Consider the following 144,179-nt stretch of genomic DNA (forward strand, 5'->3'; position numbering starts at 1 on the left):
TCACATCTGCGTGATTTTCCGTGGGCGGAGTGGTCTGTGCAAAATCAACGAGACATGTCCGATTTTCATCCAAACGTTCCGATCAGAATCGGCAATGCAAGACTATGGGTCTGTGGAAAAAAAAAATTGGACATCCGAGTGCGGACTGATTTTCACGGACTGTTACATATGCAAAGAATAGAGGATTTTTTTCCTTTTCACATACAAGAAAAACTGATGACACACTGACCATACTCGGATGATTAAAAATAACTGATGAAATGCGGTCAGTTTTTCTCATATATGACAAAAACTGACATGTGAATGAGCCCTAAAGCGACATTGTATTCTACTGCCAGAAAGAAATGGATGCTCCAAGGTCATACCTATGTTTAAGCATAAATAAGAATGGAGGCTACACATATACAAAAAAAACTCATAAATCGACCATAAGGCATGTTGTAAACGCTGTTTAATGGCTGAGTCCTTTCTCTATATGGCCTTTCCAGTGTTTCTACTCTGGGTCTCTTTGCCCATTTAAGTGCTAAATGTCTGCAGCTTGCCATAATAAGCTTAAAATAAACAGATATAAAACATTTATACAGTTCTTCTCAGTACAAAAACCTTTACACGAACTCCAACATGGTACATGAACCCGTCCAGACGAGCTCTAACCTGACCACTCTATACAGCTGGAAGGTACATACGCACCTTTGGGCTACATAAGTGCACAGGTGTCTACATAGACTTATAAGAACATGAATACTTGCACGCGTTACACCTATATAGCTATATAGGCCTATATGTATAACAGTGAGTATATGCATGCACACAGCAGGGCTTATCTGATGACATGTTGTCAAATCATTATCAATAGCAGCCAACTGCACTACTTCATTCCGTATCCTTATTTGATAAGTACGATGTGTATTACATGACAAGAATCAAATAGATAAGAGCTGGGATTATATCTAAGAGAAATGCCAACAGCCTCCATTCATCAAAGCTGTTAAGACAGAAATCCGGAGTAAAAAAAATGTGAAAAGTCACAAAATTTTGGGGCAAGGTGCAGCTGCTCAAAAATGTTGCTACTTTTGGCATTTTCACACCATTTTTGCCCAGTTTTGAGAACGAAGCTGGGATGTGGCAACCACTGTTTGTCAAATTTATGATGAGCGGTGCCGTATGCGATATGACTGGAGTAAGATTTGTGTCAAAGCACGTCCTCCTTCATGCCTCGCCTGATTCATTACGAGACTTGCGCCTCTTAATGAACCAGGCGCCTCGCACTCCACCTCGCATCCTCATCAAGACTGGCATGAAAAAATTGGGGCCAATGTATCTGTGTCTACGGTCCAATCTAAAAGAGTATCTACAGTTTGACAAGAAAATGACTACAGCTCTGGCAAAAATTAAGAGATCGCTGCAAAATGTTCAGTTTGTCTGATTTTTCTCTTATATGTATATTTTTGAGTAAATTGTTCTTTTATTCTATAAACTACTGACAACATGTCTCCAAATGTCCAAACAATAAATTTTTTATTGTTTTTTTCGAAAAGGAGAAATAGTCAAAATTAAAAAAAAAAATAGCCAGTGCTTTCAGACCTCAAATAATGCGAAGAAAACAAGTTCATAATCATTTAGAAACAACAATACTAATGTTTTAACTCAGGAAGAGTTCAGAAATCAATATTTTGTGGAATAACCATGATTTTTAATCACAGCTTTCATGTATCTTGGCATGCTTTCCTCCAGTCTTTCACACTGCTTCTGGCACAAAAATGTAAGCAGTTCTTCTTTGTTTGATGGCTTGTGACTATCCATCTTCCTCTTGATTACATTCCAGAGGTGTTCAATGGGGTTCAGGTCTGGAGATCGGGCTGCCCATGACAGGGTTTTGATGTGGTGGTCTCTTAATTTTTGCCAGAGCTGTATAGTGCAGGACTCTGCGACTTATGCCGATAACCTGCAATACGGACCTCCCGAAGTCTGTGCTGCAGCCTACCCTAAAATATGCAGCATCCTGCTAGTTGCTCTTCGTTACCCACATTCAGTGCTGTACAGTACTATGATGCTCGCTCCCGTACAGCCGGTTATCGCCAGAAATTACTAATGGGGTGATTTGGTAAAATGATCATGTTGCAGATTCCTGCGCTATAACTGTTTTCTTGTGAAACTGGAGATACACTTTTATGTGTGGTTGTCAGAGCACACTGGGAATTCTAGTATCCCAACTGAAGACCAGTGACGATAGACTGGACCATGGATGTAAATGGCTGACTGCATTTTATATAAGTAATACTATTACAATATAAAGTATGTAATAATGCTAAACAAAAGGGATGTTTGTATTATGATATTTGCTACAAAGTTAAAGGGGTTTTCTGGGCAAAAAAAAATAAAAAATAAAGAAAAATCTGTCTGTCCCTGTAATGAGTCACCAAACGACCCTATTACCTTTATTTATTTATTGAGCTCCCCTTCAGCCATCTTAGTGGTTTATTATTTACATCCTGAATTTGTTGCTTGTTCTCCCTATGTGCCCCTAGACTACCTTTCCTAAACTCACACAGTCCCATCATCTGTGCCTGCCCATTCCACCTACAAAGTACCATCCTGAGTCTCCTATACAGTCTCAAGAAGGATAAATCCCTGCACAAACAATTTCTCATTCCTCACACTCCACCTACTATGCACTGTCTAGAGATTATCTACCAGACAATAATGTTCCAGTCGCTGACACTAGGACCACATAGTCTAAGTGTACTTTAGGGGTGTAATGACACATCCAATGTATTAATTTATGATAATGCAATCTAGCACTCTGGAAAGTCAAACATCATCCTCTCTGGCCACAAGTTGATAAGATTACTTGTTTCTGTGGAGCCTCCATGCTCTCCCTCCTTACATGCACACAATCCTACTCGCTATGAACTTGCTGAGGATCACAGACCACGGGCCCCATAACATTACCATTTAGAGCACACTGCAGTGCTGCTGGCTGAGCCGTCCAAAGCACAGACCACAAATCTTTAGAGTCTGTGCTTTAAATGAACTGTAGTAGGAAGTATGGAGCCGGAGGTCACATCACAGCATGTGATAGTTCAGGACCAAGCAAAATTTTAACAGCAAGTAAATTCTGAAGTTTCTTAATTTCTGACAGATTAATAAAGCATTGCAAATTCTATGTGCCCAGAAAACCCCTTTAAAGTAATAATACCCAATATTCAGCTGGGTAGGTCATGAGCACATACCTTAAGGGAAAAATAGGATAAGATATATCCTACCTCTGAAAGATTGTATGCCTCATAGATTTCTAGCTATTGCGATGACTTCATCACCCATGGTGCCCATACAATGGTGGACGTAAAGGGTCATCATATAATACTGCAGCCTCCTCCCTAGGTTATCCATCCAAAAAGCCAATTAAAAAAAAAAACAGATCAAAATAGTTTAAGTAGTAAAACAAGTCATACTCCCTTTACCAATTTCCTGACACTTCATTTGCACCACTTTCCATTACCCTGCCAGTCTCTCTAATGCCATTACTGGGTGTAGCTGGCTGCAGCGGTCACCTGTCCATGTCAGGCCTTCATAGCTGCTACATGCAGTGCCAAGACTGGCAGGTGACAGGTAAATGTAACAGGAGCAGGAGGGATTGGTGAGTTTGACTTCTTTTATTATTTAAACCCATTCTGAGCTGCTTTTAAGAAAATCTTGCTTTAGAGACCCTTTTAATACTGTGTACACTTTGGAATAATACAGCTGAGCCCGCTATTTTCGATAAGATCAGCTGATCATCTAATGATTACAGAGGTCTTCCAACATGTGCCAAGGGAATAGACAAGGATTGGGTGGTTGGATTTCAACATAATCAAATTTGTCTTAGGGGAGATAAGCCTCCGCCAGAGATGTCTGACAATGACTTTTTCCCCTCTGACTATACAGAACACATGCATAATTGGTCGGGTCCAAGGTACGGTGTGGTAGATAGCTTTTGGAGGAACAAGTGCTCAGGCACCACAAAGTGCTGATAATACGGCCACCACAGCAGGGATCGGTCCATTCATAGGTTGGCAAACGTCCAAATGTCCTGAATTTCCATGTTTGGTTGGTGTTATCCTGTAACCCCCTCCCTCCCTACTTATCCTCATGTCCATGATCCGGCTTTCTCCAGGTTTCATGTCCTCATGTACTATAACATATATTTATATTATACACATTTGTATGTCAGCGCTTCCTCTATCATTTAAATATACCCACCGCCCAAAATACAACATGTACTATATACAGCGAGATTTCTATATTCCCATTAATACTTCTGTACATAACCTTGTATCCTGCCAAACTTCAAATGCAGGACGGCAACCCAATATATATATATATATATATATATGTATTTATACAGAATTATTACCCTTCGATTTCCCCCAATAAGAAAATAGTACAAAGTGAATTGTACACGTCATCTTCTTACAAAAATATCTCCCGGTCTATAACCTAATGTATAACACCCATTCCTCCTTTGAGAGGGTGTCCGAATTCTCCTTTCTTAGTGCGTCACACCATAGGAGGATACTTCTGTCCATTACTGAGCAGACCCATGTAGCACAATCTATGTGATCTCTTCAATTCCTCCTCATATAGCTATATCTGAGCATACAGCACCCTGTGCCATATACGTTCTGATTGGCATACAGTGCTCCGGTCACTGCGTGTTAGGCTCCAGTTTGTAGGACAGCTCAAAAAGCAAGTTCTGATTGTCGATCACTTGAAACTGACGCACGTAAGCTTTATTCTGTAAGTGAGTCGGGGAGACATCTGAGTCCAGCCCTAAAGTAAGATAAAGGTAGAGTAAAGAGAAAAATAAAATGAAATTAGGATTACACCCAAAATAACGACTACTGACAAATATAACATTTTTCTATGATTCACATGAGGCAATACCAGTTTTTACCACAGGGTGGTGCTAAGAGTACAGTTATAAGAATTGATGTCTAGAAATAGGCTATGAAGCTGGAAGCGGACAGCTCTGATCACTATGGCCATGACATGCAGGTACCAATATGATCTAATTGTCGATTAGACTGTAACATAACATAACTTTTCATGTCGCTGCAACTAGTGGCCCTTTGTCTTTGTTTAAATCCGTATTGTGTACCGTACCAAGCTCTTATACCAAGACTTATACTGCCGGTCTACACATTCTGCATACATATGCACCTACATTACACAGAGAGTGGGGTCCTGTGTCCCCCTTTTGCAGTGTACATGTGATTTTACATGCACAGTAGCTGTCCATAATGAAAGGCATATACCGAAATAGCTCAATGCACTCACTGAACTGTTCTGCTATCATCAATGCACTATAATGGAAAGTAATAGACATCCAATTATAATATGCGGCCTCAAGATGCAGTCCATGGTCACATCTGAAACCCTCAGTGGACCATCATTGGGCTGTACCCAAATACCCATGCCCTTACCCTATACTAAATAAACTTTGCCCTTATATGATGCACTGATCTTTGCAGTAGATAATCAAATGGTAATATGGTGAAAGCCTATGTCACTCAGCTGTCAGGGCAGATGCATAGGACATCACCTACCTGTATGTGTCACCCATTCATTAAGACCAGGACCGTGGAGGAAGATGGACATTGAGTCAGGTTGACCCATCATTATTATAGGCCAGGTACAATTTTGTCTGTCATATTGCATTGGAGATTGCAAACTGTTAGTCAACTGTTCTGGCTCCATCAGCCGTCTCTGTCTATTCCTCATTGGGCTGATGTCACTCTCTTGTGCCTTGTAGGCCTGAGTATTCAGATAGCTGACATCTACACCCTTTTTGTTATTTGAAACTCCTGGTAAACCCAGCTAATTTGTTGCATACATCTGATCAAATCTGCTACATCAACCCTGCTATATGGCATTGCCAGCTCTGCAGTATTGGGCACTGCTGCATACTCAGCTCTGCTACATTGGTGGGTCAGCTCTGCTTTTGACCTTCCAGTACAACTCAGCATTTCTACTACGATTCCTCGATGCAGAGATAATTCTGCTTCTTTATCGGAGCTGGTCTGCTCCTGAACCTTCTGCTACACCGCTTCCTCATCGCTTAGTCTGCCCTGCTCCCTTGTGACATATACCTCAGCTATGCCAGTTGCGGTCCTGCCACAAAAGTCTCCGTTGTTCCCACTGTTGTCCGTGCTGCCTAACAGCAGGATGAACCTCACCAGGTAGAAGCTAATCTCCAATACTGGAGAGTCACTTTTCGTCTTTACCATTCCAATTACTATGCTCTATAAAGTTGGAAATAAGTGTGTACGCAGCTCAGGCACCTAAGTGCAAAATGATTTCACACTCTGGGTCCAACCCCTTCATGCACTTACTCATTTGGCTGCTCCGGTATTTCCGCACAGTCCTCACTTTCTCTGCTATAGCGTGCTGTGAAGTGAAGAGAGAACAGTCACCATGACAACCCCATACTCCCGAATCATTAAAACAAATGTTCTGCTACTTCTTTTTTTTTTTTTCCCCCAAGTGAAAATCGTGTTCCAGCGGGATATTTATAGGGTAGGTATCACAGAGGGTCCTGGTCTTCAGAAGGCAAAGAATATTCTGCTGCCGAGTGTGATCTCGGGGGGTTCACACAGTGGTCTCCCCTATGTGATCTATAGGCTTTATCTCTCAGCCATGCGTTCTGTAATTGAATTTCGTGTACGACAAATTAAAAGCGATAAAACACAGGGTACTATTCTGGGGCTCACCATTTTCTCCACGTTTACAAGCCCATCAAGGAACGTTTTGCTTCCCTCGTGTAAAAAGGTAAGGTCTGTGAGAGAAGAAAGGAGGGTCAGAGAGAGACGTGACAACCACATAGAATAAACTTAGAAGACTTGTTCACACTATATCTACATTGTGACTGAACCACATGGCCTATACATTATATATACACTGCTCAAAAAAATAAAGGGAACACTAAAATCCCACATCCTAGAGATCACTGAATTAAAAATTTCAGTTGCAAATCTTTATTCATTACATAGTGAAATGTGTTGAAAAACCTAAAAATGATCAATGTAAATCAAAATTAATATCCCATGTAGGTCTGGATTTGGAATGATACTCAAAATCAAAGTGGAAAATCAAATTACAGGCTGGTCCAACTTCAGTGGAAATGCCTCAAGACAAGGAAATGATGCTCAGTAGTGTGTGTGGCCTCCACGTGCCTGTATGACCTCCATACAACTCCTGGGCATGCTCCTGATGAGGCAGTGGATGGTCTCCTGAGGGATCTCCTCCCAGACCCAGACTAAAGCATCCACCAACTCCTGGACAGTCTGTGGTGCAACGTGACATTAATGGATGGTGCGAGACATGATGTAAAAGATGTGTTCAATCGGATTCAGGTTTGGGGAACGGGCGGGCCAGTCCATAGCTTCAATGCCTTCATCTTGCAGGAACTGCTGACACACTCCAGCCACATGAGGTCTGGCATTGTCCTGCATTAGGAAGAACCCAGGGCCAACCACACCAGCATATGGTCTCACAAGGGGTCTGAGGATCTCATTTCGGTACCTAATGTCAGGCTACCTCTGGCGAGCACATGGAGGGCCATGCGTCCCTCCAAAGAAATGCCACCCCACACCATTACTGACCCACTATCAAACTGGTCATGCTGAAGGATGTTGCAGGCAGCAGATCACTCTCCACGCTGTCTCTGTCATGTCTGTCACATGTGCTCAGTGTGAACCTGCTTTCATCTGTGAAGAGCACAGGGCGCCAATGGTGAATTTGCCAATCCTGGTGTTCTGTGGCAAATGCCAAGCTTCCTGCACGGTGTTGGGCTGTGAGCACAACCCCCATCTGTGGACGTCGGGCACTCAGACCATCCTCATGGAGTCGGTTTCTAACCGTTTGTGCAGACACATGCACATTTGTGGTCTGTTGGAGGTAATTTTGCAGGGCTCTGGCAGTGCTCCTCCTGTTGCTCCTTGCACAAAGGCTGAGGTAGCGGTTCTGCTGCTGGGTTGTTGCCCTACTACGGCCCCCTCCACGTGTATTGGCCTGTGTCCTGGTAGCGCCTCCAGCCTCTGGACACTACGCTAACAGACACAGCAAACCTTTTTGCACAGCTCGCATTGATGTGCCATCCTGGATGAGCTGCACTACCTGAGCCACATGTGTGGGTTGTAGAGTCCATCTCATGCTACCACGAGTCTGAAAGCACAACCAACATTCAAAAGTGACCAAAACATCAGCCAGAAAGCATTACTGATATGTTGTTTGTGGTCCCCACTTGCAGAACCACTCCTTTATTGATTGTGTCTTGATAATTGCCAATAATTTCCATCTGTTTTCTATTCCATTTGCACAACAGCATGTGAAATTGATTGTCAAACAGTGTTGCTTCCTAAGTGGACAGTTTGTTTTCACAGAAGTTTGATTTACTTGGAGTTATATTCTGTTGTTTAAGAGTTCCATTTTTTGTTTGAGCAGTGTATGTATATAATCATGGCAGAATAGCACCACATGCTTCTCTATTCTAGCCTCACAAGTGATAAAGGGATGGAAAGATCTGGCGTAATCCTTAGTGAGGTTGTCAAGGACTATATTATTATTTTACTATGGACCTAAAAACTAACTGGCAGGTAGTCGGTAACAGAGGCAACTATCTACCTGTTCTACCAGATTATTATTATTATTTATTGTTATAGCGCCAGTTATTTCATGGCGCTTTACATGTAAGGAGGGGTATACATAATAAAAACAAGTACAATAATCTTAAACAATACAAGTCATAACTGGTACAGGAGGAGAGAGGACCCTGTCCGCGAAGGCTCACAATCTACAAGGAATGGGTGAGAATACAGTAAGCCAGGGTAGAGCTGGTCATGCAGCGGATTGGTCGATTGGTGGTTACTGCAGGTTATAGGCTTGTCGGAAGAGGTGGGTCTTCAGGCTCTTTTTGAAGGTTTCGATGGTAGGCGAGAGTTTGATGTGTTGTGGTAGAGGGTTCCAGAGTAGGGGTGATACGCGAGAGAAATCTTGTATCCGATTGTGGGAAGAGGAGATAAGAGGGGAGTAGAGAAAGAGGTCTTGTGAGGATCGGAGGTTGCGTGTAGGTAAGTACCGGGAGACGAGGTCACAGATGTATGGAGGGGACAGGTTGTGGATGGCTTTGTACGTCATGGTTAGGGTTTTGTACTGGAGTCTCTGGGCAATGGGGAGCCAGTGAAGGGATTGACAGAGGGGAGAAGCTGGGGAATAGCGGGGGGACAGGTGGATTAGTCGGGCAGCAGAGTTTAGAATAGATTGGAGGGGTGCGAGAGTATTCGAGGGGAGGCCACAGAGCAGGAGGTTGCAGTAGTCAAGGCGAGAGATGATGAGGGCATGGACTAGGGATTTTGCAGATTCTTGGTTGAGGAATGAATGGATTTGTGAAATATTTTTGAGTTTAAGTTGGCAGGAAGTGGAAAGGGCTTGGATATGTGGTTTGAAAGAGAGATCAGCGTCAAGGATTACCCCGAGGCAGCGAGCTTGTGGGACTGGGGAGAGTGGGCAGCCATTTACTGTAATGGATAGGTTCGTTGGGGGGGGTCACGTGAGATGGGAGAAAGATGATGAATTCTGTTTTGTCCATGTTAAGTTTCAGAAATGTAACAGAGAAGAAGGATGAAATAGTGGACAGACATTGAGGTATTCTGGTTAGTAGGGAGGTGATATCTGGTCCAGAGATGTAGATCTGTGTGTCATCAGCATAGAGATGATACTCAAAGCCATGAGATTCTATGAGCTGTCCCAGGCCAAAGGTGTAAATGGAGAAGAGCAGGGGCCCTAGGACTGAACCTTGTGGGACTCCGACAGATAGGGGGCGAGGAGAGGAGGTGGTGTGTGAGTGGGAGACGCTGAATGTCCGGTCTGTTAGGTATGATGAGATCCAGGATAGGGCCAAGTCTGTGATGCCAAGGGATGAGAGGGTCTGTAATAATAGGGAATGGTCCACTGTGTCAAAGGCAGCCGACAGGTCCAGGAGGAGGAGGACAGAGTAGTGACGCTTGCTCTTGGCGGTTAAGAGGTCATTGGTGACCTTAGTTAGGGCAGTTTCAGTGGAGTGGTGTGACCGGAAGCCAGATTGTAAGCGGTCGAAGACGGAGCAAGAAGAGGGATGGGAGGACAGTTCAAGGTAGATGTGTTGTTCCAGTAGCTTGGAGGCATAGGGGAGAAGTGATATAGGGCGATAGCTAGATACAGAGGATGGGTCAAGAGAGGGCTTTTTGAGGATAGGTGTGATGGAGGCATGTTTAAAGCTTGACGGGAAAACACCAGTTGTTAGTGATAGGTTGAAGAGATGGGGTAGGGTTGGGATGAAGACTGTGGTGAGGTTTGGGATGAAGTTGGATGGGATCGGGTCAAGTGCGCAGGTTCAGCTACTCCACATCAACAGAGCAACTCTTCTTCATCCCGGCTGCTCTGTCGGCGGAGTGTGATTGCCAATGTCATGCTGATTGACAGCCAGCTCCAGGAAGCTGGCTGTCAATCAGCATGACGCCGGCAGTCACGATCTTCAAAAGAAAGGAAGAGAGGCTGCTGCTCTGCCAATATGATGTCAGCAGAAGCCAATGAATTGCCGACAGGCGAGATCTGTGACTGCTGTATTCCAGCAGAAATCGGCGCCGGGCACAATAGGCAGGTAGGTAGCAACTATCTCTGCCTGTTAGGCCCCTAGCTAAAATTTAAATAGTCCTCAATAACCCCTTTAATGGATACTCTAAATAGATAGGTAAAAGACTAAGCAAAAATTTTATATTTAGAACTTCTCGAATTCAATGATTTCCCCACTAATCGTTCAAAAGAGCCGAAAAGTGTGCAAAGTCTATGCTTTATATTAAACTATCTGTACTCCTTCCGTATTCCGCCCTGTCTCCCAAGCTATGCAATTCTCAAGGGTATTTTGAGCAACTGGTGGGTAACCAACCAAACTCAAGAGAATTAAAACAACTTTTTTGTAAATGTTTAGGAACTCTTTAAAAAGCCATGGTCATAAATATCAGGGTAGCAGCCATACCATCTTCTATAATGACCAGCAAAAAATAGCCCCCCAATGATAACTCAGAAGTGTGGTGCAATTAGTGATAATTTTGATGACAAAAGGGGAGAGTGGAAAAATTAGCAGGGAAAGGAGGAAAAGTCACATGGGACAGAGTGTAGACTAAAATAATCATTAGTCTCATATTCTAATGGAGTGGAGAGGGGCTCTAAGCCAGGTTTTTGCTTTGGTTAATGGTTGTAAAAATCCTGTAAAAGACGGCTTAAATAAAAAAATCTGAAAAGATAGGCTATGAAAGTTCCACTTTAGTCAACCCAGCTTTCCCAGGAATTGGAATGGCATATCTTCTTACAATTGTGTAGCAACATAGGTGTGGGTTATACATCACTACATCAGTTCGTACTGTAGACAGAACTGCACTGTAACTGATCATTTTCTATAGCTCCAGCTGAAATCACCCATGGGTTTGGGGGTCTGTCGTCAGTGGTCTTTAAGGTCTGACAGCCACACTTGATTGGCAGAAACGCCATACCACAAAGTCCAAAGATAGAGAGCAAAGTGCTATTTAGGAGATACAAATAGAGTTCAGCTATGATTGGTATTAATATCTGCTTACCTTTCAAGATAAGGGGGATAAATGGGATTACAGGGGGCCGCATACGAGAGACCATCTCACGATATGACTTATGATTCCTGCAGGGGTCCTATTAAAGGAAAATAAAGGTGTTATTGGAAAAGAAAATTCCTTCAAGGAGTTGTCCACCTCTGGAGGACATTTTTATTAGTTAAGTGCAGTGTTTGGGGCTTATAATTTTCGCAACAGGGTTTCATTAAAAATATTTCACTGTTTGGCTTTTAACAGCTCTTTGATGTGGTCTGTGGTCATAAGTCGCTGAGAGGAGCTCAGAAAAGACAAAACAGAGTTACAAACTCTTTGTCACATTGTCATAACAGGCTTACTGACGGATCCGCAGTTATTTCATTCTGTAGTCAGAGTGACACAAAGACTATGAAAGCCAAATGGTGCAACATTTTTAATGAAACACAATTTAAAAATTGATCTTAGCCCCAATTACATGCATATACCGTATATATATATTTTTTTAAAATCTCCATTGGTGGACAGCTCCTTTAACTAAATGAAAATTAGTTAAGTAATATCCTTTATTAATCAGAGAAAGTTTAGCTCCATAGGTAAAATGCAAAATGGAGCATCATTGTTATTTATCCATGTTCCAGTTTCAACATTATTATTGAATCTTCAGGAATTATTTTGTGTTGGAAAATCAAGTAGACTTCTCACCAGAGAATTTATTAAGCATGTCTAGGACTCACCGTTAAATTTTCAAACTTTCTAAAGAGATTCTTAAACTTTCCAGGTAATTTCTAGGAAAGAAGGAATTCATTTATTAAGACATTTATCATACAACATCCTTCAGGTTTGTACAGGTGATAAAGGCAAAACATTGTGTTTGCAGATCTTGGGATACTTGTGGTATTTCTACCTCATATTAGCAATGTGGAAACCATAATCTTAAGGCTATGTGCGCACAATGCGGAAAACGCTGCGGATCCGCAGCGTTTCCGCAGCAGTTTCCCATGAGTTTACATTACAATGTAAACCTATGGGAAACAAAAAACGCTGTGCACATGCTGCGGAGAAAAACGCGCGGAAACGCAGCGGTTTACATTCCGCAGCATGTCACTTCTTTCTGCGGATTCCGCAGCGGTTTTACAGCTGCTCCTATAGAAAACCGCAGTTGTAAAACCGCAGAAAAACCGCAGTAAATCCGCAATAAATCTGCAGCAAAACCCCAGCGTTTTTTGCCCTGCAGATTTATCAAATCCGCTGCGGAAAAATCCGCAGTGGACCATTATACGTGTGCACATAGCCTAAAGGGTTTCTCAACTTTCTTTTGTTGTAAGCTAAATAAATATTATTTACCAAACCAGCCCCCCTCCAATCTGATGACATTCTATTCATTCAGTCACCTGACTGCTGAAGCCACTGATTGGCTGCAGGGTCAGGTATCCAATGGATAGGATGTCATGCCAGTGACAAAGATAGCCCATCCATCAGTCACCTAATTCTGCAGCCAATTGGTGGCTTCAGTGATCAGGTGACTGAGAGGACAAGACATAATCACTTCTGGTCCTGGCGGAGCACACAAGAGCAGCAGTAGATTAGAGTGGTAAGTAACAATTACCGTATTTTTTTTATTTTATAACGATCCCCTCCCTCTTTTAAGGTTTGAAAAAGTTGCGGGAAACCACTTTAAGAAACTTTAAACATCCTTTCCTTAACATTTCACTTTCTCCTGCTACTTTTTATTACACAACTTTTCTTTACTAATGGGGAAAATGGGTTTCTTCTCCCCTATTAGCAAAATTTAAAAAAAAACTAAGCATAATAAACTCTCAGGAGGAGGACACAAGTGAAGACGTATGCACAGATGCAAGGAAGCAGTGTCTCAAGCACTGGGCAGAAGAGTCTCTCTGAGGCCAGGATTACACATGCGAGAAACACGGCTGAGTCTCGTATGTTAATACCCGGCACTACTGCCGGCACTCAGGAGCGGAGCGTGCGGCCACATAGCAATACATGCAGCCGCTCGCTCTGCTCCCGAGTGCCAGCGGCAGTGCCGGGTATTAACATGCGAGGAGTCTAATAATGCTCAGGATAAATTGATCCCCGGGTCAACTGGGCTCTCCTTTGTAGAAACGGAATCATGTTTCGTATACAAGGTTAGTATTTATTGTAAAGTAGATTCTGACACATTAATGCAAAAACATACAAAATATCAAAAGATATAATCAACAACCAATCAAGGGACACATACAATGTAGACAAATAGTACATAAACAAGATCCAAAATAATGGCATGCATTACACTTAGCCTCCATAATTTGAACTAGGGAAGCTTGTTTTGTTCTCCATGCAACCCCAAACTACATTCAGTAGGGTAATTACATCCAACAACTTGTAGGCTCATCTGTTCTTACTTGTAGACCCCTATGTTGCTATATGATAATATGTGCCCATTGTCTAAACGGTAGTCTTATTTATCAGTTTACAAAAGCCATAAAATAAGCACTTTGCAATATCCTTGTCCCATATAGTCTAGTTGTTACATATGAGTGAATGGTTGAACGGAACCTGAAAATGAACTTTAGTCCTCTCAGGATCCGCCAGCTTTCAGTCATAGAGGTGTTGCGGCACAGCTATAATCACACAGATGCACTGCAGAGCGAGCTGTCAATCAAAGAACCAGGGCCTACTTACAGCTGCCGCTCACTGATCAGTGACTGAGGCCACACCTCTAGGACTAAAAAAAACGGCGTCTCCTTAGAGAAATAGGGTAAGTTCACATATAGCGTTTTTTTTCTGCAGCAAAACCTGATCATCTTGGCAGGAAAGAAGTTGCGCCAAAAACGCAGGTTTAGGTGCGCTTTTGGTGCGCTTTTTTTTAATGCATTTTTTTCTCTTTGTGCATGCCAATAAATGTTGAGTGCACACAGAGAAAAAAAACAACTTTCCGTAAATAGAATGAATAGATAGATTGATAGAATAGATAGGATGAATAGATAGATTGATAGACTGGTAGATAAAATAGATAGATTGATAGAATAGACTAGAATAGATACATTACCTGTGGTATCCTCTTCTCCAGCATTTTCCCATGGTGTAGAGGTTACCTCCGGTCAGGCAGTGATGGAACGCAGGCTCAGTGACGTCACCACTCGTTACTGAGCCTGCGAACGCTCCGGCTCATTCATTCCCCAGTTGCTTACAGCCAGGAGTGGTCGCATTAGCAGCGCTCCCGGTTGTAAGCTTTATCTCCCCCAGATTCTGCGTGGGACACTCTTTATATCGGACTACAACGGATCAGGGAGTATACTTTTGCTTTTTTATGTTATTTTTATTACAGAAGATCGATGGCTTTGCTTTGAAATGGCAGAACAATAAAAAGATTGCAAAACTGTGTGTTTTATTTCATTAAAATACTTTTTGTCTGCATGTGTGTGTTTATTACTAATCCTATAGTAATTAAAGGGTTAAATAGATAGGTGTCTTACTGACGCCTGTCCATTACTAAGCCAGGTTAATGTCACCTTACAATAGCAAGGTGACATTAACCCCTCATTACCCCGCTTGCCACCGCTACAGGGCAAGTGGGAAGAGCCGGGCAAAGCGCCAGAATTGGAGCATCTAATATTTTTAGGTTGGGGGGGCCTATATCAATGGCCCCTTGCCAGCCGGAGAATACCATCCCCCAGCTGTGAGCTTTACCAAGGTTGGTTGTCAAAAATGGGGGAGACCCCACGCCTTTTTTTAAATTATGTATTTAAATAATTTAAAAAAAGTGTGAGGACCCCTCTTTTTTGATAACTAGCCTTGCTGAAGCTGACAGCTGGGGGTTGCAGCCCCCAGCTGTGAGTTTTGTCTGGCTGGTTATCAAAATTAGGGGGGAACCCACACCGTTTTTTTTTTAAAGCATTTATTTATAGCGCATGAAAAATCCCATCCGCCGCTCCTGCTCTCACTGTACTTAGTGGCTGTAGGTGTCAGATGATGGGAGCAGTAGTCCCATCAGCTGACACCAGTGATTGGAGGTGAGTTTACACCTCCGATCACAGCTGAGCACTCCCCACTGTCTTCTGACAACGTGGGAACCACGGCTCTCTGACAGGCAGGGAGGATTTCCCCGCCAATCAGAAGCGGTATTTGCCGCGCTGTCATGCATATGACAGCAGGTCAAACACTGTATTGTCAGACCCCCCATTCAAGTGAATGGGGATCGGGTCCGCTCTGCTGGATGACAGGGTACATGGACGCATCATGCAGCTTGCCATCTATATGTAGCAGAGCCGAGTGTGACGTCACAGCAAATACGCTGCAAGAAAAGTCAACCTTGCGTATTTGCAAGCATTTTTTCACCATCCATTCAAGTCAATGGGTGGAAAACGCTGGAAAAAAGCTGAAAGAAGTAACATGCCCTATGTAAAAAAAAAAAACGCGCAAAGCACAAAATACTGACAACACAAAAACCCAATGTGTGTGCATGAGATTTCTGGTACTGTAAAAAGCAGCTGAAAATTAGCATAAAAAAACGCAGCAAAAACGCCCAGTGTGAACTTACCCTTGAAGTTAATTTACTCTAAGGAATCAAGTTTTCAGTAAGGCAGCCGGACAACTTTGTAATTCTATCAACCTGCAGATTAACCCTATATCAGCAGGTTAATAGCATGACAGGTTACCTTCACCCCCAAGCCTGTTTTCACCTTTATGACTAGGCCAAATTTTACAATTCTGACTAGTGTCACTTTATGATGTAATAACTCTGGAACGCTTTAATGGATCCCACTGATTCTGAGATGTTTTCTTGAAATATTGTACTTCATAATGGTGGTAAAATTTGTTTAATATGACTTCAGTTTTATTTGTGAAAAAATTGAAAATTTGGAAAATTTAGCAATTTTCAAAATTTTAATTGATATGCCCTTAAACCAGAGTTATGTCACACAAAATAGTTAAAAAATAACATTTCCCACATGTGTGTTTTACATCATCACAATTTTTGAAACATCATTTTTTTGGTTAGGAAGTTAGAAGCCTTAAAAGTTGACCAGTGATTTTTCATTTTCCAACAAAATTTACAAAACCATTTTTTTTAGGAACCATGTTATATTTGAAGTTACTTTGAGGGGCCTACATGACAGAAAATACTCCAAATTTACACCATTCTAAAAATTGCACCCCTCGAGGTGCTCAAAACCACATTCAAGAAGTTTATTAACCCTTCAGGTGCTTCATAGGAACTGAAGCAATGTGGAAGGAAACATTTAATATTTAACTTTTTTTCACAAAAATTTTACTTTAGACCCCAATTTTTTCATTTTCACAAGGGTAACAGGAGAAACGCCGATACCTCATATATGGGAGAAAAGTACTGTTTGGGTGCAAGGCACATACATTTATAACATTGAGCCGTGAAAATAAAAAAAAAAATAATTTTTTTTCCATAAAAATGTTCTTTTAGCCACAATTGTTTAAATTTTCACAAGGGTAACAGGAGAAAATGGAGTCCAACAACTGTTATATGTGGGGCAAAACTACTATTTGGGTTCACAGCCAAGTTTGGAAGGGAAAGAGCACCGTTTGACTTTTTTAAATCAAAATTGGCTGGAACCATTAGTGGATACCACGTCACGTTTGGAGAGTCATTAATGTGCCTAAACAGTGGACACCCCCCACAAGTGACGCCATTTTGAAAACTAAACTCTTCAAGGAATTTATCTAGCTATGGGGTGAGCACTTTGAAAACCCAGGTGCTTCACAGAAGTATATAATCATACAATTTGTTGTGCAATTTCTCCTGAGTACTCCGATACCCCATATGTGGTCGAAAACTACTTTTGAGGCACAGTGCAAAGGTCAGAAGGGAATAAGTGCCATATTGGAGTTTAGATTTTGCCCTATTTTTGGTTGGATATCAGTACCTGTCCTATGATTTGTATTTTTAGAGTCTGTTGAGTGAGAAGGCTACAAATTTCTTCTTACCTCCCAGGTAACACGTAGGCGGCTCACAGCACCATTGTCCAAACCCATTACAATAGCAAAAAACGATAGGAGGTCCTGGTTCTGTTTACAACTGTGGAGAGACCAGGATAGAGATAAATAATGAACAGTTGAGGCTAGAAAAGAAAGAGTATAAAGATATATAGCATTTACTGAAATATGGAAGTAAGAAGACAAAATGGTAGAAGGTTTAGAAACTCAAGGCACCACCTAATTGTGTAATTTATTGACAGCTATATCCTACTATTTACACATATAATGGATAGAACTTCCATAGAGGGAGATGGCAAGGGAGAGAGGCAAGAGTGAGGGAGAGAAGAACTAGAGAAGGGGGAAGTAGACAGAGCGTTAAGAATAGGGAGAGAGAGAAGAGGGGGAGAGAAATAGAAAGAGGAAGAGAGAGTCGGAGGGAGAGAGTCAGAGAGAGAGGAAGAAAGAAAAGACAGCAAGTGAGAGATACAGAGGAATAGAGGAGAGGGAGGGAGAAAGTGGGTGAGCGGAAAAGAGAGAGAGGGAGGGATATAGAAAGAGAGGGAGAGAAGCAAGAGAGATAGTGAGGGAAAGAAATCGGGCATGGGAGAAAAAGAAAAAGGGGTGTGGGAAACAGGAATAGCAAGAGAGAGAAGAGAGTTGAGCGAGAGAGGAAGAGAAAAAGGGACAGAGATGGGAGAGAAAAGAGAGATAGAGGGACGGATAGGGAGGAGTGTGAAAGAGAAACAGAAGGAGAGAGGAAAAGAGGGAGAGCGAGAAGGGAGAGAGGGGGTGAGATAGAAAGAGAGAGGAAGAGAGCTAGAGCAGCGATTGAGAGAGACGAAAAACAGAGAAAGAATATGCAAAATTATTAGTATATTAAAGCAGGTGATATTTAGGTAATAAAAGAGTGTGATCATTGAGAGAGACAAAGGGCAATATACTAACATTGCTGCTGTTTTGATGAACTTCTTGAGGAGCTGAGTGCGTCTCGCTGGTGCCTCACAGAGCAGGGTCTGGGTACTGACCCAGTGTTGTACCTCACTACACCTTTGCAGGAGTAGCTCCAGATTTGCTGTCTCCCTGCGTCCCCGCTCCACATGGAACACATAGTCTACAAACTCCAGCTGAAAAGACACAAGATCATTCACTGGTTAAGTCTTCTGCTACCTAAATTATATCTACTCTGTTGTCACAAATGTTCTTACAAAGCCAATGCTTGTAAAATACAGAAAATGGTGAAAATTAGCAACATGTATTGATTACAAATGTTGTTTTGTTTCCTATGCAGTTCTATGTTTCTCCATGGTAACAGACTACAAACAAGTCCTGTGTAGTCTGATCCTGCATTTATACTCCATATGTCCACTATTTTTTACTGTGTTAACATGAATTTGGGGAAGTTGAGTGACCTTCTACAGTTTAGCTCTCTCATAAGAAGTCTGAGTTTAGCCTTAGTTATGAATAGAGAAGAAAGCAAACATTAGCATTGATACAATATGAGGTACTGCTGGTGAGATGTTAATGAGAAGTGGAATTTTGTTTTGAAAACATAATAGCGAGCATCATTGAGGCCGCGAGAACCATAAACATAACCTAGTATGGTGGCTGTTGGGCATATGGCTTTGGCTGAAATGGGCAATATCACCCGAAGGATCTTTTTCAGCTTATACCGGTGACTGTTCAGAAATTGATGTTTTTTTGTTTTTAATTTGCAATAAAGTGAAATAACCACAGAGTCCCCCACTGTGACACAATATGGTGTTTGATTAAATCATTTTCTAACCCACCGAGTTGCTGTTGCCCCCTCCCAGAATCATCCAGGAATTCAGACTTACGTGCAGTGATAAACCACAAATTATAGGTCACAGATCATTTTCTGTAATGCTTGTTGTTTTCTAAAATTCTTAAGTAACCAAAGATGTAAAAAAAAGAAAATTTGGGTAAGAAAACGAGATAACTTAGTTACTCTTATGCCCTAGTACATCTTCATCAGCAAAATTGCAAAGAAAAACACAAATCTTATTGCCGTCTCTGAAATTTATAACGTATCTACGGGATATGCCACGAATGTATAAGACGGCTCAGCTATTGTTAGAATGCCCATAAAAGCAAATAGGGAGCCGTCCATGAACACCCACTGTTCCATTTCTGGCATCCAGTTCTTGACATAGATGTGGATCTCAGGAATATTTCTTCAAATCGGTGACATATTCAACAATATTTATATACTGTTTTTTTCCCCTTAAAATGTGATCTATCTTATTTGATCTTGAAAAGTTTAGCTTCTCCTCCCCCAAGCCATTACTGGGGAAACTCTGTGCAGCCCCTAGAGGTAAAATGTAATTATACATGATGCTTATTCCATTGAATGGGTGACTGAGTAATACATAGTGGCATTAAGTCCCCCAGAGCAAGGTTTCACTAAATGGATGCCAAGCAGATGCCCCTCTTCTATGACATCTATATGCCCTAATATGTAAAGAATATGATCCAAGATGGACAACCCCTTTAAAGTTTAGGCAGATATAAAGGAACACTAATTGTAAAACTGGACCTTGTGCAAGGCTTTGTAGACTTAACATTGCCAGTGGTTCTGTTGGAAGACATGTAATTCTGATAGTAGAACCATGAATGGAGGCTGTATGGAGGCTCATTACATCCTTGCAACTGCAATATAGTACCCCATGCGGCACCTGTAAACACAATATAGTCCCCCATGAGGCACCTGCAGCTGCAATATATTCCCCCTTGTGGTACCTGCAACTGCAATATAGTCCTCCATGTGGCACCTGTAAACACAATATAGTCCCCCATGAGGCACCTACAGCTGCAATATATTCCCCCTTGTGGTACCTGCAACTGCAATATAGACCTCCATGCGGCACCTGTAAACACAATATAGTCCCCCATGAGGCACCTACAGCTGCAATATAGTCCCCCTTGTGGTACCTGCAACTGCAATATAGTCCTCCATGTGGCACCTGCAAACACAATATAGTCCCCCATGCAGCACCTGCAACTGCAATATAGTTCCCCATGCTGCACCTACAATATAGTCCCCCATGTGGCACCTGCAACTGCAATATAGTCCCCCATGCAGCACCTGCAACTGCAATATAGTCCTCCATGCGGCACCTGCAAACACAATATACAGTGGGGAAATAAGTATTTAGTCAGCCACCAATTGTGCAAGTTCTTCCAATTAAAAAGATAAGAGAGGCCTGTAATTGACATCATAGGTAGGTCACAACTATGAGAGTCAAAATGAGAAAACAAACCAAATCAGAGAAGGTGATTTTCTGGATAAGATTTATGTTGCAAATTATGGTGGAAAATAAGTATTCGGTCACCTAAAACCATGCAAGATTTATGGCTCTCACAGACCTGTAACTTCTTCTTTAAGAGGCTCCTCTGTCCTCCACTCATTACCTGTAGTAATGGCACCTGTTTGAACTTGTTATCAGTATAAAAGACACCTGTCACCAAACCTCAAACAGTCCCACTCCAAACTCCACTATGGTGAAGACCAAAGAGCTGTCGAAGGACACCAGAAACAAAATTGTAGCCCTGCCCCAGGTTGGGAAGACTGAATCGGCAATAGGCAAGCAGCTTGGTGTGATGAAATTAACTGTGGGAGCAATAATAACAAAATGGAAGACATACAAGACCACTGATAATCTCCGTCGATCTGGAGCTGCACGCAGGATCTCACCCCGTGGCGTTAAAATGATCACAAGAGCAGTGAGCAAAAATCCCAGAAGAACACGGAGGGACCTAGTAAATGACCTTCATAGAGCTGGGACCACCGTAACAAAGGCTACCATCAGTAACACACTACACCACCAGGGACTCAGATCCTGCAGTGCGAGACGTGTCCTCCTGTTTAAGCTAGTACATGTCCAGGCTCTTCTGAAGTTTGCTAGAGAGCATTTGGATTATTGGGAATATGTCATATGGTCTGATGAAACCAAAGTAGAACTGTTTGGTAGAAACAAACTCATCATGTTTGGAGGAGACAGAATGTTGAATTGCATCCAAAGAACACCATACCTACTGTGAAGCATGGGAGGTGGCAACATCATGCTTTGGGGCTGTTTCATTGCAAAGGGACCAGGACAACTGATCCATGTACATGAAAGAATGAATGGAGCCTTGTATTGTGAGATTTTGAGTGCAAACCTCCTTCCACAAGCAATGGCATTGAAAATGAAATGTGGATGGGTCTTTTAGCATGATAATGATCCCAAGCACACCGCCGAGGCAACGAAGGAGTGGCTTTGTAAGAAGCATATGAAGGTCATGGAGTGGCATACCCAGTCTTCAGATCTCAACCCCATAGAAAAACTTAGGAAGAAGTTGAAAGTCTGTGTTGCCCAACGACAGGCCCAAAACATCACTGCTCTAGAAGAGATCTGCATGGAGAAATGGGCCAACATACCATCAACAGCGTGTGCCAACCTTGTGAAGACTTACAGAAAATGTTTGACCTCTGACAATGCCAAAAATGGATATATAACAAAATATTGAGATGAACTTTTGTTAATGACAAAATACTTACTTTCCACCATAATTTGCAAAATACGTCTTGCCAAATCAGACAAGGTGATTTTCTGGATTTGTTTTCTTATTTTGACTCTCATAGTTGTGGTCTACCTATGATGTTAATTACAGGCCTCTCTCATCTTTTTAAGTGGGAGAACTTGCACAATTGGTCGCTGACTAAATACTTTTTTTCCCCACTGTAGTCCCCCATGTGGCACCTGCAGCCACAGTATAGTCCCCCATGCGGCACCACATTACAGAATTGTTCTCCTTTACAATGCTTTACTGTACAGGATCCGATGGAGCATGTCACCTCTGTATGCCTTTGGATGATATCAGTCATAGAGAGTTACGGGGCCCCATACATTTTTGTGGGCACCAGAATAGAGCTCTGTACTACTACTAGGTTACAACCCATGTGCAGCCACCACTCACAAGTACAAGGTTCCCACACCCTGACAGCAGTGCCGCCTCCACACATATTTGATCTATTACAACACTGCAGTCTATTGTGGATTTATTGCCAAAATGTGTGAAAGGAAGGTTTACCTGCGATAACACATTTCACCACGGCAATGTGAAGGTTACAACTTTCCATCACAGTATTACACTTTCTCATGAGACTGCCCCCTAAGGAGCGATTTAAGGACTGCTCTGAGAACCTTTTGCATATGTGTGCATAATCACAATCTTTATCTCTTTTAAGTTCTGGACTTTAGGACAGGAGGTGCAGATCATCATATTTTCAGTTCGAGTACGACCTGACAAAACATCATATCGCACTCGGACCATTGTATTGCTATATGTGTTGAAACAATGATACTCACTTGGGAGCGATCTCAGGTATCACAAGAACCGTTTCTATTTAAAGTCCTCATAAACCATATCACAGGAAAACATAAATATAGCCTTTATCAGCCACAAAGTGAAACATAAAGTAGTGGTTAGAGTCCAGCTTCTTAAGGTACCGTTACACTAAACGACTTACCAACGATCACGACCAGCGATAAAACCTGGCCGTGACCGTTGGTAAGTCGTTGTGTGGTCGCTGGGGAGCTGTCACACAGACAGCTCTCTCCAGCGACCAATGATCAGGGGAAAGACTTCGGCATCGTTGAAACTGTCTTCTACGATGCCGAAGTCCCCGGGTAACCAGGGTAAACATCGGGTTACTAAGCACAGGGCCGCGCTTAGTAACCCGATATTTACCCTGGTTACCATTGTAAAAGTAAAAAAAAAAAAAAAACAGTACATACTCACATTCCGACGTCTGTCACGTCCCCCGTCGTCAGCTTCCCGCACTGACTGTGTCAGCGCCGGCCGTAAAGCAGAGCACAGCGGTGACGTCACCGCTGTGCTCTGCTTTATGGCTGACGCTGACAGTCAGTGCAGGGAAGCTGACGGCAGGGGACGTGACAGACATCGGAATGTGAGTATGTACTGTTTTTTTTTTTTTTTTACTTTTACAATGGTAACCAGGGTAAATATCGGGTTACTAAGCGCGGCCCTGCGCTTAGTAACCCGATATTTACCCTGGTTACAAGTGAACACATCGCTGGATCGGCGTCACACACGCCGATCCAGCGATGACAGCGGGTGATCAGCGACCAAAAAAAAGGTCCTGATCATTCCCAGCGACCAACGATCTCCCAGCAGGGGCCTGATCATTGGTCGCTGTCACACATAACGAGATCGTTAGCGGGATTGTTGCTACGTCACAAAAAGCGTGACGTTGCAACGGTATCGTTAACTAAATCATTGTGTGTGAAGGTACCTTTATTCCTTTAGCAAAGGCACTCAACCCAGGAGATCTGCACACCTCCACACAGACATGTGAGATAAACAAACAGGTCTCATTTTACAAAGTGAACCACACCCAGGGGTGGAGATATGGTGAGCAGCAGTCTCTCCCAACTTCTCTGCTGCTCATAATCAACCTGTCATGGCCGATTAACCCCCTTTAGTCCCATGTGTACTACAGCATTAATCAAAGTTTATCTCCCATCCACAAGGTGTCCTACAGTGTGCATGCATGTGATATTCTGTATATGACTGACAGCCCTTTAGTTTATTTAAACATTTTTTTTGTTATTTTAATATAGAATAGTCTTTAAACGGGCGAGGCACATGCACATCATCTGCATGTAGCCAGTATGTACACAATGTAATTCCATGAAGAATGGAGAAGGGTTTCATGATCAGAACTTTGTGCGGTCGCGGCAGCGAATGTGCATGAATATTGGCTTCTTCATCAATCAACGTGCCAGGTGACCCTTCCATCAATAACCCATCGTCCTTGAGGCTATAAAGACTCAATAACCACACGGCCAAGCTTATTTAATAAAGGAAGCTAAATGCTGCATGCGGACATGTCCCATCTTTGCTGTTTTGCAGTGTTTGCAAGATATCTTCCATTTCCATGCAAACAATGCGTGTGAACCCCCTGTCGTGGCATTATCAGGGCATTTACACGTTCTCACTGCACAAAAACAGAGAGGAGACACTCTGCACACATTACACCCAGGCTGATTACATTTCATACATGTCTGCGCCTGTTCTTATTCCATCTCTATAATCTCCTTACTCTAATATATTATCAAAGTGTGAGACCTGGAGAGACAGGAAGCTTTTATTAATAGTCCAGGATAACGAGAGAATACAGACAGGAGACGATCACACCGGTAAATATAGATACTTGGGTCGTCCTGTTTTGTAAGGTTGTTAACACTTTTATTATATTGTTGTTATAGATATATCTTGTATTCAGGATAAGTCATGGGATATCCAATGTGGCTGCTTTTACTGATCCCACCGTGGTTGACACCCGTCTTTCCCAAACTACTGAATGTGACCAAGCTGATAATATTGGAAAAAGTTGGCTACCTAAGTAGCATATTGTTCTGGGACACAAGAATGATTCTGCATAGTATACTGGGACTTGAAGTGTGGCTGGCATTGTACGGGGGGGCAATGTGGCTTGCATTGGATGGGATGACACTGTGGCTGGCATCGGATATGAGGACACTGTGGCTGGCATCGGACGGGAGGACACTGTGGCTGGAATCGGACGGGAGGACACTGGCTGGCATTGGATGGGAGGACACTGTGGCTGGCATCGGACGAGAGGACACTGTGGCTGGCATCGGACAGGAGGACATTGGCTTGCAAAGGACGTGTGGACACTCTGGCTGGTATTGGACGGGAGAACACTGTGGCCGGCAATGGACGAAAGGACACTGTGGCTAGCAATGGACGGGAGGACACTGTGGCTGGCATTGAAAGGGAGGACACTGTGGCTGGCAATGGATGAGAAGACACTGTGGCTGGCATTGAACGGGAGGACACTGTGCCTGGCAATGGACGGGACGACACTGTGGCTGGCATTGAAAGGGAAGACACTGTGGCTGGCAATGGATGAGAGGACACTGTGGCTGGCATTGAACGGGAGGACACTGTGGCTGGCATTGAACGGGAGGACACTGTGGCTGGCATTGGACGAGAGGACACTGTGGCTGGCATTGGACGAGAGGACACTGTGGCTGGCAATGGATGGGAGGATACTGTGGCTGGCATTGAACGGGAGGACACTGTGGCTGGAATCGGACGGGAGGACACTGGCTGGCATTGGATGGGAGGACACTGTAGCTGGCATCGGACGAGAGGACACTGTGGCTGGCATCGGACAGGAGGACATTGGCTTGCAAAGGACGGGAGGACACTCTGGCTGGTATTGGACGGGAGAACACTGTGGCCGGCAATGGACGAGAGGACACTGTGGCTGGCAATGGACGGTAGGACACTGGCTGGCAATGGACGGAAGGACACTGTGGCTGGCATTGAACGGGAGGACACTGTGGCTGGCAATGGATGGGAGGACACTGTGGCTGGCAATGGACGGGAGGACACTGTGGCTGGCAATGGACGGGAGGACACTGTGGCTGGCATTGAACGGGAGGACACTCTGGCTGGCAATGGACGGGAGGACACTGTGGCTGGCATTGAACGGGAGGACACTGTGGCTGGCAATGGACGGGAGGAAACTGTGGCTGGCAATGGACGGGTGGACTCTGTGACTGGCATTGAACGGGAGGACACTGTGGCTGGCATTGGACGAGAGGACACTGTGGCTGGCATTGGACGAGAGGAAGCTGTGGCTGGCAATGGACGAGAGGACACTGTGGCTGGCATTGAACAGGAGGACACTGTGGCTGGCAATGGACGAGATGACACTGTGGCTGGCAATGGATGGGAGGACACTGGCTGGCAATGGATGGGAGGACACTGTGGCTGGCATTGAACGGGAGGACACTGTGACTGGCAATGGATGGGGGGACACTGTGGCTGGCATCGGATGGGAGAACACTGGCTTGCAATGGACGAAAGGACACTGTGGCTAGCAATGGACGGGAGGACACTGTGGCTGGCATTGAAAGGGAGGACACTGTGGCTGGCAATGGATGAGAGGACACTGTGGCTGGCATTGAACGGAAGGACACTGTGCCTGGCAATGGACGGGACGACACTGTGGCTGGCATTGAAAGGGAGGACACTGTGGCTGGCAATGGATGAGAGGACACTGTGGCTGGCATTGAACGGGAGGACACTGTGGCTGGCATTGAACGGGAGGACACTGTGGCTGGCATTGGACGAGAGGACACTGTGGCTGGCATTGGACGAGAGGACACTGTGGCTGGCAATGGATGGGAGGATACTGTGGCTGGCTGTTATGCTGTGCTATCAGGCAACACAGTGTGCAGTAATCAGCGCACATACAGTGATATGGCAATAACCCAAAAACAATAGAACAAGCTCTGAGACGTGGAATCTCTGCAGACTGCAATACCTGAACCTATCCTCACACAACTAAAAGCAGCAGTGGATTGCGCCTAACACTACCTATGCAACTCGGCACTGCCTGAGGAGCTGACTAGCCTGAAGATAGAAATACAAGCCTGACTTGCCTCAGAGAAATACCCCAAAGGAATAGGCAGCCCCCCACATATAATGACTGTTAGCAAGATGAAAAGACAAAACGTAGGAATGAAATAGATTCAGCAAAGTGAGGTCCGATATTCTAGACAGAGCGAGGATAGCAAAGAGAACTATGCAGTCTACAAAAAACCCTAAAGCAGAACCACGCAAAGGGGGGCAAAAAGACCCACCGTGCCGAACTAACGGCACGGCGGTGCACCCTTTGCGTCTCAGAGCTTCCAGCAAAAGAGAATAGCACAGCTGGACAGAAAAAACGGAAACAAAAACAAAGTAACACTTATCTAGCAGAGCAGCAGGACACAGGAAAGATGCAGTAGCTCAGATCCAACACTGGAAAATTGACAAGGAGCAAGGAAGACAGACTCAGGTGGAGTTAAATAGCAAGGCAGCCAACGAGCTCACCAAAACACCTGAGGGAGGAAGCCCAGAGGCTGCAATACCACTTGTGACCACAGGAGTGAATTCAGCCACAGAATTCACAACAGTACCCCCCCCTTGAGGAGGGGTCACTGAACCCTCACCAGAACCCCCAGGCCGACCAGGATGAGCCACATGAAAGGCACGAACAAGATCTGGGGCATGGACATCAGAGGCAAAAACCCAGGAATTATCCTCCTGAGCATAACCCTTCCATTTGACCAGATACTGGAGTTTCCGTCTAGAGACACGAGAATCCAAAATTTTCTCCACAATATACTCCAATTCCCCCTCCACCAAAACAGGGGCAGGAGGCTCCACAGATGGAAACATAGGTGCCACGTATCTTCTCAACAACGACCTATGGAATACATTATGTATGGAAAAGGAGTCTGGGAGGGTCAGACGAAAAGACACCGGATTGAGAATCTCAGAAATCCAATACGGACCAATAAAACGAGGTTTAAATTTAGGAGAGGAAACCTTCATCGGAATATGACGAGAAGATAACCAAACCAGATCCCCAACACGAAGTCGGGGACCCACACGGCGTCTACGATTAGCGAAAAGCTGAGCCTTCTCCTGGGACAAGGTCAAATTGTCCACTACCTGAGTCCAGATCTGCTGCAACCTGTCCACCACAGAATCCACACCAGGACAGTCCGAAGACTCAACCTGTCCTGAAGAGAAACGAGGATGGAACCCAGAATTGCAGAAAAATGGAGAGACCAAGGTAGCCGAGCTGGCCCGATTATTAAGGGCGAACTCAGCCAACGGCAAAAATGACACCCAATCATCCTGGTCAGCAGAAACAAAACATCTCAGATATGTTTCCAAGGTCTGATTGGTTCGTTCGGTCTGGCCATTAGTCTGAGGATGGAAGGCCGAGGAAAAAGATAGGTCAATGCCCATCCTACCACAAAAGGCTCGCCAGAACCTCGAGACAAACTGGGAACCTCTGTCAGAAACAATATTCTCAGGAATGCCATGCAAATGAACCACATGCTGGAAGAACAAAGGCACCAAATCAGAGGAGGAAGGCAATTTAACCAAGGGCACCAGATGGACCATTTTAGAAAAGCGATCACAGACCACCCAAATGACCGACATCTTTTGAGAAACGGGAAGGTCAGAAATGAAATCCATCGAAATATGTGTCCAAGGCCTCTTCGGGACCGGCAAGGGCAAAAGCAACCCACTGGCACGTGAACAGCAGGGCTTAGCCCTAGCACAAATCCCACAGGACTGCACAAAAGCACGCACATCCCGTGACAGAGATGGCCACCAGAAGGATCTAGCCACTAACTCTCTGGTACCAAAGATTCATGGATGACCAGCCAGCACCGAACAATGAAGTTCAGAGATAACTTTACTAGTCCACCTATCAGGGACGAACAGTTTCTCGGCCGGACAACGATCAGGTTTATTAGCCTGAAATTTCTGCAACACTCTCCGCAAATCAGGAGAGATGGCAGACACAATGACTCCTTCCTTGAGGATACTCGCCGGCTCAGATAACCCCGGAGAGTCGGGCACAAAACTCCTAGACAGAGCATCCGCCTTCACATTTTTAGAGCCCGGAAGGTACGAAATCACAAAATCAAAACGAGCAAAAAATAACGACCAACGGGCCTGTCTAGGATTCAAGCGCTTGGCAGACTCGAGATAAGTAAGATTCTTATGATCAGTCAATACCACCACGCGATGCTTAGCTCCCTCAAGCCAATGACGCCACTCCTCGAATGCCCACTTCATGGCCAGCAACTCTCGGTTGCCCACATCATAATTACGCTCAGCAGCAGAAAATTTCCTGGAAAAGAAAGCACATGGTTTCAACACTGAGCAACCAGAACCTCTCTGTGGCAAAACCGCCCCTGCTCCAATCTCAGAAGCATCAACCTCGACCTGGAACGGAAGAGAAACATCTGGTTGACACAACACAGGGGCACAGCAAAAACGACGCTTCAACTCCTGAAAAGCTTCCACGGCAGCAGAAGACCAATTAACCAAATCAGCACCCTTCTTGGTCAAATCGGTCAATGGTCTGGCAATGCTAGAAAAATTACAGATGAAGCGACGATAAAAATTAGCAAAGCCCAGGAACTTTTGCAGACTTTTCAGAGATGTCGGCTGAGTCCAATCCTGGATGGCTTGGACCTTAACCGGATCCATCTCGATAGTAGAAGGGGAAAAGATGAACCCCAAAAATGAAACTTTCTGCACACCGAAGAGACACTTTGATCCCTTCACGAACAAGGAATTAGCACGCAGTACCTGGAAAACCATTCTGACTTGCTTCACATGAGACTCCCAATCATCAGAGAAGATCAAAATGTCATCCAAGTAAACAATCAGGAATTTATCCAGATACTCACGGAAAATGTCATGCATAAAAGACTGAAAAACAGATGGAGCATTGGCAAGTCCGAACGGCATCACCAGATACTCAAAATGACCCTCGGGCGTATTAAATGCCGTTTTCCATTCATCTCCCTGCCTGATTCTCACCAGATTATACGCACCACGAAGATCAATCTTAGTAAACCAACTAGCCCCCTTAATCCGAGCAAACAAGTCAGATATCAATGGCAAGGGATACTGAAACTTAACAGTGATCTTATTAAGAAGGCGGTAATCAATACACGGTCTTAGCGAACCATCCTTTTTGGCTACAAAAAAGAACCCTGCTCCCAATGGTGATGACGATGGGCGAATATGTCCCTTCTCCAGGGATTCTTTCACATAACTGCGCATAGCGGTGTGTTCAGGCACGGACAAATTAAATAAACGACCCTTAGGGAATTTACTACCAGGAATCAAATTGATAGCACAATCACAATTCCTATGCGGAGGTAGGGCATCAGACTTGGGCTCTTCAAATACATCCTGAAAGTCAGACAAGAACTCTGGGATGTCAGAAGGAATGGATGACGAAATAGACAAAAATGGAACATCACCATGTACTCCCTGACAACCCCAGCTGGTTACCGACATAGAGTTCCAATCTAATACTGGATTATGGGTTTGTAGCCATGGCAACCCCAACACGACCACATCATGCAGATTATGCAGTACCAGAAAGCGAATAACTTCCTGATGTGCAGGAGCCATGCACATGGTCAGCTGGGCCCAGTACTGAGGCTTATTCTTGGCCAAAGGTGTAGCATCAATTCCTCTCAACGGAATAGGACACCGCAAAGGCTCCAAGAAAAATCCACAACGTTTAGAATAATCCAAATCCATCAGATTCAGGGCAGCGCCTGAATCCACAAACGCCATGACAGAATACGATGACAAAGAGCATATCAAGGTAATGGACAGAAGGAATTTGGACTGTACAGTACCAATGACGGCAGAGCTATCGAACCGCCTAGTGCGCTTAGGACAATTAGAAATAGCATGAGTGGAATCACCACAGTAGAAACACAGCCTGTTCAGACGTCTGTGTTCTTGCCGTTCAACTTTAGTCATAGTCCTGTCGCACTGCATAGGCTCAGGTTTACTCTCAGACAATACCGCCAGATGGTGCACAGATTTACGCTCGCGCAAGCGACGACCGATCTGAATGGCCAAGGACATAGACTCATTCAAACCAGCAGGCATAGGAAATCCCACCATGACATCCTTAAGAGCTTCAGAGAGACCCTTTCTGAACCAAGCCGCCAGTGCAGATTCATTCCACAGAGTGAGTACTGACCACTTCCTAAATTTCTGACAATATACTTCTACATCATCCTGACCCTGGCATAAAGCCAGCAAATTTTTCTCAGCCTGATCCACTGAATTAGGCTCATCATAAAGCAATCCAAGCGCCTGGAAAAACGCATCAACATTACTCAATGCAGGGTCTCCTGGCGCAAGAGAAAACGCCCAGTCCTGTGGGTCGCCGCGCAAAAAAGAAATAATAATCAAAACCTGTTGAATAGGATTACCAGAAGAATGAGGTTTCAAGGCCAGAAATAGCTTACAATTATTTTTGAAGCTCAGGAACTTAGTTCTGTCACCAAAAAACAAATCAGGAATAGGAATTCTTGGTTCTAGCATAGATTTCTGATCAATTGTATCTTGAATCTTTTGTACATTTATAACGAGATTATCCATTGAGGAGCACAGAGCCTGAATATCCATGTCCACAGCTGTGTCCTGAAGCACTCTAATGTCTAGGGGAAAAAAAAAAAAAAACTGAAGACAGAGCTGAGGAAAAAAAAAATGATGTCAGGACTTCTTTTTTCCCTCTATTGAGAATCATTGGTTTGGCTCCTTGTACTGTTATGCTGTGCTATCAGGCAACACAGTGTGCAGTAATCAGCGCACATACAGTGATATGGCAATGACCCAAAAACAATAGAACAAGCTCTGAGACGTGGAATCTCTGCAGACTGCAATACCTGAACCTATCCTCACACAACTAAAAGCAGCAGTGGATTGCGCCTAACACTACCTATGCAACTCGGCACTGCCTGAGGAGCTGACTAGCCTGAAGATAGAAATACAAGCCTGACTTGCCTCAGAGAAATACCCCAAAGGAATAGGCAGCCCCCCACATATAATGACTGTTAGCAAGATGAAAAGACAAAACGTAGGAATGAAATAGATTCAGCAAAGTGAGGCCCGATATTCTAGACAGAGCGAGGATAGCAAAGAGAACTATGCAGTCTACAAAAAACCCTAAAGCAGAACTACGCAAAGGGGGGCAAAAAGACCCACCGTGCCGAACTAACGGCACGGCGGTGCACCCTTTGCGTCTCAGAGCTTCCAGCAAAAGAGAATAGCACAGCTGGACAGAAAAAACGGAAACAAAAACAAAGTAACACTTATCTAGCAGAGCAGCAGGACACAGGAAAGATGCAGTAGCTCAGATCCAACACTGGAAAATTGACAAGGAGCAAGGAAGACAGACTCAGGTGGAGTTAAATAGCAAGGCAGCCAACGAGCTCACCAAAACACCTGAGGGAGGAAGCCCAGAGGCTGCAATACCACTTGTGACCACAGGAGTGAATTCAGCCACAGAATTCACAACAGCTGGCATTGAACGGGAGGACACTGTGGCTGGCAATGGACGGGAGGACTGTTATGAGAGGCAATTCAGTACCACAATGGACATAGCGGTCAGAGCACATACAGTGATCTGACAATAACCCAAAATCATAGAACGAGCTCTGAGACGTGGGAACTCTGCAGACCGCAATCCCTAATCCTCTCCAAACAACACTAGAGGCAGCCGTGGATTGCGCCTAACTCTGCCTATGCAACTCGGCACAGCCTGAGAAACTAACTAGCCTGAAGATAGAAAATAAGCCTACCTTGCCTCAGAGAAATACCCCAAAGGAAAAGGCAGCCCCCCACATATAATGACTGTGAGTTAAGATGAAAGGACAAACGTAGAGATTAAATAGATTCAGCAAAGTGAGGCCCGACTTTCTTAACAGAGCGAGGATAGAAAAGGTAACTTTGCGGTCTACACAAAACCCTAAAGAAAACCACGCAAAGGGGGCAAAAAGACCCTCCGTACCGAACTAACGGCACGGAGGTACACCCTTTGCATCCCAGAGCTTCCAGCAACAAATTAGACAAGCTGGACAGAAAAAATAGCAAACAAATAGCAAAGAAGAACTTAGCTATGCAGAGCAGCAGGCCACAGGAATGATCCAGGGAAAAGCAAGTCCAACACTGGAACATTGACAGGAAGCCAGGATCAAAGCATTAGGTGGAGTTAAGTAGAGAAGCACCTAACGACCTCACCAGATCACCTGAGGGAGGAAACTCAGAAGCCGCAGTACCACTTCCCTCCACCAACAGAAGCTCACAGAGAGAATCAGCCGAAGTACCACTTGTGACCACAGGAGGGAGCTCTGACACAGAATTCACAACAGTACCCCCCCTTGAGGAGGGGTCACCGAACCCTCACCAGAGCCCCCAGGCCGACCAGGATGAGCCACATGAAAGGCACGAACAAGATCGGGAGCATGGACATCAGAGGCAAAAACCCAGGAATTATCTTCCTTAGCATAACCCTTCCATTTAACCAGATACTGGAGTTTCCGTCTAGAAACACGAGAATCCAAAATCTTCTCCACAATATACTCCAATTTCCCCTCCACCAAAACCGGGGCAGGAGGATCAACAGATGGAACCATAGGTGCCACGTATCTCCGCAACAATGACCTATGGAATACGTTATGTATGGAAAAAGAATCTGGAAGGGTCAGACGAAAAGACACAGGATTAAGAACCTCAGAAATCCTATACGGACCAATGAAACGAGGTTTAAACTTAGGGGAGGAAACCTTCATAGGAATATGACGAGAAGATAACCAAACCAGATCCCCAACACGAAGTCGGGGACCCACACGGCGTCTGCGATTAGCGAAACGTTGAGCCTTCTCCTGGGACAAGGTCAAATTGTCCACTACATGAGTCCAAATCTGCTGCAACCTGTCCACCACAGTATCCACACCAGGACAGTCCGAAGACTCAACCTGTCCTGAAGAGAAACGAGGATGGAACCCAGAATTGCAGAAAAATGGCGAAACCAAGGTAGCCGAGCTGGCCCGATTATTAAGGGCGAACTCAGCCAAAGGCAAAAAGGACACCCAGTCATCCTGATCGGCAGAAACAAAGCATCTCAGATATGTTTCCAAGGTCTGATTGGTTCGTTCGGTCTGGCCATTAATCTGAGGATGGAAAGCCGAGGAAAAAGACAAGTCAATGCCCATCCTACCACAAAAGGCTCGCCAAAACCTTGAAACAAACTGGGAACCTCTGTCAGAAACGATATTCTCTGGAATGCCATGTAAACGAACCACATGCTGGAAGAACGGGCAGCACGGTGGCGCAGTGGTTAGCACAGCAGCCTTGCAGCGCTGGGGTCCTGGGTTCTAATCCCACCCAGGACAACATCTGCAAAGAGTTTGTATGTTCTCTCCGTGTTTGCGTGGGTTTCCTCCGGGCACTCCGGTTTCCTCCCACATTCCAAAGACATACTGATAGGAATTCTAGATTGTGAGCCCAATCGGGGACAGTGATGATAATGTGATGTAAAGCGCTGCGGAATATGTTAGCGCTATATAAAAATAAAGATTATTATTATTATTATTATAGAACAATGGCACCAAATCAGAGGAGGAAGGCAATTTAGACAAGGGTACCAGATGAACCATCTTAGAAAAGCGATCACAGACCACCCAAATGACTGACATCTTTTGAGAAACGGGAAGATCAGAAATAAAATCCATAGAGATATGTGTCCAAGGCCTCTTCGGGACCGGCAAGGGCAAAAGCAACCCACTGGCACGAGAACAGCAGGGCTTAGCCCGAGCACAAATCCCACAGGACTGCACAAAAGCACGCACATCCCGCGACAGAGACGGCCACCAAAAGGATCTAGCCACTAACTCTCTGGTACCAAAGATTCCAGGATGACCAGCCAACACCGAACAATGAACCTCAGAGATAACTTTATTGGTCCACCTATCAGGGACAAACAGTCTCTCCGCTGGACAACGATCAGGTTTATTAGCCTGAAATTGTTGCAGCACCCGCCGCAAATCACAGGAGATGGCAGACACAATTACTCCTTCCTTGAGGATACCCGCCGGCTCAGACAAACCCGGAGAGTCGGGCACAAAACTCCTAGACAGAGCATCCGCCTTCACATTTTTAGAGCCCGGAAGGTACGAAATCACAAAGTCAAAACGGGCAAAAAACAGCGACCAACGAGCCTGTCTAGGATTCAACCGCTTAGCAGACTCAAGATAAGTCAAGTTCTTATGATCAGTCAATACCACCACGCGATGCTTAGCTCCTTCAAGCCAATGACGCCACTCCTCGAATGCCCACTTCATGGCCAGCAACTCTCGGTTGCCCACATCATAATTTCGCTCAGCAGGCGAAAACTTCCTGGAAAAAAAAGCGCATGGTTTCATCACTGGGCAATCAGAACCTCTCTGCGACAAAACAGCCCCTGCTCCAATCTCAGAAGCATCAACCTCGACCTGGAACGGAAGAGAAACATCTGGTTGACACAACACAGGGGCAGAAGAAAAACGACGCTTCAACTCCAGAAAAGCTTCCACAGCAGCAGAAGACCAATTGACCAAATCAGCACCCTTCTTGGTCAAATCGGTCAATGGTTTGGCAATACTAGAAAAATTGCAGATGAAGCGACGATAAAAATTAGCAAAGCCCAGGAACTTTTGCAGACTTTTCAGAGATGTCGGCTGAGTCCAATCATGGATGGCTTGGACCTTAACAGGATCCATCTCGATAGTAGAAGGGGAAAAGATGAACCCCAAAAATGAAACCTTCTGCACACCAAAGAGACACTTTGATCCCTTCACAAACAAAGAATTAGCACGCAGGGCCTGAAAAACTGTTCTGACCTGCTTCACATGAGACTCCCAATCATCCGAGAAGATCAAAATGTCATCCAAGTACACAATCAGGAATTTATCCAGGTACTCTCGGAAAATGTCATGCATAAAGGACTGAAACACTGATGGAGCATTGGCAAGTCCGAATGGCATCACTAGATACTCAAAATGACCCTCGGGCGTATTAAATGCAGTTTTCCATTCATCTCCTCGCCTGATTCGCACCAGATTATACGCACCACGAAGATCTATCTTGGTGAACCAACTAGCCCCCTTAATCCGAGCAAACAAATCAGATAACAATGGCAAGGGGTACTGAAATTTAACCGTGATCTTATTTAGAAGGCGGTAATCTATACAAGGTCTCAGCGAACCATCCTTCTTGGCTACAAAAAAGAACCCTGCTCCTAATGGTGACGATGACGGGCGAATATGCCCCTTCTCCAGGGATTCCTTCACATAACTGCGCATAGCGGCGTGCTCAGGCACGGATAAATTAAACAGTCAACCTTTTGGGAATTTACTACCAGGAATCAAATTGATAGCACAATCACAATCCCTATGCGGAGGTAGGGCATCGGACTTGGGCTCATCAAATACATCCCGGTAATCAGACAAGAACTCTGGAACCTCAGAAGGGGTGGATGACGAAATTGACAGAAATGGAACATCACCATGTACCCCCTGACAACCCCAGCTGGACACCGACATGGATTTCCAATCTAATACTGGATTATGGGCTTGTAGCCATGGCAACCCCAACACGACCACATCATGCAGATTATGCAACACCAGAAAGCGAATAACCTCCTGATGTGCAGGAGCCATGCACATGGTCAGCTGGGTCCAGTATTGAGGCTTATTCTTGGCCAAAGGCGTGGCATCAATTCCTCTCAGTGGAATAGGACACTGCAAGGGCTCTAAGAGAAACCCACAACGCTTAGCATACTCCAAGTCCATCAAATTCAGGGCAGCGCCTGAATCCACAAATGCCATGACAGAATACGATGACAAAGAACAGATCAAGGTAACGGACAGAAGAAATTTTGACTGTACCGTACCAATGGTGGCAGACCTAGCGAACCGCTTAGTGCGCTTAGGACTCAGAGATAGCATGAGTGGAATCACCACAGTAGAAACACAGCCCATTCAGACGTCTGTGTTCTTGCCGTTCAACTCTGGTCAAAGTCCTATCGCACTGCATAGGCTCAGGTTTAAGCTCAGGTAATACCGCCAAATGGTGCACAGATTTACGCTCACGCAAGCGTCAACCGATCTGAATGGCCAAAGACATAGACTCATTCAAACCAGCAGGCATAGGAAATCCCACCATGACATCCTTAAGGGCTTCAGAGAGACCCTTTCTGAACATAGCTGCCAGCGCAGATTCATTCCATTGAGTGAGCACGGACCACTTTCTAAATTTCTGACAATATACCTCTATCTCATCCTGACCCTGACAAAGAGCCAGCAAAATTTTTCTCTGCCTGATATACTGAATTAGGTTCATCGTACAGCAATCCGAGCGCCAGGAAAAACGCATCGATATTACTCAATGCAGGATCTCCCGGCGCAAGAGAAAATACCCAGTCCTGAAGGTCACCGCGCAAAAAAGAAATAACAATCAAAACCTGTTGAACTGGATCACCAGAGGAGCGAGGTTTCAAGGCCAGAAATAATTTACAATTATTTTTGAAACTCAGAAACTTAGATCTATCTCCAAAAAACAAATCAGGAATAGGAATTCTTGGTTCTAACATAGATTTCTGATCAATAGTGTCTTGAATCTTTTGTACACTTGCCGAGAGCTGATCCACAAATGAAGACAGACTTCTAATGTCCATCGCTACACCTGTGTACTGAACCACCCAAATGTCTAGGGGAAAAAAAAAAAGGCAAAACACAGTGCAAAGAAAAAAAAATGGTCTCAGAACTTCTTTTTTCCCTCTATTGAGAATCATTAGTACTTTTGGCTTCCTGTACTGTTATGAGAGGCAATTCAGTACCACAATGGACATAGCGGTCAGAGCACATACAGTGATCTGACAATAACCCAAAATCATAGAACGAGCTCTGAGACATGGGAACTCTGCGGACCGCAATCCCTAATCCTCTCCAAACAACACTAGAGGCAGCCATGGATTGCGCCTAACTCTGCCTATGCAACTCGGCACAGCCTGAGAAACTAACTAGCCTGAAGATAGAAAATAAGCCTACCTTGCCTCAGAGAAATACCCCAAAGGAAAAGGCAGCCCCCCACATATAATGACTGTGAGTTAAGATGAAAGGACAAACGTAGAGATGAAATAGATTCAGCAAAGTGAGGCCCGACTTTCTTAACAGAGCGAGGATAGAAAAGGTAACTTTGCGGTCTACACAAAACCCTAAAGAAAACCACGCAAAGGGGGCAAAAAGACCCTCCGTACCGAACTAACGGCACGGAGGTACACCCTTTGCGTCCCAGAGCTTCCAGCAACAAATTAGACAAGCTGGACAGAAAAAATAGCAAACAAATAGCAAAGAAGAACTTAGCTATGCAGAGCAGCAGGCCACAGGAATGATCCAGGGAAAAGCAAGTCCAACACTGGAACATTGACAGGAAGCCAGGATCAAAGCATTAGGTGGAGTTAAGTAGAGAAGCACCTAACGACCTCACCAGATCACCTGAGGGAGGAAACTCAGAAGCCGCAGTACCACTTCCCTCCACCAACAGAAGCTCACAGAGAGAATTAGCCGAAGTACCACTTGTGACCACAGGAGGGAGCTCTGCCACAGAATTCACAACAGAGGACACTGTGGCTGGCAATGGACTGGAGGACACTGTGGCTGGCATTGAACGGGAGGACACTGTGGCTGGCAATGGATGGGAGGACACTGTGGCTGGCATCGGACGGGAGGACACTGGCTTGCAATGTACGGGAGGACACTGTGGCTGGCAATGGATGGGAGGACACTGTGGCTGGCAATGGATGGGAGGACACTGGCTTGCAATGGACGGGACACTGTGGCTGGCAATGGACGGGAGGACACTGTGGCTGGGATTGTATTGGAGGACACTGTGGCTGGCATTGGACGGGAGGACACTGTGGCTGGGATTGTATTGGAGGACACTGTGGCTGGCATTGGATGGGAGGACACTGTGGCTGGCATTGGACGGTAGGACACTGTGGCTGGCATCGGACAGGAGGACACTGTGGCTGGGATTGTATTGGAGAACACTGTGGCTGGCATTGGACAGGAGGACACTGTGGCTGGGATTGTATTGGAGGACACTGTGGCTGGGATTGGATGGGAGGACACTGTGGCTGGGATTGTATTGGAGGACACTGTGGCTGGCATTGGACGGGAGGACACTGTGGCTGGGATTGTATTGGAGGACACTGTGGCTGGCATTGGACGGGAGGATACTGTGGCTAGCAATGGACGGGAGGACACTGGCTGTCAATGGACGGGAGGACACTGTGGCTGGCATTGAACGGGAGGACACTGTGGCTGGCAATGGATGAGAGGACACTGTGGCTGGCATTGAACGGGAGGACACTGTGGCTGGCATTGGATGGGAGGACACTGTGGCTGGCAATGGATGAGAGGACACTGTGGCTGGCAATGGACGGGAGGACACTGTGGCTGGCATTGAATGGGAGGACACTGTGGCTGGCAATGGATGAGAGGACACTGTGGCTGGCATTGAACGGGAGGACACTGTGGCTGGCATTGGATGGGAGGACACCTTGGCTGGCAATGGATGAGAGGACACTGTGGCTGGCAATGGACGGGAGGACACTGTGGCTGGCATTGAACGGGAGGACACTGTGGCTGGCATCGGACAGGAGGACACTGTGGCTGGGATTGTATTGGAGGACACTGTGGCTGGGATTGGACGGGAGGACACTGTGGCTGGGATTGTCTTGGAGGACACTGTGGCTGGCATTGGACGGGAGGACACTGTGGCTGGGATTGTATTGGAGGACACTGTGGCTGGCATTGGACGGGAGGACACTGTGGCTGGCATTGGACGGTAGGACACTGTGGCTGGCATCGGACAGGAGGACACTGTGGCTGGGATTGTATTGGAGAACACTGTGGCTGGCATTGGACGGGAGGACACTGTGGCTGGCATCGGACGGGAGGACACGGTGGCTGGGATTGTATTGGAGGACACTGTGGCTGGCATTGGATGGGAGGACACTGTGGCTGGCATTGGACGGTAGGACACTGTGGCTGGCATCGGATGGGAGGACACTGTGGCTGGGATTGTATTGGAGGAAACTGTGGCTGGCATTGAACGGTAGGACATTGCACTGTATAAAGGCCTATACTCTGTAAAGAATAAAGATGTTATGCAAGTTTTAAGAAAGCCTCTAACATTCTTAATCATTTATTTTAGCAGGAATTCTATATAATACACAAATCTCATTTTGAAGAAATGCTTCATTGTATTCAGTCAGTGAAGCTCCAAATTCCTCTGCAAAATAAGATGTTCTGTAGCAGCTGAGATGAGTGTGATACATAATAATATACACTTTCTATAAATCATTATGGGTATTGCTTTGGAGGTCCCTGATGTGTATTCTGTATACAGACTCGGTGTGTAGGTCAGATGTGGTGCGTCTACTGTAGCAGACTTATGTGGTAATTTGTGTCAGTGCTGTGAAGGATTTATAGATTTTACAGTTTGTCAGACAAATTCTCACCCTAAAATCACCCAGAAATATGTTCAGTTCTGCACAGGATTTGACAGGTAAACATTTGACTCCTGAGGCAATCATAGACTTGCCTTGTCATGGATGATATCAACCACACACCAGTCATTCCTATCCACAACTTGTTATCTCCGCCACTCCCCATGTGATAAGTGTATTATTAACTGCATCCCCATCTGCCCAGGGGTCTGTTTCCTAACTTACCCGCCAGGTCTGAAGAACACCTGCCTCGGCCTCAGTTACCTCCCGGTGACCCGCTATTTATTACACGTTAACACCTGTTCATATAATGTAATCTCACCTCTATATACTATAAGAAATATGGTCATAGATGGGACGGCGTGCCCCTCACAACCCAATTTGTGAGGAAAAGTGCAAAAAAATTGGATCTAAAACCACGGGAATTGTTTTCCTTTGAGTAGTGGTAATATCATGCATGTGCTCATGTATTTTCTTGTCCAGTAGCTCATTAATACAGTTGTATGAGATGAGAAAGCTATGGCTGCTTTCTTCCACCACCATTTGTATGATACTGTGCTGCGATTCTAAATCTAACCTCCATATGGTGCCAAATAATATGTGCTATTAAAAAAATGGAGCGCTAATGCTGAGTAGAGGTTATTCCCCACATTATCACGTTTTCATTTTTTTCTATTTCCGCTCAAAAATATCTATCGGAAAAACTCAGTTCATCTTTGGAAAGGCTAAGATGCCTATACACCATATACTTGTTCCACCAACAGCTCTTTTGTCTGATTCCCCCATACACATGCACGCTCATTTTAGTGGAGCATGCATGAGTCTTCACTGGGGAATAGGCAGTAAGCTAGTGCCAGAAATCTCTGGCGGTGGCTTATCTAGCTGGAGACCAAAAGGATACGGCATTGTAATTCAACATACCCAACTCTTCTTCCTCCAACTGGAATGACGTCATATACCAGCCGGTCTCGCCACATTTGGTGGGTTCAAAGATGGGGATCTTTACAGCAAATGGAGGCCTTTAAGGGGTAGTGGACAGCCAGCAACAAAATGGTCAGGTACAATCATACCGTAGTAATCATCAACTGGGCCAATAAAGGTACTTATTGGCTTTAAGAAAAGTGTACACGTATGAAAAATGGCTGTACCCTAGGGCATGGACAATCGTCTTCTTAAGGCTTTAGGTTCTAGTCTAAAGTAATATTAGGCGTAAGAATATCAGTGGGTGCTGCTACAGCCTTTTTCTATTTTTGTGGCGTAACTGAAGTATGTTCAAGCCAATGATTGGTAAGTGAAGATGCAGTCGATGGGTGACCTGCTGGTTCTCCATGTTCTTCTGAAGATACAATGTTGTAGCTTCCATTGGGATGAAGTGCAGGACTCAGCAATTAGGAATTACATAATAAAACAACCTCACCTCATGTACACAGCTGAACAGCTCCCAGTGAAAAGCACCGAGGTGATTGGCAAGATCTTCTGCTTCAATCCGATGAATATGAGAATCCTCAGGTGGCAACTGAACCTCTTCTGGTAAAGGAACCTAAAGAGCAAATAAATTGTGACATATGATTGTAGGGGTTGTCCACCTCTGGCAACATTTTCTTTTACTTAAACACATGTATTTTGGTCTAAAAATCATTTCTGCATGTTGGTTTCAACATAAGTTTAAATTTTTGCATTGTTTGGCTCTTATGGGCTCTATGTGTCCCTGCACATTCAATCTTTATGTGGTCTTTAGTTATAACTCAGATGAGAGTAGCTCAAAACTAGTCAGATAGAAGAGTTAGAACTACTCTTACTAGGCTGTCCGAATTAGATCATGAGATCACTGATGGATTCTGAGTAAACTCATTCTGCACCCAGCGCAATACAGAGGCTATAGAAAGCAACAGTGCAAAATTATTAATCAGACTCAATTACAAAAATAAATTTTTTGTTAAAAATACATCCATTTAAATAAAAAAAATGCCCCTATTTCCTTTTACATAACCGCTGAAATGGTTCTTGCTCAGATACTGTCAAAGACTTGCTGTGACATACCATATTCATGACTACATTATACACAGATTTCAAAGACTTGAAGATCTAGGTCTTGGATCTGGTTTTTCAGGACATCTTTGTCTCCTACCACATGTCAGAAATATTAAACCTAAATCGCCAAATAAATCCTATTACATAATGTGCTCCAAGACTTGCAACCAAGCACAAATCTGCTAGCCTTTGTTGTTACACCCAATACTTATTATGCAACAGATCTTGAGGACCAAGGCCATTGCCAACCAGTTCTGAAAACTGCTCTTACCAAAGTGCGCAGCTCTTCTCGATTGCACGCAAACAGGTGGCTGTTTATACCCAAAGTGGTGAAGATACAACCATCATCCGGCTTCAGGAGAACCTTGTCTGAAAAGAGACAAAGACTAAGCAGGGGATGGAAAATTAGAAACACCAATGATGGCCAACACTTTATACAATTTACTAATTTTAGTAAATTTTCCAGAAATTACTTTCTTTAGAATCTAAGACGGGTTCTGCTTCAAGTGACTTTTCGGAAGAAGCTTTCGTTTGTAGTAGATGAGGAATTACACTATTTCTGGTCATTATATTACTTGTATTCTGCATTTTGCAACAGTTTTCCTTCTGCAAACTCTATCTCGAATTTTCAGTTGTCTCTGAGCTGGAGGGTGGAGACTGTCTGGTTTGACCTCCTATTGATAGTTTATAGAATTAGAGGCATTCCTGCTCTTCTTTTTCTGTAGCACACAGACAGAAGCAGCAGGTTGAAAGACATTATACAGCAGTATTGTACCATTGCTGAACCCTTTCAAGACACAGGATATACTAATATGTCCTATGTTCCATGTCTGTGTATGGAATGGGTACATAAGCTGAGCCCACACTAAACACATCTGCATTCTCTGACAGCATCATTTAAAGGGGTATTCCTATCTTGAAGATCCTATCTCAATATGTAGCAAGTGTATTATTATTATTATTATTATTATTATTAATAATAATAATAATAACAAATACCTTCAATTAGGAATGTAGTATAGTTCTTCTGATTCGCTGTGTCACTTACCCCATGTGCAGGGCATTACATTAGCTTAGGTACTGTATCCATGGTTACAACCACTAACAGCTAACTAACTGTCCTGTGGTCGTAACTATGGATACTTAAGCTACTGCAATGCCCTGCACATGGGGTAAGTGACAGAGAATCAGAAAAACTATACTACATTCCTAATTGGAGGTATTTGCTAATATTATTGCTATTACACCTACTACCGTACATATTGGGATATGATCTTGGACATGGGATTACCCCTTTAATGCTAACTGTCCGAGGGGCACACCATTTCATGTGCCAATTGACCCCACTGCAATGCAATTGTTAAGTATCAATGGGTTACCATGGGGGTCAAAAATAGCTGAAGGCTTCCATGGCTGCTACGTCATTACTTCTGTGAAGCCCAGTCACAGGCTGAACTTCATGGGAGACTATGATTTTTCTTCTGCATTGCAATACTGTGGTATATTATCGCATTGCAGCATATAGAGCAAACAATTGCAGGTTGAATGAATATATAAATATATATAAAAAAAATATTTATATATATACAGTGGGGCAAAAAGGTATTTAGTCAGTCAGCAATAGTGCAAGTTCCACCACTTAAAAAGATGAGAGGCGTCTGTAATTTACATCATAGGTAGATCTCAACTATGGGAGACAAACTGAGAAAAAAAAATCCAGAAAATCACATTGTCTGTTTTTTTAACAATTTATTTGCATATTATGGTGGAAAATAAGTATTTGGTCAGAAACAAACAATCAAGATTTCTGGCTCTCACAGACCTGTAACTTCTTCTTTAAGAGTCTCCTCTTTCCTCCACTCATTACCTGTAGTAATGGCACCTGTTTAAACTTGTTATCAGTATAAAAAGACACCTGTGCACACCCTCAAACAGTCTGACTCCAAACTCCACTATGGTGAAGACCAAAGAGCTGTCAAAGGACACCAGAAACAAAATTGTAGCCCTGCCCCAGGCTGGGAAGACTGAATCTGCAATAGCCAACCAGCTTGGAGTGAAGAAATCACCAGTGGGAGCAATAATTAGAAAATGGAAGACATACAAGACCACTGATAATCTCCCTCGATCTGGGCTCCACGCAAAATCCCACCCCGTGGGGTCAGAATGATCACAAGAACGGTGAGCAAAAATCCCAGAACCACGCGGGGGGACCTAGTGAATGAACTGCAGAGAGCTGGGACCAATGTAACAAGGCCTACCATAAGTAACACACTACGCCACCATGGACTCAGATCCTGCAGTGCCAGACGTGTCCCACTGCTTAAGCCAGTACATGTCCGGGCCCGTCTGAAGTTTGCTAGAGAGCATTTGGATGATCCAGAGGAGTTTTGGGAGAATGTCCTATGGTATCCAGTGTTGTCACCTACCGCCACATTGTTTACTAAGGATATACCGCCATGCTGCTGCCTAGAAAACAGCATGGCTATAACATTATTCAGAAGATAGTACATGTTACATCAAAAAACCTCAAATTCACTACAGAAAGTGCAAGTGCGTTATATAGTACAGTACCTTAAACATATCAGCCCCTTATGGTGCATAGGTATCAAATTCACTTGACTATTGACTATCAATATTCAATTGTCAAATTCACTGACTATTTTCATACCTATGCACCGTAGGGGGCTGATATGTTTAAGGTACTGTACTATATAACGCACTTGCACTTTCTGTAGTGAATTTGAGGTTTTTTGATGTAACATGTATTATCTACCTTGAACGATATGTACAAAAATAGAAGTGGAATGGCACCAGGTGTTACCTCCACAGATAAAATGTAACATGGAGTTTGCCCCAATCTCAAATAACAAGCGTGGAAATATGGACCAGATAGACTCAAATTAGAACCACTGCGGCATGCGGTAAGCAATAGCATTAGGGTGGTGCTCAACATCCATAGTAATGTAAATCCAGAAATAAAGAGAAATGAAGTGGCACTCACCCGATATTGCTATTTGAAAATGTCCTTTAATCAGAGCATACACTCACAGACATGTAGTGGAGAGGCGGCTTGGTAAGGAGAGGAGTGCAAGGGGAGGCAAGAGGACGACGGCCGTTTCGCGCCTGCGCGCTTCCACGGGTCCAGGACCCGTGGAAGCGCGCAGGCGCGAAACGGCCGTCGTCCTCTTGCCTCCCCTTGCACTCCTCTCCTTACCAAGCCGCCTCTCCACTACATGTCTGTGAGTGTATGCTCTGATTAAAGGACATTTTCAAATAGCAATATCGGGTGAGTGCCACTTCATTTCTCTTTATTTCTGTATTATCTACCTGTTGGTTCCTACACTGTCTCTGTTTGGTGATCATTGTCATCTCTTGTATTCCCGTTTGATATTCGTATGATGTTTTTACTGGCTATTTAATAAAGATTTATGCTATCTTTATCTGGTTCTCGTAGTGCTGTCTCTTTAGGTTCTTATGGTAAAATGAATGGTGTTATTCATAACTGCAACTCATCCCACAAACAAAGCAAACAAGGTCGAGGGAAAAATCAAAAAAGCTATGGCTCTCGAAAGAGGTGGAGGAAAAAATGAGTTTGCAAAACCACCCAGAAAATAGCCTAGTCATGAAGGGGTTAAATGTTTGATGCTTGCATCACACATCTAAAAACATTACATTTTGCTCCACTTGTATTTTTTTTCCTCCTGTAGCCACTCGGGAAAAGCAACACAAACACGTCACACCTAGACTGGGAAAAAAAATCTGCAAATACTCGAAGCCCACCTCGCCAGTGTACAATACACATTTATTTTTATCTATGCTTATTACAGAGAGACTCTGGTACAGAACAGACTTTCCCATTGTAATTATTCACCAGGGAGTCTTTCCGTCTTTCAGACTCCCTTCTGAATAATGTTATGGCCATGCTGTTTTCTAGGCAGCAGCATGGCGGTAGATCCTTAGTAAACAATGTGGCGGTAGGTGACAACACTGGATACTCAAGCTCTTGTGATGATGGAGCACTGCCACTTCCATTAAGTAGAAGGGCTTATGGCAAATGCATGCTAACAGCACATCCAATGCATCTTACGGGAGGAATAAAACAGATGCAACAACACAATACGGGACAGTGGAAAGTCTACTGTACATTTTTATAAAGGCAATGGTATTGGAAGAGGTTTGCAGTTGGGGGACCATGGAACATATCTATCAACACCGTCATATCTCATGGCGGTATGTCGTATAGCTAAACACGGTCTTCCTTCCATTTCTTATCAACAGGCACATTGTGATGAAAATAGTGCAAAGAATCTCGTAAAAACAAAATGCAAAAAGCAACGGCAAAATTGCATTTTTTTACCCCATTTTTGCACTTGAAAAATGAGTTCTCTCATGTAATTAACAATCACTGCTTCCTGTCCAGCTGAACTAACATAGCGCAAGAAAAATGCCCCTTAGGGTTGGCTTGCAGTTTAGGAATATAATTTCGGTGGTGTTTCCAGGTAATGCTCTGACTCCGCTACTTGTCATGTTGACAGCTGAAGGATGGGGATAAGCTATGAATACTGTCATTTTGGCATGTAGGAGATAGAATTACCAATAACCTAGCGCCTATTAAGTACAGGCTATATAGTGCATTTTACAGCAGCTTTCTCTCCTGTATACATAAAAGAGTTAATGACCGCTATATTTTACAAAAATAGAGCACAAAGACGTACTCTGACAGTGCCTTCAACTCCCTGTGTCACAATGACACTCACAAGCGTTGACAGGTCTTCCCTCAGAAATGGAGTCCTAGCAGCTCTCCCTCCGCCTCCACAGCACGCACACAGACACACGCATATACCCAGGCAGCGCTGAGCTCCGAACATGCATGATCACGCTGGGGCGACCCCTCCTTCCATCACTCCACACACATCTAGTCACGTGCACACATAGTGACAAGATCTCACTAGCAGCGACAGACTCCTACTCCAGAGATGCTACCAACCCCCATTATCTTCCCCCAGCTCCTTTACTCCTACTACATTTTAGATAATAAAATAAGCAGGTAAAAAAATGATTCTATAACATTTATCTTATATAAGACCTTACAATCTATGTCACATGCCCAAGTGGATACCCCGGCACCGCTCAGGGCACATACTTAAACATATGTACCACGCTACACTTATCTTCTCAATGACCCTGCTCAAGAGCTATCACTACAGAATAATGGAAGTGTCCCTGCCATGAACAGCAATTATGCCAATCCAAAATTACACACATGGTGACTAAACTCTCTGTTATAGATAAATATCACATACAGATGGGGTGATTCAAAAAGGATGGGGCAAAATTATAGCCTTGGTATTCATAACCAACAGAACTTAACACAAGTGTATTACCATGAAAAGACACCCTACCAATCCAAGTTTTATCTACACACTACAAAGTGATTTCCATTTGTGGCACAACAGATGTCTAGGCGGTAGTCTAGTTCTTCCCAGACGTGTGCCAGCATATCCTCTGATATGGACTCCATTGTTTAAGTGATGCGTTGTCTTGGGTCATTTCGATTCTGTGGCTGGGGGAGTAGATACACTGAATCCTTGATGTAGCCTCACAGAAAGAAGTCATAGGGCGTTAGATTTGGTGACTATGGATGTCAGCGCAACATCAATGAATCATTTACAGGGCGGCCAACCTAATGTTCCGGTAGAGTTCCATTAAGGTATTGGTGTGCATCCAAATGGAAATGTGGAGCTGCATCATCCTACTAATAAATCAAGATCTGGCAAAGTAGTCTGTCGCATAAGCCATGCCATTAACATGTCCAGGTAGTAGTGTCCTCAGTAAATAAAGAAGGGGCCATAGACTTTGCGCCTGCTCATTGCACAGAACACACATACTTTCAGCGAGCCGCTGGTGTCCTTGATAAGGGCACAATGATATTTCTAAGCCCCAAATTCTAAGGGTACCGTCACACAGTGGCATTTTGATCGCTACGACGGCACGATCCGTGACGCTCCAGCATCGTAACAATATCGCTCCAGCGTCGTAGACTGCTGTCACACTTTGCAATGTACGACGCTGGAGCGATAATTTCATGATGTATGTGCGATGTAGAAGCCGTTGGTTACTATGCGCACATCGTATACAATATCGTGCACACCTTTGTTACACCATGCGATCATGCCGCCACAGCGGGACACTAGACGACGAAAGAAAGTTTCAAACGATCTGCTACGACGTACGATTCTCAGCGGGGTCCCTGATCGCAGGAGCGTGTCAGACACAGCGAGATCGTAACTATATCGCTGGAACGTCACGAATCGTGCCGTCGTAGCGATCAAAATGCCACTGTGTGACGGTACCCTAAGGTTGTGTAACTGAGGTGAAACATAGGCTTATCGTTGAACACCATTCTGTCAGTGAACTTGTCCTCTTGCAATTGACCTTGTAAGTCAATGTAAGAGTCATGGCGTTTCAGTTTGTCATGTAGGTTCAGCTCCTGAAGGAGATGTAGTCTGTAGGGCTTACCATGCAGACGTTTTGGGAGACAAACCACACCGTGGTGCTGGGCACCTGTAGTTCCATACTAGGTCATTATCCTGGTCAAAGGTCTAGGACTACGCTCGCACATTGCTCTAATCCTGTTCACTGTCTGAAGTCTTTGTGCGGCCCTGACTTTTCCCATGACATGATCACCCAGTGGTTTTGTATTGTATCATCCAGCAGCAATCCAGTTTCTATATAGAACACATTTACCAAATTTATTCTGAATGTTTCCCTGTACGGTCACAACAGAACCCGTTTGATGTCGTCATCTTATTTAACACTAAGAAAGCACATTTTTCATTTAGCTCTTGAAAAATGAAAGCTGTGTGGTGATTGGTTATAATGGGCAACTAAGCCAGTTTTGCTTTGATTTTCAGTCAATGGACACTTTCATGTTATGTTAACTACAGGCCTTTACTTTTGCACCATTCTTTTTGAATCACCCTGATCATATAGATTCCTGACCCAACTACCCAAAAAGAGTCAACACTACTCACCACCAGCGCTAGTAACAGCAACCAAGATAAGGGGCTCCTCTCTCTGTCCTTGTTCCTCTGAATACTGTAGTTTTTCAGAAACAGAGCTGAGGATGTCGGAAACAGATGCAGAAAGTCGACTCCGAATGGTAACATATGAATGGTCGGGCATGTAGACCCTGCAGAAGACTGGTGACAGAAAAAATGAGATTATTACAAGACAGCACGGACAGAGATGGGCATGAAGGTCTGACATAGTAAAGTAATGCCAGGCAAAAGGTCAATTTATTACAATACTTTAACTATCATGTCATTTTACCTATTTGACAAGACTTTGACAAGACTAGGGTAATAGTTTGCAACTAACTCATAATCTGTCAAAAACTAATTTATGAATTTTGTACGCATAGTGGTTCTACCCATGTTCTGCTATGGTACATTTCAATGTATATGTACGGTATATTTTCCATGTAGAAAAAATGTTTTTGGAAATTGGGGGCCACTTTTTTTAGTCATGGATAATTATTGCCAAATTAGTTAGAGTATATGACACAATTTAAAATTATTATTCCATTAACGAGACCATTTTTTGAGGTATCTCCCCAGAAAAGATGTCCACAGAAACATTGCTTGGCTTTACTATCACAGGGAAAATTTCATTTTACTGTCCTAGGCCAGTACCTAAATACCCTGGCCAAGGCAGAGTGGTCAACTGACACCCTGCCCTCACATCCAGACCTCCTCTACTAACACCCCTAGAACAGATTCTGCACACGTTGGAGCTTACTTCTCCAGACTTGGACAGAATCATGAAGAACTTGTTAATACTATAGTCAAACACTAATTCTGCCCTGAATTCATGATACTATGACTGATCTACTCTGCATCTTATTTTTGATATCCCATGTTGTATCCATGGAGTACAGAGACAACCTTGAGTGGAGGTGAGAACTTGTCTTTTCACAAAGAGAAAATACTCCAACAAAGCAGGACACACCTTTATAAATGTACCCTCTAAATCCTTTTAGAACATTTGCACAATCCCACTCGGTAAAGTAAAACATCTGCAGTACAAAGAAGGAGAGTGGTGGTTCTAGTCTGCACTCGTCAGCCTTGATATACCCAACCCTTCCGACTGTTAATTAAACACGTGTCACCATCCAGACCTACGACTTCAACAGCCTACCATGAATACTAAGCACATATGCATAGATAATGTCCTCTGTGGGACATAAATGGCCATTGCAGTGGAGTCTGGCTATCTGCCATAGGGTGGTACTGATGAAGCCAATGTATGGGACATAGAATTAATAGGCCTATAAAAGCAGTCTGCTCTTCCTTCCCTGAGATGACGTAAAGAGAAATAAAGTGGCCATAACTCCTGGTTTTATAGCAAGAAGCTTGGAATACTACACTGCATTGGCTCAGGGTTTGCTCTATAGCACACAGGCAGATACAGATATTCAGTTATAGTTGACAGATCCTGCTGATTTCAACATGATCTGTTCAACCATGTATAGAGGTCTCCAGACAATACAAGGATCCGACAGGTGGCATTTTACCTCTCAGACCCTTTGTTTCTCCCAGAGGTGTCTGCCAGCTGCTTCCCTCCCCCCTTTTGGAAATAACATATGCGTTCACTTGAGCAAGACATCCATATTAATGGAGGAGCCTGGGTTGATAGCAGCTATTAAAAGTCTATGGCCAGTTTGGTTTCAGGTACAGTTTCCAATTAGTGTAAAAATAGGAAACTTACTCTCATCAGAACCTCTGAATGCTACCCGAGGCTGCAGGCAGGAGTCAATCCGGCGGAAATGTCTGAAAAGAGGCTTGACTTGTTTAGAGCAAGGAGCGGCACTGCCATCTGTAAGCCTGAATGTAGAAGATGAGATATTGTGATGTGTCTCCTAATTTTACAATTATACATCCATATCAAATGATATTGTAATGTGGTAATGATGAGATTTTAGATATAACTAATGGTAAGATAACAGAAGACAAGACTAACTCATAAAATAATCCCACATTTGGTCCCAAAAAGTGAATCTCAAGAATTGTGACTACAAAAAGGCTACTTTTGTAATGTCCATAAGGCAACTCTCTGCATACATTGCTTACTATGTACCGTACTGTCCAAAAGCTTTAGGCAGGTGTGTAAAATCATTATTTCTCAGCATGAATGAGACCAAGAAATGGGCAAAGCTCAGGATCAAAGATGCAGTGGTCAGCCACTATACAGTATCCGATGCCCAAGACAAGATGTACTTGAACCTACAGAAGAAGTCTCCAAGATCAGTGACAGAACTCAGAAAGCCTATGTTAACTGCCTTTTTGCTAAACGTGAATGAGCCCCTTTAACAGAATGACTAGGTTGGTGATTCCCCAACTTGCCATAAATATGTCTATTTTTCCCCCTCTTCACTTCAATAAATACGCTAAGCATGCTGCTTGACAGTGGTAAATTCTCTCAAAAGCTCCTAAATTAAATAACCAATATCAATGTATACATCATTTTATAAAATATCTACAAAAACATACCCTATATTAAACAATAACATAACAATAAAGAAAGTCTAGGAAGACCATTCTGAAGCTGCACCTAGGGTTCCAACGTTTGTACAGATCTGTCAAGGGTACTGTGCCCATAAATTTAAGCATGCTTCCTTAGAATAAATCCTATCTGGTGCACCACCGACCATTAAACACTTGTTTTCAAGCAAAAAAGGGTAGACGTACTTCTAATTAGCCCCTCAAAAAATATTAAAATAATCTGCCTTCAGAGACGTCCACTCCAATGACTTCCATGACAAGTGATGACTCCTGAGAAGAAGATGCAAATATGCGGCAAGCGGACAGCTTTCTAGTCCTTTTCCTGTTTCTCCTCCCTTTCTCATCGCTCCCCAATCTCGACCTATTTTCAGGACCCCTTGACAACACTGTAGCCTCACTTGAAGCATCATCATGCTCAGACCTCCAATATACTGTTTTTATTTTTGGTTCCTTGATGTCCTGTGCATTTTTGAGAGTATTAATACTTTTGTACACTGACATTATATTACCACATGGTAATTTATTGCTAGTGACTGAGATCTGTGCATCCTCCAAAGGAGGACTACAAACTATCGCTAGCTCCTAATGGTTTCCAGCATATCTGCCATTAAACCCACTAACATAAACCGTATGTGTGAATATGGCCTAGATAGGAGTTCTCTACGGTAAAATATTGTGATGGCACAAATGACTATTTAGTCAAATACAATAGGTAATGGAGGAGGAAAGTCAGAATTTGGCTTCATGTATTATCAATGAGAGGACATCACTGATTATAAAACAAAAATAAGAGTGATTTATTCTACCTGAGTTCAGCTGTCTCCACCAATCGATGCAGCCTGATGACATTGCCCTCGAGCTGAGGAATGTTTGGAGCATCCCGCATCACCAGGACATAGAAATCCTGAAAGGAATCAAAGCATTATTGAGGAGGAAAATGTTTCTCAAATTTATAGTTCTTCATCCATTCTTCTCCTTGACCTATAATCCCATGTGAGCCTTTGGCCTGTGATCCCATGTGTATATGTATGTGTTTATCAGGTGCATTTGACCATGAGACTTCAATTACACAAATGATTGACCCTTTAACCCAGTTCTGTCAAACTGATGTCTTGTCTCGCTTGCCTCCCGCCTGCCACTTAGGACAGTCTGAATTCCATACAGACCCCATTGTTCTGAACGTCTGAACGTCCCCATTACAACATGCAGGCATTATTTTACAATCTGGCCTCTAATTATGATTTGTGAAAGTTGTATGGAAGACCTGGGAAACATGGGTAATGTTTCTACAAATGTTATTGAGTTATCAAGAGTTTCAGAAACAGTGTATCACAGCCAGTTTTCTAACTCTCAAGTTACGGAAACAGCACTCTTCATCATGATGTGCTGTTTCCGTGACCCCAATAATTTATATGAGCGTTAAAGAACCAACATCGTTCAGTTGCTTTCAGCTTATTCTGTAGCTTCACCACCAGTGGTTGGAGGTGGACCAAGCTATTCTGCCTCAGCCATGAAATGCTTTAAAGGGGTTTACTCATCTTGGTACATGGATAAAATTGCAAAATATTTGTAAAACAAGGAACTTTCTAATTTGCCTCTTGTTAAAAATAATACAAATTCAAGCTGGATTATTTTCTAGGCAATGAGGGAGCACTGCTCTGAGGGAGGCCAAAACTGTTCTCTGCTTGCAGCATGTGTGAGTACTCCAGCAGCATAGCCAAACTATCAATCAGGAGCACACCGCCCCTTGGCAGGCAGGAAGCCAGAAGGCAGGGGAGCGACGCGCTCCTGAGGATTGAAGATGAGAAAACCCCCGTAAAGTAAAGCAAAGCAAGAGCAACGCTGACTGTGGCTATATATTTGTATCCTTTTGTCCTGGTCACCATGGCGTCTTCTCTAACCTTGATAAGCTGAAAGGTCTTCTCCTCTTCTTGTAGAGAATCCTTGTACGTGTCCAGCAGATGAAGAACAGCACAGAGCACAGCTTGCTTCTTTTGTACAGCATCACTTCCTTCCCATGTCGGTGAGCTATGTCGACTACAGCCGCAGAAAGTTTTTATATTAAGGAAAATTTCAATAAAAATATAGACCCATTCCAACTTATGTGACATGATGAAACAATACTTTGTTTTTGCTTTTTTTCCTGCTTCTTTATACTGTTTTAACGGGTGTATTGTGTTTGACCAAACAAATAGACAATTTCTTCCGAATGACATGTAATTAGATGCTATTGAGTACACACGCTCAGCAGAGCCCAGTATGTATGCGTATGGGGGTCAGAGGGAATAGATGTGGGTTGAAAGAGCCTTTGGCAGACAGCTTTCTGCAATGTGTGGACCAATATAAAATCTTTGTTCCCAGAAGTGCCAACAATTGTCAAAAGATAAAGCATTTAATACAGCTGAGAAAACAGCACCATTTATGTCCATGATCAGTGCCTAGTATCCTATTTAGTTCTATTTAAATGATTAAGAATAAACTGCAGTACCAGTCACAGCCAATAAACAAGAGGGACGCTGTTTTTCCCTATAATGGACAACTCTATTCCTTAAAGAAAGATAATAAGGCAATTTTGTGGATCCTGGCAGCAAATGTTAGGACTTAGTAATATAGGTTCATAGCTTCAGTAAAAGTTTCATGACTACCGATAAAACTGAATCTTCCCTATGATTGTCTCTATGCTAATCCTATAAGGCTATAAGATTGGAACAACCTTTTAAAAAGGACCTGTCACCAGGTCAAACGTGGCCAGTTTTTACTCTTGTTTTATTCCAGTTGCTCCCCCAAGCATTCATCTTTTTTCTTTTTTTAAATCTGCTATATGGTTCCAGACATATGGGCCTTTATATTTAATGCGATTTTTTTGGTATCTACAAGGGTACTGCCCACAAAATTCTCTGGGGGGTGGGTGTTTTTAGGCTGGTGTGCATTATTACCACATAAGCTACACCCCCTTGTTAAAGATTATAAAATTATAAAATTAGCTCAAAATAAAAAGACCCATATCTCTGGAACAAAAAGACAAAATAGATTATTCAGCGGAGCAGTGGGAATAAAATAAGAGCAAACAGTGGACACTTCTGACTTATTCACAAGCCTTCTGTAAAACGTTCTATTACTCTAGGGCTGAGGAAAATCATACAATTACCTCAGTGTGAACTATGATGGCAACCATATTGGTTATCGCCAAGCTTTCCCAAAAATATGAGAGAATATTTCTAAAATGAGGACATTTCAATTCTCTTAAAGAGGTTGTCCACTACTTTGTTATTGGTTGTCTATCCTTAGGATAGGTAGTCAATGTCTGATTGGTTAGGGGTTCCGACACCAGACACCACCGCTGAACAGCTGATCTCGGTGCCAGCCGGAACTGACCAGTTATGGAGCTACACAGCTCTATCTACTGTATAGTGGCCATGGCCGGGTAGTGCACATCCGCCCCATACTCAAATCAATAGGTGGCAGTACATGGCCGTGACGACTATACAGTAAAGGGAGCTGTGCGTTGCAGGTCCTTAAGTGGTCAGTTCTGGACACCAACAACACCGAGAACAGCTGATCGGTGGGGAGGTGTCGGTCTGTCGCACCCTCACCAATCGGACATTGATAACCACTATACAGTAAAGGGAGCTGTACGTTGCAGGTCCATAACTGGTCAGTTCTGGTCACCCACAACATTGAGAACAGCTGATCGGCGGGGAGGTGTCGGTCTGTCGCACCCTCACCAATCGGACATTGATAACCACTATACAGTAAAGGGAGCTGTGCGTTGCAGGTCCATAAGTGGTCAGTTCTGGTCACCAACAACACTGAGAACAGCTGATCGGCGGTGAGGTGTCGGTCTGTCGCACCCTTACCAATCGGACATTGATAACCACTATACAGTAAAGGGAGCTGTGCGTTGCAGGTCCGTAAGTGGTCAGTTCTAGTCACCAACAACACTGAGAACAGTTGATTGGCGGGGGGGTGTCAGTCTGTTGCACCCCCACCAATTGGACATTGATAACCTATCCTAAGGATAGGCAACGAATGCAAAAGCAGTCTCTTTTAATTTACAGGTGATTTTTCAAGGGCAAATTGTAAATGTAGAAAATGTAAACATCCATCCAAGATACACAACATTCTTCATTTATCAGTTCTTTAGCAACCTGGAAATAAAAAATGCTGTGCATCATACTACATCGGACATGGTATATGTATAGTTTATGAGCACATGGGCATAATACACCAAAGTATACATTAGTTCCCAACATATACACATTGATAGAGAGAAAAACACTGGAAGGATATTACTGTTGTAACTGGACCAGGAGCTCTTCTGTCGGTATAAATAGGGTGTGGGTCAGTATAAAATCATCCAATGCTAATTCTGATGGAAGAGAAAAGAAGGATTATGTGAACTAGTATCAATGTAGCTCCCACATGCAGCCTCACAACACTTATTTGGCAATGTCCTTATATCCTAATCTATACCAATGTCTGATCATCAGTTACGAAAGACAAATATGTACCTGTAGTGTGTGCCCTGGCATGTCATAGTCGGTAGCATTCGGCACACCCAGTGACAGTATGTAGAGAAACGTGCTACCTGATCCCTTATTATAGAGACTATACTGTGCACGTAAACATCAGCAGAGCCACATTACCTACAGTATACTCTACATCACAAAGCAGCAGCTGTGTGATCCTGTTCCAATAATCTAGTCAGGAGATCACTGTACATTATATACAGTATATACCCAGCACTGTGTGATCCTGTCCTGGTAATCTACAGCCAGGAGATCACGGTACATCATATATATACTGCAACCCCTGCCCTACTGTCTCCTTCCTCATAATCTTGTAGAATATAAGTCTGCAAGGGCAGGGTCCTCTTCCCTCTATACCAGTCTGTCATTGTTAGTTTACTGTAAGTGATATTTGTATTTTGAGGTAACCCCATCTCATGTACAGCACCATGGAATTAATGGTGCTATATAAATAAATAATAATATAATATATATATATATATATATATATATATATATATATATATATACACAGCTCTGGCAAAAATTAGCAGACCACTGCAAAATGCTGTTTGTCTGATTTTTCTCTTCATAGGTATATGTGGCACCCCTAGAGGTATTTGCCACAAATATAGTTACTGACACTGAATACAAATACTAAAATAGCAAGACTGCACTACCTCCTCCGGCCAGAAGGGGGAGCTCCAGAGACTCCCCTTGATCCATTCTGGTCTGAGAGAAGAACTGGCAGTTGGGCAGTTGGGCTAAGGAGCTGAAAGTGAGAGGTCATACAGCTGAATTTCTAACAGCCCTATGACAGTTTCCAGGCCCAAATCACCGGCCTGAGGAGAAGAGGGATAGAGAAAAAGGACATTGTGAGAACCGGGTAGCATTAATCACTACCCAGAACAGGCGCAAAGATGGATACCGGATCCGTGGCTGTATTCATTACATATAATACAGCAACCGGAAAAACGTGAGGTGATATCAGCTTCACTAGGGTCAGACGCAGCAACAGACACAGAGTTCAGCGGTACTCCCGGAGGGGGTAAGCCGATAAAAGGACTCGGGTTGCCCGTCGAACCAGGACCCGGAGGGGACAGATTGGGCCGGCAGCCAGTTCACATACAGCAGCAGGGCCACACAGATATTGCGTACAATAAGAGGCGAAGACCCCGGCAGGGTCAAAGTAACTCAGAGTTCCCATACAGACTCCGGTGACAGGACTGGTTGTAAATCCTTTTTTGTTAAAGTAAACTGGTTAAACGTTTCAGTGCCTCAGTCTTTCATTTGGACAATAGCCATCTATCCAGGATTGGGATCATCACCGCTGGGAGAACCTGCTGCTGATCAAGTAAGTGCCTGTTCCCTCATGATACCCTTTACACTGTGCATTGCCTGAGGCCACAGCACCGGGTCAAGCCACCCGTGACATCCCCCTCAAGAGACAGACCCCATTGGTCCGGTTCTGGGTACCCCGGTCTCTTGGGCGTCACATATATTTTTCAGTAAAAATGTAAATTGTACATTTATTCTATAAACTTCTGCCAACATGTCACCGAATTTCCAAGCAATAAATTTTCTATTTTTTTCCCAAAAAGGAGAGATGGTCAAAATAAAAAAAAAATAACCCAGTACTTTCAGACCTCAAATAATGCAAAGAAAACAAGTTCATAATGATCAACAATACTAATGTTTTAACTCAGGAAGAGTTCAGAAATCAATATTTTGTGGAATAACTATGATTTTTAATCACAGCTTTCATGCGTATTGGCATGCTTTCCACTAGTCTTTCACACTGCTCCTGACACAAAAATGTAAGCAGTTCTTCTTTGATGGCTTGTGACTATCCATCATCCTCTTGATCACATTCAAGAGGTTTTCAATGGGGTTCAGGTCTGGAGATTAGGCTGCCCATGACAGGGTTTTGATGTGGTGGCCTCTAAATTTTTGCCAGAGCTGTATATATAATATACAGTATATATATATATATATATATATATATATATTGGAATCTTTTAGCATACTGTCTGGTGCAACTCCACCAATATCAGAGACTGAACAATACTGGGGGAACATATGGGAGAAGGATAAAACACACAACACCAGTGCAATATGGCTGCAAGATCTGAGAATGAAACAACGCAACCACCTAGAGCGAGAACCATTACAGAAGTAGACATCCAACAGCGGGTCAAGAACATGAACTGCTGGACAGCACCTGGCCCAGACAAGATCCACACCTACTGGCTAAAGAAATTAACAGCGGTACATGAACGCATGGCAAAGCAGATGAACTAACTGCTAGAAGCAGGCCAACATCCAACTTGGCTAACACAAGGAAGAACAGTGCTGATCTTGAAGGATCCTCACAAAGGAACAGTTCCATCCAACTACTGACCAATAACCTGCCTTACAACAACATGGAAACTACTGTCAGGCATCATAGCCACCAAGCTGCAGAACCATATGAATCAGTACATGAATTCAGCTCAGAAAGGCATTGGGACCAACACCAGAGGCTCTAAGCACCAGCTCCTAGTAGATAGAGCAGTCGCTCAAGACTCAAGATCCTGACAGAACAATCTCAGCACAGCCTGGATTGACTACAGGAAAGCCTAAGATCTATGAATATTTGGCTCTCTACAATGTCAACAGGAAATTAAGAACCTTCCTCCAAAACTCATGGGGCTATGGAGAATAACATTGGAAGTCAACTCAAGACAACTAGCACAAGTGACCATCAAATGTGGCATATACCAAGGTGATGCACTGTCCTCATTGCTGTTCTGCATGGGCTTGAACCCCCTCAGTCAGATAATTACAGTCTGGCTATGGATACAAGTTCAAGAGTGGAAGCACCATCAGCCACCTCCTCAACATGGATGACATCAAGCTGTATGCGAAAAACAAACCAGACATCAATTCACTGATCCACCTGATAAGGATCTACAGCGAAGACATCGGGATGTCCTTCAGACTGGAGAAGTGCAGCCGTTAGTAATAAAGAGAAGCAAGGTAGTCAAGACTGATGGAGTGGAATTACCAGCAGGGCACATAGCAGATGTACAGACATGCTACAAGTACCTCGGCATCCCACAGGTATATGGTAACCATGATGAGGAGGCAAGGAAAGCAGCAACAGTCAAATACCATCAAAGGGTAAGACAGGTCCTGAAGAGCCAGCTCAATGGGAAGAATAAAATCCGCACCATCAATACATATGTCCTGCCGGTTATCAGATACCCTGCTGGCATAGTGTGTAGGCCAAAAGAAGACATGGAAGCTGCAGGTGTGAAGACACAAAAGCTCTTCAGAATGCATGGAGGTCTCCACCCTAAGTCTTAACACCCAAAGATTGTATACCAACAGAAAGGAAGGTGGTTGAGGCTTGAAAAGCATCAAAGCCACCATCACGGATGAAACAAGGAGTATCCAGGAATACATCAGGAAAATTTCACTAAAAGAGGAGATGCTGAGAGAAAGCCTAAGGCGGCAACAACATCAGATCTGGAAGGAAGAACAGGAACATTAAGCACAATGGCAAGACAAACCGCTGCATAGGATGTACAGATAATGGAGGTGGCTGACATGGAGAAATCCTACCAATGACTGGAGAAAGCTGGACTCCGAGACAGTACAGAGGCACTAATCATAGTGGCACAAGAGCAAGCACTAAGCACCAAATCCACAGAAGCAGGAATATACCACACAAGACAAGACCCAAGATGCAGACTATGCAAAGAAACGTCAGAACAGTCCAACACATAGTGGCAGGATGCAAAATGCAAGCAGGAACAGTGTATACCAAACGCCACAATCAAGTAGCAGGAATTGTATACAGGAACATCTGCACAGCATATGAGCTAAATCTCCGTAAGTCCAAGTGGAAGACTCCAGAAAAAGTGGAGGAGAATGAAAGGGCTAAAATCCTGTGGGTCCTGTGGGACTTCAATATTCAAACGGATAAGCAGGTGTTGGCTCACTAACCAGACATTGTGATACTAGACAAGGATCAGAAGACAGCAATGATAATAGATGTGGCAGTGCCAAGTGACAGCAACATCAGAAAGAAGGAATATAAGAAGATGGAGAAATACTAGGCCCTCAAAGGAGAACCGGAGAAGATGTGAAAGGTGAAGGCAACATTGATTCCAGTGGTGATAGGAGCGCTTGGTGCAGTAAGCCCTAAGTTGGAAGAATGGCTACAACAGATTCCAGGAGCAACATCTGAGCTCTCTGTCCAGAAAAGCGCAATGCTGGGAACAGCTAAGATCCTGCACGGGACTCTCCTACTCCCAGGCCTCTGGTAGAGGACCCGAGAATGAGAAAGGACAAAAAAACACCCCCATTGGGGGGTGAGAAGGCAATATATATATATATATATATATATACAGTTAGGGCCAGAAATATTTGGACAGTGACACAATTTTCGCGAGTTGGGCTCTGCATGCCACCACATTGGATTTGAAATGAAACCTCTACAACAGAATTCAAGTGCAGATTGTAACGTTTAATTTGAAGGGTTGAACAAAAATATCTGATAGAAAATGTAGGAATTGTACACATTTCTTTACAAACACTCCACATTTTAGGAGGTCAAAAGTAATTGGACAAATAAACATAACCCAAACAAAATATTTTTATTTTCAATATTTTGTTGCAAATCCTTTGGAGGCAATCACTGCCTTAAGTCTGGAACCCATGGACATCACCAAACGCTGGGTTTCCTCCTTCTTAATGCTTTGCCAGGCCTTTACAGCCGCAGCCTTCAGGTCTTGCTTGTTTGTGGGTCTTTCCGTCTTAAGTCTGGATTTGAGCAAGTGAAATGCATGCTCAATTGGGTTTAGATCTGGAGATTGACTTGGCCATTGCAGAATGTTCCACTTTTTGGCACTCATGAACTCCTGGGTAGCTTTGGCTGTATGCTTGGGGTCATTGTCCATCTGTACTATGAAGCGCCGTCCAATCAACTTTGCAGCATTTGGCTGAATCTGGGCTGAAAGTATATCCCGGTACACTTCAGAATTCATCCGGCTACTCTTGTCTGCTCTTATGTCATCAATAAACACAAGTGACCCAGTGCCATTGAAAGCCATGCATGCCCATGCCATCACGTTGCCTCCACCATGTTTTACAGAGGATGTGGTGTGCCTTGGATCATGTGCCGTTCCCTTTCTTCTCCAAACTTTTTTCTTCCCATCATTCTGGTACAGGTTGATCTTTGTCTCATCTGTCCATAGAATACTTTTTCAGAACTGAGCTGGCTTCTTGAGGTGTTTTTCTGCAAATTTAACTCTGGCCTGTCTATTTTTGGTATTGATGAATGGTTTGCATCTAGATGTGAACCCTTTGTATTTACTGTCATGGAGTCTTCTCTTTACTGTTGACTTAGAGACAGATACACCTACTTCACTGAGAGTGTTCTGGACTTCAGTTGATGTTGTGAACGGGTTCTTCTTCACCAAATTAAGTATGCGGCGATCATCCACCACTGTTGTCATCCGTGGACGCCCAGGCCTTTTTGAGTTCCCAAGCTCACCAGTCAATTCCTTTTTTCTCAGAATGTACCCAACTGTTGATTTTGCTAATCCAAGCATGTCTGCTATCTCTCTGATGGATTTTTTCTTTTTTTTCAGCCTCAGGATGTTCTGCTTCACCTCAATTGAGAGTTCCTTTGACCGCATGTTGTCTGCTCACAGCAACAGCTTCCAAATGCAAAACCACACACCTGGAACCCACCCCTGACCTTTTAACTACTTCATTGATTACAGGTTAACGAGGGAGACGCCTTCAGAGTTAATTGCAGCCCTTAGAGTCCATTGTCCAATTACTTTTGGTCCCTTGAAAAAGAGGACGCTATGCATTACAGAGCTATCATTCCTAAACCCTTTCTCCGATTTGGATGTGGAAACTATCATATTACAGCTGGGAGTGTGCACTTTCAGCCCATATTATATATATAATTGTATTTCTGAACATGTTTTTGTAAACAGCTAAAATAACAAAACTTGTGTCACTGTCCAAATATTTCTGGCCCTAACTGTATATATATACTCAAAAAAAGGAAAAGCAGCACAAAATAATTGAAAAAAAGTGGACTTTAATGCCTGAACGGCGTGGCAACGTTTCGGATGTGTTATCCTTTGTCAGGCTTGACAAAGGATAACACATCCGAAACGTTGCCACACCGTTCATGCATTAAAGTCCACTTTTTTAAATTATTTTGTGCTGCTTTTCCTTTTTTTTGAGTTTATTACTTTTTGACCATTGGATTGCTGGTCGGAAGAGCTCTGCATGCCTTGTAAGGCAGTAATTTGATGCTGTTCCAATGTTTTCACTATATATATATATATATATATATATATATATATATATATATATATACAGTACAGACCAAAAGTTTGGACACACCTTCTCATTTAAAGATTTTTCTGTATTTTCATGACTATGAAAATTGTACATTCACACTGAAGGCATCAAAACTATGAATTAACATGTGGAATTATATACTTAACAAAAGAGTATGAAACAACTGAAAATATGTCTTATATTCTAGGTTCTTCAAAGTAGACACCTTTTGCTTTGATGACTGCTTTGCACACTCTTGGCATTCTCTTGATGAGCTTCAAGAGGTAGTCATCGGAAATGGTCTTCCAACAATCTTGAAGGAGTTCCCAGAGATGCTTAGCACTTGTTGGCCCTTTTGCCATCACTCTGCAGTCCAGCTCACCCCAAACCATCTCGATTGGGTTCAGGTCTGGTGACTGTGGAGGCCAGGTTATCTGGCGTAGCACCCCATCACTCTCCTTGGTCAGATAGCCCTTACACAGCTTGGAGATGTGTTTGGGGTCATTGTCCTGTTGAATAATAAATGATGGTCCAACTAAACACAAACCAGATGGAATAGCATGCTGCTGCAAGATGCTGTGGTAGCCATGCTGGTTCAGTATGCCTTCTATTTTTAATAAATCCACAACAGTGTCAACAGTAAAGCACCCCACACCATCACACTTCCACCTCCATGTTTCACGGTGGGAACCAGGCATTTTGAGTCCATACATTCACCTTTTCTGCGTCGCACAAAGACACGGTGGTTAGAACCAAACATTTCAAATTTGGACTCATCAGACCAAAGCACAGATTTCCACTGGTCTGATGTCCATTCCGTGTGTTCTTTAGCGCAAACAAGTCTCTTCTGCTTGTTGCCTGTCCTTAACAGTGGTTTCCTAGCAGCTATTTTACCATGAAGGCCTGCTGAACAAAGTCTCCTCTTAACAGTTGTTGTAGAGATGTGTCTGCTGCTAGAACTGTTATGATGAGGTAATTCAGTACCACAATGGACATAGAAGTCAGAGCACATACAGTGATCTGACAGTAACCCAAAAACATAGAACGAGCTCTGAGACGTGGGAACTCTGCTGACCGCAATCCCTAATCCTCTCCAACCACACTAGAGGCAGCCGTGGATTGCGCCTAACGCTCCCTATGCAACTCGGCACAGCCTGAGAAACTAGCTAGCCTGAAGATAGAAAATAAGCCTACCTTGCCTCAGAGAAATACCCCAAAGGAAAAGGCAGCCCCCACATATAATGACTGTGAGTTAAGATGAAAAGACAAACGTAGAGATGAAATAGATTTAGCAAAGTGAGGCCCGACTTACTAAACAGAGCGAGGATAGGAAAGGTAACTTTGCGGTCAACACAAAACCCTACAAACAACCACGCAAAGGGGCAAAAAGACCCTCCGTACCGAACTAACGGCACGGAGGTACACCCTCTGCGTCCCAGAGCTTCCAGCAAGCAAGAAAAAAACAAATAAGCAAGCTGGACAGAAAAAAGCAGCAAACTAAATAACAAAGCGGAACTTAGCTATGCAGAGCAGCAGGCCACAGGAATGATCCAGGAGGAAACAGGTCCAATACTAGAACTTTGACTGGAGGCCAGGATCAAAGCACTAGGTGGAGTTAAATAGAGCCGCACCTAACGACTTCACCACATCACCTGAGGAAGGAAACTCAGAAGCCACAGTACCACTCTCCTCCACCAACGGAAGCTCACAGAGAGAATCAGCCGAAGTACCACTAGTGACCACAAGAGGGAGATCTGCCACAGAATTCACAACAGTACCCCCCCCTTGAGGAGGGGTCACCGAACCCTCACCAGAGCCCCCAGGACGACCAGGATGAGCCATATGAAAGGCACGAACAAGATCGGGAGCATGGACATCAGAGGCAAAGACCCAGGAATTATCTTCCTGACCATAACCCTTCCACTTAACCAGATACTGGAGTTTCCGTCTTGAAACACGAGAATCCAAAATCTTCTCCACAATATACTCCAACTCCCCCTCCACCAAAACCGGGGCAGGAGGATCAACAGATGGAACCATAGGTGCCACGTATCTCCGCAACAATGACCTATGGAATACGTTATGAATGGAAAAAGAATCTGGAAGGGTCAGACGAAAAGACACAGGATTAAGAACCTCAGAAATCTTATACGGACCAATGAAACAAGGTTTAAACTTAGGAGAGGAAACCTTCATAGGAATATGACGAGAAGATAACCAAACCAAATCCCCAACACGAAGTCGGGGACCCACACAGCGTCTGCGATTAGCGAAACGTTGAGCCTTCTCCTGGGACACGGTCAAATTGTCCACTACATGAGTCCAAATCTGCTGCAACCTGTCCACCACAGTATCCACACCAGGACAGTCCGAAGACTCAACCTGCCCTGAAGAGAAACGAGGATGGAACCCAGAGTTGCAGAAAAACGGCGAAACCAAGGTAGCCGAGCTGGCCCGATTATTAAGGGCGAACTCAGCCAAAGGCAGAAAGGACACCCAGTCATCCTGATCAGCAGAAACAAAGCATCTCAGATATGTTTCCAAGGTCTGATTGGTTCGTTCGGTCTGGCCATTAGTCTGAGGATGGAAAGCCGAGGAAAAAGACAAGTCAATGCCCATCCTAGCACAAAAGGCTCACCAAAACCTCGAAACAAACTGGGAACCTCTGTCAGAAACGATATTCTCTGGAATGCCATGTAAACGAACCACATGCTGGAAGAACAATGGCACCAAATCAGAGGAGGAAGGTAATTTAGACAAGGGTACCAAATGGACCATCTTAGAGAAGCGATCACAAACCACCCAAATGACTGACATTTTTTGAGAGACGGGAAGATCTGAAATAAAATCCATAGAGATATGTGTCCAAGGCCTCTTCGGGACCGGCAAGGGCAAAAGCAACCCACTGGCACGAGAACAGCAGGGCTTAGCCCGAGCACAAATCCCACAGGACTGCACAAAAGAACGCACATCCCGCGACAGAGACGGCCACCAAAAGGATCTAGCCACTAACTCTCTGGTACCAAAGATTCCAGGATGACCAGCCAACACCGAACAATGAACCTCAGAGATAACTTTATTCGTCCACCTATCAGGGACAAACAGTTTCTCCGCTGGGCAACGATCAGGTTTATTAGCCTGAAATTTTTGCAGCACCCGCCGCAAATCAGGGGAGATGGCAGACACAATTACTCCCTCTTTGAGAATACCCGCCGGCTAAGATAAACCCGGAGAGTCGGGCACAAAACTCCTAGACAGAGCATCCGCCTTCACATTTTTAGAGCCCGGAAGGTACGAAATCACAAAGTCAAAACGGGCAAAAAACAGCAACCAACGAGCCTGTCTAGGATTCAACCGCTTGGCAGACTCGAGATAAGTCAAGTTCTTATGATCAGTCAAGACCACCACGCGATGCTTAGCTCCTTCAAGCCAATGACGCCACTCCTCGAATGCCCACTTCATGGCCAGCAACTCTCGATTGCCAACATCATAATTTCGCTCAGCAGGCGAAAACTTCCTGGAAAAGAAGGCGCATGGTTTCATCACCGAGCAATCAGAACTTCTCTGCGACAAAACAGCCCCTGCTCCAATCTCAGAAGCATCAACCTCGACCTGGAATGGAAGCGAAACATCTGGTTGACACAACACAGGGGCAGAAGAAAAACGACGCTTCAACTCTTGAAAAGCTTCCACAGCAGCAGAAGACCAATTGACCACATCAGCACCCTTCTTGGTCAAATCGGTCAATGGTTTAGCAATACTAGAAAAATTGCAGATGAAGCGACGATAAAAATTAGCAAAACCCAGGAACTTTTGCAGACTTTTCAGAGATGTCGGCTGAGTCCAATCATGGATGGCTTGGACCTTAACAGGGTCCATCTCGATAGTAGAAGGGGAAAAGATGAACCCCAAAAATGAAACCTTCTGAACACCAAAGAGACACTTTGATCCCTTCACAAACAAAGAATTAGCACGCAGGACCTGAAACACCGTTCTGACCTGCTTCACATGAGACTCCCAATCATCCGAGAAGATCAAAATGTCATCCAAGTACACAATCAGGAATTTATCCAGGTACTCTCGGAAGATGTCATGCATAAAGGACTGAAACACTGATGGAGCATTGGCAAGTCCGAATGGCATTACTAGATACTCAAAATGGCCCTCGGGCGTATTAAATGCAGTTTTCCATTCATCGCCTCGCTTAATTCGCACAAGATTATACGCACCACGAAGATCTATCTTGGTGAACCAACTAGCCCCTTTAATCCGAGCAAACAAGTCAGATAACAACGGCAAGGGGTACTGAAATTTAACCGTGATCTTATTTAGAAGGCGGTAATCTATACAAGGTCTCAGCGAACCATCCTTCTTGGCCACAAAAAAGAACCCTGCTCCTAATGGCGATGATGACGGGCGAATATGCCCCTTCTCCAAGGACTCCTTCACGTAACTCCGCATAGCGGCGTGCTCAGGCACAGATAAATTAAACAGTCGACCTTTTGGGAATTTACTACCAGGAATCAAATCGATAGCACAATCACAATCCCTATGCGGAGGTAGGGTATCGGACTTGGGCTCATCAAATACATCCCGGTAATCAGACAAGAACTCTGGAACCTCAGAAGGGGTAGATGACGAAATAGACAGAAATGGGACATCACCATGTACCCCCTGACAGCCCCAGCTGGACACAGACATGGATTTCCAATCTAATACTGGATTATGGACTTGTAGCCATGGCAACCCCAACACGACCACATCATGCAGATTATGCAACACCAGAAAGCGAATAACCTCCTGATGTGCAGGAGCCATGCACATGGTCAGCTGGGTCCAGTACTGAGGCTTATTCTTGGCCAAAGGCGTAGCATCAATTCCTCTCAATGGAATAGGACACTGCAAGGGCTCCAAGAAAAACCCACAACGCCTAGCATACTCCGAGTCCATCAAATTCAGGGCAGCGCCTGAATCCACAAAAGCCATGCCAGAATGAGATGACAAAGAGCAGATCAAGGTAACGGACAAAAGAAATTTAGACTGTACCGTACCAATGGTGGCAGACCTAGCGAACCGCTTAGTGCGCTTAGGACAATCAGAGATAGCATGAGTGGAATCACCACAGTAGAAACACAGCCCATTCTGACGTCTGTGTTCTTGCCGTTCAACTCTGGTCAAAGTCCTATCGCACTGCATAGGCTCAGGTTTATGCTCAGATAATACCGCCAAATGGTGCACAGATTTACGCTCACGCAAGCGTCGACCGATCTGAATAGCCAAAGACATAGACTCATTCAGACCAGCAGGCATAGGAAATCCCACCATGACATCCTTAAGGGCTTCAGAGAGACCCTTTCTGAAAATAGCTGCGAGCGCACCTTCATTCCACTGAGTGAGTACGGACCACTTTCTAAATTTCTGACAATATACCTCTATATCATCCTGAGCCTGACACAGAGCCAGCAAATTCTTCTCTGCCTGATCCACTGAATTAGGTTCATCGTACAGCAATCCGAGCGCCAGGAAAAACGCATCGATATTACTTAATGCAGGATCTCCTGGCGCAAGAGAAAATGCCCAGTCCTGAGGGTCGCCACGTAAAAAAGAAATAATGATCAAAACTTGTTGAACTGGGTCACCAGAGGAGCGAGGTTTCAAGGCCAGAAATAGTTTACAATTATTTTTGAAACTCAGAAATTTAGCTCTATCTCCAAAAAACAAATCAGGAATAGGAACTCTTGGTTCCAACATAGATTTCTGATCAATAGTGTCTTGAATCTTCTGTACTCTTGCCGAGAGCTGATCCACACATGAAGACAGACCTTTAATGTCCATCGCTACACCTGTGTACTGAACCACCCAAATGTCTAGGGGAAAAAAAAGGCAAAACACAGTGCAGAGAAAAAAAAATGGTCTCAGAACTTATTTTTTCCCTCTATTGAGAATCATTAGTACTTTTGGCCTCCAGTACTGTTATGATGAGGTAATTCAGTACCACAATGGACATAGAAGTCAGAGCACATACAGTGATCTGACAATAACCCAAAAACATAGAACGAGCTCTGAGACGTGGGAACTCTGCTGACCGCAATCCCTAATCCTCTCCAACCACACTAGAGGCAGCCGTGGATTGCGCCTAACGCTCCCTATGCAACTCGGCACAGCCTGAGAAACTAGCTAGCCTGAAGATAGAAAATAAGCCTACCTTGCCTCAGAGAAATACCCCAAAGGAAAAGGCAGCCCCCACATATAATGACTGTGAGTTAAGATGAAAAGACAAACGTAGAGATGAAATAGATTTAGCAAAGTGAGGCCCGACTAACTAAACAGAGCGAGGATAGGAAAGGTAACTTTGCGGTCAACACAAAACCCTACAAACAACCACGCAAAGGGGCAAAAAGACCCTCCGTACCGAACTAACGGCACGGAGGTACACCCTCTGCGTCCCAGAGCTTCCAGCAAGCAAGAAAAAAACAAATAAGCAAGCTGGACAGAAAAAAGCAGCAAACTAAATAACAAAGCGGAACTTAGCTATGCAGAGCAGCAGGCCACAGGAACGATCCAGGAGGAAACAGGTCCAATACTAGAACATTGACTGGAGGCCAGGATCAAAGCACTAGGTGGAGTTAAATAGAGCAGCACCTAACGACTTCACCACATCACCTGAGGAAGGAAACTCAGAAGCCGCAGTACCACTCTCCTCCACCAACGGAAGCTCACAGAGAGAATCAGCCGAAGTACCACTAGTGACCACAGGAGGGAGCTCTGCCACAGAATTCACAACATAGAACTCTGTGTGGCATTGACCTGGTCTCTAATCTGAGCTGCTGTTAACCTGCGATTTCTGAGGCTGGTGATTCGGATAAACTTATCCTCAGAAGCAGAGGTGACTCTTGGTCTTCCTTTCCTGGGGCGGTCCTCATCTGAGCCAGTTTCTTTGTAGCACTTGATGGTTTTAGAAACTGCACTTGGGGACACTTTCAAAGTTTTCCCAATTTTTCAGACTGACTGACCTTTATTTCTTAAAGTAATGATGGCCAGTTGGCCACTCGTTTTTCTTTACTTAGCTGCTTTTTTCTTGCCATAATACAAATTCTAACACTCTATTCAGTAGGACTATCAGCTGTGTATCCACCAGACTTCTGCTCAACACAACTGATGGTCCCGACACTATTTATAAGGCAAGAAATCCCACTTATTAAACCTGACAGGGCACACCTGTGAATTGGAAACCATGCCCGGTGACTACCTCTTGAATCTCATCTAGAGAATGCCAAGAGTGTGCAAAGCAGTCATCAAAGCAAAAGGTGGCTACTTTGAAGAACCTAGAATATAAGACATAATTTCTGTTGTTTCACACTTTTTTGTTAAGTACAGTTAGGGCCAGAAATATTTGGACAGTGACACAATTTTCGCGATTTGGGCTCTGCATGCCACCACATTGGATTTGAAATGAAACCTCTACAACAGAATTCAAGTGCAGATTGTAACGTTTAATTTGAAGGGTTGAACAAAAATATCTGATAGAAAATGTAGGAATTGTACACATTTCTTTACAAACACTCCACATTTTAGGAGGTCAAAAGTAATTGGACAAATAAACATAACCCAAACAAAATATTTTTATTTTCAATATTTTGTTGCAAATCCTTTGGAGGCAATCACTGCCTTAAGTCTGGAACCCATGGACATCACCAAACGCTGGGTTTCCTCCTTCTTAATGCTTTGCCAGGCCTTTACAGCCGCAGCCTTCAGGTCTTGCTTGTTTGTGGGTCTTTCCGTCTTAAGTCTGGATTTGAGCAAGTGAAATGCATGCTCAATTGGGTTTAGATCTGGAGATTGACTTGGCCATTGCAGAATGTTCCACTTTTTGGCACTCATGAACTCCTGGGTAGCTTTGGCTGTATGCTTGGGGCCATTGTCCATCTGTACTATGAAGCGCCGTCCAATCAACTTTGCAGCATTTGGCTGAATCTGGGCTGAAAGTATATCCCGGTACACTTCAGAATTCATCCGGCTACTCTTGTCTGCTCTTATGTCATCAATAAACACAAGTGACCCAGTGCCATTGAAAGCCATGCATGCCCATGCCATCACGTTGCCTCCACCATGTTTTACAGAGGATGTGGTGTGCCTTGGATCATGTGCCGTTCCCTTTCTTCTCCAAACTTTTTTCTTCCCATCATTCTGGTACAGGTTGATCTTTGTCTCATCTGTCCATAGAATACTTTTCCAGAACTGAGCTGGCTTCTTGAGGTGTTTTTCTGCAAATTTAACTCTGGCCTGTCTATTTTTGGTATTGATGAATGGTTTGCATCTAGATGTGAACCCTTTGTATTTACTGTCATGGAGTCTTCTCTTTACTGTTGACTTAGAGACAGATACACCTACTTCACTGAGAGTGTTCTGGACTTCAGTTGATGTTGTGAACGGGTTCTTCTTCACCAAATTAAGTATGCGGCGATCATCCACCACTGTTGTCATCCGTGGACGCCCAGGCCTTTTTAAGTTCCCTAGCTCACCAGTCAATTCCTTTTTTCTCAGAATGTACCCAACTGTTGATTTTGCTACTCCAAGCATGTCTGCTATCTCTCTGATGGATTTTTTCTTTTTTTTTCAGCCTCAGGATGTTCTGCTTCACCTCAATTGAGAGTTCCTTTGACCGCATGTTGTCTGCTCACAGCAACAGCTTCCAAATGCAAAACCACACACCTGGAATCCACCCCTGACCTTTTAACTACTTCATTGATTACAGGTTAACGAGGGAGACGCCTTCAGAGTTAATTGCAGCCCTTAGAGTCCATTGTCCAATTACTTTTGGTCCCTTGAAAAAGAGGACGCTATGCATTACAGAGCTATGATTTCTAAACCCTTTCTCCGATTTGGATGTGGAAACTATCATATTGCAGCTGGGAGTGTGCACTTTCAGCCCATATTATATATATATAATTGTATTTCTGAACATGTTTTTGTAAACAGCTAAAATAACAAAACTTGTGTCACTGTCCAAATATTTCTGGCCCTAACTGTATATAATTCCACATGTGTTAATTCATAGTTTTGATTCCTTCAGTGTGAATATGCAATTTTCATAGTCATGAAAATACAGAAAAATCTGTAAATGAGAAGGTGTGTCCAAACTTTTGGTCTGTACTGTATACACAATCATAGCTGAATGTGTTGGCACCCTTGGAACTGTTCCTAATAATGGAGTATTTCTCGCAGACAATTATTACAATTACACAAGTTTTGTCATACCCATGTTTATCTCATTTGTGCGTATTGAAAAAACACACACAAAAAAAGCAAATTTGACAGAATTTCACTCAAAACTCCAGAAATGGGGAACACAAAATTGTTGGAACCTTTCCAAAATTGTGCATAAACTACTTTTTTTAAGCTTGTGATGCTTGTTCAAACTCACCTGCGGCAAGTAACAGGTGTGGGCAATATGAAAATCACACCTGAAACCAGATAAAAGTGAGAAGTTGACTGAATCTTTGCAATGTGTTTCTGTGTGTGCCATGCTAAGCATGGAAAACAGAAAGAGGAGAAGAGAATTGTCTGAGGACTTGAGAACCAAAATTGTTGAACAATATCAACAATCTCAAAGTTACAAGTCCATTTCCAGAGATCTTGATGTTCCTTTGTCCACAGAGTGCAACATAATCAAGATGTTTACAAACCATGGACTTGTAGCTAATCTCCCTAGATGTGGACAGCAGAGAAAAATTGATGAAATCTGGCAATGCAGGATATTCTGGATGATGGATAAGCAACCACAATCGAGTTCCAAAGAAATTCAAGCTGGCCTGCAGGCTCAGGGAGCATCAGTACCAGATGCATCATGTATCAAACTATCGGTCGACATTTGAATTAAATGAAACACTATGGCAGGAGGACCCCACTGCTGACTCAGACACATAAAAAAGCTAGACTGCAGATTGCCAAAAGGTGCCACTGGGTGCTGTGATTGTGGGCAAGGCATCATGAAATCAGAAGATTACCAAATGATTTTGGGTCGTAATGTAAGGCCCAGTGCCAGAATGCTGAGTTTGCGCCCTAGGTCATCTTAAAATTTCTGTAGGGAGAAGGCACCCTCTTAATAAGAAAGACCTGGAGAAGTCTGCAAAAGAAGAGTGGTTCAAAAATCCAGCTGAGAGGTACGTATAAGAAGCTTGTTGATGGTTATAGGAAGCGATTGATTGCAGTTATTTCTTCCAAAGGGTGTGCAACCTAATATTAAGTTGAGGGTTGTGAGGCAGTGACAGGCATTATATGTGAGGGTCGCTATATGTCCCCCAGGATGCGCATAGAAGTGTATTAAGGCTGCTGGAGTGCATTGTAGCCACAGATATAGCTGTGATTGCAGTGCAAAATAAAAGTAATTTTGGTCTTGGGCAAGCTATTTGCCCATGCCAGATTTAGGAACAACCGGCATGGGCTTTTATTTTTGGAGCGAACTACAGGATAGTAGTGGGTCTGTTCGCTCCCTTTAGGCCAGGTCGTACAAGTGGCCCATGGCCACAGATTCCATTTAAAAACCCTGCAGCAAAGGGTTGGGTGGGTCGGTGTTGGTTTGCAAACTGCAGAGCAGGTAGCTCTGCAAGTCTCAGCCTGGGTGAAGTAACACGGAGCCAAGCTAAGCCAAAAGGCCTGGCACCACTCAGTGTGACCCGGTGGTGCAGTCACCCATGGCAACCGATCTCGTATACGAACTGTCTTGATTCCTGGCTGTGGTCCGGAGGATACCATTTGTTTTCCATTTGTGAGTACATTGGACATTAAGGACTTTTTGTTTTGAACTTTCCTGTGGTCACTGCCTGTCTGTCACACTGCACCAATCCCGCTGCACTACATATGGTTGGAGAATGCAGGCAGTGTGAACTGAGGCATACCCCAAAATGTGCTGCATGTCTGTGATTAAGCCTGCAATGCTACAGCTCTGGCCTGCTAACAAGATGGAGGAAATAGTCAGGCAGTTGGTCCTCACACAGCAGCGGCAACAGGAGCAGCAGCAGCTGCAGATTCAGCGGCAGAAGCAGGAGCTTCAGCAACAGCATAATGAGCAACAGCGGCGGATAAATAACCTGTTGATGCAGCAGATTGCGGCTCTGTGAGAGACATTCTCACCAGACACCATGTTCCATTTGGAGGTCTGATACAAATTCCGGTCAGGGCTGAGGAAGATGAGTCCTGAGGACGATCTGGAGGCTTTCCTCACCGTGTTTGAGCGCACAGCAGAGTGGGAGAGCTTGCCAATGTCCCAGTGGTCTGAAATAGTGGCCCCCTTCCTGACGGCAGATGCTGCCCAGAAGGCCTACTTGGACCTCAGTCAGACCGATGCACTGGACTGTGAGTAGCTGAGAGGTGAGATCTTTGCCCGACTGGGGGTTAATGCATATGTGGGGGCTCAGCGGGTGTACCTTCCTTTGCAGAGTCTCGTCCCGCCAGGTCTCAGGCATATGACTTGCTGCAGCTGGTAAAAAATGGCTTCAGCCTGAGACCTTAAACCCTGATGGTAGAGAGGGTGGTGGTCGACCAGCTGGTGAGGGCTTTGCCAGTAGCCATACAGCATTGGGTGGGACAAGGGGACCCGGGCACTCTGGACAGGTGGTTGGACTGGTTGAGCGGTATACGGCCACTCAGGACTTTATACAGGACCCTTCTCCACTTCGGCTGTCACGTCGGGCACCCCAGCCCAGGAGCCTGGGAAAAGTCCACGACCCTCTGTTGGGCCTAATCAGAACCAAGCCCGTAGTGATTGGGTACCCCGAAGTGAGGGCAACAAAGGTCCTGTGTCCCCTAAACTGGTTCCGAGGTCCAGTCGTGATGCCGCTATTAGGTACTGGCGGTGCCAAGGGCCCGGACCTGTGGCTGCCAACTGTCCCCAGATGGCTGAACCTATGGACTGCGGGTTTATGCACAGAGTCTCTATGTATACCCAGCCAGTCTGCACTGCAACGACAGGCACTGCCAGCAGCGAACCCCAACTGTGCCAGGTACTCTTCAACGGGTACCAAATGGAGGCTCTCTTGGACTCGAAGAGCTTAGTGACTCTGGTCCATGGGTCACTTGTTGGCAGGGACAACCCCAATGGACGGAATGTGGGAGTGGTGTGTATACATGGGGAACTCCAATCGCGGAGGTTACTTTTTCCACACTATGTGGAGTAATAAAGTATGTGGTGGGAGTGGTAAAGACCCTGCCATATGGGACTGTGTTGGGAAGAGGCTTGCCCCTGTTCTGGTCCCTATGGGAGACTAGGGTTATCCTTCCCAGGGTAAATGTTATTCCGGGTGCGGAATCCGAAGATCCCAAGTCAGGCATACCTGCCGTAGGGATCGCCAACCTAGGGACAGAGTGTAACCTGTTATGATCTGGTGGCCTTGGAGCAGCATGAGACGTACTCTGGAGAAGGTGGTCCCTGTACTGACCGCAAACCCTGAACCTAGCAGCGCAACTAGAAGTAGCCGTGGGGGGTACCTAACACTCCCTAGACCCCTCGGCACAGCCTAAGATCTAACTACCCCTAAAGTCAGAAACAGGAAACCTATCTTGCCTCAGAGAAAATCCCCAAAGGATAGATAGCCCCCCACAAATATTGACTGTGAGAGGAGAGGGAAATAACATACGCAGATATGAAATCAGATTTTAGCATAGGAGGCCATACTAGCTAAAAAGAAAGAAAAGAACAGAGTACTATGCGGTCAGTATAAAAACACTAGAAAATATCCACCACAGAAAATACAGATCACCACATCTGACTAAAGACATGGGGGGTATATCTGCATCTCCAGAGAAATAGCTAGGCTGCAAAAAATCCTTCATACACCAAGCTGGACAAGACAAAAACATGAAAATGCACAGATCTATAAGGTCCACTGCAGGTGGACAGCAAAAACAAAGCCAGGACTTATCTTTGTAGAAAAACACAGCAAACTGGAGAGACCAGCAGGGAAGTGAATCCTTCAAGAACAATGGACAACTGGCACTGACCAAAGGATCCAGCAAGGCTATATACCCCAGTCAGTTTTGCAATTAGCAGATACACCTGTCCACTCCTGCAGTCCAGGCACAACTGCATTACCCTCTACAACCACCGGAGGGAGCCCAAAAGCTGAACTCACAACAGTAACCCCAATAGGTCTCCCCTAGAGGTATTGGCAGGAGAGATCGAGGGGACGCCACCGATCCCCGAGCTGGAAGTGTCCCCTGGTACATTCGGGACAGCTCAGTTCAGGGATCCCACTCTGGCCCAGGCACAAGAAAGGGTGATAGTAATAAATTGAGTGGCTCAGCAACCGGGTCCATAGGCAGTTTTCTCCCGCATGGCTATCCACCAGGATTTGTTATACAAGGTGGATAAAATCCGGGATCAGGTGGTGGAACAACTGGTAGCACCCCAATCCTACCGTCAGGCGTTACTCAAGATGGTTCACACCCACATCCTGGGAGGGCACTTGGGGGCCAAAAAGATGCAGGAACGTATACTGCAGCATTTTTTGGGCCTGGGGTCTACGCAGAGGTCCAGAGGTACTATGATAAGTGTTCGGAGTGCCAACTAACTTCACCCATCAGGAACTACCGGAGTCCATTGGTACCTCTGCCCATCATAAGGTACCTTTTGAGTGGATTGCAATGGATTTGGTAGGGCCGATAGTAAAATACACCTGGAGCCACCAACACATATTAGTGGTCGTAGACTACGCCAACCAGTACCTGAAGGCCATTCCGCTTCTGCACACCTTGGCTAAGCTTATAGGCCAGGAGTTGTTTGCTATGTTCTGTCACCTTGGGCTACCGAAGGAGATGCATACTGATCAGGGGACTCCTTTTATGTCCAAAGTGATGAAGGAACTGTGCAAGCTCCTCAAGATAAAGCAGTAGTGCACGTCGGTGTATCACCCCCAGACCGATGGATTAGTTGAGCACTTCAACAAAACCCTCAAGACCATGCTCAAATGTGGTCTCCAAGGACAGGAGGGATTGGGACATGTTATTGCCCTATCTGATGTTCGCTATGCGCGAGGTACCACAGGCTTCCACGGGTTTCTCTCCTTTTGAGCTATTGTATGGCAGACATCCGTGGGGGTTGCTGGACGTAGCTAAGGAGATGTGGGAACAGGAGCCAACACCACATAGAGGTGTAATCGAGCATGTGGCAAGTATGCAGGAAGGACCGGATTGCGTCAATCAGGCCAGTAGTAAAGGAGCATCTGAGGCATGCCCAGGCCGTACAGACTCACACATATATTAAAAGGGCCAAGGTCAGCTCTTTTAAGGAAGGGGATCAGGTGTTAGTGCTAGTGCCTACCGCGGAGAGTAAATTTATGGCCAAGTGGCAAGGTTCATATGAGGTTCGGGAAAAAGTGGGGGAAGTGAGCTACCGAGTTTACCAGCCTGGGAAGAGAAAACCCAAACAGTTATATCATGTGAACCTACTAAAAGCCTGGAAGGACCGGGAATGTTTGGTCACAGAGGCAACCCCGGTCGTACAGGGAACCCTCTGTCATGGGTCAAGGACGAGGCTGAGAGAGAGGTAAAAATAGGAGACACTCTGTCGAAATAGCAGCGTCTATAGGTCCAGAAATTAGTGCAAGAGAATGCAGATCTATTCTCTGAACTACCCGGTTGTACCTCTGTCATCCAGCATGACATTGTCACCGAGCCTCAAGTAAGGGTGCGAATGAAACCATATCGTGTGCCTGAGGCCCAGAGAGAAGCCATCGTGAGTGAGGTAAGTCAAATGCTCAAGCTATTTGCCCAAGCCAGATTTAAGAAAACCCGGCATGGGCTTTAGGTTTTGGAGTGAACTAAAGGATGGTAGTGGGTCAGTTTGCTCCCTCAAGGCCAGGTCTTTCAAGTGGCCCATGGCCACAGATTCCATTTAAAAACCATGCAGCAAAGGGTTGGGCGGGTCAGTGTTGGTTTGCAAACTGCAGAGCAGGTGGCTCTGTAAGGACTCAGCCTGGGTGAAGTAACATGGAGCCACGCTAAGCCAAAAGGCCTGCCACCCCTCAGTGTGACACGGTGATGTAGTCGCCCATGGCAACCGATTTCGTATACGGACTATCTTGATTCCCAGCTGCGATCCGGAGGATACCCATTTGATGGGTATATATATATATATATATATATATATATATATATACATATAATATAATATACAGGGATCTCCTGGCTGTAGATTATTAGGACAGGATCACGATCACACACAACACTGGGTATACATACGGTATAATGTACAGTGATCTCGTGACTGTAGATTATCAGGACAGTTTCACACAACACTGGATCGCTATATACACTGATGTCCTGACTAGATTATGAGGACATGATCACACACTGTAGGATGTCTATATAATTAGAAATTATCTCCTGACTGTAGATCACCAGGATAGGATCACACAATGCTGAATCTCTATATAATGTAGAGTAATTTATTGACTGTAGATTAGCAGGAAAGAATCACACAGTGCTGGTTTTATATATAGTGTACAATGATCTCTTGATTGTACAATATCAGGATAGGATCACAGTGCCGTATCTCTATATAATGTACAGTGATCTCCTGACTAGATTATCAGGACAGGATGACACAATGCTGAATCTCTATATAATGTACAAGGCTCTCCTGACTGTACATTATCAGGAAAGGATCACACAGTGCTGGATCTCTATATAATATACAGTGATCTCCTGACTGTAGATTAGTCAGGAGATTACTGTATATTTTTAAAGAGATTCAGCTGTGTGATCATGTTCTAATAATCTATAATTATGAGATCCTTGTATATAGAGATCCCACTGTGTGATCCTGTTATCTATAGTCAGAAGATCCTTGTATATAGAGATCCAAAAGTGTTATCCTGTTTTACAGGAAAGAAATATATCTTGGTACCGTGTTAGCCAGTAGATAGAAAAATATTTAGAATTGAGAGTCCTCAGTGGTTGATACCTTTTAATGGCTAACTGAAAATTTTCAGTTAGCCATTAAAAGGTATCAACCACTGAGGACTCTCAATTCTAAATATTTTTCTATCCTGTTTTAATAATCTATAGTCAGGAGATCCTTGTATGTAGAGATCCAGCTGTGTGATCCTGTTATAATAGTCTATCGTCAGGAGATCCTTGTGTATAGACATCATCATGGTTGTTGTTACTTAAGACGCTTGTTATAAGAGAAATAAGGCGCCACTTGCACAAAATAAAACCTTTTAGATTGATGGATCTTTGGACTAGAAAAGGTTAAATCTCTCTTTCTCCCATGTGTTGCAGGGAGAGCAAACACAGTGACAGTCCTTACTGCCCACGCAGCCTGTTAGCAGTAGTAGGACAGGCCCTCAGTTCTCAGCCTCACATTCTGCACCACTAAAGGCCTTAATAATAGCTCCACATTGCAAGTGGCAACATGAAAATGGGGGTAAGGCATATAATTTAACCCGTACAATAAATACCAGTTCTATTCTAGTAAACAAACCAGTCTAAATATGCCAATTCTACAACGTATTCATGCGGGTATTAATGGGGGGTGTCGCTTGTATGTTAGCACCATGTATTGACATGCAGCCATTTCTCGGTACAGCAGAGTTCAGTTTTCACAGGAATAGTCAGTTCGCTTGATTTGCTGATTGAAGTGATGGGGGTGGGAATGAGGGGGGAGGGGATGTTCATGGGAACTTCGAGTCTGTTTTCAACCTGCTCTGCAATCTGTTCTAAGATATACTGTATGTATGTAGGGATGGCAGGCTTGGTGCAATTTTTTTCCAATCAGAACATTACATTGGTATTCGTTCAATGCCAAAATGATTCAAAATACGGTAAAATCCATAAGGGTACATTCAGACCTAGCGTTTGAGACGGAAACCAGGCCGGAGGGATGGAAACCATGTGCTGTTTTACCAAGAGTTGCTGCAGTTTTGATGAGCCACACCCCTGCTAGATAGGACTGAGACCCAAATACTATGATGGAATAAATTGCAAATTTGTATACCTCTAGATAAATGGCTGTGTGTACGGCATCACAGGATGGTACCGCTAACTGATTCTAAGCAGGTCTAATCCACTTTCGGCATGCAGGGCTGTGGAGTCGGAGTCGTGGAGTCGGAGCCCATTTTGGTGGAGTCGGAGTCACGGAAATTGAGGAGTCGGAGTCAGACATTTGGCTTACCGACTCCACAGCCCAGAGTATGTTCACACAGGGCAGACACTCTATGCATTTTCTACCAGAAAATTAATCTGTGGTCCGTTTTTTAATTTTGCATTTTGTTAATTTACTCTGGAGATTTTCATTACCCTTTGCAATGAATGGGGTGAAGTCTGCAAGAAATTAAGACTGTTCTCTGCCGCCTATTTGTCATGGGTTTGATACAAAATCCGCAGCAGATGCTAGTATTACACCCATTCTGGATATCCCCAAAAGTCAGCATTTCCGTAGGATTTTCTACAGTGGGAATGTCTCATGGGGACGCAGGCTTATGGATCAGGAAGGCGTCCGAGTAAATCGGTCTGAGCATGGACCACTAATGCACGGACTGACCGTGGATTTCTTGACCAAAGCACGAGAGCTTCATGCATTTCTATGATACTGTCACGCTCGGGTCAGCACTGCAGTCCGATCTCGGTCCAATTTGCACAGATGTCTGAATGAGCCCTTATAATCACAAATTCGTCAGATATCAGTCTAGTGGGTTAATTTTGTATTGATCCATTAATAATCTTAATTTATCTATTCTTTTACTAGTTTCACACAGTGTTGGGGTCATCCTTCAGGAAATAAGCTGGGGTTAATATCCTTAATGTCTAATGGGTGTATATCATTAGCAAGGCCCAAAAACACAACAGCCGGCCGGCACAAATATATGGCAGGATACACGTGTCAGCAGTCCTAGGATATCGAGCAGAAGAAAAGGAAAAGGTTTGCCAGCAGCCATTGAAAAGGAGGAAAGTTCTTCGTTTGGGCTCATGGAAAATCCACAACATATCAGTGTGCACAGGGGTCTTTGTGCACTTGAGAAAGACGGGGTATAGTTTCTGTAATGGAGCCCAAATAAAGGACTCTCCTGATCTTACATGGATGCTGGCAAACTTCTTTCTTTCATTAGCTAGCCATATGATAAAAGAAAGCTCTTTTTGGTCAAAATTCGTTGCTCGTCCGTTGGCTCAGTTGTATTGAAATGTCTAGTTGTCTATGCCTGTGAATACAAGTATATGCAGGAAGAAAATCATGACGTAATTCATACACTTGTTTGTTTACAATGGAAATTAATGGCAGACATAAAAAATACACAATTGCATATATCCATTGTTCCATTGTAACGGCAGCACAATCAGAACTTTGGCCACGTGACCGGGATCACCCTAACCTAAGTTTTACATACCCAAAGTATAGGTTACAACTGCCAGATCGATGGGGGGAACAACCACTGAGGCCCCTACCTTATAGCCAGGGATTATCACTAGAGGACTAGTAAACTTGCTGCCATGTAGTCCTCCATATTCATGAGCTCTGTATAACCCCACCCACCACAGCTGATTGGCAATTTTCTGTTTACACTGTGCATAGACAGAAATCTGCCAATCAGTGGTGGGGGAGAAGTTATACATTGTAGATCTAGAGTAGATAAAACATGGATTTTATCAAAGCTGCCTTAAGCAGCCCTGTATGTTATGCTATGCTGGAATCGATATCAGCCCCTACATCATACTACACTCGGCAGGGGCGTAACAGTTGCTGTCGCAGAGGGTGCGACCATGACCAAGTCCATGGCGGGAGGACTCACTGACAATAGCAGGATGCGCATCTGAGGACACGCATTCAGTGAAATGTATTAGAGCACTTGATGTCGGCATGCCTGTCACGGGTAGCGCACAACATCATGTCCGGACCGTGTGGCGGGCAAGTCAGAATCAGCTGTCAGCCTCTGCATCAGTTATGGAGGATCATGCCGCATGTCGCGGTAGTGGGGGAAAGTAAGAAGAATCGTTTATTTATTTTTTATGTGTTAGAGAAGAGCAGCAGAACGGAAAAAAAAATATTAGTGGAAGGGGTCCCAGGATGGGACACATACCAGGAAGGGGGACGTTATTTCAGGAAGGGGTCCAGGATGGGAGGCATTATAACAGGAAGGGGCCCAGGATGGGAGACATACCATAAAGGGGCCCAGGATGGGGGACATTATTTCAGAAAGGGGTCCAGGATGGGGGACATTACAAGAGGAACGGGTCCAGGATGGGCATATTATTACAGGATGGAGTCATTATTACAGATTGGGGGGCATTATGACATAGGAGCAAACACGAATGTCTTTATAGGATCTAGAACACTACAAGGGCCCATATATCTGACCAACATGCACGTGGGGGCCCAGGTTCAAATTTTGCAACTGGGCCCTCCAGACTCTATTTATGCCAGTGGCTCTCAGATGGTGTAGCAAAATCCCAGTGACACATTCCCCTTATGTTAGATATATATTAATTCAGAATTTAGCAAGAGCGATAATATTCACAAATTTCATTCATCAAGGGAAATTTATCAATGAGTGTTCCCACATATTTTCTGCAGACCTCTAGAGTCGAGGTCCAGCAGTAATAACTGCAGCGAATATACAGTGTGGGGGGAAGACGAACATTTCTCCTTTTTGCTTAGCAAAGAGTGAAACTCCCACGTACATGTGAAACCCACGGCTCCTGTCAATTTACACTGTGGATATATTTTGCAGCGCGTGCATGAGATTAATAATAAAAATGTCTCCATGTTTTTGGTACCGTGGGAACTTGACTGATATTCGCCAGTCTAGAATCATTTTTCTTAAAGAATGTTACCAGAATCTAATTGTCAAAAATGGACAAAATTGTGTATGGCTGTTGTGAAACTGTTAATTCAAAGGTTATTTAACCACCAACCTACTGTTATCAAATGTGTACGGCCACTTTTAGCCATGGGCCATGTTCACACGTTCAGTATTTGATAGGTATTTTACATCAGTATTTGAATCCAAAATCAGGAGTGGAACAATCAGAGGAAAAGTATAATAGAAACACATCACCACTTCTGTATTTTTCACCCACGCCTGGTTTTGGCTTACAAATACTGAGGTAAAAAACTGACCAAATATTGAACGTGTGAACGTGGCCTTCAAATACTGAGGTAAAATACTGACCAAATACTGAATGTGAGAACGTGGCCTAAGGCTGCATTAACAAATCCGTGTGTGATGGCTCAAGTCCCTTGACGTTAACTCAACTGCCTCATAGGCATATATGAGGCTATCAAGTTCTTGTCAGAAGACCCACAAAAAGTCTGTGCATCACGGTCTGCACTTGGACCGCAACCCACGGATTTGTGACTTTGCCCTTATTCAGATCTTTAGGTGCCGCATCGGCCTTCAAGTCAATTAGCTATACACATGAAAAATTCCACTTACCCTATATACTCGAGTATAAGCCGACCCGAGTATAAGTCGAGGCACCTAATTTTGCCACGGAAAACTGGGTAAGCTTATTGACTCGAGTATAAGCTGGGTATGCATTGTCCCCTCATCCCTGTCCTGCTATGTGTTGCTCCCCCAGGTCTCCTAGTTGTATGCATGGCTCAGTGTTCTCCCCCATCCTCCCCCTTGTCTGCATGGCTCGGAGTCCTCCCCCTTGTATGCATGGCTCGGCGTCCTCCCCCTTGTATGCATGGCTCGGCGTCCTCCCCCTTGTATGCATGACTCGGCGTCCTCCCCGTCCACCCCTTCTATGCATGGCTCCGTGTCCTCCCCCTTCTATGCAGGGCTCCGCATCCTCCCCTGTCCTCCCCCTTCTATGCATGGCTCGGCGTCCTCCTCCTTCTATACATGGCTCCGTGTCCTCCCCCTTCTATGCAGGGCTCCGCATCCTCCCCTGTCCTCCCCCTTCTATGCATGGTTCCGCATCCTCCCCTGTACTCCCCCTTCTATGCATGGCTCCGAGTCCTCCCCCTTCTATGCATGGCTCCGCGTCCTCCCCCGTCATACTCACCCTCTTCGCGTGCGGTCGCTACACGTCCCTCCATCTCTGTTGTCCTGATGCCGGCAGCTCTCATCTCCTCTGCTCAGCGGTCACATGGTACCGCTCATTAAAGTAATAAATATGTGCTCCACGCCTATGGGAGTGGAGACACATACATATTCATTACTTTAACGATCGGTACCTCGTGACAGCTGAGCAGAGGAGAGGAGTGCTTCGGACAACAGAGATACAGAGACGTGCAGCGACCGCGTGAGGGGGGTGAGTATGATGTCACAGCCACCGGATCCTGCAGCTGCGGAGCAGCTCTCCCACCAGCTTTCTGGACAATGACTCGTGTATAAGCCGAGGGGGGCATTTTCAGCACAAAAAAATGTGCTTAAAATCTCAGCTTATACACGAGTATATATGGTATATACTGAAAACACCATTAATTAACCTATCTGGTGAAAAGTAGCGTCTTATAGCGCGGTGGCTCAGTGTTTTTCTCGGTTTCTATTTTATGCTTGGGTCCTGGATTCAAATCCTACCAAGGACAACATCTTCAAGGAGTTTGCATGTTCTCCCCGTGTTTGCGTGGGTTTCCTCCAGGTTCTCCAACTCCCTCCAACACTCCAAAGACATACTGATAGGGAATTAGATTGTGAGCCCCAATGGGGACAGTGATGATGTCTGCAAAGCGCTGGGGAATATGATAAGGTACCTTCACACTGAACAACTTAACAACGATATCGCTAGCGATCCGTGACGTTGCAGCATCCTGGATAGCGATATCGTTGTGTTTGACACGCAGCAGCGATCTGGATCCTGCTGTGACATCGTTGGTCGGAGCAGAAAGGCCAGAACTTTATTTCGTCGCTGGATCTCCCGCAGACATCGCTGAATCGGCGTGTGTGACGCCGATTCAGCGATGTCTTCACTGGTAACCAGGGTAAACATCGGGTTACTAAGCGCAGGGCCGCGCTTAGTAACCCGATGTTTACCCTGGTTACCATTGTAAATGTAAAAAACAAACAAACAGTACATACTTACATTCCGGTGTCTGTCCCCCGGCGTCAGCTTCCCGCACTGACTGTGAGCGCCGGCCGGCCGTAAAGCACAGCGGTGACGTCACCGCTCTGCTTTACGGCCGGCCGGCGCTGAGACAGTGCAGGGAAGCTGAGGCCGGGGGACAGACACCGGAATGTAAGTATGCAGTGTTTGTTTGTTTTTTACATTTACAATGGTAACCAGGGTAAACATCGGGTTACTAAGTGCGGCCCTGCGCTTAGTAACCCGATGTTTACCCTGGTTACCAGGGGACTTCGGCATCGTTGGTCGCTGGAGAGCTGTCTGTGTGACAGCTCCCCAGCGACCACACAACGACGAAACAGCGACGCTGCAGCGATCGGCATCGTTGCCTATATCGCTGCAGCGTCGCTTAATGTGACGATACCTATAGAGCTATGTCAGTGAGGAAAGTAAATACATACATATAGATTATCATCTTTCTAAACAGAAGGTGGTATGAAGTGGAGATACTTGCTAGATCTTTAATAACTAGCGAGTAAGTCTGTAGGGTGAAAAGTACCGTAGTTTGAACAAATGTCAGTTCATGAGTTTTGCCTGAAGTTTTCCTCCAAATCCTTTATACCTTGCTACAACCAGAAATATTATATAACTAGAGATGTCTTAAGTTAAGTTCCCACGATGAGTTTTTGGTCAATTTTTGACACTGTATTTTTTCTGAACAAAACATTTCCAGCAAAATGAATGGAATTTATAGAAATCTCATGACCACTGTGCTTGTTTTTATGCTGCCTTATTGCAATCGACAACATGACAATTTCTCTTGTGAGTACGCTGGAATCACATTAGATGTGGGAAATCCGCAGGTCAAAAAATTCATAAGCATTTGCTGCAGAAACACACTAAAAAAATATAATCAACACATGACTGTATCCCACCTTGGACTGGCCCACCGGAGAGTAGGAGAATTCCCAGGTGGGCCCATGTCAAGGAATGCTGATAAAAGCAGTGCTAATAAGCTTGATTTAATATTTACAGAGAAATTAATCAACAGTAGGTCTTTAGATTCTATGTTACCGGTGGGCCCTTATCAGCCCAGTCTGACACTGAATGTATAAATAAAGTTGTCAAAGCCAAATACCAGGAAGTATCAAAAACAAAGCAGCTTTATATAAAACATGACATACCAAAAAGAAACAAAAACGTCAAAAACACAATAAAAAATCATGTTAAAAATGCACTCACAAATGCAATGAAAAAAAAACAACCTAATTTAGCTAATATGTGCAGAAAATCTGCAACGTCAAAACTCACCTTGGGAATGTAGCCCTAGGGTGTGTGTACGTGACATATTTTATACCCCGATGCAGCCGCTGAGTTTTTGAAGCGGAACATGCTTGAGGAAAATGCTAGCGGCGCGTTTTCTTTAGTGTGTTTTTGCCACTGGCGTTTTTTTAACTGTATATCTAGACTATTGGGCGGTTTCCAAACAGAAGCCGCCAGAAGAATGGTCAGGTCACTTCTTAGCTGCTTCTCAGCTTTCGAAGCCTGAAAAGGTTAAAATAAGCTCACAGTAGTGACACCCAGAACCCCCGTTATCGTTATAATGACAGTCCAAGCTTCCACAAATAAATAACACTGAGGCAATATACCTAGATCCAGGGGTTCCCACCTTATCACCATCAGCATTCTTGCATCAAGCATTCCCACCACGCTATCACATCCAGCTTCTAGCCCCCTCTATCTGGCAGTATCATCCTATGTTCAGTTTAGTATATATCTCTCCAACCCCCAGTGTCAGCATCTGCTCATCCAGATCTGCTCTTCTGTGAGGGGCTACTCACAAAAGTCATGACCTGGAGACCTGCTCTTCATAGCTGTTTGCTAAACCTAGTGCTAATGCTCCAAGCTGGCAGGCAGTCGCTAGTCACACATCATGGGCCCGCGAGCCACCGATATCATTCACACTTGTGATGCTCTATGGGGCCATTCACATGTCCATGATTTGTCACGGACCAAGCGATCTACGGAAAATCACAAAGACTTCAAAATCGGCAATGCAAGGCTATGGGTCCGTGAAAAAAAATCGGACCGCACTCAAATGTTTGCTTTCATGAATAGGAGAAAGTGGAGAAACTTTTTTTTTCTCCACGTACGAGATGAACTGATGGCACAGGGACCAGTTTCTGATCAAACCCTGATCAAAGTAATCGGTAAGTTATTTTCATACGTGAGATAATCGGACGCCTGAATGAGGCCATAGTCTGAATGGTGACCACACCAGGAGCAGTAAATCCCCATCAAGAGCAGGTGAAATAATTTAAAAGCAGAGTTACGCAACCCACAGCTTACATTGACAGACATCAATCCTATCATTTCTTACTTATCCAGTTCTGGTTACTAGGCTTAGCATCTGTGTTTTAATCAGACCTAAAAATATCACTCTTAGCCCTCCATATAAACGAGAAGCACTGACACCAGTTTGCTAAACCAGTCAAGGCATCACCGAAAGATTACACATTCACATTAACACCTGCATGGAGTTGTGCCAGTGAGAATTATTTGATGGTAAATTGGCATTTTGTTTGAAGGACATTGATCTGTTTTTTCCCCACAATTTTTGTTTTCTAGAGGAGTTCCTATATTGCTATTGTACAGAATCTGAAAGATTCCAGAGTACAATGTTCTTATGCCAATGGAATTACTGTGTGTATGAGCCATTAAGGGGCTATTTTCATAATCTTTAAGGGTTAAAATTGTAAAGGGATTGTACAATCACTCTGAAGAACAGATTTTTTTGTATTTTATTGTTACTGCCCATTACCTAGGTTACTGTCCACCGCTGCAGTCTAATAGCAGTGGCTGAACAGTCGTTGGGCTTTACTCCGATAAAGCTTGTAAGTGCTTCTCTGAAGCAGGCCAGATGGCTGGAGTACAACGATAGCTCCCGATCCGGCCATCCTCAGGGTCTCTGAGCATTTCTAATGCTGCAGAGGGAAATCTGCCCCTGCTTGCAACACAGTTCACGTCAGCAGCAATGATGCCATGGGAATACTCTGCCACTAGCAAGCAGGAAGCTGGGAGGCAGGGGAGTGTTGTGCTCCAGAAGAGAGATGACACAACCTCGTTAAAGTGTTATCTCAAATAGGAGTCACCAATTCAGCACCCTCAGCAAAAAGCTGATTTTACCAAAGTGCAGTGTAGTAAACTCCTGTCTATGATGTTCCTTCTCCCAAAAGTGGCATATGTGCAAGGGTCGCCTTGAAGAGAAAACCCTTGAAGAGAAGCTGTAATCTCTTCTGATATGTCTGCTTTAGTAAATATGTTCCCTAAAAAATAACTATTTTGGAGCATCTAATGTATTAACAGTTTGACAAGTGGGCGTTTTTTTATTCTTCCTGTCAAAGGGGTGTGTCCCTATACAGTCTGACACTGTCAACACTGATTGGACAATATCCCAACCCCCAACTGTGCTTGCATAAAGATTTTTGATGGAAAAACTGGAGGAACAGCACACCCAAGAATTGGAAGAAAATGCTACAGAATAGGTGTATTATATAAAATACTGTTCTATACTAAAGCAGACATGTCATAGGTAACAGATCTTCTTCAAGACTTAAAGGGATAATGCTATTTTTATTTTTATTTTTTAATGACACAAGCCATGGACGCTGTGATCCCTGCCGGTCAATGTATCATTTTGCCAGATATTATTCTCAGGATTTTTCTCTCCAATGTCATCTTTGCCTGTTTTTATATGAAAAATCAGAACAGATAAAATCAAATGTGAGATTTTGGTTAGCGGACCCTGCAAATTTCATCATAATCCACCCCCATAGTCATGTCTACTGAGACTACTCCGACAAGGCTGGATGTTTCCCCTGGATAAGATGCACCAGAAGGGTCTATTAGCCACTGGTTAACTCTTTAAATGATAGCTCTGGAAGTTCACAGGAAATTGATTTCCACTACAGCAATATTAATAGACCCATCATAGTTAGACCAAGTGATCCTATGGGTAACCACTACACTTACAACCCTGACTGTAAATATATTTTCATTTACAGGCAATGTAGTAAAGCTCTGTTCACATTGACATCATGGCTTCTGTTCGTAATGGAAGCCATCGTGCTTTGACATCACCCAACAGATCCAAGGGATTACTGATGAGTCTCTCTGAAACTCCGAAATAACCCACCACCATACCCAAAGTGTAAAATCATCTATGATTATAGGTTATACAAGAGAATGAAAAGAGTTTTCCAGGACGTATATATTGATGGCCTATCCATGGGAACGTTTATCAACGTGGGTGTTCGCCTGGGAGGGATTGCACCTTTAATCAGCTGATCAGCAGGACCACCACCAACCTGAAATTATTGGCTTATCCTTAGGATAGGCGATTAGTATTAAAATCCCCCAAAAAACACCTTTAAAGGAATTGTCTCATTTTATTACATGGGTAAAATTGCAAAATGCTTGTAAAAAAAAAAGGAGCTTTGCAATTTATCTATTGTTCTCAAGAGCAAAGGGATTTTTAATTCTGTAGTGTACAGTTTGTTACCAAAGTGAGGTCTCTGGTCTCCTAGATAAGGAGTACACACTTGCAAGCTTTTTGCTATAGAGCTTGTAAGGGCTGCTCTGAAAATAGCCGGATCACTACAAAGCTGCCCTGGTAATGCGAACAGTTCGTACCATGCCACCATCCTGAACTGTCAATCTTCAGGAGCGCACCGCTCCATGGCAAGTAGGAAGCCAGGAGGCTGGGGAGAGCTGCGCTCCTGAAGATGGAAACATGAGACAACCCCTTACGTTTCTTCATCATGTAATGGATGAATTGTGAGTTTCAACTAGAAATTGTCAATGGGGACCATTCATAAGCGATAATGATAATTTTACCCATGAAAATCACAAGAACCCATAATTCTAATACCAGTCATTGATCTGAGTAATCACATTCATAGATTTTCTATTAGATTCTTAGTTGGCAGTCATTCTCTAATAGCAATAATGATTATCAGCTTTTTGGCGGCTATTTTAGCCTAATCCAAGTTTTTACTATTATTTTTCATCACAGAAAATAAAAAAAATCTATGTCCCAATTAGGAAATTGGAAATACATATTGTACGGTCCCGTCCGATGGGAGTCTCTGGTTTTGATCCGATGATTCCTCTCTTCCTTTAATCGCTGTCCTCCTTCCCTGCTTCATGTAGATGGAGGACAGAGCAAAGTACTGTTCCAGGAAAGGCCATAGAGTGCCAATGACCCAGAAGCCGGCGCATGCACAGTACAGTACTTTGCGCCTGTGCAGGGGCATGATGAGGGACACTGTGTGGATGATGTAGGATACGCCCATCGGACGGGACCATGCCGTCTGTAAGTATAATGCTTAGGAAGTGCTCAGGAAGGATATAATGGAACTAGAGAGAGTACAAAGGAGGGCAACAAAATTAATAAAGGGGATGGGAGAACTACAATACCCAGATAGATTAGCGAAATTAGGATTATTTAGTCTAGAAAAATGACGACTGAGGGGCGATCTAATAACCATGTATAAGTATATAAGGGGACAATACAAATATCTCGACGAGGATCTGTTTATACCAAGGAAGGTGACGGGCACAAGGGGGCATTCTTTGCTTCTGGAGGAGATAAGGTTTTTCCACCAACATAGAAGAGGATTCTTTACTGTTAGGGCAGTGAGAATCTGGAATTGCTTGCCTGAGGAGGTGGTGATGGCGAACTCAGTCGAGGGGTTCAAGAGAGGCCTGGATGTTTTCCTGGAGCAGAACAATATTGTATCATACAATTATTAGGTTCTGTAGAAGGACGTAGATCTGGGGATTTATCATGATGGAATATAGGCTGAACTGGATGGACAAATGTCTTTTTTCGGCCTTACTATGTTACTATGTATGTCTTTTAGGGATCTGCAGACTGGATAACAGCACTAGTATGTCGTAAAAAAGGCCTTAAAGGTGATGGCCAGGGGAAATCCCGGTGACAGGTTCAGTATAATTTCCGGCTGGTAGTCCTTGCATGACGGTCCATACCTTTTTTAAGCAATCTGTCATGTAACTCACAGTGTGTATGACTAGAAATAAGTATTTTCAAAATTACAGATGTTTTCTGGTTTCGGAAGACTCTTCTCTCCCTGCTGTAGTTTGGGAAATAAAAAAAGCTGAGTTTTACTCACCCTCCCCAGGTCCATCACTGAGTCTCTACCTGTGCTCCCAATGTCTGTTATTGTTTTCAGCGCTGTAGCCAATAACGGAGCTCAGCGGCTCTGCTCAAGTTGATGGCACAAGTCACTCAGAACCGCTTAGCTCACTGATTGGCTGCAGCGCTTTCAATGTGATATCAGCACTCCAGATAATAATAGACACAAGGAGCAGTGGTATAGACTTAGGCCGGTGTCACACTTGCGAGTGTGATGTGAGAAACTCGCGCATCAATACTCGGCACTGCCACCGGCACTCGGGACCGGAGCATGCGGCTACATGTATTTCCATGCATCCTCACACTCTGGTCCCGAATGTCGGCGGCAGCACCGGGTATTGATGCGCGAGTTTCTCGCAGCACACTCGCAAGTGTGACCCCGGCCTTAGAATTGGACCTGGGGAGGGTGAGAAAAACAATGTTTATTTGAAAAAAAAACCTGTAGCTGTGGATGATCAATATGGCAGAGTGAGGCGCGCTTGTACAGGTCACCGATTCCACTGCGCAGACTTCAAGTAATGTGTGGACGACATAGACGTTATCCACTTCCACCCAGATAGAAGAGGCGGCGTTTGAAGGGACCAAGGTTCTCTCTTGGTCATGTCTTATTTACCACTGACTTTGCACCCCTACTTTATTGAGGCATTTTTTATATGGTAGTGCGCTTGGTTTCTCTTTTCTCTCTTGGTCATGAAGCGACCAAGGTTGCGCTCAGCTCGATCTTGGTACGCCCATCAGACCAGACCACACAATTTGCTTGCAGTGCACGACATGAATAAAGTACTTTTAGGAGGTGTGCAGGGGCACCTCTGAGAGTATGAAGAGGATGCAGGGACCTCATTTACATTCTATTAGAGGTAATAGGCATGGTTTATAAGGCAAAAAAAGTGGTGACAGGTTCCCATTAAGTAAACTTTAACCATGAAAAGTTGTCAAGAAGGGGATTTTCCTGTAGTCATCATAAGTCTCGACATATAAGCATATATCTTTGGACTAAATAACATCCCTAATTTAAAAGAGGGATATTTCATTTTTAAAAACACATATCACCTGTCCACTTGATTGGAGAAATGTGATAGATCTGTGGGGGTATGACCATTGGCACGCCCACGATTGGTAGAACTGGGGACCCTGCTCACCACTTTCCTCCAGCTGCCTGACTCCAGCAAGGAGGCCTTTCAATGGAGCTTTGGGTGAACATGTGCTCTGCTGCTCTATACGAAATCTGTGGGACTCACAAAAACAGCAAAATGGATCTGTTCATTGCACAAATAGTGTTCCAGTCTGGAATTTGGCAGTAGACACCAATTATCACCTTCCCTTTACATGGCAGATTGTTCTGAATCTTTTAACACTGAATCTATATCAGACTGACTTCTTGCAGTAGGCCATGTTGGTTCAGTACGCAGTAATATATCAGTCATAGTGACCATCGCCACCCCGTTACAGGTCAGCTTCTACGGGGACAGTGTATGTTTTCCATGTATTTGTGTCCTTCTACTTGTCTGAACTTCAAAATTATACTAAGACTCAATATAGATTGGGACCTATACACCCATAAGTCTCTAACCTTCCCTAGATACATGGGCTACAAAACAGGTATTGTTATTTCCTACAGGACGTAATATACCAGTTTGTGACACACAACATGAATCACCGTCTTCATAAAAAACAAGACATCATCACTATATAATATGCAGAACATGTTCACTAATCCTCCATGTGTCAAGATTAGTCCACATTTCTGGAAATTCCATTATTCATTGTCCAGACGTAAAGTATCATTTGTACCATCCCATTTATACATCATCCATTTTGAGCCTTAACCCTTTACTTACCAGCTGCATCGCTCAGTCTAGGTGCAGTCAGTAATTGGTCCAGTACTCTGCCCAAGAGGGATTCTGGAGTATCCGGGGCAAGAAGTGGTCCGGGAGGGGTAAGGGACCATCCAACAGACCCTGGCGGTGGTGTCAAAGGCTCTGAAGGTGATAGTTCATCAGATGAGAAGGAGAGTGGGGAGCGTAGTCCATCAGGCAGCTCTAAGCAGTCATGAGAAGGTTGTGGAGCTCCAGATGGGTCTTCTTCAACTTTTTCACCACTAGAGGAATCTCCTGGGGTATCACGCAAAAATGAGGGCAAAATTTTGGACACACTTTGCCTACGGTGTAAATTTCTGGGACCTGATAGATGGGAGCTCTGCTTCTTTAAGAATTTTTCCAAAGGCTTCATGGTTTGAGGGTGCAAATGGATGAAAATGGAAATGTAGGGGGCAGAGCCCCCCCAAACATATGAGGCACTAGTAGACAGAAGGTTTACCGGGCAACACGGAGCAGAACATGAATGTACATAAGAAGCTACTAATAGAAATAGGCTCCTTTTATCAAAAAGAGGAGGTCGCTCAAAAACAAGATCCTGGATGTAGGGAAAATGTCCACCCGGTTAACTCAGTGCACATCGATGGAATATCCTGATGATAAATGAAAGACTATTACACAAAAATAACCAGATTGTTCAAAAATATACAAAATATCAGAAGTGTATGGGAGGATATAGACTTGATATATCCTCCAAAAACAGAGCAAGGTCAAGACCCAGCAATGGTCAAAAGCATGGGCCCCATATGCCCTGTAATATAAAGTGATATCGATAACAAATAAAATGGGAATGGGATGCGGTGGGAAGTGTTAGCCCCTGGAGGGTTGTAGGCAGGAGATTGGTGCCCTCACTATCTTACCCACTGCCCATGTCTGTAGTCAGCAGGTGCCAGACGCTCTCCGCACTGACGGACAGACAGCACCTGTCTCTGCTGCTGTCTCTGCACTGGTCTCCAGCTGTCTCAGCTTGTAGGCTCCATGCACAATGCTCTCTGTAGTCTCAGCAATGAGGATGCCCAGTCCTTCACCTGCAGTCTAGTGCCCAGTGCCCCTCTCCTCTTCCTCAGACTGTCTCCCCTCTTTTCTTGCCCCCCGCCTCCTTTGTTCCCCCTCCGCTTTTCTTTGCTTCTTCTCTGGCTTCCAAGAGGAGGGAGGGGGAGAGAAGCAGAGGGAGGGGTGTTAGGGGGGATGCTTAATTAAAAGCTGTGATCCTGACAGTACAGAAGCTGTGTGTGAGGAGGCATGTGCGGTGTGATGTGTAATACCCAATGTTATATGCCCCCTCCCCTATTCTATGTGTAGTGAGCGTGCAATGTGGGGGTGTGCGCTGCACCCTAGCTTATGAGGAGGGTCTCCCTGTACAGGGGAGGAGGGACCCACAATGATGAGAGGTCCCTGGATGTGTGGGGGGAGGCAGGGACAGTCACTGTGTGCATGCGTGGGTCCCTTCCCTCCCTGCTGCCCTCATCTCTCCCCTCCCTCAATATTTACCTGTCTCTCTGCACCCTCCCTGTGGGCAGCTGTATCCCCAGCCCCACACCTCTCACAATGCGCCACCTCCTCTGTAGTAACAGGAGGACCAACAAATACAATTAACCCTTCTCTATAGGCAGATGTACCCCATGTTCTCCCCTCATAAAGCAACACCCAAAGGCACCCTGTGGCTTTATGGAGACACTATAAACCCTGCATCATATACACTAAATCATTTAAAAAAATATTGATGTCTTGTCCCCCTCAACCCCCAGGTTTCCACCTAGACTCACATGCTACATCTGCCCATAATGCTCCCCAGGCGCATGGCACCAACTATACACAGAACTCCCCACCCCCTCACCCAATATACGTCTTCTAACCTGTTACTACATAATGTCCCATTTCGCACTAATATGCCCATGTAACAGTATATGTATTGATTACAGGTATTCTGCTGCCTATAGTTTTACTACCAGTTCCCAGTCCCTAATGCCCACAACAGTTTCTAGTTTGGTATGTTACCACCTCCCCTATGGCACTGTTATCACCTTTTCCTCAGGTCACCTCCATACATCGCTGCGATCCTGGCTTCCTTCTTCCCTGATGTGACAGTCTCCCCTCCCCCTATCCTAAGTCCAGGTACAGGGTGTGAGTCACCCACGTGCTGCACGCCCAGCAGACACCTCATACTCCAAATACTATGCATTTATAGTAATAGGAGGAGATATAGGTAAGTTATATGGAGTAATAGGAGGAGATATAGGGAGGTTATATGGAGTAACTAGCTGTAATACCCGACTTCGCCCGGGTTAATAACTGCTGTTAGCAAAATAGAATGTGTTAAAAATGTATTCTGCGCACAAAATCCTCAAAACAAATAGAAATGTAATTATTAAAAGGCAAAAACTAATCTAATAGAAGCATTTCACAACATATATTTCAACACCAGATATATTCCACACAGATTTAACTAAATTGGCCAAGTAATGCGAAGTAATCTTCTACTAGTTATTCGAGAGCCTTTTGATAAACGACATTCTTAGTTTTTCCTTCAGGTGCAAAGACGAACAGATTTTTGGCTGTTCCAACTCTTGAACAGGCCACATAAATTTGACCACTTTGTTATACTGAGAATGTCCTTTGTTGCCTATATTAACCAATCAGAGCTCAGATTAATTAACTGTAGCAAAATAGAAGCTGAGCTGTGATCGGTTGCTATTGGCAGCCTGATAAATCTGCAACCAACAGGAAGCCCTCCCCCCTGGCAGTATATATTTGTTGTGAATTCTGCTCTTGGGCTCCTTCCGGTGGTTTTAAGTGGAATGGCTGCTCCTTGGATTTAGCAGTCTGCAGCTGCTTCCACTGATTATCTTTCTGCTCGGCTATTTATGCCTGGCTCTTCCCTTCAGCCAGTGCCACTTGTCAATGGTTCCTGGTTGGATTCACATCTTTGCTTGGATTTCCCTGATATCCTGACCAGTTCAGCAAAGATAAGTCCTTGCTTTGCTCTTTTCTGTCCACATGTTGTGGACTTATTCGTTCTGTGCATTCTATGTTTTGTCCAGCTTGTCAGTATGGATTAATTCAGTTAAGCTGGAAGCTCTGGGAAGCAGATTTACCCTCCACACCTTTAGTCAGGTGTGGAGATTTTTGTAAACTCTGTGTGGATTTTTGTAGTTTTTAATACTGACCGCACAGTATTCTATCCTGTCCTATCTATCTAGCTAGACTGGCCTCTTGTGCTACATCCTGGTTTCATTCTGTGTATGTCTTTTCCCTCTCCACTCACAGTCATTACTTGTGGGGGGCTATCTATCCTTTGGGGATTTTCTCTGAGGCAAGATAGTTTTCCTGTTTCTATCTTTAGGGGTAGTTAATTCTCAGGCTGTGACGAGGTGCCTAAGGAGTGACAGGAGCATCCCACGGCTACTTCTAGTGTTGTGTTGAGCTTAGGGACTGCGGTTAGTACAGGTACCACCTCCTTCAGAGCTCGTCCCATGTTGCTCCTCAACCACCAGTTCATAACATATATTAGCTCACACATACACATAATAGACAGGTCATGTGACTGACAGCTGCCATATTTCCTATATAGTACATGTGTTGCTCTTGTAGTTTGTCTTCTTAATTGCTTACTTATCAGATTTTTGTTTTTGAAGGATAATACCAGACTTGTGTGTGTTTTAGGGCGAGTTTCATGTGTCAAGTTGTGTGTGTTGAGTTGCGTGTGGCGACATACATGTAGCGACTTTTGTGAGATGAGTTTTGTGTGGCGACATGCGTGTATGTTGTGAATTCTGCTCTTGGGTTCCCTCCAGTGGTTGTAGGTGGGAATGCAGTTGTCTCTGAGTCACAGTCCTGGCCAGGTGTATCGGATGATTAAAATTCTGACTGGGATATTGTAACGACTCTGCTGGCATCGCAGCATGGCCTCACATCTCTCACACAATCTTACCCACTGCTCCAGGCCATGATGTGGTTTCTGTTTCATGCCAGCTCCATGTTCTGTGTCTCTGCTCTCTGCATGCCTCATGGCTATGTGTGTAGGGGGCCGGCGCCTGAACTCTCTGGTTCTTATAGGAATCAGGTGCACCTGTCCAATCAGTTCCTGACCAATTACCAAGAGGCCTCCTGTATATAGTGCAGCTCCACCCTGTGGTCTGGGCCTGTGCAATGTGTTAGCTCAGTTAGTGTTTAGCTGCTGAGTTTGCCTGGCCTTGCTCTGAGTTACTCCCTCTGAGCTTTTCTCTGTGCTATTGCCTTGTTCTTGTAGTCCGCCCTCCAGGAGGCAGAATATCCTGGTCCCTGTGTCTTTGTCCCTGTGTCTTGTTCTATTGCCTTGTCTGTACTTTGTCTTTTCTCGGTCTCCTTTTCTGTGGTTTCCTTCCCTGCTTTCTTTCCTTGTGTTTTCTGTCTGCTTACACTCCGCACTCTTGCGGCTCTGCACTCAGACCTTGCTTCGCACTCTCGGGCTTTGCTCTGTGGCTCCGCTCTTTGCGGTTCTATCTGGCTCCGCTCTTTTCGGTACTATCTGGCTCCGCCTCCTGTGTTTCTGCACTTGGCTCCGTCTCTGCTCTTGGCTCCGCCTCCAGCGTCTCCGCTCTTGGCGTTACCTCCAGCGTCTCCGCTCTTGGCTCCGCCTCCAGCGTCTCCGCTCTTGGCTCCGCCTCCAGCGTCTCCGCTCCTGGCTCCGCCTCCAGCGTCTCCGCCTCCAGCGTCTCCGCTCTTGGCTCCGCCTCCAGCATCTCCGCTCTTGGCTCCGCCTCTAGCATCTCCGCTCTTGGCTCCGCCTCTAGCGTCTCCGCTCTTGTCTCCGCCTCCAGCGTCTCCGCTCTTGGCTCCGCCTCCAGCATCTCCGCTCTTGGCTCCGCCTCCAGCGTCTCCGCCCTTTGCTCTGCCTTCTCCTTCTCTTTTCTTAGTTCCACCTTCTACTTGTTACTTGGTCCTCCTGTGTGAACAGGTCCCTACCTGTTTCTTCATACCTCATTCCTTTCTGCTTGTTTCCTTTCCTGCACCTCCTGTGTGAACAGGTCCCTACCTGTTCCTTCATTCTCCTTTCCTTCTGGCTTGTTTCCGTACCTGCATCTTCTGTGTGTACAGGTCCCTACCTGTTCCTTCATCACACTCACAATAGGACTGCACTCGGGTGTCATCTGAGTGCAGCCTGATTCATACACCACATCAACCAGTCCTGTGTATCCTGTGTTCCTGCCAGTCCTGCCGTTCCTGCCCTGCCTTCCAGTCCTATGTTCTCTGCAGTGCCTCCCAATCCTGTGTTCCTGCCAGTCCTGCCGTTCCTGCCCTGCCTTCCAGTCCTGTGTTCCTGCTGTCCTAGCCAGTCCTGTTTCCTGCCGTGTCTCTGCCAGCCCTGAGTTCTCTGCCGTGTCTCTGCCAGCCCTGTCTCAGCCGTGCCAGCCTACTCGTCTGTGTTCCAGCCGTGCTCTTCTGCCAGTCCTGCCTAATGCCCGCACCAATCCTGGTGTTCCTGTCTCCCAAGTGGGATCAGCAGCCACAGCCAGACACCACCCTGGAGTAGCACCTGGCAGCTGCACAAGCCTGTCCTCACCATCAGAGGCTCCAGTGAAAACCCAGGCAGCTGTCATAGTCACGCCCCTTCCAGGGTAGTCTGGTTTGTGGCACAGTGGGGCCACAAACCCCCCGAGCTCACGCCCACCAGTCAGGGCGTGAGCGTGACAGATATTTAGGTGTGCAGGATCCTTTAGCCCTTGCCAGTTGTCAATATTCCTTGTGAAGTGTTGGATCACTTTCTGGCTTCTCCTGCTTGCTGCCAAATTCAGCAAAGATAAGTGATTGGTTTTTGTATCTGTGGCACACTGCTGTGTGCTTGTTTCAGTTTTATTCCTGCTCTGATTGTAGGATTCACTGGAGTTGCAGATTTACGCTCCTGCATCTTTTAGTTAGATGTAGGAAGTTTTTGTATATTCTGCAGTCAGCGTCGGACTGGAGCACCTTGGGCCCACCAGAGAAAATCATTCTTGGGGCCCACTATGTAGCTACATAGAAATAGATACAAGACCACCAATTGTGCGGTAAAAAGCGCTAATATCAGGGTATAATATAAGGTAGTTTACGTCTTAATAATGTAGCAAGGGTTGGGGTAGCCCCCTCACAGAATATAATGTAGCCCCCTCATAAAATATAATGCAGTCCCCTCTCATAGAATATAATGCAGCACCCCACAAAATATAATGCAACCCTCTCAGGTATGACGCAGTCCCCACCATAGAATATAATGTAGCACCCCATAGGGTATAATGCAGCCCCCCCATATAGTATAATGCCACCCACCACAGAATATAATGTAGTCCCGAGAGAATGCAGTTCCACCACAGAATATAATGCAGCCCCCCCCCATAGAGTATACTGTAGCCCCCTCATATAGTATGATGTAGCCCCCATAATATTATGTAGTACCTTGAGTATAATGCAGTCCCCCCACAGAATATAATGTAGCCCCCCAGGGCCGTATTTAGAGTTTCTGCTGCCCTAGGCACTTTTAGTGCTGCCTCCCCCTTTGGTGAGTATGACACTATCGGCATAGACTTTGGCAAGAATCGCTGATGTGAAAGTCGCCTTTTGCAGCAGATCCTACAGTTTTTCTGCATCTGCCGCATAACGGATCACTTACGGCAACACTGCGTTCGGCCTCATTCATTCCCTATGGGATTTGCGGCACTTGCCGTGATCTGGCAAATGTGGTACCATACCTCCCAACTTTTGAAGAAGGGAAGGAGGTATAACGTTTGCGGTGCGCGTAGTGCGCCGAGGCAAATTTTAGGCCACGCCTCTGACCAGACCCATTTCACAACTAGTCACACCCATATCCACGTCCCAACCACAGCCGTTTAGCACTGCTGATCACACTGTTTGCTTATAATTATTGTATATAAAACAAAAATATGGCCACACAGTGCTCCATACTGTATAATGGCCACACATGATGCTTAATACTGTATAACGTCCACACATGATGCTCCATACTGTATAATGGCCACACATGATGCTGCATACTGTATAATGGCCACACATGATTCTCCATACTGTATAATGGCCACACATGATGCTCCATAGTGTATAATGGCCACACATTCCTCCATACTGTATAATGGCCAGACAGTGCTCCATACTGTATAATGATCCCACATAATGCTCAATACTGTATAATGGCCACAAATGATGCTCCATACTGTATAACGGCCACACATGATGCTCCATACTGTATTATGTCTATTGGCCACACATGATGCTCCATACTGTATAATGGCCACAAATGATGCTCCATACTGTATAACGGCCACACATGATGCTCCATACTGTATTATGTCCATTGGCCACACATGATGCTCCATACTGTATAACGGCCACACATGATGCTGAATACTGTATAATGACCTCCCTCCTGTATGCATGGCTCATCTCCCTCCTATCCCATATACATAGCTCATATTACCCCCCCCCCCCCTGTATGCATGGCTTATATTCCCCCTGCATGGCTCATATTCCCCCCTGTATGCATGGCTTATATTCCCCCCTGTATGGCTCATATTCCCCCCCGTATGCATGGCTCATTCCCCCCTGTATGGCTTATATTCCCCCCTGTATGGCTCATATTCCCCCCGTATGCATGGCTTATATTCCCCCCTGTATGGCTCATATTCCCCCCCGTATGCATGGCTCATATTCCCCTGCATGGCTTATATTCCCCCCTGTATGGCTTATATTCCCCCCTGTATGGCTCATATTCCCCCCTGTATGGCTCATATTCCCCCCCGTATGCATGGCTTATATCCCCCCCTGTATGGCTCATATTCCCCCCCCCCGTATGCATGGCTCATTCCCCCCTGTATGGCTTATATTCCCCCCTGTATGGCTCATATTCCCCCCGTATGCATGGCTTATATTCCCCCCTGCATGGCTTATATTCCCCCCTGCATGGCTTATATTCCCCCCTGCATGGCTTATATTCCCCCCTGCATGGCTTATATTCCCCCCTGCATGGCTTATATTCCCCCCTGCATGGCTTATATTCCCCCCTGTATGGCTTGTATTCCCCCCTGCATGGCTTATATTCCCCCCTGTATGGCTTATATTCCCCCCTGTATGGCTCATATTCCCCCCGTATGCATGGCTTATATTCCCCCCTGCATGGCTTATATTCCTCCCTGTATGGCTCATATTTCCCCCTGCATGGCTTATATTCCCCCCTGCATGGCGGCTTATCTCTCTGCACCAGCACCCGCTCCTGCTCGGCGCAACGGCTTATGTCCTCCTTCATCCCCTCCGTCCCCCCCGTCCCTCATACTCACCTGTCCCACTGCACGGCCGTGCCGACATCCCTCGCGCTCTGTCCCGACTCCAGGCGGCGGCGCCGGCGCAGCAGCTTCTTCCTGCTTGAGCGGTCATGTGACACCGTTCATTAAGATCATGAATATGTGCATATTCATGATCTTAATGAGCAGTGTCACGTGACCGCTCGTTCAGGACGAGCTGCAGTGCAGACGCCGAGACCATCGCTGGAACAGGGTGAGTATTCAAGGCGGGCGGCGGGGGGGGGGGGGGCCCTGGAGCGGGGGGGTGGGCCCTGGAGCAGTGGGGGCCCTGCCAGTAGGTGTCAGTGCCAGGGCCCACCGGAGGATCCTCCGGTTCCCCGGTGGGCCAGTCCGAGCCTGTCTGCAGTGGATGTTTTTGAAGGGTTTTAATACTGACCGCACAGAACTCTGTCCTATTCTGTCCTATCTAGCTAGAGTGGCCTCCTGTGCTAAATCCTGTTTTTCTGCCTGTGTATGTTTTTTCCTCTCCGACTCACCACCAATATTTGTGGGGGGCTGTCTATCCTTTGGTGATTTTCTCTGAGGCAAGATAGTATTCCAATTTCCATCTTTAGGGGTATTTAGCCCTCCGCTGTGACGAGGTGTCTAGGTGTGTTAGGTACACTCCACGGCTACTTCTAGTAGCGGTGTTAAGTTCAGGATTGCGGTCAGTATAGTGGCCACCTTCTCCAGTGAAAGTTCTCATGCAGCCCCAAGGTCACCGGATCATAACACATGTAGCAACTTTTTGTGTGTCGAGTTGCATGTGACAGGTTAATGTAGCAAGTTGTGTGCAGCAAGTTTTGCGCATGGTGAGTTTTGTGCATGGCGAGTTTTATGTGTGGTGCGTTTTGAGTATGTGCAAGTTTTGTGTGAGGCAACTTTTGCATGTGTTTTGTGCATATGGCAATTTTTCCACGTGTGCAAGTTTTGTGTGTGGCGAGTTTTCCATGAGGTGAGTTTTGCACGTGTGGCGAGTTCTGCGTGAGCCTAGTTGCGAGTTTTGCATGTGGTGAGTTTTGCATGTGGCGAATTTTGCACGTGGTGAGTTTTGAGTGGTGACTTTTGTGTTTCGACTTTTATGTGGCGAGGTTGGTGTATGTGTGGTGAAATGTGTGCTGAGGGTAGTATGTGCTCAAGCACGTGGTAGTGTGTGGCGCATTTTGTGTGTGTGTTCATATCCCCATGTGTGGTGAGTATCCCATGTCGGGGCCCCACCTTAGCAACTGTACGGTATATACTCTTTGGCGCCATCGCTCTCATTAAGTCCTCCTTGTTCACATCTGGCAGCTGTCAATTTGCCTCCAACACTTTTCCTTTCACTTTTTCCCAATTATGTAGAGAGGGGCAAAATTGATTGGTGAATTGGAATGCGCAGGGTTAAAATTTCGCCTCACACCATAGCCTTTGACGCTCTCGGGATCCAGACGTGTGACTGCAAAATTTTCTGGCTGTACCTGCGACGGTGCAGATGTCAATCCCGGACATACACACCTTCATACATACATACATACACACATTCAGCTTTATATATTAGATAGGAGGAGGTATAGGGGGTTATATGGAGCAATAGGGGGAGATATAGGGAGGTTATATGGAGTAATAGGAGGAGATATAAGGAAGGTTACATGGAGTAATAGGAGGAGATATAGGGAGGTTATATGGAGTAATAGGAGGAGATATAAGGAAGTAATATTGAGTAATAGGAGGAGATATAGGGAGGTTATGTGGAGTAATAGGAGGAGATATGGGGAGGTTATATGGAGTAATAGGAGGAAATATAGGGAGGTTATATGGAGTAATAGGAGGAGATATAAGAAAAGTAATATTGAGTAATAGGAGGAGATATAGGGAGGTTATATGGAGTAATAGGAGGAGATATAGGGAGGTTATATGGAGTAATAGGAGGAGATATAGGGAGTTATATGGAGTAATAGGAGGAGATATAGGGGAGGTTACATGGAGCAATAGGGGGAGATATAGGGAGGTTATATGGAGAAATAGGAGGAGATATAGGGAGGTTATATGGAGTAATAGGAGGAGATATAGGGAGGTTATATGGAGTAATAGGAGCAGATATAGGGAGGTTATATGGAGTAATTGGAGGAGATATAGGGAGGTTATATGGAGTAATAGGAGGAGATATAGGGAGGTTATATGGATTAATAGGAGGAGATATAGAGGAGGTTATATGGTGTAATAGGAGGAGATATAGGGAGGTTATGTGAAGAAATAGGAGGAGATATAGGGAGGTTATATGAAGTAATAGGAGGAGATATAGGGAGGTTATATGGAGTAATAGGAGGAGATATAGGGAGGTTATATGGAGTAATAGGAGGAGATATAGGGAAGTTATATGAGGTAATAGGAGGAGATATAGGGAGGTTATATGGAGTAATAGGAGGAGATATAGGGAGGTTATATGGAGTAATAGGAGGAGATATAGGGAGGTTATATGGAGTAATAGGAGGAGATATAGGGAGGTTATATGGAGTAATAGGAGGAGATATAGGGAGGTTATATGGAGCAACAGGAGGAAATATAGGGAGGTTACATGGAGCAATAGGGGGAGATATAGGGAGATTATATGGAGTAATAGGAGGAGATATAGGGAGGTTATATGGAGTAATAGGAGGAGATATAGGGGAGGTTATATGGAGTAATAGGAGGAGATATAGGGAGGTTATATGAAGTAATAGTAGGAGATATAGGGATGTTATATGGAGTAATAGGAGGAGATATAGGGAGGTTATATGGAGTAATAGGAGGAGATATAGGAAGGTTATATGGAGTAATAGGAGGAGATATAGGGAGGTTATATGGAGCAACAGGAGGAAATATAGGGAGGTTACATGGAGCAATAGGGGGAGATATAGGGAGATTATATGGAGTAATAGGAGGAGATATAGGGAGGTTATATGGAGTAATAGGAGGAGATATAGGGAGGTTATATGGAGTAATAGGAGGAGATATAGGGAGGTTATATGGAGTAATAGGAGGAGATATAGGGAGGTTATATGGAGTAATAGGAGGAGATATAGGGAGGTTATGTGAAGAAATAGGAGGAGATATAGGGAGGTTATATGAAGTAATAGGAGGAGATATAGGGAGGTTATATGGAGTAATAGGAGGAGATATAGGGAGGTTATATGGAGTAATAGGAGGAGATATAGGGAGGTTATATGGAGTAAAAGGAGGAGATATAGGGAAGTTATATGGAGTAATAGGAGGAGATATAGGGAAGGTTATATGGAGTAATAGGAGGAGATATAGGGAGGTTGTATGGAGCAACAGGAGGAAATATAGGGAGGTTACATGGAGCAATAGGGGGAGATATAGGGAGATTATATGGAGTAATAGGAGGAGATATAGGGAGGTTATATGGAGTAATAGGAGGAGATATAGGGAGGTTATATGGAGTAATAGGAGGAGATATAGGGAGGTTATATGGAGTAATAGGAGGAGATATAGGGAGGTTATATGGAGTAATAGGAGGAGATATAGGGAGGTTATGTGAAGAAATAGGAGGAGATATAGGGAGGTTATATGAAGTAATAGGAGGAGATATAGGGAGGTTATATGGAGTAATAGGAGGAGATATAGGGAGGTTATATGGAGTAATAGGAGGAGATATAGGGAGGTTACATGGAGCAATAGGGGGAGATATAGGGAGATTATATGGAGTAATAGGAGGAGATATAGGAAGGTTATATGGAGTAATAGGAGGAGATATAGGGAGGTTATATGGAGTAATAGGAGGAGATATAGGGAGGTTATATGGAGTAATTGGAGCAGATATAGGGAGGTTATATGGAGTAATAGGAGGAGATATAGGGAGGTTATATGGAGTAATAGGAGGAGATATAGCGGAGGTTATATGGAGTAATTGGAGGAGATATAGGGAGGTTATATGGAGTAATAGGAGGAGATATAGGAAGGTTATATGGAGTAATAGGAGCAGATATAGGGAGGTTATATGGAGTAATTGGAGGAGATATAGGGAGGTTATAAAGAGTAATTGGAGGAGATATAGGGAGGTTATATGGAGTAATAGGAGGAGATATAGGGAGGTTATATGGAGTAATAGGAGGAGATATAGGGAGGTTATATGGAGTAATTGGAGGAGATATAGGGAGGTTATATGGAGTAATAGGAGGGAGATATAGGGAGGTTATATGGAGTAATAGGAGGAGATATAGGGAGGTTATATGGAGTAATAGGAGGAGATATAGGGAGGTTATGTGAACAAATAGGAGGAGATATAGGGAGGTTATATGGAGTAACAGGAGGAGATATAGGGAGGTTATATGGAGTAATAGGAGGAGATATAGGGGGTTACATGGAGTAATAGGAGGAGATATAGGGAGGTTATATGGAGTAATAGGAGGAGATATAGGGAGGTTATATGGAGTAATAGGAGGAGATATAGGTTGGTTTCATGGAATAATAGGAGGAGATAGAGGGGAAGTTATATGGAGTAATAGGAGGAGATATAGGGAGGTTATATGGAGTAATAGGAGGAGATATAGGGAGGTTATATGGAGTAATAGGAGGAGATATAGGGGAGGTTATATGGAGTAATAGGAGGAGATATAGGGAGGTTATATGAAGTAATAGTAGGAGATATAGGGATGTTATATGGAGTAATAGGAGGAGATATAGGGAGGTTATATGGAGTAATAGGAGGAGATATAGGAAGGTTATATGGAGTAATAGGAGGAGATATAGGGAGGTTATATGGAGCAACAGGAGGAAATATAGGGAGGTTATATGGAGTAATAGGAGGAGATATAGGGAGGTTATATGGAGCAACAGGAGGAAATATAGGGAGGTTACATGGAGCAATAGGGGGAGATATAGGGAGATTATATGGAGTAATAGGAGGAGATATAGGGAGGTTATATGGAGTAATAGGAGGAGATATAGGGAGGTTATATGGAGTAATAGGAGGAGATATAGGGAGGTTATATGAAGTAATAGTAGGAGATATAGGGATGTTATATGGAGTAATAGGAGGAGATATAGGGAGGTTATATGGAGTAATAGGAGGAGATATAGGGATGTTATATGGAGTAATAGGAGGAGATATAGGGAGGTTATATGGAGTAATAGGAGGAGATATAGGAAGGTTATATGGAGTAATAGGAGGAGATATAGGGAGGTTATATGGAGCAACAGGAGGAAATATAGGGAGGTTACATGGAGCAATAGGGGGAGATATAGGGAGATTATATGGAGTAATAGGAGGAGATATAGGGAGGTTATATGGAGTAATAGGAGGAGATATAGGGAGGTTATATGGAGTAATAGGAGGAGATATAGGGAGGTTATATGGAGTAATAGGAGGAGATATAGGGAGGTTATATGGAGTAATAGGAGGAGATATAGGGAGGTTATGTGAAGAAATAGGAGGAGATATAGGGAGGTTATATGAAGTAATAGGAGGAGATATAGGGAGGTTATATGGAGTAATAGGAGGAGATATAGGGAGGTTATATGGAGTAATAGGAGGAGATATAGGGAGGTTATATGGAGTAAAAGGAGGAGATATAGGGAAGTTATATGGAGTAATAGGAGGAGATATAGGGAAGGTTATATGGAGTAATAGGAGGAGATATAGGGAGGTTGTATGGAGCAACAGGAGGAAATATAGGGAGGTTACATGGAGCAATAGGGGGAGATATAGGGAGATTATATGGAGTAATAGGAGGAGATATAGGGAGGTTATATGGAGTAATAGGAGGAGATATAGGGAGGTTATATGGAGTAATAGGAGGAGATATAGGGAGGTTATATGGAGTAATAGGAGGAGATATAGGGAGGTTATATGGAGTAATAGGAGGAGATATAGGGAGGTTATGTGAAGAAATAGGAGGAGATATAGGGAGGTTATATGAAGTAATAGGAGGAGATATAGGGAGGTTATATGGAGTAATAGGAGGAGATATAGGGAGGTTATATGGAGTAATAGGAGGAGATATAGGGAGGTTACATGGAGCAATAGGGGGAGATATAGGGAGATTATATGGAGTAATAGGAGGAGATATAGGAAGGTTATATGGAGTAATAGGAGGAGATATAGGGAGGTTATATGGAGTAATAGGAGGAGATATAGGGAGGTTATATGGAGTAATTGGAGCAGATATAGGGAGGTTATATGGAGTAATAGGAGGAGATATAGGGAGGTTATATGGAGTAATAGGAGGAGATATAGCGGAGGTTATATGGAGTAATTGGAGGAGATATAGGGAGGTTATATGGAGTAATAGGAGGAGATATAGGAAGGTTATATGGAGTAATAGGAGCAGATATAGGGAGGTTATATGGAGTAATTGGAGGAGATATAGGGAGGTTATAAAGAGTAATTGGAGGAGATATAGGGAGGTTATATGGAGTAATAGGAGGAGATATAGGGAGGTTATATGGAGTAATAGGAGGAGATATAGGGAGGTTATATGGAGTAATTGGAGGAGATATAGGGAGGTTATATGGAGTAATAGGAGGGAGATATAGGGAGGTTATATGGAGTAATAGGAGGAGATATAGGGAGGTTATATGGAGTAATAGGAGGAGATATAGGGAGGTTATGTGAACAAATAGGAGGAGATATAGGGAGGTTATATGGAGTAACAGGAGGAGATATAGGGAGGTTATATGGAGTAATAGGAGGAGATATAGGGGGTTACATGGAGTAATAGGAGGAGATATAGGGAGGTTATATGGAGTAATAGGAGGAGATATAGGGAGGTTATATGGAGTAATAGGAGGAGATATAGGTTGGTTTCATGGAATAATAGGAGGAGATAGAGGGGAAGTTATATGGAGTAATAGGAGGAGATATAGGGAGGTTATATGGAGTAATAGGAGGAGACATAGGGGGTTATATGGAGTAATAGGAGGAGATATAGGGAAGATTATATGGAGTAATTGGAGGAGATATAGGGAGGTTATATGGAGTAATAGGAGGAGATATAGGGGAGGTTATATGGAGTAATAGGAGGAGATATAGGGAGGTTATATGGAGTAATAGGAGGAGATATAGGTTGGTTACATGGAGTAATAGGAGGAGATATAGGGAGGTTATATGGAGTAATAGGAGGAGATATAGGGGAGGTTATATGGAGTAATAGGAGGAGCTATAGGGAGGGTATATGAAGTAATAGGAGGAGATATAGGGAGGTTATATGGAGTAATAGGAGGTGATATAGGGAGGTGATATGGAGTAATAGGAGGAGATATAGGGAGGTTATATGGAGTAAAAGGAGGAGATATAGGTTGGTTCCATGGAGTAATAGGAGGAGATAGAGGGGAAGTTATATGGAGTAATAGGAGGAGATATAGGGAGGTTATGTGGAGAAATAGGAGGAGATATAGGGAGGTTATATGGAGTAATAGGAGGAGATAGAGGGGAAGTTATATGGAGTAATAGGATGAGATATAGGGAGGTTATATGGAGTAATAGGAGGAGATATAGGGAGGTTATATGGAGTAATAGGAGGAGATATAGGGAAGGTTATATGGAGTAATAGGAGGCGATATAGGGAGGTTTTATGGAGTAATAGGAGGAGATATAGGGAGGTTATATGGAGTAATAGGAGGAGATATAGGGAGGTTATATGGAGTAATAGGAGGAGATATAGGGAGGTTATATGGAGTAATAGGAGGAGATACAGGGAAGGTTATATGGAGTAATAGGAGGAGATATAGGGAGGTTATATGGAGTAATAGGAGGAGATATAGGTTGGTTACATGGAGTAATAGGAGGAGATAGAGGGGAAGTTATATGGAGTAATAGGAGGAGATATAGGGAGGTTATATGGAGTAATAGGAGGAGATATAGGGAGGTTATGTGAAGAAATAGGAGGAGATATAGGGAGGTTATATGAAGTAATAGGAGGAGATATAGGGAGGTTATATGGAGTAATAGGAGGAGATATAGGGAGGTTATATGGAGTAATAGGAGGAGATATAGGGAGGTTATATGGAGTAATAGGAGGAGATATAGGGAGGTTGTATGGAGCAACAGGAGGAAATATAGGGAGGTTACATGGAGCAATAGGGGGAGATATAGGGAGATTATATGGAGTAATAGGAGGAGATATAGGGAGGTTATATGGAGTAATAGGAGGAGATATAGGGAGGTTATATGGAGTAATAGGAGGAGATATAGGGAGGTTATATGGAGTAATAGGAGGAGATATAGGGAGGTTATGTGAAGAAATAGGAGGAGATATAGGGAGGTTATATGAAGTAATAGCAGGAGATATAGGGAGGTTATATGGAGTAATAGGAGGAGATATAGGGGGGTTACATGGAGCAATAGGGGGAGATATAGGGAGATTATATGGAGTAATAGGAGGAGATATAGGAAGGTTATATGGAGTAATAGGAGGAGATATAGGGAGGTTATATGGAGTAATAGGAGGAGATATAGGGAGGTTATATGGAGTAATTGGAGCAGATATAGGGAGGTTATATGGAGTAATAGGAGGAGATATAGGGAGGTTATATGGAGTAATAGGAGGAGATATAGCGGAGGTTATATGGAGTAATTGGAGGAGATATAGGGAGGTTATATGGAGTAATAGGAGGAGATATAGGGAGGTTATATGGAGTAATAGGAGCAGATATAGGGAGGTTATATGGAGTAATAGGAGGAGATATAGGGAGGTTATATGGAGTAATAGGAGGAGATATAGGGAGGTTATATGGAGTAATAGGAGGAGATATAGGGAGGTTATATGGAGTAATAGGAGGAGATATAGGGAGGTTATATGGAGTAATTGGAGGAGATATAGGGAGGTTATATGGAGTAATAGGAGGGAGATATAGGGAGGTTATATGGAGTAATAGGAGGAGATATAGGGAGGTTATATGGAGTAATAGGAGGAGATATAGGGAGGTTATATGGAGTAATAGGAGGAGATACAGGGAAGGTTATATGGAGTAATAGGAGGCGATATAGGGAGGTTTTATGGAGTAATAGGAGGAGATATAGGGAGGTTATATGGAGTAATAGGAGGAGATATAGGTTGGTTACATGGAGTAATAGGAGGAGATAGAGGGGAAGTTATATGGAGTAATAGGAGGAGATATAGGGAGGTTATATGGAGTAATAGGAGGAGATATAGGGGAGGTTATATGGAGTAATAGGAGGAGATACAGGGAGGTTATATGGAGTAATAGGAGGAGATATAGGGAGGTTATATGGAGTAATTGGAGCAGATATAGGGAGGTTATATGGAGTAATAGGAGGAGATATAGGGAGGTCATATGGAGTAATAGGAGGAGATATAGCGGAGGTTATATGGAGTAATTGGAGGAGATATAGGGAGGTTATATGGAGTAATAGGAGCAGATATAGGGAGGTTATATGGAGTAATTGGAGGAGATATAGGGAGGTTATAAAGAGTAATTGGAGGAGATATAGGGAGGTTATATGGAGTAATAGGAGGAGATATAGGGAGGTTATATGGAGTAATAGGAGGAGATATAGGGAGGTTATATGGAGTAATTGGAGGAGATATAGGGAGGTTATATGGAGTAATAGGAGGGAGATATAGGGAGGTTATATGGAGTAATAGGAGGAGATATAGGGAGGTTATATGGAGTAATAGGAGGAGATATAGGGAGGTTATGTGAACAAATAGGAGGAGATATAGGGAGGTTATATGGAGTAATAGGAGAAGATATAGGGAGGTTATATGGAGTAATAGGAGGAGATATAGGGAGGTTATGTGAACAAATAGGAGGAGATATAGGGGAGGTTATATGGAGTAATAGGGGGAGATATAGGGAGGTTATATGGAGTAACAGGAGGAGATATAGGGAGGTTATATGGAGTAATAGGAGGAGATATAGGGGGTTACATGGAGTAATAGGAGGAGATATAGGGAGGTTATATGGAGTAATAGGAGGAGATATAGGGAGGTTATATGGAGTAATAGGAGGAGATATAGGTTGGTTTCATGGAGTAATAGGAGGAGATAGAGGGGAAGTTATATGGAGTAATAGGAGGAGATATAGGGAGGTTATATGGAGTAATAGGAGGAGACATAGGGGGTTATATGGAGTAATAGGAGGAGATATAGGGAAGATTATATGGAGTAATTGGAGGAGATATAGGGAGGTTATATGGAGTAATAGGAGGAGATATAGGGGAGGTTATATGGAGTAAAAGGAGGAGATATAGGTTGGTTCCATGGAGTAATAGGAGGAGATAGAGGGGAAGTTATATGGAGTAATAGGAGGAGATATAGGGAGGTTATGTGGAGAAATAGGAGGAGATATAGGGAGGTTATATGGAGTAATAGGAGGAGATAGAGGGGAAGTTATATGGAGTAATAGGATGAGATATAGGGAGGTTATATGGAGTAATAGGAGGAGATATAGGGAGGTTATATGGAGTAATAGGAGGAGATATAGGGAAGGTTATATGGAGTAATAGGAGGCGATATAGGGAGGTTTTATGGAGTAATAGGAGGAGATATAGGGAGGTTATATGGAGTAATAGGAGGAGATATAGGGAGGTTATATGGAGTAATAGGAGGAGATATAGGGAGGTTATATAGAGTAATAGGAGGAGATACAGGGAAGGTTATATGGAGTAATAGGAGGCGATATAGGGAGGTTTTATGGAGTAATAGGAGGAGATATAGGGAGGTTATATGGAGTAATAGGAGGAGATATAGGTTGGTTACATGGAGTAATAGGAGGAGATATAGGGAGGTTATATGGAGTAATAGGAGGAGATATAGGGAGGTTATATGGAGTAATAGGAGGAGATATAGGGAGGTTATATGGAGTAATAGGAGGAGATACAGGGAGGTTATATGGAGTAATAGGAGGAGATATAGGGAGATTATATGGAGTAATAGGAGGAGCTATAGGGAGGTTATATGAAGTAATAGGAGGAGATATAGGGAGGTTATATGGAGTAATAGGAGGTGATATAGGGAGGTGATATGGAGTAATAGGAGGAGATATAGGGAGGTTATATGGAGTAAAAGGAGGAGATATAGGGAGGTTATATGGAGTAATAGGAGGAGATAGAGGGGAAGTTATATGGAGTAATAGGATGAGATATAGGGAGGTTATATGGAGTAATAGGAGGAGATATAGGGAGGTTATATGGAGTAATAGGAGGAGATATAGGGAGGTTATATGGAGTAATAGGAGGAGATATAGGGAGGTTATATGGAGTAATAGGAGGAGATACAGGGAAGGTTATATGGAGTAATAGGAGGCGATATAGGGAGGTTTTATGGAGTAATAGGAGGAGATATAGGGAGGTTATATGGAGTAATAGGAGGAGATATAGGTTGGTTACATGGAGTAATAGGAGGAGATAGAGGGGAAGTTATATGGAGTAATAGGAGGAGATATACGGAGATTATATGGAGTAATAGGAGGAGATAGAGGTTGGTTACATGGAGTAATAGGAGGAGATATAAGGAGGTTATATGGAGTAATAGGAGGAGATATAGGGGAGGTTATATGGAGTAATAGGAGGAGATATAGGGAGGTTATATGGAGTAATAGGAGGAGATATAGGGAGGTTATATGGAGTAATAGGAGGAGATATAGGGAGGTTACATGGAGTAATAGGAGGAGATATAGGGAGGTTATATGGAGTAATAGGAGGAGATATAGGGAGGTTATATGGAGTAATAGGAGGAGATATAGGGGAGGTTATACGGAGTAATAGGAGGAGATATAGGGGAGGTTATATGGAGTTATAGGAGGAGATATAGGGAGGTTATATGGAGTAATAGGGGGAGATATAGGGGAGGTTATATGGAGTAATAGGAGGAGATATAGGGAGGTTATATGGAGTAATAGGAGGAGATACAGGGAAGGTTATATGGAGTAATAGGAGGCGATATAGGGAGGTTTTATGGAGTAATAGGAGGAGATATAGGGAGGTTATATGGAGTAATAGGAGGAGATATAGGTTGGTTACATGGAGTAATAGGAGGAGATAGAGGGGAAGTTATATGGAGTAATAGGAGGAGATATAGGGAGGTTATATGGAGTAATAGGAGGAGATATAGGGAGGTTATATGGAGTAATAGGAGGAGATATAGGGAGGTTATATGGAGTAATAGGAGGAGATACAGGGAGGTTATATGGAGTAATAGGAGGAGATATAGGGAGATTATATGGAGTAATAGGAGGAGCTATAGGGAGGTTATATGAAGTAATAGGAGGAGATATAGGGAGGTTATATGGAGTAATAGGAGGTGATATAGGGAGGTGATATGGAGTAATAGGAGGAGATATAGGGAGGTTATATGGAGTAAAAGGAGGAGATATAGGGAGGTTATATGGAGTAATAGGAGGAGATAGAGGGGAAGTTATATGGAGTAATAGGATGAGATATAGGGAGGTTATATGGAGTAATAGGAGGAGATATAGGGAGGTTATATGGAGTAATAGGAGGAGATATAGGGAGGTTATATGGAGTAATAGGAGGAGATATAGGGAGGTTATATGGAGTAATAGGAGGAGATACAGGGAAGGTTATATGGAGTAATAGGAGGCGATATAGGGAGGTTATATGGAGTAATAGGAGGAGATATAGGGAGGTTATATGGAGTAATAGGAGGAGATATAGGTTGGTTACATGGAGTAATAGGAGGAGATAGAGGGGAAGTTATATGGAGTAATAGGAGGAGATATACGGAGATTATATGGAGTAATAGGAGGAGATAGAGGTTGGTTACATGGAGTAATAGGAGGAGATATAAGGAGGTTATATGGAGTAATAGGAGGAGATATAGGGGAGGTTATATGGAGTAATAGGAGGAGATATAGGGAGGTTATATGGAGTAATAGGAGGAGATATAGGGAGGTTATATGGAGTAATAGGAGGAGATATAGGGAGGTTACATGGAGTAATAGGAGGAGATATAGGGAGGTTATATGGAGTAATAGGAGGAGATATAGGGAGGTTATATGGAGTAATAGGAGGAGATATAGGGGAGGTTATACGGAGTAATAGGAGGAGATATAGGGGAGGTTATATGGAGTTATAGGAGGAGATATAGGGAGGTTATATGGAGTAATAGGGGGAGATATAGGGGAGGTTATATGGAGTAATAGGAGGAGATATAGGGAAGTTATATGGAGTAATAGGAGGAGATATGGGGAGGTTATATGGAGTAATAGGGGGAGATATAGGAGGTTATATGGAGTAATAGGAGGAGATATGGGGAGGTTATATGGAGTAATAGGGGGAGATATAGGAGGTTATATGGAGTAATAGGAGGAGATATAGGGAGGTTATATGGAGTAATAGGAGGAGATATAGGGAGGTTATATGGAGTAATAGGAGGAGATATAGGAAGGTTATATGGAGTAATAGGAGGAGATATAGGAAGGTTATATGGAGTAATAGGAGGAGATATAGGGAGGTTATATGGAGTAATAGGAGGAGATATGGGGAGGTTATATGAAGTAATAGGAGGAAATATAGGGAGGTTATATGGAGTAATAGGAGGAGATATAGGAAGGTTATATGGAGTAATAGGAGGAGATATAGGGAGGTTATATGGAGTAATAGGAGGAGATATAGGGAGGTTATATGGAGTAATAGGAGGAGATATAGGGAGGTTATATGGAGTAATAGGCAAAAACATAGGGAGGTTATATGGAGTAATAGGAGGAGATATAGGGGAGGTTTTATGGAGTAATAGGAGGAGATATAGGGAGGTTATATGGAGTAATAGGATGAGATATAAGGAAGTTATATGGAGTAATAGGAGGAGATATTGGGAGGCTATATGGAGTAATAAGAGAAGCTTTAGGGAGGATATATGGAGTAATAAAAATAGATATAGGGGAGGTTATATGGAGTAATAGAAGGAGATATAGGGAGTATATATGGAAAAATAGGAGGAGCTATAGGGGAAGCTATATGGAGCAATAGGAGGAGATATAGGGAGGTTATTTGGAGTAATAGGAGGAGATATAGGGAGGTTATATGGAGTAATAGGAGGACATATAGGGAGGTTATATGGAGTTATATGAGGAGATATAGGGAGGTTATATGGAGTAATAGGAGATATAGGGAGGTTATATGGCATAATAGGAGGAGATATAGGGAGGTTATATGGAGTAATAGGATGAGATATAGGGAGGATATATGGAGTAATAGGAGGAGATATAGGGAGGATATATGGAGTAATAGGAGGACATATAGGGAGGTTATATGAGGAGATATAGAGAGGTTATATGGAGTAATAGGAGATATAGGGAGGTTATATGGCATAATAGGAGGAGATATAGGGAGGTTATATGGAGTAATAGGAGGAGATATAGGGGAGGTTATATGGAGTAATAGGAGGAGATATAGGGAGGTTATATAGAGTAATAGGAGGAGATATAGGGAGGTTATATGGAGTAATAGGATGAGATATAGGGAGGATATATGGAGTAATAGGAGGAGATATAGGGAGGATATATGGAGTAATAGGAGGACATATAGGGAGGTTATATGAGGAGATATAGAGAGGTTATATGGAGTAATAGGAGATATAGGGAGGTTATATGGCATAATAGGAGGAGATATAGGGAGGTTATATGGAGTAATAGGAGGAGATATAGGGGAGGTTATATGGAGTAATAGGAGGAGATATAGGGAGATTATATGGAGTAATAGGAGGAGATATAGGGAGGTTATATAGAGTAATAGGAGGAGATATAGGGAGGTTATATGGAGTAATAGGATGAGATATAGGGGAGGTTATATGGAGTAATAGGAGGAGATATAGGGAGGTTATATGGAGTAATAGGAGGAGATAGAGGGGTTATATAGAGTAATAGGAGGAGATATAGGGAGGTAATATGGAGTAATAGGAGGAGATATAGAGGAGGTTATATGGAGTAATAGGAGGAGGTATAGGGAGGTTATATGGAGTAATAGGAGGAGATATAGGGGAGGTTATATGGAGTAATAGGGGGAGATATAGGGAGGATATATGGAGTAATAGGAGGAGATATAGGGGAGGTTATATGGAGTAATAGGAGGAAATATAGGAGCTGTCATGTGGCGTTATAAGAGGAGATCTAAATATTTAATTTGTTCCTGATTCATGATTGTCTTTGCGTCAGTTTTTTGTCTATTTGTTGTGTCTTGTGCCTTTTCTTTGTTTGCACTTAATTCATTATTCTAGTTGCACTTTTTTATGTCTATTTTATATGTGCTCATTGTTTTGTTTTATTTTCTTCATCTTTGTGAGCGATGTTTAGCAAATCCAGATGTTTACACCTGATTAATCATTTGTGACTTTTTAAAAAGTCGTAAAATTTGGTACAATTTCATACCAGTCCTCTCCTGATTCATTTCTAAGTATGACAGACTTTAGATGCAATTTTTTTAATTTTGGGCGTCAAAGTGAGACTTTTGGCATAAAAAAGTTGCAAAGCCTGTTAGGCTGCCGTCCCACTAGCAGTATGTGGTCAGTATTTTACATCAGTATTTGTAAGCCAAAACCAGGAGTGGGAGATAAATACAGAAGTGGTGCATATGTTTCTATTATACTTTTCCTCTATTTGTTCCATTCCTGGTTTTGGCTTACAAATACTGATGTAAAACACTGACCAAATACTGCTAGTGTGACGGCAGCCTTAAGCGAGAGGAAGTAAGCCCATTTTTTACTTTGCACCAAATTCACGAATCACATGTGCCATTTTGATTAATTTGGCGCCAAAAACAGCAACTAAAACCGCAGAAAAAAAAGAGAGTGAGTGAAAAAATATCTGGAAATTATTAATCAGGGCCTTCTATTGACAAATGCATAAAGTTTTTGCAAAAACTCAATATTTACAGTGTTAATTCTTATTTTTAACCCCTTTACCCCCAAGGGTGGTTTGCACGGTAATGACTAGGCCAATTTTTACAATTCTGACCACTGTCCCTTTTTAAGGCTATAACTCTGGAACGCTTCAACGGATCCTGGTGATTCTGACATTGTTTTCTCGTGACATATTGTACTTCATGATAGTGGTAAAATTTTACCACTATCAAAGAAATTTCTTTGATATTACCTGCGTTTATTTGTGAAAAAAACCGGAAAATTGGCAAAAATTTTGAAAATTTCGCAATTTTCCAAATTTGAATTTTTATGCAATTAAATCACAGAGATATGTCACACAAAATACTTAATAAGTAACATTTCCTACATGTCTACTTTACATCAGCACAATTTGTGGAACCAAAATTTTTTTTTTTTAGGGAGTTATAAGGGTTAAAAGTTGACCAGCAAGTTCTGATTTTTACAACACCATTTTTTTTAGGGACCACATCTCATTTGAAGTCATTTTGAGGGGTCTATATGATAGAAAATACCCAAGTGTGACACCATTCTAAAAACTGCACCCCTCACGGTACTCAAAACCACATTCAAGAAGTTTATTAACCCTTCAGGTGTTTCACAGGAATTTTTGGAATGTTTAAATAAAAATTTAACTTTTTTTCACAAAAAATTTACTTCAGCTCCAATTAGTTTTATTTTACCAAGGGTAACAGGAGAAAATGGACCCCAAACGTTGTTGTACAATTTGTCCTGAGTACGCCGATACCCCATATGTGGGGGTAAACCACTGTTTGGGCGCATGACAGAGCTCAGAAGCGAAGGAGCGCCATTTGACTTTTCAATGCAAAATTGACAGGAATTGAGATGGGATGCCATGTTGCGTTTGGAGAGCCCCTGATGTGCCTAAACATTGAAACCCCCCACAAGTGACACCATTTTGAAAAGTAGACCCCCTAAGGAACTTATCTAGAGGTGTGGTGAGCACTTTGACTTACCAAGTGCTTCACAGAAGTTTATAATGCAGAACCGTAGAAATAAAAAATCATATTTTTTCACAAAAATTATCTTTTCGCCCCCAATTTTTTATTTTTCCAAGGGTAAGAGAAGAAATTGGACCCCAAAAGTTGTTGTACAATTTGTCCTGAGTACGCTGATACCCCATATGTTGGGGTAAACCACTGTTTGGGCACATGGGAGAGCTTGGAAGGGAAGGAGCACTGTTTTACTTTTTCAACGCAGAATTGTCTGGAATTGAGATCGGACGCCATGTCGCATTTGGAGAGCCCCTGATGTACCTAAACAGTGGAAACCCTCCAATTATAACTGAAACCCTAATCCAGACACACCCCTAACCCTAATACCAACGGTAACCCTAACCACACCTCTAACCCAGACACACCCCTAACCCTAATCCCAACCCTATTCCGGGAAGGAGCGCCGTTTGACTTTTCAATGCAAAATTGACAGGAATTGAGATGAGACTCCATGTTGCATTTGGAGAGCCACTGATGTGCCTAAACACAGAGGTGTGGTGAGCACTTTGACCCACCAAGGGCTTCACAGAAGTTTATAACGCAAAAATAAAACAAAATTTTTTCCCACAAAAATTATTTTTAGCCCCCAGTTTTGTATTTTCCCAAGTGTAACAGGAGAAAAGTTGTTGTCCAATTTGTCCTGAGTACGCTGATACCCCATATGTGGGGGGGGGACCACCGTTTGGGCGCATGGGAGGGCTCGGAAGGGAAGGAGCCCCAATGGAATGCAGACTTAGATGGAATGGTCTGCAGGCATCACATTGTGTTTGCAGAGCCCCTAATGTACCTAAACAGTAGAAACCCCCCACAAGTGACACCATTTTGGAAAGTAGACCCCCTAAGGAACTCATTTAGATGTGTTGTGAGAGCTTTGAACCCCCAAGTGTTTCACTACAGTTTATAATGCAGAGCCGTGCAAATAAAAAATATTTTTTTCCCAAAAAAAATATTTTTTAGCCCGCAGTTTTGTATTTTCCCAAGGGTAACAGGAGAAATTGGACCCCAAAAGTTGTTGTACAATTTGTCCTGAGTACGCTGATATCCCATATGTTGGGGTAAACCCCTGTTTGGGCACATGGGAGAGCTTGGAAGGGAAGGAGCACTGTTTTACTTTTTCAACGCAGAATTGGCTGGAATTGAGATCGGACGCCATGTCGCGTTTGGAGAGCCCCTGATGTACCTAAACAGTGGAAACCCTCCAATTATAACTGAAACCCTAATCCAGACACACCCCTAACCCTAATACCAATGGTAACCCTAACCACACCTCTAACCCAGACACACCCCTAACCCTAATCCCAACCCTATTCCCAACCGTAAATGTAATCCAAACCCTAACCCTAACTTTAGCCCCAACCCTAACTGTAGCCTTAACCCTAGCCCCAACCCTAACCCTAGCCCTAACCCTAGCCCTAACCCTAGCCCTAACCCTAGCCCTAACCCTATCGCTAGCCCTAACCCTAGCCCTAACCCTAGCCCTAACCCTAGCCCCAACCCTAGCCCCAACCCTAGCCCCAGCCCTAACCCTAGCCCTAACCCTAATGGGAAAATGGAAATAAATACATTTTTTTAAATTTTTTAATTTTTCTCTAACGGGGAGATGAAGGGGGTTTTGATTTACTTTTTTAGTGGGTTATTTAGCGGATTTTTATGATTGGCAGCCGTCACACACTGAAAGACAGTTTTTATTGCAAAAAGTAATTTTTGTGTTCACATTTTGAGAGCTATAATTTTTCCATATTTGAGTCCACAGAGTCATGTAAGGTCTTGTTTTTTGTGGGACGAGTTGATGTTTTTATTGGTAACATTTTCGGGCATGAGACATTTTTTGATCGCTTTTTATTTTCCGATTTTTGTGAGGCAGAATGATCGAAAACCAGCTATTCATGAATTTCTTTTGCGGGAGGCGTTTATACCGTTCCGCGTTTGGTAAAATTGATAAAGCTGTTTTATTCTTCGGGTCAGTACGATTACAGCGATATCTCATTTATATCTTTTTTTATGTTTTGGCACTTTTATACGATAAAAACTATTTTATAGAAAAAATAATTATTTTGGCATCGCTTTATTCTCAGGACTATAACTTTAATTTTTTTGCTGATGATGCTGTATGGTGGCTCGTTTTTTTGCGGGAGAAGATGGCGTTTTCAGCGGTCCCATGGTTATTTATATCTGTCTTTTTAATCGTGTGTTATTCCACTTTTTGTTCGGTGGTATGATAATAAAGCGTTGTTTTTTGCCTCTTTTTTTTTTTTCTTACGGTGTTTACTGAAGGGGTTAGCTAGTGGGGCAGTTTTATAGGTTGGGTCGTTACGGACGCGGCGATACTAAATATGTGTACTTTTATTGTTTTTTTTTATTTATTTTATTTTTATTTTATTTATGAGAATAATATTTTTTTTCTTTATTTAGGAATTTTTTTTTATTATTTTTTTTTACACATGTGGAAATTTTTATTTTTACTTTGTCCCAGGGGGGTACATCACAGATTGCTGATCTGACAGTTTGCACAGCACTCTGTCAGATCAGCGATCTCACTTACAGTGTTGCAGGCTTACCAAGCGCCTGCTCTGAGCAGGCACTTGGTAAGCCACCTCCCTCCCTGCAGGACCCGGATGCCGCGGCCATTTTGGATCCGGGCCTGCAGCGAGGAAGGAGGTAGGAGACCCTCGGAGCAACGCGATCACATCGCGTTGCTGCGGGGGTCTCAGGGAAGCCCGCAGGGAGCCCCCTCCCTGCGCGATGCTTCCCTATGTTTGATCGCGGTGTGCCGGGGGCAGTCCGTGACCGCTCCTGGCACATAGTGCCGGATGTCAGCTGCGATAGGCAGCTGACACCCGGCCGCGATCGGCCGCGCTCCCCCCGTGAGCACGGCCGATCGGGTATGACGTACTATCCCATCGGTGGTCATACGGGCCCATCCCACCTCGACGGGATAGTACGTCATATGTCAGAAAGGGGTTAAAAACTTCTAGTTTGCCCTGCCAGCTGGATATCAGCAGACAAATGCTAAGACAAATACTGACTGATAGTAACCCATTCTTACCTAATCAGTGCTTGGAGTTTATCACAATTTATGTGTTTTTGTTTGTCCACTTTTTAAAGATTGACTGCAGGTTCTCAATCAATGGGATTAAGATCTGGGAAATTTCCTGGCCATGGATTCAAAATTTCGATATTTTGTTCTCCTTTTGGCTTGTGACATGGTGTACCTGTAAGGGGATGAAGAAGGGAAGGGACACATATAACAATGTTTAAAGCTGGGTATCTATGGATGGAGACCGCCACCTATTGATCAATGATGAAAAATTAAGTGAAAGAAAAAGAACTGTATTAGTAGGAACCTAATATTGGGAACCTATGTTCTCAGAGGAGGGGATTCAGAAATCATCGTGTCAAGTGACAATTGTGTCATAGTTACTATATATATAAAAGGTCTGGCCAGGCCAAGAAGGGGAGAGTTGGCACCAGAGTCTGTACCAGGATGTTCATGCTGCCGCAGAGTGGGCTTACATCCAGCATTGGCATAGAAGGGTCCAAGATCAGTCAGAACTTGGAGAAGACCTGAGCTATACCTGGGCTGAGAGGGAGGTTATAAGCAGCTCCAATAGAAGAGCGTAAGCAGCACTAGTAGAAGACCATATGCAGTGCAAGTGGAAGACTATAAGCAGTTCCAGTAAAAGACTGTGACCAGATCCGAACTAGCATCAGGAGGCGAACTGGTTGCAGTGGAGGTCCTTTTCTGTTGGCCGTTACTTCCAGCTTAGACTATGGTACAGGGTGTGGGTCAGAGCTGAGCTTCAGGAAACGGAGGTGTTCAGTCCGATGAGCACACTGTATACTTAGTGACTTGCATATCTAGGATTGCGGAATAGCGTGAAAAGTGGCACCCGTTAAGCCAGAAAGGCTAAGCATTGCTCATCAACCATCGTATAACTGCTCGAAAATAAAGAAAGTGTAGGTAAATAGGTCTTTGAACAGATTTTGTATTAAGTTGCATTGCTGTATTCTGATAGTGTCATAATATTGAACTTCACAGCAAAACCTTTCAAATGCAAGCACCACACCTCAAATCAACTCCAGGCCTTTTATCTGCTTAATTGAGAATGACATAATGAAAGGATTGCCCACACCTGTCCATGAAATAGCCTTGGAGTCAATTGTCCAATTACTTTTGGTCCCTTTAAAAACAGGGTGGCACATGTTAAGGAGCTGAAACTCCTAAACCCTTGATCCAATTATAATGTGGATACCCTCAAATGAAAGCTGAAAGTCTGAACTTCAACTGCATCTGAATTATTTTGTTTAAAATTCATTATGGTAATGTCTATAACCAAAATTGGAAAAATGTTGTCTCTGTCCAAATATATATGGACTTAACTGTAGTCTATTCTACTGGATAAAAAGCAAACCTACATATGAATGGTCTCAGGATGCTTTATTGTTGGCATGAAACAGGAATCATGATAGCGCTCACCCTTACTTCTCAGGACAATCATTCTTTGAGATGTCCCAAATGGTCTGAAGAGAGCTTATTCAGAGAACTTTACCCCAGTCATCTGCAGTCCAACCTCTACTTTCTTCTACTTGATACCTCAAAGGTTTTATTTGTGTGTAACAAGGTGGTCCGGGAGGTAGTCCCAGCTGAGTCAACTAAGCCATAGTCCGTAGACATCCCAGCACCTTGCACAGAGATAGACCAACGGACACAATCCTCAGACACAACTTGCAGTCCTACAGGGAACGAAATTTAATAACAGAGATGAAATGCAGTACAACGCTGGCTTCCTGCTCTCTCCCTAGCAATGTTCGCGGCCATACCCACAACAGCAACGGCGACCGGTAGAAGCAGTAGTCCATATGCTGGGATCTGAACTCTTAAAGTGCCTTCTGCTTGGTCCTTACCAAGTCCTGGGGCCCTTGTTGTGGTCCTTGAGTCCTGGGCAACAGATCCTATCCCCTCTGGGTGTCTGGCAATGCCCGGGTCACTGTCCTTTAGTTGGGGGCAACAGATTGATCCCCTCCTGGGTTCTGGCAATGCCCCAGCTGTTGTTAAGCTACTGACTAGGAAGCAGGAGCTTCCTGCTCTCAAGAGGCTGTAAGTCCAGCCCACAAACTAACCCTTTGCTGTCCCTAACCTACATACAGACAGCAGTTAACATAGTGAACACATGACAATACATAAATACTCTAAGGGAGCTTCACATACCAAAACAGTGCAAATACAGTACAGCAACAATATACATGGACATTTTACAATGAAACATTAACACATGGAAGAGTCGCATAAGTCCCGTGTGGGGGGAGAGGCAAACGAGGGTCTCCGCCACCTTCTTACATGTGCATAGTGGAGTGCTCAGGAAACCAGGCTGAACAACATACAAATATTGGATGGGGTGAGCTGTATCTACAAACTTTTTTTATATTTCCTTTCTTTTTTCCATAAAATAAAAGTAATGGTAACTAAAATTAATGGTTTACTCCAAAAGCATACTGGCAGGGAATTTAGATTGTGAGCCCCTATGAGGACAGTGATGATAATATCTGTAAAGCGCTGTGGAATATGATGGTGCTATATAAATAAGATTAAATAAATAATAATTTGCACCCAGCTTTGTTGGTGCAATGACATCACTTCGTCGAGTTTCCTGGTGTCCTCCAGCACCCTGGACCTCTGGCAAGTCGTGGAACTTAAGCAGCCTTTGACTTGCTCGAATAAGTGGCAGAGCAAGGAGTCAATGGCTCTCTAGCCCACCATACAGCTTTTTGTTCAGGAGATTTACCAAATCAGATCAGGCAAAACACCATGCTCATATTGCATGACCTGAAATAACTGCCTCATAGGCATAAGCTGGCACCTAGATCAGCAGGCACGTCAAGCCTCCAAAGGCTGTGGGTGATAGATCTCATACCTTGAGCCAGCGTACTTAGAGCAGGACAAAGGCTTGCTTGCAATATAGAGTCATGCTGAAGCTGCCAAAAATCATTCTAGAAACATAATTCCATAAGGAGTTATGGAGATGCTATACGTAAATTGAAATGTTGCTCCTCCTCACAGTGCAATATCAGCCTGCAGTGAGTTAATGCAATCACTTAAATGGTTAAAAAAAAAACCAGAAGTTTGTAAAAATAAAAAAAGGTTGTTTGTATCACCGTGGTCAGAGACCCATAAAGTATTTATGTTTTTTATGGTTAACCATGCTTTTGTGCAAGTCCGAGAAAGGCAAATATTGTTAGGACGGAGGCCAGAAAGTGTCCAAACTCACTCCGTCAACTTCATTCCAGTGAATGACTATTCCAGGGCTTTGCCAGGGTTCTCGTCAGACAATGAGTTTCAAACACATTCCAGCGTTCTTTGTCACAACTGAGTTATGTGACTGCAGACTTGTGTATCCTCACATCACGCGCTACAAGGATTCTCTGGAGCCGGTGGCCAGATCGAGCAGTCATGGGACTGCAAGTATGCAATATGCATACTCCAAGGCACGGTCCGACTAAACGTGTGTGGTCTCGCTCAATTCACCTGTATTGAGAGAGGCTACAAACATCTAGTTGAAATATGGCTGTAAGTCTGCATATCTACGGTGCCATGACTGCTCGGTTTCACCACCGACACTGGAGAACTCTCACAGCATGCAGTGCATGCAATGTGAGGATTCACAAGTCTGCAGTCGCATACACTTTTGTGATAAGCACGGAAACCACAGTAGAGAGACACTGCAAACACAAGGGCTTCTTAATAAAAAATAAAATATAATTCACATATGATGCATTCATTTCCTCAGACTTAACAAATTGCACCGCCAGGGAAAAGAAAATCCCTGTCTAGAAGGAAACTACTGAACGTTATGAGATCCCTATTTTTATGACTGTTTCTTATGATTCTAGGCTTATCCTATGTTTCTTATATGATTCTGTGCTTCTTCTACGCTTCTTTTACAATGTCTCAGATAATCTATGCTAAAACACTTAGGGTACCGTCACACTATACGATTTACCTACGATCACGACCAGCGATATGACCTGGCCGTGATCGTAGGTAAATCGTAGTGTGGTCGCTGGGGAGCTGTCACACAGACAGCTCTCCAGCGACCAACGATGCCGAGGTCCCTGGGTAACCAGGATAAACATCGGGTAACTAAGCGCAGGACCGCGCTTAGTAACCCGATGTTTACCCTGGTTACAAGCGTAAAACTAAAAAACAAACAGCACATACTTACATTCTGGTGTTCGTCAGGTCCCTTGCCGTCTGCTTCCCGCACTCACTGACTGCCGGCCGTAAAGTGAAAGTGAAAGCACAGCCGCTGTGCTCTGCTTTCACTTTACGGCCGGCAGTCACAGTGCGGGAAGCAGACGGCAAGGGACCTGACGGACACCAGAATGTAAGTATGTGCTGTTTGTTTTTTTTTAGTTTTACGCTTGTAACCAGGGTAAACATCGGGTTACTAAGCGCGGTCCTGCGCTTAGTTACCCGATGTTTACCCTGGTTACAAGCGAACGCATCGCTGGATCGCATCGCTAGATCGCTAGATCGGTGTCACACACACAGATCTAGCGATGACAGCGGGAGATTGTTATGTTTGCTAATGACAGGTGTTATGAAGGCAATCCAGAAACACAGTGTGCTTAGCGATCAGAGCGCACACAGTGCTCTGACAAATACCCAAAAATACAAGAACGAGCTCTGAGACGTGGAAACTCTGTAGACTGCACACCTGATCCTATCCTAAACACAACTAAAAGCGGCTGTGGATTGCGCCTAACAACTACCTAGGCAACTCGGCACAGCCTAAGAAACTAGCTAGCCTGAAGATAGAAAAATAGGCCTGACTTGCCCCAGAGAAATTCCCCAAAGGAAAAGGCAGCACCCCACATATAATGACTGTGAGTAAGATGAAAAGACAAAACGTAGGGATGAAATAGATTCAGCAAAGTGGGGCCCGATATTCTAGGACAGAGCGAGGACAGTAAAGCGAACTTTGCAGTCTACAAAAAACCCTAAAGCAAAACCACGCAAAGGGGGCAAAAAAAACCCACCGTGCCGAACTAACGGCACGGCGGTACACCCTTTGCGTCTCAGAGCTTCCAGCAAAACAAAAGACAAGCTGGACAGAAAAAAAGCAACAAAAAAACAAAAAGCACTTAGCTATACAGAGCAGCAGGTCACAGGAACAATCAGGAGAAGCTCAGATCCAACACTGAAACATTGACAAGGAGCAAGGATAGCAGCATCAGGCGGAGTTAAGTAATGAAGCAGCTAACGAGCTCACCAGAACACCTGAGGGAGGAAGCTCAGAAGCTGCAGTACCACTTGTGACCACAGGAGTGAATTCAGCCACAGAATTCACAACAGGAGATCCAGCGATGAAAGAAAGTTCTAAACGATCTGCTACGACGTACGATTCTCAGCAGGATCCCTGATCGCTGCTGCTTGTCAGACACAGCGATATCGTAACGATATCGCTGGAACGTCACGAATCGTACCGTCGTAGCGATCGAAATGGTATAGTGTGACGGTACCCTTACTCTGCTCAACTACAAATCTCCCTTGCTCTCAAGCTTTTGACAGTACATGTTGGTCTCTGATGAGATAGAATCCTGTGTATTCAATGTATTCTAAAATCTTCATAAATAAACTACATACATATTCTAGAATACCCGATGCGTTAGAATCGGGCTACCATCTAGTATGTATATAATTAAGCAAGTAACATTTAGACACTTGCCGTGGTATTATCTTGTTTTATTGTATATATAAAACAACCACATGTAGATGTAACACACATACATGCTCCACCATTGTATATACTTATGTCTTTTTTGTGTTTCATTTTTTAGCAACTGTCGTGAAAAAGGCCTGTTTGGCCAAAAACGCGTTGACACTCAAAGTTTGCTATTATGTTTTGAACTTTAATAAAAGAAATCTTGTTTGCATTCAAAAGGAATGTGCAATTGATATTTATTCTATATAAAAAATAAAATAAACGGAGGAATTGTATTTGACAATTGGGGACACATACCCTGGAAATATTTTTGCCACCCATTTTAGTATTAGCCTGACATTGCATCATTAATTGCAAGTATGATTAATTGGAATAGGTTTAGAAAATAGAATTTCTGAAATTACTGGAGCGTCTCTGTGCAGGTCATGGCGAAGCGCTGCCGCTTGCTTTCCGGATGCTCATTCTTCGCACACAGATGTTTGTATATATCAGTGAAGGTTCAGCGCTGCAGAGAGCGGTGCATGCATTGTATTCACATACATTACATAGGTACATTATATATTCTTCATGTGCAGACACCAAACAAGCTGAAACAAGTGTTTCTTTAGCTGGGAGGCAACGCAGGCCTATATTAACCCCTGCATTGCCAGCAGAGCCACATTACCCTATGTAGACCTATAATATTGGTGGCAGTCAATGGCCCAGTATATTTTGGGTTAATTCAGCCTACACCTACGCACCCAGATCCTCTCCATCCACAAAGCATGCTTGCCACTCCCTCCCTTTCCCGCCAATATAATAACTATTCACAGATAGGCCAACGCCCGCACAAGGAGAGGTTCAAACTCCAGGTAAACATGTTGTGTTGTAACAGCGCATCAGGAAATGCAGGCCCCAACCTGCTCCAAGTGCTTAACTTACACCTTCTCCTCCGCCTCGCCTGGAATTAAGCAACTCTTATCTCCTCCTACCAGCGCAGCACTAGTGAATGGAGGACAGCTGCCTTCTAGGACGTTCTGTACTTAGATTGCAATGTAATAGGTGCAGTTTTCTTACCATGTCATGTTATGCTCAAAGAAGTCGGAAAATCTCCCTTACAGTCCTAGAAGAAAGGATCATTTTATTTCAACATGTCCAAACATTATAGAGTTAGTCCTAAATGCATTTCTTTATCTTGTACGTAAAGTCAACTCTTTGATTTAAAGCAAGCGAGGGGAATCTTGATAATCTTTTCTCCAGCCCCTTGGCAAATTCCCAGGATCCGCAGTGCTTGGGTTGGCAGCTGCGTTTTGATGGCAGCCAAACCTTTAATTTTTTTCTTACTCTGCGAGCATGCACAAGCAGCGCTCTGAACGCTGCGGTACGTGCAATGAAAAATTACATACCTTACTCACACTGACCACACTGTCTCCTGTGATGTCTATGCCTCAACCTTATATCTCCTGTGATGTATATACCGTAGCTGTACCTCCCAACCGTCCCGGATCCAGCGGAACTGTCCCGATTTTGACAGTCAGCCCCGCGATCCCGGGCGGGACATTAGTTGTCCCGCACTGGTTGGGAGGTGTGTAATATCACCTGGTCAGCTCTCTGAGTCCCTGCTCCTGCAGAGCAGCACACCACATATTGGCTGCTCTGTGCGCACAGGACCTGTGATGAGGTCACAGGATGGGAGGAGTCAGGGGGTCACATGATTGGGAGGACCTCCATGTACAGGACTCTGCTGGTTGTCATGGCACCGGATGAGGGTAAGCATAAGTGTGAGGTCAGGAAGTGTTTACAGTGTGGATGTAGCAGAGTCATGTGTGTATGAGGTGTATGGATCGGAGCAGCATGTGAAAGGTGTATGGAGCGGAGTCGTGTGTGTAAGAGGTGTACAGAGCCGTGTGTACGAGGTGTACGGAGCACAGCCGCATGTGTACGCAGCAGAGCAGCGTGTGAAAGGTGTATGGAGCAGAGTCGTGTGGGTAAGAGGTGTACGGAGCCGTGTGTACGAGGTGTACGGAGCACAGCCGTGTGTGTACGAGGTGTACGCAGTGGAGCAGCGTGTGAAAGATGTATGGAGCGGAGTCGTGTGTGTAAGAGGTGTACGGAGCCGTGTGTACGAGGTGTACGCAGCACAGCCATGTGTGTACAAGGTGTATGCAGCGGAGCAGCGCGTGAAAGGTGTATGGAGCAGAGTCGTGTGTGTAAGATGTGTACAAAGCGGAGCCATGTGTGTACGAGGTGTGTGGAGCAGAGCCATGTGTGTACAAGGTATACGAAGTGGAGCAGTGTGTGCAATGTGAATGGAGCGGAGCCATGTGTGTACGAGGTATGCGGAGTGGTGCCGTGTGTGTGTACGAGATGTATGGGGAGGAGTCGTGTGTGTACGAGATGTATGGAGAGGAGCCCTGAGTGTATGAGGTGTACGGAGCAGAGCCGTGTGTGTGCAAGGTATATGGAGTGGAGCAGCGTGTGCAATGTGTATGGAGCGGAGCCGTATGTGTACGAGGTGTACGGCGCGGAGCCGTGTGTGTACGAGGTGTACGTAGTGGAGCCATGTGTGTATGAGGTGTACGGAGCGGAGCCGTGTGTGTGCAAGGTGTACGGAGCGGAGCCGCATGTGCAAGGTGTATGGAGCGCAGTTGTGTGTGTACGAGGTGTATGGAGCAGAGCCGTGTGTGTACGAGGTGTATGGAGCAGAGCCGTGTGTGTACGAGATGTATGGGGAGGAGCCGTGTGTGTATGAGGTGTACGGAGCGGAGCCGTGTGTGTATGAGGTGTACGGAGCGGAGCGTGTGTGTACGAGGTGTATGGAGCAGAGCTGTGTGTACGAGGTGTACGGAGCGGAGCCATGTATGTACGAGGTGTATGGGGAGGAACCATGTGTGTATGAGGTGTATGGAGCGGAGCCGTGTTTGTGTGAGGTGTACGGAGCAGAGCCGCATCTGCAAGGTGTATGGAGCGGAGTCGTGTGTGTACGAGGTGTATGGAGCGGAGTCGCATGTGTACGAGGTGTACGGAGCGGATGCTGGCTGTGTCGGATTGGAGCAGATATTGCTCCTCGCTCTGACACTGGCACAGGAGACATGGAGAGGTCTTTATCAGTGGTGTATCACAGCTGCAGCGACTTGAGCAGTCAGCGGCGCAGCTGGATGACACCATTCAGCGCCATGGGAGTGGAAGCTGCCGGCTGCTGCGAGGGTGCGCGGTGAAAGGTGTGTGTGTGTAGTGATGGAGAAGGCAATGATGGGGGTGGGGTAACCATGTGTGGCCATTATACTGTACCCAGCATTGTGTGGGGCCACTATACAGTAAGGAGCATCATGTGTGGCCATTATACAGTATGGAGCATCATGTGTGGCCATTATACAGTATGGAGCATCATGTGTGGCCATTATACACTACGCAGCATCATGTGTGGCCATTATACAGTACGCAGCATCATGTGTGGCCATTATACAATATGGAGCATCATGTGGCCATTATACAGTATGGAGCATCATGTGCAGTCATTATACAGTATGGATCATCATGTGGCCATTATACAGTATGGAGCACTGTGTGGCCATATTTTTTGTTTAGAATTATTGTTTATGAAACATTGTGATCAGAAGTGCTAAATAGGTGTGGTTGGGGCATGACTAGTAGTGAAATGGGTGTGGTCGGAGGTGTGGCTAAAATTTGCCGTGGCGCGCGCAGCGCGTGCCGCCAACTTTGTCCCTCTTTCCCTTCCTCGAAAGTTGGGAGGTATGCCGTAGCCCCTTGTCTTCTCTAATGTCTCTTGTAATGTCTATGCCACAACCCCAAAGTGTCTCCTGTGATGTATATACCACAGCCTTCTGATCGTGCACTCCGCCTCCTAGCTTCAGGTGTTTTAATTACAGCAGGTCCAATACCCCTCCACAGAGAGAGAGAATTTTAGTCTAAGAAGAGGTTTCACATGTACCCATTCAGATGGAGATGTTTATTCTCAGCGAGGTAAGGCAAGCGTAGGACCTGGTATAAGAGAGATGCCAGGTACACATAAAATTGGCCATTTTTATGTCCTAAAAGCTCTCATTTTTCATATTTCTAGTGCAGTAATGCAGTTCAAATTTCGTGTTTTCAAGTTTGCATGTTTTAGCGCTGCAGTGTGCTGCCTTATTTACTTAACTATATACCACAGCCTCATGTCTCCTGTGATGTTTATAACACAGGCCCAAAGTGTCTCCTGTGATGTGTATACCACAGTTTTAGGTCTCCTTTGATATCTATGCCGCAGCCCCAAAGTATTTTCTGTGATGTTTATGCCACAGCCCCATGTCTCCTGTGATGTGTATACCGCAGCCGCATGTCTCCTGTGATGTGTATACCGCAGCCGCATGTCTTCTGTGATGTACAAACAGCAGTTCTCGTGTCTCCCATGTGATGTATACTGTAGTCTCTGTGTCACCTATGATATGTATACAGCGTGTATCCCACTGCTTGAGTACTATAATTGCTATGTGAGCAGTGATGGATTTTCCACTGTGAGACCTGCAGTGCAATACACATTTGTGTTTCGTACAACTTACTGCTGTGAGTTCTTTGCAAAACTTATCGCAAAGAGTTGTTTGTGCTCCAGACCGATGCAAATCTGGAAAAGCAGTTACGAGTAGCAACATTATCCTTACCACCTAACATCACTGCCGTACCAAAGAGAAGCAGTTCCAGCAATCACATTAGGAAGGAGATAATTAAATTTTTGACCAAATGTAGCAGGGTAATTTTCAAGTTAATAGTTTTGTATGGCCCCCGAATGATGGTATAAATATGAACATCCATATGGTAATTGACAGAAAAAATGTTCCCCACCCAGGGGCGTACATAGAAATCATGGGGCCCCATATCAAAAGTTCTAATTGGGGCCCCCTTCCAACAAAATTATTAATATTTGGCTAGTATGCACCTGTTCACACTAGCTTGGAAGTGTCAGTCAGTCTTTGTTATTAATATTTGGCAGGGTCACAGAGGAGCATATGTTACAACTTTGTAGTCCTTACAAAGTACCGTAATTTTCCTCCTACTGAAGCCCTAATGTCACGATACACTTTTGGATTTGTGGCAGATCTGGTTTCCTGTTATGAACAGGTGATTCAGAACCACAATGGACCTAGTGGTTAAGAGCACACAAAGTGACCTGATAGTTACCAACATAGGACGAGCTCTGAGACGTGGGAACTCTGCTGACCGCAATCCCTAATCCTATCATACCACACTAGAGGTAGCCGTGGATTGCTCCTAACGCTCCCTATGCAACTCGGCACAGCCTGAGAAACTAGCTAGCCCTGAAGATAGAAAAAGAAGCCTACCTTGCCTCAGAGAAATTCCCCAAAGGAAAAGGCAGCCCCCCACATATAATGACTGTGAGTTAAGATGAAAATACAAACACAGAGATGAAATAGATTTTAGCAAAGTGAGGCCCGACTTACTGAATAGACCGAGGATAGGAAAGATAGCTTTGCGGTCAGCACAAAAACCTACAAACAACCACACAGAGGGGGCAAAAAGACCCTCCGCACCGACTAACGGTACGGAGGTGCTTCCTCTGCGTCTCAGAGCTTCCAGCAAGCAAGAAAAACCAATATAGCAAGCTGGACAGAAAATATAGCAAACAAAAGTAACACAAGCAAAACTTAGCTTATGCAGGGCAGACAGGCCACAAGAACGATCCAGGAGAGAGCTAGACCAATACTGGAACATTGACTGGAGGCCAGGAACAAAGAACTAGGTGGAGTTAAATAGAGCAGCACCTAACGACTTAACCTCGTCACCTGAGGAGGTGACGACTTAACCTCGTCACATCCACCAGAGGAAGCTCATAGACAGAACCAGGCGAAGTACCACTCATGACCACAGGAGGGAGCCCGACCACAGAATTCACAACAGTTTCCCTCAGATTAAAACTTTTTTCCTTTCAGGTCTTTGGGGGTTAATGCAGTTTCCCTCCCCCCCCCCCGGTGGCCGCTGGAGTAATTACATTGCTGCCTAGTCTGCTGATGTGTTGGTGACCACTCCCACCATCCTTCAAAAGGTCACCTGATGCATCAGCTGACTGTTGGTTATATAGGTCCTTGTGGAGACCAACCTAGCTGGAGACAGGAGCTTGCTGAGTGCCGTGAATACTGATATCTGGTGCCTTACTCTGCTGTGTGGTACATTGCAGCAAAGCTAAGTGTGGTGTTTATTGTTGCTTTGTCCCTTTGTTGTCTGTAACTTTCCCCTGTGTTGTTGCACAGTGGTGGGACCAGTGTTCTCACCTGCCAGTTCCCTACGTAGGGATAGGAGCAGGGCAAGTGAGGGATTAGGTATCCTTCTTGGCGATGTGGTGAAAGAACCCATATAGGGACGATAGTAAGGGCTGGGCACATCCTCAGGTGAGTGCAGGAGGTGTCCAATTCCCCAATCCCTACTGACAGGGCCCACCGTTGTTAAAGTGTCCCAGTGTACCCTTTTGTGACTGTCCACTCATCGGGTCGGGTCACGCTAGGACAGTCACTTTGTGACACATAGATTTCTCTTTCATTGCACCCACAAAGTATGATGCCAACAAAAGTGCCTCCCAAACACACTATGATATCCCCATGGTGAATTTCTCCACAGTACCCTCCAAACCCAAAGTATGATGACCCTACTGTACCCCACCCCAACTTGCTCGGCAAAGTGTGGTGATTCCTACACAGTATGATCCCCCAACTGTGACCCCCACACAGCACTCCATGCATTATAATGGGCCTACATACAGTATAATTGCTCCACACCTCACTTCATAATGGCCTCCTCTAGCCCTCCGAACAAAATAATGGCCCCACACAGTATGATGGAGCCCGCACAAACCTTCACACTGTATACTTGCTTGCATACAGTATAATGGCACCTATATAGTCCTCCATACATTATAAAGGCTCCCACATAGTCCTCCAATTATTATAATGGCCCCCACATAGCTGTCAATATAGTATAATGGGGCCCATAGACATCCATATATACTGCACCCCATAGTTCTCTATAAAGTATAATGCACCCTATTGTCTTCCATATATCATAATGTACTCCTCATAGTTCTCCATATAACATAGTGCACTCCTCATAGTCTTCCATATAGTATGACACACCCCATGGTCCTGCATATAGTATAATGTATAGTCTTCTATATAGCATAATGCGCTCCCCATAGTTCTCCATGTCACATAATGGACCTTATAGTCCTGTGGATGTTTGGGTCTGGCTGCATGAGAGCTTTCTCACGAGTGCTAATCCAAGTGTGGTCAGTGGAGTTTAACGACTATGAACTCCGCTCAGCTTATTGACATCACCGCTTGGTGCTCCAGCTGAGCTCTCTGGCTCAGCTCAGTCTTCTGTATTCATGGCTGAACGGTTGCATCATGCCGCTGCTCAGCCATTCAATCCAGATATAGCAGAGTTGGAGCACATTGTGGTACATATGGATTATCTTTGGACAGGTGAGAAATATGTTTTTTTATATTTGTAAAAAAATGGGTAAAAGAGGGTTGTAGAGTTTTATTTCAAATAAAGGACTTTATTCTGGCTGTGTCTTTTTTTACAATTTGACTATGGGATTAGTAATGGGGGTGTCTTATATACGGCTCTCCATTACTAACCCCTGGGCTTGATATAAGCTGCCATAAAACAGCTAACATCAAACCCAAACCTATTTTCTTATGGATGCACCACTTCTGGGGCGGCTGAGAGCTGATGTTCTTACTCTGTGAGGAGGCCAATATCTTATGTCCTTCTTCCAGCCATTAATATTAACATGCAGCTGTCTATTCAGCCTTTGCTGGTTATTGAATATAGGGGAACCCACATCATTTTTTTGGGGGGTCTCCCCTATAATAACCACTAAAGGCTAATAAAACAGCTGTGAGATGATATTAATAGACTGGGAACCTTTATGTATATTGGGCCCTTCCCAGAATAATAGCATAATCATTAGTTATGAAAATTACCCCCCCCCCATTTTTTAATTTGTTTTTTTAATTCATTAACAAGTATAGTAAGGTCACCTGCGTTCATAGCAATTGTTTTGCTTTGCAAATGCCAGTGCTGGACTGATGAACTACAGTGAGTCTGGCACTCAGTACTCCGGCATCTATCAGTCTGGCACTCAAGCTAATGTGAAACACCGTGGCTGTGAACTCAGGTAACCTTATTACCAGAGTTAACAGCCACCGAATCTCCCTGCAGCTGCGAGGCCCAGAAACCTCATGGTAAACTTTGAGGGACATTTTAAGGTTACTGGAGTTTCCAGCTGCTGGAACACCTGGAGGCTTTGAACTAAGGTTACCTTGGGTGTGTATTTTACTGTACTTGTTAATAGAGTAGAAAAAAATGGCACGGGATCCCCCATAATTTCATAACCAGTTGAGGGAAAGCCAAAGGCTAAGGGCAGATGTTAATATTCTGGGAAGGAGTCATAGCCATAAAGGTTCCCAAGCTATTAAAATCAACTCAAGCTGTTTGCTTAGCCTTTACTGGATATTAAAGACAAAAAAAGCACAGAGAAGGCTGCAGAAACCAATAGAAAACAGAAACTAAGGCTAGCAGAACCAGAGGTACCAGCACTGCACAAATAACACACACAGAACACAAAGCAAAGCACCAAGCTAGAGCTCAAGCAGATTAACACTGTTGTCCAGCAAGGACTAGGAGGCAGGTGCTGGTTAATAAAGAGTGATACAAACATCTGACCCAAGACAAACCCAGCACCAGAGGAAAAAGACCAGCAGCCAGAACTCCACAAGAACATGGCGGATACTCACAAACTAAACAGATTCTAACAATATTAATTGCCATGAATATCGGGCCCCCTCCGAGATTAAGAAGGTCAGCCCTCAGCTGCCCCAGAAATGGCGCAATAATAAGATGTGTCAATTCTGGAGCTTAGCCTCACTCTTGCCACTTGCCCTCATGCGGTGGAAAGTGAAGTAATATTTGTGGGGTTGATGTCAGCTTTGTAATAATCAGCTGATATCAAGCCCAGGGATTAGGAATGGAGAGGCGTCTATAAGACACCCCCATTACTAACCCCATAGTGAAAATTAAACAAAGACACACAGAAAAAAGTCCTTTAATTGAAATAAACACAGAGAAAAAAAAGCTCAGTGACTCCTGGATTTTCGGCTGAGTGGTTGCATCTTGCCACTGCTCAGCCATACAATCCAGAATTAGCAGAGTTGGAGCACATGGTGGGACATATGGATTAACGTCAGATAGGTGAGGTGAAAAGAGGGTGGGGAGTGTTTATTTCAAATAAATCAGTCTGTGTTTTTAATTCAAGTAAATGACTTTTCTCTGTGTCTGTGTTTTTATTACATTTGCCTATGGGGAAAGTAATGGGAGTGTCTTATAGACACCTCTCAATTACTAACCTGTGGAATTGATCTCAGCTGACATTACAAAGCTGACATCAACCCCACAAATGTTACCCCACTTGCAAATGCACCAGGATGAAGAGGCGGGCAAAGCGCCAGAATTGGCGCATCTAATAGATGCGCCTTTTCTGGGGAGGCTGCGGGCTGCTTTTTTTTTTAGACTGGAAAGGACCAATATCCATGGCCCCTTCATAGTCTGAAATTACCAGCCCCCAGCTGTCTGCTTTAGCTTGGTTGGCTGGCAAAAATGGGGGGGACCCCACGCTGTTTTTAAAAAATTATTCTTATTATTTTTATAACCAGCCAAGATAATGCTGACAACTGGGATCTTGTATTCTCAGACTAGGAAGGGGCCATGGACAATGTGTACAGTTCTCAATCATAGCATTAAAAACCGTACACATATATCGGTGGCATGAAGATTATATGCATCACGATTGACGGCATGATTATGAACCAATGACTATACACATATATTGGTTTGAAACATGTAGGCCAGTGCCCTTTTCTCCAGGATGTCCTCAATGGAACATTCCATCTAAATGGGTAAAGCCGCTGAGCTGTTTGGCTGCTGCACTCTTGTGCTGCCAGCGACGCAGCCACACACTGGGAGCAGAGGTGTAGACTCATCGGATGACCCAGGGAAGGAGAGTACAGCGTGGTTTGTTGTTTTTTAACAAACTGCAGCCATGGTCAAACATTATGTGAAACGAGATAACCCCCTTACTCTTCACCTAAAGATCACTTGGCTATAGGTACACTTCTCAAGGACAACTCTGATATTAGTAAAAAGGTCTTACTTTTTTGGTGAAAAACAGTGCCATTCTTGACTTGAGGCTGTATCTGATTTTGAAACTCAATCCTAGTCAAAGAAATGAGTCTGAGCTACAATACCAGACATGGCTTATTGAGGGGTTAATTGGGAGAGAGGTCAGGCACATTTTTCTATTTCATGCAGTCGATTTAATGGCTAAAGGACCTGTCAAACTTTTTGTTCCCAAGAGGAAGTGAGGTCTGAAGAGAAACACCTAATCAGGGGGACATATTTTGTAACTCTTCACAACTGCCTGTGCCACCCATGTCATACAAGAAGCTTATTTCATTATTGTTTTTTTTGGAGCCCACCCAATTAAATAACAGTATTGCACGTTCCAATTTTTTGTATTAAGGGCTAGGTGCCACCAGATGAGGGTGTGTAAACTGTCCAATCAGTGCAGTCACAGTTATAGGTTTTCAATTTCATGAAATTATTTCTAGGAGGAATAGCACAATGCAGAAATCTAAGGGAAAAAAAGATTAAGAATTGTTATTTACTTATGAAATCAGACATGGTCGGAGAGTTCACAGGTCAAGTATCATGCAATTTTCAAATATTTATGTTATTGCAGCCCAAACGTGGAAATATATAGTGCTACCTGTACTATGTTTAGTGGCTTTTCCATCAAAGTATGGCAGGTAGCGGTCAGGAGAACTTTCATGGATGCCTTACATACTGTAGCTCAGTGGAGACAGTCTCATATCTGGCGCCCTCTAGTGCTCTAGAAAAGGTTCAATCAAGAAACCATCTAATCTTGAAAGAATAATTGCACACTAATTGTCAGATGTGACAGTACATACTATTTTTCTTAATAGACACAGCCTGGTTTCCACAGTTTATACAGTTTGAAAAAAAAACACATGGACACTTTTTTTTAATTACAGTTTTCTTGTAGGTTTATGACACATGGAAAAAGAGCAACAGATGGATCAATCTCTTAGATATTTTTTCTTAAAGCTGGTTTACTGTTTGGAGTATTTTGTAACAGAATGTCAGAATCCTGAAAATACAAAGCAGTCACTTCATATGAGGGATGATCAGAACTAGGCTTTGTTAAAGAGAACATGTTCTGTCAACCTGTAGATATAGGGTGAATCTGCAGGTTAATAATAATAATAATAATAATAATTTTTATTCATATAGCACCAACATATTCCCCAGCACTTTACAATAAGCGGGGACATGTACAGACAATAAATTCAATACAAGTTAAGACAATTTAAACAGTGACATTAGGGGTGAGGTCCCTGCTCGCAAGCTTACAATCTACAAGGAAATGGGGGGACACAATAGGTGAAAAGTGCTTGTTATTTCAGGTTTGACAATTATAATAAATAGGGATTTTCATATAAAGCTGCATGATCCGGTCATCAGCCCGTGTGTTTAAGTGTTATGATCTGGTGGCCGAGGAGCAGCATGTGACGTACTCTGGAGAAGGTGGTACCTGTACTGACCGCAGACCCTGAACTTAGCAGCGCAACTAGAAATAGCCGTGGGATGTACCTAACACTCCCTAGACACCTCGACACAGCCTAAGGACTAACTTCCCCTAAAGATAGAAACGGGAAAACTATCTTGCCTCAGAGAAAATCCCCAAAGGATAGACAGCCCCCCACAAATATTGACTGTGAGAGGAGAGGGAAATGACAAACGCAGACTGAAATCAGGATTAGCAAAGGAGGCCTTACTAGCTAAAAAGAAAGAATAGGACAGAGAACTATGCGGTCAGTATTAAAACACTAGAAAATATCCACCACAGAAAATACAAAACTCCACATCTGACTAAAGACATGGAGGGTATATCTGCATCTCCAGAGATACAGCTTGGCTGCAAAAAATCCTTACACAGACAAGCTGGACAAGACAAAACATGAAAATGCACCGAACTATAAGGCCCACAGCATGTGGACAGCAAAAACAAAGCCAGGACTTATCTTAGTTGAAAAGCACAGCAAACAGGAGAGACCAGTAAGGGATGTGAATCCTCCAAAAACAATGGACAACTGGCACTGACTAAAGGATCAAGCAAGACTAAATAGCCCAGCAATAAGTGGACACACCTCATAAATGCTGCGATCCAAAGACAGCAGCACTACCACTCATAACCACCGGAGGGAGCCCAAAAGCAGAATTCACAACAGTACCCCCCCCTTGAGGAGGGGTCACCGAACCCTCACCAGAGCCCCCAGGCCGATCAGGACGAGCCAAATGAAAGGCACGAACCAAATCGTCAGCATGAACATTGGAGGCAACAACCCAAGAATTATCCTCCTGGCCATAACCTTTCCATTTGACAAGATACTGAAGCTTCCGCCTCGAAAAACGAGAATCCAAAATCTTCTCAACCACATACTCCAACTCCCCATCAATCAACACCGGAGCCGGAGGATCAACAGAGGGAACAACGGGCACCACATACTTCCGCAACAAAGATCTATGGAAAACATTATGGATGGAAAAAGAGGCTGGAAGGGCCAAATGAAAATACACTGGATTGATAATCTCAGAAATCCTATAAGGACCAATAAACCGAGGCTTGAACTTAGGGGAAGAAACCTTCATAGGAACATGACGGGAAGACAACCAGACCAAATCCCCAGCCCGAAGCCGGGAACCAACACACCGACGACGGTTAGCAAAACGCTGAGCCTCCTCCTGAGACAACACCAAATTGTCCACCACATGAGCCCAAATTTGTTGCAGCCTGTCAACCACAGAATCCACACCAGGACAATCAGAAGGCTCAACCTGCCCTGAAAAAAAACAAGGATGAAAACCAAAATTACAAAAAAAAAAGGCGAAACCAAGGTAGCAGAACTAGCCCGAATATTAAGGGCAAACTCGGCCAATGGCAAGAAAGCCACCCAATCATCCTGATCAGCAGACACAAAGCATCTCAAATAAGTTTCCAAAGTCTGATTAGTTCGCTCGGTTTGACCATTTGTCTGAGGATGAAATGCGGAAGAAAAAGCCAAATCAATGCCCAGCCTAGCACAAAAGGCCCGCCAAAACCTAGAAACAAACTGGGAACCTCTATCAGACACAATATTCTCCGGAATGCCATGCAAACGAACCACATGCTGAAAAAACAACGGAACCAAAACAGAAGAGGAAGGCAATTTAGGCAAAGGTACCAAATGAACCGTCTTAGAAAACCGATTACAAACCACCCAGATAACCGACATCCTCTGGGAAACCGGAATATCTGAAATAAAATCCATAGAAATATGCGTTCAAGGCCTCTCAGGGACCGGTGAAGGCAGAAGCAACCCACTAGCACGGGAACAACAAGGCTTGGCCCGCACACAAGTCCCACAGGACTGCACAAAAGAACGCACATCCCGCGACAAAGAAGGCCACCAAAAGGACCTACCAACCAAATCTCTGGTACCAATAATCCCAGGATGGCCAGCCAACACAGAACAATGAACCTCAGAAATCACTTTACTAGTCCATCTATCAGAAACAAACAGTTTCCCCACTGGACAGCGGTCAGGTTTATCAGCCTGAAATTCCTGAAGAACCCGTCGTAAATCAGGGGAGATGGCAGAAAGAATCACCCCTTCCTTCAGAATGCCGACCGGCTCAAGGACCCCAGGAGAATCAGGCAAAAAACTCCTAGAGAGGGCATCAGCCTTAACATTCTTAGAACCCGGAAGATACGAGACCACAAAATCAAAACGGGAGAAAAACAGGGACCATCGAGCCTGTCTAGGGTTCAGTCGTTTGGCAGACTCGAGGTAAATCAGATTTTTATGATCGGTCAGGACCACAATACGGTGCTTGGCCCCCTCAAGCCAATGTCGCCACTCCTCAAACGCCCACTTCATAGCCAACAACTCCCGATTGCCGACATCATAATTGCGTTCCGCAGGCGAAAACTTCAGAGAAAAGAAGGCACACGGTTTCATCAAGGAACCATCAGAATTCCTCTGAGACAAAACGGCCCCTGCCCCAATCTCAGACGCGTCAACCTCAACCTGAAATGGAAGAGAAACATCCGGCTGATGCAACACAGGGGTAGAAGTAAATCGGCGTTTAAGCTCCTGAAAGGCAGAAACAGCCGCAGAGGACCAATTCGTCACATCAGCGCCTTTCTTCATTAAATCGGTCAGAGGTTTAACCACACTGGAGAAGTTGGCAATGAAACGACGATAAAAATTAGCAAAGCCCAAGAATTTCTGAAGGCTCTTCACAGATGTGGGCTGAATCCAATCATGAATGGCCTGAACCTTAACCGGATTCATTTCTATAGATGAGGGAGAAAAAATGAAGCCAAAAAAAGAAACCTTCTGCACTCCAAAGAGGCACTTAGACCCCCTTCACAAATGAAGCATTCTCACGGAGGATCTGAAATACCATCCTGACCTGTTTCACATGAGACTCCCAATCATCGGAAAAAATCAAAATATCATCCAAATATACAATCATGAATTTATCAAGATAACTCCGAAAGATATCATGCATAAAGGACTGGAACACAGATGGGGCATTAGAGAGTCCGAATGGCATCACAAGGTATTCAAAATGGCCTGCGGGCATATTAAATGCAGGTTTCCATTCGTCACCCTGCTTAATATGAACAAGATTATATGCCCCTCGAAGGTCAATCTTAGTAAACCAGCTAGCCCCCTTAATCCTAGCAAACAAATCAGTAAGCAAAGGCAAAGGATATTGAAATTTGACCGTGATCTTATTCAAAAGGCGATAATCAATACAGGGTCTCAAGGAGCCATCCTTCTTGACAACAAAAAACAACCTGCTCCCAATGGTGAAGAAGATGGCCAAATATGCCCCTTCTCCAAAGACCCCTTAATATAGCTCCGCATGGTGGCATGTTCTGGCACAGACAGGTTGAAAAGTCGGCCCTTAGGGAATTTACAACCTGGAATCAAGTCAATAGCACAATCACAGTCCCTATGCGGTGGAAGGGAACTGGATTTGGGCTCATCGAATACATCCTGGAAATCTGACAAAAACTCAGGAATTTCCGAAGAGGGGGAAGAGGAAATTGACATCAAAGGAACGTGACCATGAACCCCCTGACAACCCCAACTAGTCACAGACATAGATTTCCAATCTAACACCGGATTATGTACCTGTAACCATGGAAAACCTAGCATAATAGCATCATGCAAATTATGCAACACCAGAAAACGACAATCTTCCTGATGGGCTGGCGTCATGCACATGGTCAGCTGTGTCCAAAACTGAGGTTTATTTTTAGCCAACGGTGTAGCATCAATGCCCCTTAAAGGAATAGGGTTCTGCAAAGGCTTCAAAGGAAAACCACAACATCTTGCAAATTCTAAGTCCATTAAGTTCAGAGCGGCGCCTGAATCCACAAATGCCATGACAGAAAATGACGATAATGAGCAGATCAAGGTCACAGATAACAGAAATTTAGGTTGTACAGTACTGATGGTAACAGAACTAGCGATTCTCTTAGTGCGCTTAGGGCAATCAGAAATAACATGGGCAGAATTGCCGCAGTAAAAACACAACCTATTCTGACGCCTGAATCTTTGTCTTTCAGCTCTAGACAAAATCCTATCACACTGCATAGGCTCAGGGCTCCGCTCGGAGGACAACGCCACAGTGTGCACAACTCTGCGCTTGCGCAAGCGCCGATCAATCTGAATGGCCAGAGACATAGAATCACTCAGACCAGCAGGCGTGGGGAACCCCACCATAACATCTTTAACAGATTCAGAAAGACCCTTTCTGAAAATTGCTGCCAAGGCATCCTCATTCCATTTAGTCAATACAGAACATTTTCTAAATTTCTAGCAATACGATTCTGCCGCTTCTTGACCCTGACACAGGGCCAACAAGGTCTTCTCTGCATGATCCACTGAATTAGGTTCATCATACAATAACCCTAGCGCCTGAAAAAAGGTGTCTACATTAAGCAAAGCAGGGTTCCCAGATTCCAGGGAAAATGCCCAATCCTGAGGATCACCACGCAGCAGGGAAATAACAATTTTAACCTGCTGAATGGGATCACCAGAAGAACGGGGTTTCAGAGCAAAAACAGTTTACAGTTATTTTTAAAGCTCAAAAATTTGGACCTGTCCCCAAAAAACAAATCAGGAGTAGGAATTCTAGGCTCTAAAACCGGAGTCTGAACGATATAATCGGAAATACCCTGTACTCTAGCAGCAAGTTGATCCACACGAGAAACCAATTCCTGAACCTCCATGCCAGCGCCTAACTCCTGAGCCACCCAGAGGTAAAGAGGGAAGGAAAGACACAACAGACTACAGAAAAAAAAATGGCTCAGCACTTTCCTTCCCTTCTTCTGAGATGCGTTTAACTCATTGTTGGCCAGTTGTACTGTTATGATCTGGTGGCCTAGGAGCAGCATGTGACGTACTCTGGAGAAGGTGGTACCTGTACTGACCGCAGACCCTGAACTTAGCAGCACAACTAGAAATAGCCATGGGATGTACCTAACACTCCCTAGACACCTCGACACAGCCTAAGGACTAACTTCCCCTAAAGCTAGAAACGGGAAAACTATCTTGCCTCAGAGAAAATCCCCAAAGGATAGACCCCCCCCCCCCCCACAAATATTGACTGTGAGAGGAGAGGGAAATTACAAACACAGACTGAAATCAGGATTAGCAAAGGAGGCCTTACTAGCTAAAAAGAAAGAATAGGACAGAGAACTATGCGGTCAGTATTAAAACACTAGAAAATATCCACCACAGAAAATACAAAACTCCACATCTGACTAAAGACATGGAGGGTATATCTGCATCTCCAGAGATACAGCTTGGCTACAAAAAATCCTTACACAGACCAAGCTGCACAAGACAAAACATGAAAATGCACCGAACTATAAGGCCCACAGCATGTGGACAGCAAAAACAAAGCCAGGACTTATCTTAGTTGAAAAGCACAGCAAACAGGAGAGACCAGTAAGGGATGTGAATCCT

General features: G+C 44.0%; 1 protein-coding gene across 2 annotated transcripts; it reads right to left on the reverse strand.

Annotated features, from left to right (window-relative positions):
* Nucleotides 1-434: 434 nt before the first annotated feature.
* Nucleotides 435-95,284, reverse strand: RAPGEFL1 (Rap guanine nucleotide exchange factor like 1). 2 transcript variants are annotated; one of them, XM_069751628.1, is made up of 16 exons: nucleotides 95,167-95,284; nucleotides 93,107-93,735; nucleotides 56,478-56,556; nucleotides 54,089-54,239; nucleotides 52,994-53,091; nucleotides 51,394-51,509; nucleotides 49,659-49,826; nucleotides 42,896-42,993; nucleotides 42,011-42,133; nucleotides 18,534-18,712; nucleotides 17,598-17,688; nucleotides 12,371-12,421; nucleotides 11,652-11,739; nucleotides 6,753-6,817; nucleotides 6,375-6,429; nucleotides 435-4,812 (listed from the first exon to the last, which is right to left on the reverse strand). In XM_069751628.1, the coding sequence occupies exons 2-16, from the start codon at nucleotides 93,495-93,497 to the stop codon at nucleotides 4,688-4,690; spliced, it is 1,878 nt and encodes a 625-aa protein (XP_069607729.1). In that variant the 5' UTR covers nucleotides 93,498-93,735; nucleotides 95,167-95,284; the 3' UTR covers nucleotides 435-4,687. The 2 variants fall into 2 exon arrangements, with proteins under 2 accessions (XP_069607729.1, XP_069607727.1); XM_069751626.1 differs by lacking the exon at nucleotides 95,167-95,284 and having other exon boundaries at nucleotides 93,107-94,561.
* Nucleotides 95,285-144,179: the final 48,895 nt, after the last annotated feature.

Source organism: Ranitomeya imitator, chromosome 2 (genome assembly GCF_032444005.1).
Source record: "Ranitomeya imitator isolate aRanImi1 chromosome 2, aRanImi1.pri, whole genome shotgun sequence".
NCBI classification, from domain to species: Eukaryota; Metazoa; Chordata; class Amphibia; order Anura; family Dendrobatidae; genus Ranitomeya; species Ranitomeya imitator.

What these genes read in the sequence shown, in the direction of transcription:
- RAPGEFL1 (XM_069751628.1), bottom strand. Translation starts at nt 93,497, where the DNA reads ATGAAGCCTTTGGAAAAATTCTTAAAGAAGCAGAGCTCCCATCTATCA. An exon ending in AGACCTTTCAGCTTATCAAG is followed by an intron (nt 53,092 to 54,088) that starts GTTAGAGAAGAC and finishes GATTCCTTTCAG; the next exon opens with GATTTCTATGTCCTGGTGAT. An exon ending in TTGTAAACGTGGAGAAAATG is followed by an intron (nt 6,430 to 6,752) that starts GTGAGCCCCAGA and finishes TTCACTTCACAG; the next exon opens with CACGCTATAGCAGAGAAAGT.